This window comes from Phyllobates terribilis, unplaced genomic scaffold (genome assembly GCF_046119375.1).
Source record: "Phyllobates terribilis strain yellow unplaced genomic scaffold, ASM4611937v1 Scaffold_9__5_contigs__length_417890890, whole genome shotgun sequence".
Taxonomy (NCBI): domain Eukaryota; kingdom Metazoa; phylum Chordata; class Amphibia; order Anura; family Dendrobatidae; genus Phyllobates; species Phyllobates terribilis.
Window position 1 is genome coordinate 393,118,439 of NW_027362769.1, and position 123,924 is coordinate 393,242,362.

Here is a 123,924-nt window from a genome sequence, read left to right on the forward strand (position 1 = left end):
GACCTGTGCACCTTTTATGTACAGATGTGGGTCCAGTTGTCCTTGTAAGTAGTGTAAAACAATCAGATTTTCTCATCGCTGTTATCTTGAATTCACACATCCATGTTACTAACTAACAGAACATGGCTGCAACTCTATTATTAGAATTGGAGTTTGGTCAGACAAAACTCAGACATTTCTGATATTTTTTTGCAGACTATTTGTCTACGGCTTAATTCAGATTTCCTTTTACTCATTGTTTTTCATCCGACATCCGAATGTCCATTTTTAATATCAATGTGAAATTTATATTTCTCTCATTCAAAAAAATAAAATGTAAAACCTCACCAATCCATTTAATGTAATAAACAGACAACAGTCGGATGACAGATTGCTACAATAAACAAAACCGAGACATGTCCGATTTTCAGATCCATATCCCCCATTCGCATCAATATGTCTGAAAAACATGGATACTGCATGGACACAATCCGTGTGTCATCCGAATGTTGTCCGTTTTTTAAATTAATTGGGTAACAATTTAGATTTTTTTGTATCAAATAAAAACGTAGGACGAATTGAGTAAAAATGGACACAAAGACCAAGAATCAGATGAAAAAACACTGGTGGAAATAGATACATTTTTCTTGAATGCAAAGAAAAAAAGAAATGTGAATCCGACGTAACTCAGGTTTGTTGTGTGAGTGAAAGGTGCTCCGCACGCGGGACAATCGGAAACAAGGCAAGTGGAGGGTGCTCCACCCAGGAACAGAAAGACAAACTCTGTGAGTCACCATTTTAGCTTAAGACGTTCATAATCCGCACGATAACATCTCCAGACAATATCTTGGGATTCTGCCAAATGATTCCAAAATATTATGTGACGCAGAAAAGATTGGGAAAATACCAAAGCTGGACTAATCAGGGACACGACTGGCTAAAGTTTTGTTCATGTTTGTGGTGTTTGCTAAGTATGCAAGTATATGTGATGTGAACATAGCCTTAAGTTGCCCATGCACGTGTTGTAGATATTGGCCGAAGGCTTGTTAGGCCGGCAGCTATCCTTCCTATCTCGTCCACTTACATGAATGTGTTTTCACTGATTAGACAGTCGACAGTTGCTGCCGAAAACCTGGTGCAATGTCTCACCTACAAGGAGAACATAAGAGCCAAGGTGAAAGAATTCAGACTGGCCAACCTTTATCGCCCTCGATATCATCTGTTGGATGAGAGTAGGAAGGATCCATTACAGATCAGATGGTCGTCTGATCCGGCTGACAGCGGTAGATTAATTATTACTGATTAATATGATACCTGAGGTGAAGAAATCCGTCTTGTGGTTCTTGTGTGGCGCCCTGCTGCGCATTGGTGCCACAGATCCTAGAGGGGTGCATGGACGGATTCCTCCACAAGAGGCCCTCATAGCATTCACACACCTCCACCTTCCACCTCAGACCAGCAGAGGGAGCCCGGATAGGGATATAAATAGGGGAGGTGGAGCTAGGCAATTCAGTCTGGTCTGAAGTCAAGTCTGTAAGGAGTTCAGTTACAGTCTAGTCTGGAGTCCACAGAGAGTGAGTGAAGTCTGTGAGAAAGTTAGCCTGCTGCAGCCAGAGAGGTTGGCAGTCCAGCCCAGACTCATTGAGCTCAGGTTAGTGAGCCTAAGGCGTGCCGACGCCGTAAGAGCGGTGAAGAGTAGCAAGGCCTACTGCCAGTGTGAAGCCTAGCGAGGGCCCCGAGCGTGCTCGAAGGCAAGTGGAGTAAGCGAGCTACATAGGGGGCAGAGGAGCTTAACCAGCTCACCACACAAGCATTTACCGGACACCGGGTCCGCGTCTGCAGGGATCTCTACGACCAGCAGAAACTACCTGAACCCCTGGTGAACTACATGTCCCAGGAATACCAAAAGCTGACTGTCATACCAGGATCAGGAGTCACTGAGGCCCAAGAGACCGGGGAGTGTGATCTCTAACAGAAGGCCCTACCACCAGGTCAGCCGGTGCAAGACAGAGACCAAGTTAGGCCTAGCTCCAGGCAGGTCATAAACTTATCAGGAAAGGGCAGGAAACAGGAGTCCCCACACCCGCTCACTGGGGAGAGTCCTGATATGTACCCTTCACCCTACAGTGCCCTGGATCGTGCCTGAAACACCACCAGTAAAGGTACTCAAGTGAACTCCGGTGTGCGTGCCTATTCTTCTACCCTTCCTCTGACCCGTCTGGGTCCCCTCTGTCCTACATCCCTTCTCCTACGCTGCCCTGAGGCCCCGCTCCACCTGTGGGGAGCCGCACCAACTAAGCTGCCTGATCACCGGCCTCAGAGGACTGTAGCAGTGCTGGTGATCTTCACCAGACAGCACGGGTGGCGTCACGAACTTTCCCCTTTCCCATACACCTTTTCCCCCATTCCTTCTTTCTTCTTAAGAGTGACCCCAGTGTACGGGCCCGGGAGCCATCCACTGCGGCATCCCCCCAAAACTAACAACAAGGCCCGGGCGCCGAGTCGTCCCCATCCCCTGGGTGTGTCACTTGAGTAATCAGTGTTTGCAGTTATGAGTTAATGAGATGCCCGTGCTCCGGGACTGTAGGCAGGGACTTTCCTTGGTGCTCTAGGCCAGATCAGCAAGATAATACACAGGCCGCCCTGAAGCACAAGTATGTTCCTCATCACAGAGACTACCAGACTAGAGATGGGTGGGCCTGTGAGCAGGTCTTATCTTCCTGATCTGGCCTAGAGCACCAGGATAAGACCCTTCCTACAGTCCCGGAGCACGGGCATATCATTAACTCAAAACTGATTACACAAGAACCAGAAGATGGATTTCTTCACTTCAGGTATCATATTAATCTTGAAAAAGCCACTTACGTGAAACGCGCGTCGAGGCTTGCGGGCCCTACATCTGTTCGCTCCTGCCCTGCCAGTTTTTCCTCCCTGCCTTCCTGCCCTTGGTATTCACATTGGTGAGTTATTTGCAATGTTTTGCATATACATTTTCTGGATACTCTCTTACTACTTGAAGCCTTAAAGCTTTCTATATATATACTCTGTGTCCAGATCTCTATTGACTCCCTGTGTGATATACCCTGTGCTTTCAAATTTAGTGTGTTACTATTTATATAGGCCCTGTTAGCTCTGCGCTTGGGGAATACGTATTTATTTAATAAATCGTATTATGACCTTCCCTTGGAATATATTTTCTGCATGGTCTTTTCGTCTCTATAGCTGCAGTGCAACTACGGCCTTCTTTTCTACTTTTTGATATGCTCCGCAACTCATATGTACTTGTAACTTGTACTTTTTAAATAAGATCTCTTCTACTTATAATAAAGTTTCTTCTATTTATGCCATACACTCGGTGTTCTCTAGTGTTTGTATCATATTAATCAGTGCAGCAGCCCCAACATGACACTGCCTGTAGTTTACTTATCAAAATCCTGCTGACAGGTTCGATTTAAGTCACACATAACCGGCTTAGATACATTGGCTCATAAGCCCTATCTCTAGGGAATGTTTAACAGTTTGTACTTGCCAAAAAAAAGTGCTGTAGACATTTTGTCTGCTAACATTACCATGTAAACATTGATACCTGGATCAAGTGGTTGCATGTAGAAAGGAGAGAACATTGCATTCTTTTTAATCTCTTTATTAATTACCTTAGCAATGGGATTTATAGTAAAGTGTCAGTCTTTGCTGACAACACCAAACTATGTAGGATATTACAAAGTTATAGATCAAAATGGTTATTCAGCTCACCTGTAAGCAACTGCTGGTCTCTTCATGGACTTTCATATTAAAAACTGACCTTGAGAGAAGAATATTACAGAATGCTCTGGATAACATGTCTGAATGGGCAAACACTTGGCAAATGAGGTTTAATGTAGATAAATGTAGAGTAATGCCCCATATACATTAAATGGGAGTATACTCGGGACTACAGAACAGGAGAAGGACTTGGTTATTCTGGTTACAAGTAAGCTCAGCAGCAGCACTCAATGTCAGGCAGCAGCCGCAAAAGCAAACAAGATTTTAGGGTGTATAAAAAGAGAGAAAAAATCCTGTGATCCCAACATATTGTGACCCCTCTATAAATCACTTGTGAAGCCACATCTAGAATATGGGATACAGTTTTGGGCTCCACATTTTAAAAAGGATATTCAGAAGTTAGAGTCAGTTCAAAGGCGGCAAATAGATGATCCTATGATGAGAGGTTGGAAAAGTTGAGCTTGTTTAGCTCAGAAAAAAAGATGTCTCCGAGGAGATCTCATTTATACAGTTGTGATTAAAAGTTTAAATACCCCCGGCAGGATTTTTCCTTTCTTGGCCTTGTTTCAGAGAATATGAATGTGAATGTTTTTTTGGTTGTCACTAAGATTTAAAAAGAGAAAACACAGTAGTTTGACAATAAATGGCTTCACCCAACCAATAACCATGAGAGGAGAAAAAGTTTTTTGTTATCATTCATATTCTCTGAAACAAGACCAAGAAAGGAAAAATTCGCCGGGGTATGTAAACTTTTGAGCACAACTGTACGTATAAAAACATGTGTGGTCAGTACAAAGGATGGGGACATGACTTATTGCTTCCAAAGACCATAATAAAGACCAGGGGGCACATTACGGGTGGAAGAAAGGCGATTCCGGCAGCTAAACAGGAAAGGGTTCTTTACAGTTAGAGCAGAGACTGTGGAAAGCCGACCATAAAAGGTTGTAATGGCCGACACTATAACAGCTTGTAACCTCTTTACCTCCATGCAATTTTCTGTTTTTCTCCTTCCCTTCTTCCAAGAGCAATAACTTTTTTATTTTTCCCTCAATATGGCCTTATGGGGGCTTGTTTGTTTGCGGGACGAGTTGTACTTTTGAGTGACACCATTGATTTTACCATATAGTGTACTGGAAAACAGAAAAAAAAATCCAAATGCGGTGAAAATGCAAAAAAAAAATGCAATTCAACAATTGGTTTTTTATTTACCATGTTCACTAAATGCTAAAACTGACCTGCCATTATGGTTCTCCAGGTCTTTATGAGTTCACAGATACCAAGAATGTATACGTTCTTTTTTATTTAAGTGGTAAAAAAAAATTTGAAAAATTTGTTAAGAACATTTTTTTTTTCTTATTGCGCATTTTCCGAGACCAGTAGTGTCTCCATTTTTTTGTGATCTGGGACCGGGTGAGCGCTTATTTTTTGCGCCCAGAGCTGACGTTTTTATTGATACCACCTTGGGGTGGATACGATGTTTTGATCGAGTGTTATTGCATTTTATTGCTCCAAAAAAAAAAAAAGTAATTCTGGATTTTCATTATTTTTTTCTCCTTATGCCATTTACTGATCAGATTAATTTACTTTATATTTTGATAGATCGGACATTTCTGAATGTAGCGATACCAAATGTGTATTTTTTTATTTTAAATGGGACCAAAGGGGGGTGGTTTGAACTTTTGTGTTTTTATTTTTTTATATTTTTAAAAACTTTTTTTTTTACTGTTTACTGGCTTCAATAGTCTCCTTAGGAGACCTCAAGCTCCGATCATACGATTGCCTGTGCTACACATAGCAGGGCTTCAGCCCTGCTATATGTAGCAAAAATCACGATCTCCTATGAACCACAGGCAATGACAGGCGCTTCTGCAGACGCCCAGCTGTCATGAACTATCAGCGCCCTGCGATCATGTACCAGAGGTGCCGATCAGCGGATCTTGTGTTGAGCTTCCAGGCAGCGCGTTAAATGTCTATTTCAGAGATTGACAGGGGAATTTAACTTGTTAACAGGCGCTGGTGGATCGCGGATCCACCTGCAGCTGTTAGAGGCATATGACAGCTGATCAGATCAGGAAGGATGCGGGCTCAGAGCCCGCATTAAAGGCAGGGACACGACCGATGACGTACCTATATGTCATTGGTCGTGAATGGGTTAAAAGCCAGCTGGATGATTTCCTCAGTATACATAACATTTTGGGTTATAGATAATTTAGTGACAACAATTCTATAGTTGGTGGAGAAAGGTTGAACTTGGTTGACCGAGGTCTTTTTTCAACCTATGTAACTATATGTGGCGCCCTGCTGCGCATGGTGCCACAGAACCCAGAAGGGTGCACGGCTGGATTTCTCCACAAGAGGCCCTCACTTGTGGAGCAAGGCAGTGCAGAACGGCCCTGGGGGCGAGTCACTATACATAGTTACTCTGGTGGTAATTACCGTATAGAGGGGATTATTGAGTGTGTCTGATAGGACTAGGCCGATTAGCTGTGTTCTAGATATATGGGATGACTCTTCCTGCGAGCACCATAACAAGTGTTATTTAAGAAAAATGCATTGGATGATGTGTATGTCTGCTTACAAAAGCAACGCAAGGAGGATTCCCACATCTATGTCAATGGTTTGGGAAACCTAATGTACTAGTGACTAAGAAAGGTGACGCCGTGCCCACACGATCGATGTACACCTGTATTACACAGCTGTGCTCCCACCTCCAGCTGCCATCATCACAGTAAATTCTAGGAGCATTTCTCCAGGAGGAGGATTTGACCAGCTTTGTGTTACGTAAAACCCTCCTGAATTCCGTGAGAACTGTGTAACACTTTGTTTTTTCTTCACTGTTACTGGTTTTCTCCATAGATTTATGGTAATCATCTTACTCTTGCGGGATTGCCTTGACAAAGACCTTTACTCACTCTACGTAATCCTTTGATACAAGACAGTTGCATACCAGGACAACTTACTTTCAGCTCATAATATTGGAAATGTTGGCGGCAATGCAGAATCATTCTAGAAGCGGGGCTCACATGGAGAAACATTGTTGGGAACATTAATAATAATAATGTTTTTATTTATATAGCGCCAACATATTCCGCAGCGCTTTACAATACAGACAATTTACAGACATTCACCAATGTTGCAACTTTTGGATTCACCACCTCCGTTTGTGATGTACAGGGTGGGCCATTTATATGGATACACCTAAATAAAATGGGAATGGTTGGTGATATCAACTTCCTGTTTGTGGCACATTAGTATATGGGAGGGGGGAAAACTTTTCCAGATGGGTGGTGACCATGGTGGCCATTTTGAAGTCGGCCATTTTGGATCCAACTTTATTTTTTTCAATGGGAAGAGGGTCATGTGACACATCAAACTTATTGAGAATTTCATAAGAATAACAATGGTGTGCTTGGTTTTAACGTAACTTTATTGTTTCATGAGTTTTTTACAACTTTATGACCACTTATAAAATGTGTTCAAAGTGCTGCCCATTGTGTTGGATTGTCAATGTAACCCTCTTCTCCCACTCTTGACACACTGATAGCAACACCGCAGAAGAAATGCTAGCACAGGCTTCCAGGATCTGTTGTTTCAGATGCTGCACATCTCGTATCTTCACAGCATTGACAATTGCCTTCAGATGACCCCAAAGATAAAAGTCTAAGGGGGTCAGATCAGGGGACCTTGGTGGCCATTCACCTGGCCCACGATGACCAATCCACTTTCCAGGAAACTGTTCATGTAGGAATGCTCGGACCTGACACCCATAATGTGGTGGTGACCATCTTGTGGGAAATGCTCAGGGAACGTGCCATCTTGAGTGCATAAAGAGGGCAACACATCATCATGTAGAAATTTCAGATATCCAGTGGCATTGAGGTTTCCATTGATGAAGAATGGCCCCGCTATCTTTGTACCCCATATACCACACCATACCATCAATTTTTGTGTTCCAGCAGTCTTGGAGGGATCTATCCACTGTGGGTTAGTGTCAGACCAATAGCGGTGGTTTTGTTTGTTAACTTCACCATTCATAAAAGTTTCCCTCATCACTGAACATAATGTTCTGTGTAAACTGAGGGTCCTGTTCCAATTTTTGTTTTGCCCATTCTGCAAATTCAGTGCGCCGATCTGGGTCATCCTCGCTGAGATGCTGCAGCAGCTGGATTTTGTAAGGATGCCATTTGTGAGGAGCTAATATCCGCCGAAGGGATGTTCGACTGATGCCGCTCTCCAGTGACATGCAGCGAGTGCTACGAAGTGAAGATACGGGATGTGAAACAAGGGATCCTGGAAGCCTGTGCTCGTATTTCTTCTGCGGTGTTGCTATCAGTGTGTCAGGAGTGGGAGAAGAGGGTTGCATTGACAATCCAACACAATGGGCAGCACTTTGAACACATTTTATAAGTGGTCATAAACTTGTAAAAAACTCATGAAAGAATAAAGTTACGTTAAAACCAAGAACACCATTGTTTTTCTTAAGAAATTCTCAATACCCAGAAAAAATCTACTAACACTAACCCAGAAACTATTAAATCAATAAAAAAAACTCATTCAGAATCCTTGAACAATTATTATTAAAGGAAATGAGGGACCTATGGGAAGTTGCCACCCTCGAACACTACCTGGCCTCTAACATCATACCCTCCGGCCTGGTAGTGACTAAGGCTCTATCAGGAGACATAGGAGACCCAACCACCCTGGAAAAATGGAACTTCATGTTCAATGAATTTTCCAAACAAGCCGCCCGATTTATAATAAACAAAAGGAAAAAACAGCTCCTAGACAACAAAAGCAAAATTAACGCACTGTTTATTGAAATCAAACCGCATCAAAACCACCCCGAAATCCTTAGTCTAGCAAACAATATTAAGAACAGGATTAATCAAAAATAAACAGTAATAGTACAAAGGAAAAGAGCTAAATTTGGTAGACATGCAGTACCCCTCCCTGATCAACGACCTGGAAGGGTACAACTAACTTTTTTGAAACCCTGGACGAAGTGGTCGGAAGTCCAAACAACTCCATTAGTTCAATTGACAGAATCTCTACTCGCCCAACCTCAGATACCGAATCCCCCCCAACTCAAAATGGACCAGATCCAAGCCAAACTAACCCCCCTCAACAAGATATCGATACCCCAATAAGCACGCAGAACAGGTTCCTGCCTCTCATAACCACTATGGAGGTAGTAGAGAACCAACCAATTACACCACCCCCAGTAAGAAGGCCATCTCCCCAACCAAGAAAAACTCCCTCTCCACCACCAACTCCTGTTGTAGCCACCACCTCACGTCCACTAATACGTAAATATACCAGCAACGTTGATTTTTTTTCAGATGTCCACAAGAAAAAATGCTAAAGAGGTACTAGGGGAGGGAATCTCACCCAAAAGAAAAAGAACACATCAAAATAAATAAGTAGCCAAAAATCTATCTTCAACCTAAGCAAATACCAATTAACCAAGAATGAAAATGCCATATTAAACAAGGGCTTAAAATATGCCCCCTCAACACAACTGGCCAAATTTCAAGCATATATCGGTATTAAGAAATTTATGCGACAATTGGCCCTAAAAAAATACTATACTAAAAAAGACGGCGAAATAAAAACATCGGATCCAGCAGATCAACCAAAGTTCACGCATACCCTTTTAAAAAATAAATCTAACTTTCACCCCCTCCAACACTACTCAGAGGCCTTCAATACCTTTGAAAAAAATGTAAAGGACGACATTCGAAGACTCAATAACAAAAAATGACAAAAATTCAAGAATAACCTTACCAGATCAGAAACCACTGCTATGAAACAACTACAAATAAACAAAGAAATAGTCATTAGGCCAGCCGATAAAGGGGGTGGTATAGTCATCCTCGACCAGGAATACTATCATAAAGAATCATTAAGACTTTTGAGTGATTCTACAACATATCAGATCATCCCTTCCGATCCAACTAAAATCTATCAGGAAGAACTACGAGCTCTAACCAAACAAGGACTCCAGGACGGATACCTGAACAAAAATTAATATGAGTATGTCAATATTCAATGTCCCAGATTAGCTGCCTTCTATCATCTACCCAAAATCCACAAGGATCAAAAAAACCCGCCTGGGAGACCGATCATCTCCGGCATTCAATGTCTGACAGCCAACCTCTCAAGGTTGGTTGACCATCACCTACAGGATCTAGTTCCAACTCTTCCATCTCACTTGAAAGATAGCAAACATGCTATCCAGACACTCAACAATATCCCGTGGGAAAAACACTATATTTTAGGAACGATGGATATCATATCTTACACACAAATATCCAACACACCAAAGGCTGTGAAGCCTCTTTCCATTACCTTAACCAAAAAATGCCCCCAGAACAAAGTAAGTTCATTACGGATTGTATGCTATTCATATTGACCCATAATTATTTTTTCTATGAGGGGGACTACTACTCCCAGCAGTGGGGCACCGCCATGGGGATCAGGTTCGCACCCAGCTAAGCAAAACCTCTATGTGGGCCGATGGGAATCCCTAGCTATCTATCCCGGCGGCCTACTACACAAGAACCTGGTCCTATGGCGGAGATTCATAGACAATAACCTGTTTATTTGGTCAGGTGACCAAACATCACTAAACTTATTCATAGATGAATTAAACAAGAATGACTTCTTCTTAGAATTTACATCCACCACGAGCACCACTACAGTTAATTTTTTGTACCTCAACATTTACATTGAGGACAACTGTATTCAAACCCGTACCTATCACAAACCTACTGACGCAAATGGCTACATCCCGATAGTTGCCACCTTCCAAACTGGCTACTCAATGTCCCCCGCAGCCAATATTTGCGACTGCATAGAAACTGCTCTAAACAACAAGATTTCAACATGGAAGCAGAAATACTCACCAATAAATTCCTGGAAAAAGGATATAATGCACAGTTCCTTAAAAATACAAAAGAGAAAATAGCCACAATACCACAACAAAACCTCCTAACTGAGGCAAGCACAAATCAATTGAAACAAGGCAACTCCAATCTTAAAACTGCTATCCCCATTATCACACCCTATTCCGCTAATACCCACATCTTTAGAAAAATCGTAGAGAGACACTGGCACACACTGAAAGACGATAAGGTAATAGGGGACCAGATACCTAACAGACATAAGTTTATATTCAGGAAGGCACGTAACCTAGGGTCAATTATAGCACCCACCGTTAGAAACAATATTTTTTATAAAACAACCACTTACCCCATTCCAACAAAAAATAAAAGGTTTCTTTCCATGTAAAAAATGCAAGATGTGTAGAACATTAAAAACATGCCAACAACATACAGTTAGCCACCAGAAGGAATCATATCCTATTACTGAATATATAACATGCACTACCACAGGGGTCATCTACGATTATCATGCCCATGTGAGAAAATGTATGTAGGTAGAACAAAGTGACCTATGAATACTAGGATTAACGAACACCTACGCAATATTAAGAACAAATACACAGGTCACCCTCTCTCCAAGCATTTTATGGAAAAGCATAACGGATCCATCCTAGGGGTTCAAGTGGTGGGCATACAATTAGTCCATAAGCATTGGAGACAAGGCGATTTCATTAAAAGTATATCAAAAAAAGAAAGTGAATGGATCTTTAAATTAAATACCATAAAACCGCGGGGACTGAATAGCGAAATAGAGCTATTTGCCTTTAATGATTGACAGGTGAACTGCAATGACGACACTACCCTTAGGTATATAAGAACACCACTAAACTGGGTCAGACTATCCCTGATGAAGACAGCCGCAGCTTTCGAAACGCGTTGGATTATCTCTATACCCAGTTGAAGAGGCGCCCACAGGCCTCCGTACTCAGAGGACCCTGCGCACCACGTGACACAGCGTCACGCTGATCGTCTCGCGCGCATTCTCCCTCCCTCTACCCGGAAGTACGCGAGCACGCGGCAGTCACCGGCTGGGACTCTGCTCTCGCTCCGGGTCCCAGCACCTCCAGACGCTACCGCTGGACTACGGACTGTAAGTACAATCGGGTCACGGCCCCTACAGGCACAAACGACGCTCCTAACAAGTTAGTAGCCTCTATCTCACCATCCTCCACAGACCTTGCAGCGTTACACTGCAGCTCTACCCTGAAGCCTGAGCCTCCTGCTGCAGCTCGACCCCACTACTCCAAGCCACCACCTGACTTCTCAGCCCCTGTTATGATCTGCTACAGAGACTAAGGAAAGGCAGGAGATCTGTCCCTACAATAGAACTAAACTAGATCCCTACGATGTAACGGGGAACCTGATCCTGCGATCAGACCCGCTAAAGTCCTCGGCTAGTCTGAACGCAGACCTATAGATGTGGGGGAGGGATCCCTACAAGATCTAAGGACTGGAATAAGTTGGACACCTCCTAGCAGAAATAGTAGCAGTCAAAGACAAACACACAACAAAAAGCAAAGAGGTCATAAGACCTAGCAAAACTAACAGAGAACGGCAACAGAGCAACAAGCTAGCTCAACAGTAGTAAATACAAATGAAGTCCAGCAAAGCCAGGAGGGCGGAGCCGGATTAAATAGGCAAAATGGTCATGTGACCAGCAAACTAAAAAAAACCTAACAGGAGAGTTGTAACAGTACCCTCTCTTCTAAGAGGATCCTCCGGATCCCCTAGGCCCAGGCTTACCAGGAAACCTCCTGTGAAACTCGGACAAGTCTGGGGGCAGAAACATCATCCGCCCTCACCCATGAGTTATCCTCAGGTCCGAAACCCTTCCAAGCGACGAGATACTGCAAACTCCCTCTATACCGTCTAGAATTTAGGATGCGGGAAATTTCATATTCCCCGTCCTCCACCACCGGAAGAACAGTGGCAGAGGCGTCACCATCCGACACATCAGCTTTTTTCAACAGAGAAACATGAAACACCGGAATAATCCTCCAGGACGTAGGAACCTCCAACCTAACAGCAGATTGGTTAACTATCTGAAGTACCTTAAAGGGCCCTACGAACTTGGGACCCAATTTTTTAGAAGGAATCCTCAATCGCAGATTCTTAGAGGACAACCAAACCATGTCACCAACAGCAAACAAAACCTCTTGCAGTTTCCTATCAAAGTACCTCTTAGATTTTTTGTTAGCCTCCTGAAGATTACCACGCACATCCGTCCAAACTCTCTCCAAATCACCGGAAAAACTCTCCTCCTCAGGCACAGCCGAAACCAATTTGGAAAATGACCCAAAAGACGGATGTCTCCCAGAACAACAAAAAAAAGGCGAACACCCAGCAGAAGAGGATGTATGGTTGTTAAGAGCAAATTCAGCAAGTGGCAGAAACTCAGACCACCCCTCTTGATTGTCTGCCACAAAACAACGCAAGAACTGCTCAACATCCTGGTTCTTCCTTTCTGTCTGGCCATTAGACTCAGGATGATATCCGGATGAAAACGACAAATGAACTCCCAACCTGTCACAAAAGGCACGCCAAAAACGAGCCACGAACTGAGGTCCCCTATCAGAAACAATGTCAGTAGGAACACCATGTAGTCTGACAATCTCCTTGACAAAGGCCTTAGCGAGTGTCTTAGCGCAAGGCAGTTTGATGAAGGGAACCAAGTGACACATCTTGCTAAAACGGTCCACGACCACCCAGATGACCGTGAAACCTTCAGAGGGAGGAAGGTCAGTAATAAAGTCCATAGCCAGATGTGTCCAAGGTGCACTAGGAACCTCCAGAGGGCAAAGCAACCCCGCAGCAGGAGCATGTGAAGACTTGGATCTTGCACACACAGTACATTGGCGCACCCACTTAATGACTTCCTTCTGCCATCCAGGCCACCAAAAACTGCGACCCACAAGTCTCTTGGTCTCAGAAATTCCTGGATGACCTGCCAACCGAGACTCATGACACTCAACAAACAAATCTCTCCTAAAGGTCCTAGGCACAAACAACCTCCCATGGGGAGTGTTAGATGGAGCATTCTCCTGTGCTTTAAGAATCTCATCCTCCAAAACGGAGTCCAAAGCAGCAATCACAACACATTCTTGTAAAATGGTCTCCTCCTCCTCCTCAACACCGACCATGGGAGAAAAGCTGCGAGACAAAGCATCCGCTTTAACATTCTTGGTACCCGGGATGTAAGTAACGGAAAAATTAAACCGCGAGAAAAAAAGTGCCCACCTAGCCTGACGGGCATTCAAGCGCTTGGCAGCATCAAGATAGATCAGATTTTTGTGATCAGTGAAAACCTGAACGGGAAATTCAGCACCTTCCAAGAGGTGACGCCAGTGTTCAAATGCGAGTTTAATCGCCAGCAATTCCCGATTACCAATATCATAATTAAGTTCAGTCTCGGAAAAATTTTTTGAAAAAAAGGCACAGGGATGTATTCCATCCTTGTTTTCCTGAGACAACACCGCACCAACCCCCACCGAAGAAGCATCAACCTCAACCAAAAACGGCTTAGTCACATCAGGCTGCATAAGGATGGGAGCAGAGGTGAACCTCTCCTTTAAAAACACAAAAGCTTCAGTGGCCTCAGAAGTCCACTGAACTGCATTAGCACCTTTCCTGGTGAGATCGGTCAGCGGTTTGACAATAATAGAAATTTTTTTTATGAATTTTCTGTAATAATTGGCGAAACCCAAAAACCTCTGTATCGATTTCAAACCAATAGGCCTAGGCCATTCCTGCACAGCTTGAACTTTAACCGGGTCCATCTCAAAACCTTCACTGGAGATAATGTAGCCCAAAAAACTAATTCTCTGTACAGCGAACTCACATTTCTCCAGCTTAGCAAAAAGTGAATTGTCCATTAATAACTGTAATACCTCACGTACGCTCCGCCAATGAGACTCCAGATCCGGCGAATAAATCAAAATGTCATCCAAATACACAACCACATTTTTGCCGATTAAAGGTCTAAGGATATCATTAATAAGATTCTGAAAAAATGCTGGAGCATTGGTGAGACCAAAAGGCATAACCAGATTCTCAAAATGACCCACAGGAATGTTAAAAGCAGTCTTCCATTCATCACCCTCGTTCATGCGCAACAAATTGTATGCCCCCCGGAGATTAATTTTAGAGAACCACTTGGCCCCCACTAACTGGTTAAATAAATCGGGAATCAATGGCAGTGGGTAAGGATTGCGTACAGTAATTTTATTAATCTCACGAAAGTCCAGACAAGGACGTAAACCGCCATCTTTTTTTTTTACAACAAAAAAAACAACAGCCACAGGAGACTTGGAAGGCCTAATGTGACCGACGGCCAAGCTTGTCTGTATGTATTCCTCCAAAGCCTTTCTCTCAGGAATAGTAAGATTAAATAAACGACTCTTAGGAAGAGTCGCTCCAGGGACAAATTCAGTGGTACAATCATAGTCTCTATGGGGAGGCAAAACCTGCGACTCCTCCTCAGAAAAAACTCTCCAAAAATCCTGAATAGGTACAGGCAACTCCCCTCTATCCACAGCAGCAATGCGCCCGTTACAACACTTGTCATAACACTTAGGGCTCCAGGACTTAATTTCATTGGTAGACCAATCCAGCACAGGATTGTGCAATTTCAACCAGGGTAACCCCAATATTACTGGAGAAGGCAAATTATCCAATACCACCAAATCCAAATTCTCTTGATGAATACCATTAATAGTGAGGGGAAATTCACAGACCTTGTGAGTAACACTCTTCAAGGGAGAGCCATCGACAGAAACCACAGCAATAGGGGATGACAAAGTTTTAGGTTCTAATTTAAGTTTTTCCAAAAATCCCCCATCAATCACATTCAGAGTAGATCCACAATCCACAAATACCCGAAATTCAATTAATTCATCCTGAGCAGCAGTAGTGGCAGATAGGAATACTCCCTTAGAATTTAGACAGGCAATACGGGCATGACGGACCATTTTTTTTTCTTTCTTCATACGAAGCACACAGCTTTTAATAAAATGACCAGAATTTCCGCAATAGAAACACAAGCCTTCAGAAAGTCGGCGGTCTTTTTCCTGAGAGCGGGGTGCCATCGCCCCAATTTCCATCGGCTCTCCATTGTCAGCACAGAACCTCTCAGAACTCGAAGCTGACATAGCAGAGGATTTGCTCACATTAACCCTTTCACGCAGTCTCCTGTCCACCCGTATAGCTAATTGCATTGCCTCCTGCAAGTTTCCAGGTGTGGGATAAGCAATCAGTAAATCCTTTACCCTTTCACATAGCCCTGCAAGAAACAAGCTTTTCAAAGCAGAATCGTTCCACCCCACCTGGGCAGACCACCGACGGAAGTGAGAACAATATTTTTCCACATTACCTGATCCCTGCCTCAAACGTCTTAATTCAGACTCAGCAGATGAGACACGATCAGGATCATCGTACAACAAACCCAAAGCAGAAAAAAAACTATCCACTGATCTAAAGCACGGATCACTAGGTTGGAGAGAGAAGGCCCATCCCTGAGGATCTTTGCGCAAAAGTGACATAATGAACCCTATGCGCTGTGATTCATCACCAGAGGATCCGGGTCTCAAACGAAAATATAATAGACAAGCATTTTTAAAAGAAAAAAAATCTTGTTGTTCGCCAAAAAATAGATCAGGCAGACGTACCTTAGGTTCAACAAAATGCGCTCCAGAACAGCTACTCACGTGTTGTTGGAGCTTGGTCACCTCCAGAGAGAGTCCCTGCAAGCGTTGAGCCAAATCTTGCACCGAGACCATGATGGAAAACTGGGTCTTTCCTTAGAGAAATTTTTTTTTTTTTTTTTTTTACTGGCTGGACTTACTATTATGATCTGCTACAGAGACTAAGGAAAGGCAGGAGATCTGTCCCTACAATAGAACTAAACTAGATCCCTACGATGTAACGGGGAACCTGATCCTGCGATCAGACCCGCTAAAGTCCTCGGCTAGTCTGAACGCAGACCTATAGATGTGGGGGAGGGATCCCTACAAGATCTAGGGACTGGAATAAGTTGGACACCTCCTAGCAGAAATAGTAGCAGTCAAAGACAAACACACAACAAAAAGCAAAGAGGTCATAAGACCTAGCAAAACTAACAGAGTACGGCAATAGAGCAACAAGCTAGCTCAACAGAAGTAAATACAAATGAAGTCCAGCAAAGCCAGGAGGGCGGAGCCGGATTAAATAGGCAAAATGGTCATGTGACCAGCAAACTAAAAAAAAACTAACAGGAGAGTTGTAACAGCCCCAGCCTCCTGCTGAACCTACCTCACCAAACGGGGATTACACTATAATCCTCTCGTCTCTACCCACTTGAACCACCAATAGACTCCCCACGTCTAGTAAATTGTAAGTAATATTAGAACTACAGACCACTCCCAACAGTACCATAGGCTTTAATCCCAATCAAAACCAATTATCTTTCCTTTAGGACATTGGTTAAACTCCCACTTGACACTGACAGTGCAGCCAGAGCCTCCTGCTGCATCTATACAACTGGAACATTATTAGCCCAAAGTATCCTCTCTGAACCTATAAAGGTTCACCACACCCTGAGGAGGACACGTCCATCTAAGGGTGAGCTATTAGCAATTCCAGACTACCATCTGGTCAATACCGGAGACACTACCATCACTCACCCCTTTACTTATCTCCTTAGGACTCCTCATCTATACCGACCCTAGCAAACTACCTATGGGCCCATACTACCTTACCAATACTGGGCTCTCTCTGGATACCCTCCATAAGTTCACTCAGCAGGTATTTATTGTCCCCAATTCATTGTTCCTTGTTATTTCAACATCCTAAGTAGGTATCATCACTATTGTCTCTCCTAGACAAACTCTGGCATATACTCTGGAAGACACCAATCCATAAGGATTCCCTACTGTCCTAATTTTATTGTACATATTAACCAGGTATTATCTTAATTGTCTTTCCTAGCTATACTCTGCCATTGGTAGTGACTAGCCTAATAGCGCCTCCTTTACCCAAACCTGGAAATTCTCAATAAGTTTGATGTGTCACATGACCCTCTTCCCATTGAAAAAAATAAAGTTGGATCCAAAATGGCCGACTTCAAAATGGCCACCATGGTCACCACCCATCTGGAAAAGTTTCCCCCTCCCATATACTAATGTGGCACAAACAGGAAGTTGATATCACCAACCATTCCCATTTTATTTAGGTGTATCCATATAAATGTACCCTGTACATGCACCATAGCTGCTTTTCTATGACTTAGGAAAAGCCACATGCTTATGTAATAGTGGCCAAGGACATAGCCTTCCCTTGGCACTGAGGTAGTTAAAAGAAGTGTCCCTGTAGCTAGACCTCTCTGAACTGTTGGTAGGCCAAGCTAAGGGGTTAGCTTCAAGGGTCCAGTCAGTAGAGTAGAGGGGGAACTTAGTGCCCTGATCAAGCCCTGAGTATGGTACAGCTTGTTCCTGACATAATTCCTTGTGGGCTGCAGTACCTGTAATCAGCCACAAGATGCCACTGTCCTGGGTGCAGATGTCAGGTTGAGTCTGCTAGCAGTGTTACAGGCAGTGATGGGGTTAATGATGTGTTATGACAGTCCACAGATCCCTGCTTAGCTTCCAAGAAGCAGGAAGTGATGTTTTAGTAAGACATAGGACAGTGAACTGTACGGGCAGCCTGAATATATAGTGGCTGCTAGGGTAGACGGGAGCTCCATACTCTCAGACAGTGGAATCAATAGTGCAAAAGTCTCCCTACGCAAGAGTCCTGTTAGCAGGCCGGAGAAACTCACCAGAGGTAGTGAGGACCCGGAGCACTTCTAGTCTGCAGGAAGCAGAGGAAGATAAATATGACTCCAGGCTAAGACGTGGGGGAGATATCGGATCCAGGATACTGTTGGTACTGCAGAAGAGTCTCTTGGGCTAGAGATCGAGTCACAGAGATGCTTCACTCAAAGAGGGAACCAGGGCTGAAGATGTTGCCAGCGCCTGTGAGAGAGATAAACCTGTCGGGCCTTATCTATTATATCTGCCTGTAAATACTGTACATATTCCTCTTCCCCAAGGAAAGTCCAAGTTCTGGTTAAGAACCTCGTGTCCTCTGAATTTATTGATGCCTGGGTCCCAGAAGAGGAATGCCTGGAGACAGCCGCGATCGGATGGTTGAGCACCACATACACAGCCACACATCAGAGGGAGGACACAAATTGTCTGTAGGGTGCCAGAGCGAGAGGGGGCTACAGCTCGCCCACGACTACCTCGCTGGGGCACCTTACACTTACACCTCATCTTGGTTATGCTTCCTCCAGACCTCAGCCGACACATAATCTGTCCATTTACATCCAATCTATGTGAGTCTATTTGCAGATGGTGAAGTGGTTAAGTTCTAGAAGATTTTCACATTCTGCTCTCGGCAGGATCCTTCCTTCCATTGTAGCCCCCTCTAATATTCACACATCCATGTTACCAGCACTCCCCTATACTGAGCCTCTGATCAACCTCCACATTTATCGCTGTCTTTATTCATCAGACTGGATGTAAAATCCCGCAGCTCACGTTGTGAACACAAGGTGCGGCTGTCCTCAGTAGATGTAGCATGTCTAATCGCCATTTTTTGTGGACATTTTTTCACTGTTGACTTTAATAAACTCAAACCTCAATAGCAAAAAAACAAACACCGCATGTACTTTGGGCTGAAATTATCTTTCCCACCATCCGTTCACTCGTATATCGCTTAGTAGCCTCATGTAGCTGATAAAAGCTTACGCAATACTGCAAGTTCATGGCCTGGGAGTGATGGAGGAGGGGAGAGGGAGGTGGCGTTTTAAGGCCAGAATCAAGAGTTCTCCGACAGGGAGATAAACAAAGTACTGGGAACGGTGCGGAGTGAGCTGCGGACTGGTGAGTGACGAAACCTACTGGATGGGAAATGAAAAGGAATTTTCCATAGGATATTGAGGTAAAGACATAAACTAGAGGAACATAGACAAAGATGAAAATGTCTATGGCTTATTCTCTTAACATTTATTTTTCCAAATGGCTCATATTAGACAAGATGAACTCAGAATGGCATCGGAAAGATTGGGTTAAGGTCCGTGGTGTGCCAATAGTCTGCGCTTTTTCTCAAAACTGGGAGAGGATTGATAATTTCCAAGCGAGAAAAGATGATATGGTTATTGCCACGTACCCCAAATCAGGTCAGTCGTGAGTTTCTTGATCTGCAGAGTTAAGTTAGCAAATGGGCATTTTTATTAAATAAAGGGATTGTATCTTTAAGGTACAACATGGATGAGTGAGATTGTGGATGTTATCTTGAATGACGGGGACACAGGGAAGAGCCGGAGAGATGCCATTTTCAACAAGGTTCCAATGTTGGAGTTTCAGGCGCCTGGTACTGTGCCCCCAGGTATCTAAAACAGTCCTTTATTTCTTATAAATCACATTCTAACAGTTAAACTGTCGTTTCAGTAACTAACTACAGTTAGGTCCAGAAATCTTTGGCCAGTGACGAATCTTCGTGATTTCAGCTCTGCAGGCTGCTATTTTGGATGTAAAATGAAACTGAGATGCAATTGAAGTTGAGATTTTCAGGTTTAATTAAAGGGGTTGAACAAAATAAATCTGTGAAATATTTAGGAAATTGCAGCCATTTTTCTACAAAGACTCCTCAAAAGTAATTGAACAAATTAACATTACCATAAATAAAATGTTAATTTTTAATACTTTGTAGAGAATCCTTTGCAGCAATAATGGCCTGAGGTCTGGAGGCCATGGACATCACCATCGCTGGTTTCCTCCTTCATGAGGCTTTGCCGCTTTTACTGCAGTGACTTCAGTTCTCGGTTGTTTGTGGATCTTTCTGCCTTATGTTTTATCTTCAGCCTGTGAAATGCGGCTCGATGGGCTGAGATCTGGTGATGACTCGGCCATTGCAGAATATTCCACTTCTTCGCTTTCGCGGGATGTTTTTGTCATTGTCTCTCTGTCCTTTGTCTTCAGTCACATCATCAGTAACCACTAGTAGCCATGCATGCCCGCGCCATCACACTGTCTCCACCATGTGTTACAGAGGACATGCCAATAATCAGGAGCCATTCCAACCTTCTCCATACTTTCTTATTCCCATCATTCTGGTACAGGTTGATCTTTTTTTGCTTTTCCAGAACTGGGCGGCTTCTTTAGATTTGCTCTCATGAAGTCTTCTCTTTATGGTAGACTTAGATACTGAGACACCTACTTCCTGAAGAGTGTTCTTCACCTGGGTGGATGTTGTGAAGGGGACTTTCTTCACCATGGAAAGGATTATGTGATTATCCACCAATATTGCCTTCTGTGAACATCCAGGCATTGTTGAGTCCCCAAGCTAAACTATGCACTCTTTTTTTTTCCAGAATGTATTAAACTGTTGATTTGTCCGCTCCTACCATTTTTGCTATCTTTCTGATGTATTTCTTCTTCTTTTTCAGCCTAATGATGCTCTGTTTCTCTTCCATTGAGAGCTCCTTTGACCGCATGTTGTGGGTTCACAGCAACAGCTTTAATATGCAAATAGCACACCTAGAATTAGCTACAGACCATTTAGCTCCTTAATCATTGATGGATTAGCGAGGGAATAGCTCATACAGCCTATTAAAGAGCTTTTGAGATAATTATCTAATTACTTTTGGTCCACTTAAAAAGAGGCAGCTACATATTAAAGAGCTGTAATTCCTAAACACTTTCTCCAATTAGGAAGTGAATCCCCTCAAATTAAAGCTGAGAGTCAGTACTTTAAGCCCATATTGAGTATAGAACTGGATCTTGAATATGTTTTGGTAAACAGCGTAAATTCCAAAACTTGTGTCATCATCCAAATATTTCTGAACCTAACTGTATTACCAAAATATCCCAGCCCAAATAGATAAAACCCATATACTAAATCAGTGGTAAACGATAGATGTTAAATTATAACACTGATTTCCCTTATGTAGCATAGGTAAATGCGGCAATCCAAATGTCAGAGGGTGCTCGGATAGGGTCCAACCCCGTAATATATACAAAAAAGGACCAAGCTCTCCAAAATAAAGCAAAAAAATCTTACATTTATTGTGTATTATACAGACAATCCAGTGCTGTGCATATATACGAGACGTTTCGGTCCAACAGACCTTTATGAAGCATGCACAGGGTGGCTGGAGTAAGGAGAATCAAATAGCCTGTGCTGCACAGCAGGAGTGCGGCTTACATTTAACAACTCTGTCGCACTCCTGCTATGTAGCACCGGCTATTTGATCCTCCTTACTCCAGCCATCCTGTGTATGTTTGAGAAAGGTCTCTTCAACCGAATATTAACATTATTTATTATTATAAAGCCATTTATTTCATGGCACTTTACATGTGAAAAAGGGGGTATACATTGCAAAAACAATTACAATAATTTTGAACAAAACGTGACGGTGACTGGTACAGGAGGAGCGAGGACCCTGCCCGTGAGAGCTCACAGTCTACAAGGGATGGGTGAGGATACAGTAGGTGAGGGTAGAGCTGGTCGTGCAGCGGTATGGTGGAGAGAGGACCCTGCCCGCGAGGGCTCACAGTCTACAAGGGATGGGTGAGGATACAGTAGGTGAGGGTAGAGCTGGTCGTGCAGCGGTATGGTGGAGAGAGGACCCTGCCCGCGAGGGCTCACAATCTACAAGGGGTGGGTAAGGATACAGTAGGTGAGGGTAGAGCTGGTTGTGCAGCGGTGTGGTGGAGCGGTGGTTACTGCAGGTTGTAGGCTTGTCGGAAGAGCTGGGTCTTCAGGCGCCTTTTGAAGGTTTCCACGGTCTGATGTGAGAGTCTGATGTGTTGGAGTAGAGAGTTCCAGAGTAGGGGGGATGCACGGGAGAAATCTTGAATGCGATTGTGGGAAAAGTCAAGTATATATGCACAGCAATGGATTGTGTGGATAATACACAATAAATTCAAGATTTTTTGCTTTACTTTGGTGTGCCGGATTCTTTTCTGTACACATTTCCCTTAAATGCAAGAATATAACTACAATAATACTGAGAAAGTAGTATGAGACCCATCAGGGTCCACAGAAAATCAGCTCACCCATGGATAAATGGATCCCTACCGCATGGACGATCTTGTAGTATTGCAAGGTTCCACCATGAAGAAAACGTGTAAATCCAGCAAAGGGTCCAAAAAAATATTCTTCTTTACTTAAAGTCAATTAAAATCCACAAATATTAATAACTGCAGACGAGTTTCTGACTGATGTCCTTATTTTTGGCATACAGTGCCCTATAGGTTTGGATTTCTTTTTCCCCTTAATAATAAAGACCTTCATTTAAAAACTGCATTTTTTTTGTTTACTTGTGTTATCTTTGTCTAATCTTTAAATGTGTTTTGTGATCTGAAAGATTTAAGTGTGACAGACATGAAAACGAATAAGAAATCAGGAAAAGGGGTAAACATTTTTCCACACCACTGTATGTAATATATCTCATTAGAGAAATCTGCTTCTTTGTTCAATTAATTGCCACTTTATACCCTATACTACCTCTTTAACCATGGACTTTGGAAAAAACAAAACAGCTTGATCAAAGCACAAGCTCACTGAGGTGTCAGGTTACAGCTCTCATTATTCTCTATTGAGAATTGAGAGTGTAGGGAGAGGAGGAGAGAGAAGCAGAGTGATACATAAGCAGAGAAGCACATACTCAGATACAGCAGCAACGTTCTGGCTAATTATTTAGTTTCTCCAAGAACCGGATTCGCAGGTACTCGGCTTAGACCTGCTGTATAGTTTCTTCCAAGCTGCTGATGCTTCCGTATTTGTTCTGCACAAGGAAAGAAGAGCAGGAATCCCTCAATTCTCAGTTTGCGGTGTATGGGAGACATCATAGTAGGTGGTCTTCACCCACTAGTCAGACACAACTGAAAATAAGAGACAGGGCCCGCAGAGCGGAAAAACTGAGAAAATTGCATGATGCAAGGCCATCTGCGTATTCTAAAAAGTTATCTGAAATTAAAGAATACCTTTTAAGAGGACATTAGTTATTTTTCATCTTTCTGCCAAAAGTTTCCTTAAAATAAAGTTTTATGTTTTTTTTTTTTTAGGGTCTCATCTTTTAGATTCTCTCCCTTCTCCTAGAGTGATTAAAACCCATCTACCAGTATCTCTCTTTCCTAAGTCATTGTGGGAAAATAACTGTAAGGTATTGGACCTGTTCATTATTCCCTCATATATACTGACCCCTCCAGTGATCACTTGCTCCATTCTGATATGTTCATTGCTTTGTGTCTTTTATCAGATAATCTATGTGGCGAGGAATCCTAAAGATGTGGCCGTGTCATTTTATCACTTCGACAAGATGAACCAACTACATCCGGAGCCGGGAACCTGGGAGGAATATGTAGAGAAATTCATTCAAGGAAACGGTGAGACCCCCAACATGGAACAGTCACTCGTTTTTTTTATCTATTGGTCATTGACATAAAGTTTTCCTTTTTGTCCTAGTGGGATATGGGCAATGGGGTGTGCATGTCAAAGAGTTTTGGGCCCTAAAACAAAAAGGAAACATCCTTTATATTTTCTATGAAGATATGTTGGAGGTAAGTCTTCTGTACTCAGTACTTCTAGTAGGAATAAATACTGTTTATTGGCACTCTCACTTCGTTGTGTTGGTGCATTGGGTTTCTACAAGAGGAATCTTATTAAAGGGAACGTGTTGTTAAATAATATATGTTTATTAACTTTGAAACATTTTTCTATCTTTTATAACTTGTTTACTTTTTAAACTGCAGAAAATATGAAACATTAAATACAATTTTTGATACTTTCCTCAATTATACACTAGAGGGAGCAGCTGCTCACATTGGTCTACAAAAGCAATAGTCATCCAAGCTAGCAATATGACTACTGCAAAAGTGGGTGATGTCTCACCTTCTCACCTCTCCCTGCTATGCACAAAAGGAGGGGAGAGGGTATGGTTCAGAATCACTCTACAGCCTCATTTTTCTGGTGACAGCACTGTGACACGTGCTACCAGGATCTCTCCTATGTCATCGGTGAATATGGCACTGCCATCCAGAGCTTGTGAGCAGCCTGGTACTCAGGAGCGAGTGGTTATTGTCGGAGGACCGTTACCTGGAACTGTACCTCCTTGCGCTTGAGCTCAAGGCTACTCACAAGCTCCAATTAGCAGTGCCCCTATGTACCGCCATGGACCTTCTGTTACTAACACATCCATACTGGCCAAGATCTGTATTGTCAGAGAGTGGCACTGTCAAAATTTCTCCAGGATACACGTCCTGGCCACAGCAGGATCAGTGGAGCCTGACAAATCACAGTAGGCTTCACAAACATTACCGTCAGGCTAAAAAAGTACAGGCTGTGTACTGCATATACCAGAAAGAGTGCACGGTGCACAGCTGATACGATCAGAGCACATGAGATAAGGTCTGAGAATGACTACTCATCTTTGCCCTTAGTATGCCATACTTGCTTTGTGTAAGTGTCGTGCACTGACACGTTACACTGAAGCAAATACATATGGGAAATATACAGTATTTACCGATTGTTGTCTGGTTTCCAGCATGGCTCCAGTGCTCTTTTCACTTACATGACTGCAATTCCAACTCACAGGATTACACTGCGCTCTGTGTGTGAACCGGAAGTCGCTGTTACAGAGGCTCCATAGGTTTATATTGTAAAAGTGACTTCTGACTTACAGTGTGACCCGAGTCATAATTGCAGTCACCTAAGTGAGGACTGGAGTGGCAATGGAAACCGGGGGAGATGGCGCTTACATTATGTTACATATCCATTTCCACAGATTTAGGGAATAACATTTTTCATGGGAGTGCTTCTTTAACCTATAGATTGGAATATCTGTCCATCTCTTTTTGTAAACAGGACCCAAAGAGGGAGATCCAGAAAGTAATGAAGCTTCTGGGAAAAGAACTCTTGGATGATGTCCTGGAAAAGATTTGTCTCCATACTTCCTTTAAGGCTATGAAGGAGAACCCAACAACAAACTACACCGCTATACCTTCTTCCATCATGGACCAGTCGGTCTCTCCGTTTATGAGGAAAGGTACAACACTGCCCCCTGGTTGCCGCAAGAACAATAGCGCTTTCATTCACTGCAGCAGTGTTTATATTAGATGTATTTACTTATTTTACAGCACTTATTATACAGCACCATTAATTCCACAGTGCATTACAGACATCATCACGTATAACTTATTTTGCATACAATGTATGTTAGGAAGTAAAGTTTCATAAACAGCAGGTGTGGACATAACATTTTTAGAAGCCAGTTTTCAGAACCAATTTAATTAGTGGAGGGTCAATGTTACTCTTTATAGACATGGAGAGAAACCTGAATCGCCTTAAAGTCAAGGCCAGTTGCCACTTTTTTCAGTGCATTGGCTAGTGAGCCTTCATATACTGGGGATAGAGATATATATATATATACATATATATATCTATCACACTTACATGACTATGTATCAATACTAAACTACAATTGCACATATAAATCTAGCCTCTACTGGTCATTTGTGGGACTGCAGCTCTTTTTTCATTACTGCATTGTAGCTATTTTAATAGTTTTGCATTCAACCAAAATATATTTTTTCACTGAACATGCCGGTGCATCCACATTCATATAAAGAGGGTGTACTGCAACATTTATGGCAAACTCTGTGGTGGATATGTTCAGCTAATCGACAATATCTGACTTGTGTCTAAGGGACGGAGTTAAGAGCACTGTCTTTTTTTTTCCTCAGGAATCTGTGGGGATTGGAAAAACCACTTCACCGTGTCTCAGAGTGAGAAATTTGATGCGTATTATCAGAAAGAAATGTCTGGTACCGATCTGTCCTTCCGCTTCTTGGTTTGAAGTAATTCGAGAACACTTTACACTCTCAGCCGGGCCGTGGACGGTCTAAAAAGAGCGTGGAGTGATAGGAAGCCAAAACACTTAACCAATTGGTGCTCCTACATCTGAGTATAGGAGGAGTCGTACAGTTACCATAGACATCAGACTAAATTTGATGAAAAACCACATTCGACGATAGTAGGATGAAACTTACCTATAAGCGACTAACACACTCAGCTCATCTGGAAAGAAGTTGGCTACATCTGAATTTTTGGAGCATAGTCAGAATAAATATTTTTCGTTGTAATGAAAGATCTTTTATCCAACACGTTCCCAGAAAGAGCTTTTTTCTATCACTCGTCGTCAGTAATAATGTATGACCAGGTTTAATGACCAATGGGGACTAAGAAGGGTATGGACATCAGCAAACTGATCCAATCGCTCATTCAACCATCGTCTGACTTGTACCTTATGTATATGGCTACCTTTAGAAAAGTTACACCGCATATATCCTGCAAGATGAGGGGCTTCACGAATCTATGACAACTCAATATGAGCTAAGATATCAAGACACTCCCGTCCATCAAAGCCCCATAAGGAATCGTACGTGGAAAACCAATGTGTCGCACTATTTATCAACTACAATTAATGTCCAAATATTTGGTCAGTTTTTCTTTATTAGGGACTTGGAGTCAATGTTAAAGAAGTTGTCCACTACTTCATATGAACCCCCCAATGTATCCCCCCGGGGCCCATAAGTGTTTTTGTAAATACTTTGCTGTACTTTTTCTGCCACAGAGAGGCTCTATCGCTGGCTGCTCAGAGGCATCACGTGACCCGTCACTGATGTCACGTCAAGTAAGGAGTGACATCAGTGACGAACTCCTCGCGGTGGACCACGTGTGTCACACCCTGCGTTTTCCCAGTGAATGAGGAGAGGGAGAAAGCGCGGTGGATGCCAGGTGTGACCTCCGGGGTAACCTCGCCCACAACCCAGCAGCCACCGGTGGAACACGGAAGAGGGACCCTCGGCTGCAGCCTGGACTTGTTGTGACGTCAGCGGATGTCAGAGCCGGCTGCAGCCGGGGGTCACATGATGCCTGGGAGCGGCCAGTGATAGTGCCGCTCACAGCCAGAAAAGGCACCACAAGGTATTTAGAGAAACACTTATGGGCCCTGGGGGAATACATTGGGGGATCATATAAAGCAGTGGACAACCCCTTTAAGGAAGGGATGATCTGGTGTACATGAGTGACAATGGGTAGGGAAAAAAAAGTGCCGCAGATTTACACCACTAGAGAGGGACCGTTCTAGAAATGGCTAGACATTATGAGGACTGATAGTATTTTCATGACCAAGTACAATTAGATATATAGTTGTTTTTTTTCACTTAATAAAGATACCGGTATGGCGTTGACATGTGTTGAGAATAAAAGAAAACCTTTTTATCATCTTTATTGAATCTATTTTCTCCAGCAGCGCAGCCCACCTAATGTGTTTCATCCCACTGGATATATAGTTGAACACTATTTGGACCATCATCAAAGCTTCAACACAACTTTTCAAGATATTTGGATGGCAAACTTCCTCCTTATATGTACTAAAATAGTGTAGGAGTTCCCAGCCCGGTGTACTGGATACAGATCAGCCTCTATGCTGTAAGTCAGGGCACAGGTGAACTATGCGGTTATATAAGCTTCTGAGCCAGACACAACACTAAATATACCGATGTCTCTGAGAGACTGAGGAACTGGAAACCCCTTTATGGAGGAAAATCCCCTCTCTCTTTCCTTGTGAATTCCAGTTAGAAAATAAATGTTTTTAGTAAAATTAAATTATTCACCAAATTTGTAAGTATTACTACAATTAATAATTTTATTTCCATTTTCGCTCCTTCAACATGTTGGTTAAATAATACAATATATATTTATACATATTACTTAGTAAACTATATATAATTCTCACCAAAATTATCTCATGCACATCGCTGTATAGGCAAAGTTCTAACAAAGATTAAAAATGGGACATTTGTGAAATCCGTGACCACGAGAAGCAGAGTTAGCTAAATAAAGAAGATAATACATGGAAAATAAACTTATCATAGGCTGATGGAGTCAAATTCCATTTTTTTGTCATGACTGTGCACAAACCACAGCAGTTTTGCAGCAAATATACGGTAATCCACAAATTGTTTTGCAGGCACAAGAAAAAAAGCAAGGGCTTTCACCTGTACAAACCACATAGTAAAAACATCATCACAAAACCACAGTAAGGTCGAATTCACACATCAGTTTATTTTCTCATGTGCAAAAAAAATATATTAAAAAAAAAAAAAAAAAAAAAAAAAATCACAAAAAAACATGTGAACAAGCCCAAACAAACAAGGCTATGCAGTAAAAAATGCAGACAAAGATTAGACGTGTGAATGGGGCCTTACTCTGAATAAGCGCTCATTCAGACGTCCAATTTCTCCACGTATGAGAGAAATGGACCGATTATTCAGATCAGACTCTGATCTGATCCAATTTTCTTGTACGTGGAGAGATTGAAAAAAAAAAAAATTCTTCACCTTCTCTATTCTGACAGATTGTGAAAATCAGACCGCCCGTCCGATTTTTTCACGGACTTGCCTTGCCGATTTAGATCTAACCCACGGATCAAAAAATTGGACATATCTTCGCGATTTTCCGCCAACCACTCGGTTTGAGGAAAGAGTCCGATATGTAATTGGCCCCTTAAACTATCACACGTACGAATGCCATCATGAAAATCAAGGATAGCACTTGTACTCAAAAATCGAATGTCTGAAAGAGGAGTAAAACGCACCACACTGTCACTTTATTACCAGAATTTGGGTAGAGCATCAATGGTTACAAAAATCAATGGTTAGAAAAGTGAATAAATAGTAAGGTCTTAGAAATCGATACAAATACGCATGAACGAGACTGTTCTCATCAATATAATAAGCTATTACAAGGCTAAGCTCACATGTCGAGATATGGCGGAAAAGAGTAAAGTGCAAGTTAAATCATAAATAAATGGCTTTGCTCCTGAGTTCCATTGAAGAAACATGATGGTACAAAATGATATAGCCCCTTTTAGAATGGTATTACTGAATGATTCGTCATACGTTCAGGTACTAACTTCTTATCTTTATCCAGGCATCATCTTCCACCCAAAAGGCAGCATGAAGAGGGGAGTTGAAGGTGGTCTTGTAGGTGTAGAGGTGGCATATAGGGTCACTGAGTTGATAGAAGGACAGCTGACCGACCTCATGGTCCAGGTATATTAAATATCTCTGACAGGAATACTCTACATCTATGTGAATCACTTCTGAGTTATGCTTCACTGAATACCTATTGTTTGATCTCCTGAGGACCCAGGAGTGATCATTGATGCCGAGGAAGGAGAGAGTACCTTTCCTTTCGATGGTAGAATAGGCCACCCCTATCATCCAGTCCCCCCAGTCACTTGCTTCCACCTCCCACGAATGCCGTCCGGAAGGAAAGCTTTTGGTGCTAAGGACCTGAACGCAGTAAAATTTTTCCGGTCTTTCTGGCCGTCGTAAGTTAAGCTTTGATTTGCAAGCGGTTTTCAGGTCTCCAGAGATCAAAACGTAATCTCCAGCTGTCTTTTCATCCAGTAATATCTCAGAGGCCTCCAACAAGTGAAGTTCTTTCATTGCACTGACATTAGACACTATTTTACCCAGATTTGTGTGCAAAGTCATAGAAATAAGAACTTCATCCAAACTTTTTACTTGGTCGAAAGGTTCATCGCTCATCTTTCTGCCATAGCCATCTGCTACAGTCAGAGATCCAGGTAGACAACCTATTAGGATAGATAACGGATCGGTCATTTGACACAGTTTCTCAAAATTGGATATCTGCTTAGATATATTTTCCACTTTTATTTCCAGTTCTTTAACCTGTTCAGAAAGGGAATGCAAAACTTGTTCTTCCTGCCTTGAGACCTCTTTTAAGACACGTCTTTCTAGGGCATTTAACTGTGCCCTCATATCAGTAAAGAGAAGGTCTACTTGGTCCTTTATGGCTTTCGCTTTGTCTTTCGTGCTGCCCATTTCTGACTCCAAGTCCTTGACTCTATTTTGAGTCTTTTCCTTCCTTAGGATTCGTCTTCTCAACAAGCCCACAAGTTTCTCCTTCTTCTTCTCAGAAGCACTTTGTAGGAGTTCCACAGGGTGTCCCTTATGGCCTCCAATTAAAAAGCAGGAAACACAGATAACGGAGTCATCCTCGGGGCAGTAGTACTTGAGTACCTCGTTGTGAATGGTACATTTTTGGCACCGTAATGATGAGGTGGGCTCTATTAAGACGTGATCTGGTGAATTATTGTGGACAGTCAGGTGCGTTTCACACAGCGAAGCTTCACAAAGACGGCACGACTTCACAGCAGGGACAGAGAGATTCACACAGTAAGTGCACAAAACCTCGCCCTCATGCCCTGTTTTTGCCTTACATTCGAAGCATTGTTCATCTTCCTGAGATGACTCCTTCATGCAATCTTGACAGACAACATGTCCACATCTTAGAGTCACAAGACTGGAACAAAGGTATAGGCAGGTGAAACAGGTCTGGTCTTCAGCGATCGCAGCAGATGCCATCCTTGAAGAGAACAGGCGACTCACAGAGTGATTTTCTGTTTTGTTGCTAGAAATACACTCAAACTTGTTTTACCTGATTCCCCAGGAAACTTCTAAGACAGTCCAATAAACAGCTAAACTCTATTTCTGTCCTGTAAATCATAAAAAGGTGCATTACGTACATGTAGCTTTATGCAATATTTGCATAAAGTCTTATGCAATATTTGCATAAAGTCACAGGTTTTTATCAGGAAAATTAGCCGTTTCTAAAGGCTGTTTCCTTAAAACTTTGTCCTTCATTGCTAAATACGTAAGCTAAAATGCTGATCTAAGCAAAAACAGCAAATTGGGGGGGGGGGGGGGGGTCTGCCATGATTTGGATTTACATTTGTGGGATGCAATTGTCTTGATATCCATTGATGGGTATCAGTTGGTTGGGACTGCCACTGATAATATAGGAAATATCACAACAGTTCCTAGTTGACGTGAAGAATTTATTGAGGCGTCAGCATGTCATGGTTACTTTGCAAGATGACCAACGCTTCAATCTACCCAGACATCGGTCACAGCCTGTTAAGGGCAGTGTAAAGAACATTTTGTGGAACATTTTACTGATTTCTGGGAACATTCAATGTATATATTACTGTACATATCATTGTTCACTGTATATGTTGCACAATCTTTTAGGAGTTTTCACATTTTCGGCAGCGACTATGTGATAAAGACCTGGGAAGGGTCGAAACGTCTTACCGTAGCATATTTCTCCATGCATTTTGACACATTGTTTGTGCCTGCTACGATATTAAAATCACACTGGATTCAAGACTCTGTGAGAGTGCGGCCGTTTCCTCTCTATGGTCTAGGTTTCGGACAGCCTTTATCTTTAGCCTGTTAGACCCTCCACAGAACCAGGGCTGTAGAGTCTGTGTCCATTTTGGTGGAGTCGGAATCGGAGTCGGTATAAAATGGACCGACTCCAACCCCTAAGATATATAATTAACTGGGTACAGTAGTTCAATGCAGTTTGTGGGTAATATTTTTTTCATAAAAAATTGGGAAAGTTATGAAATGTCCTATAAATACAGTTATATGAAAAAGTTTGGGCACCCCTATTAATCTTAATGTTTTATAAAAATTGGTGTTTTTGCAACAGCTATTTCAGCTTGATATATGTAATAACTGTTGGACACGGTAATGTTTCTGCCTTGAAATGAGGTTTATTGTACTAACAGAAAATGTGCAATCTGTATTCAAACAAAATTTGACAGGTGCATAAGTATGGGCACCCTTATCATTTTCTTGTTTTAAATACTCCTACCTACTTTTTACTGACTTACTAAAGCACTTTTTCTGGTTTTGTAACCTCATTGAGCTTTGAACTTCATAGCCAGGTGTATGCAATCATGAGAAAAGCTACTTAAAGTGGCCACTTGCAAGTTGTTCTCCTGTTTGAATCTCCTCTGAAGAGTGGCATCATGGGCTCCTCAAAACAACTGTCAAATGATCTGAAAACAAAGATTATTCAACATAGTTGTTCAGGGGAAGGATACAAAAAACTGTTTCAGAGATTTAACCTGTCAGTTTCCACTGTGAGGAACATAGTAAGGAAATGGAAGAACACAGGGACAGTTCTTGTTAAGGCCAGAAGTGGCAGGCCAAGAAAAACATCAGAAAGGCAGAGAAGAAGAATGGTGAGATCAGTCAAGGACAATCCTCAGACCACCTCCAGAGAGCTGCAGCATCAACTTGCTGCAGATGGTGTCACTGTGCATCGGTCAACTATACAACGCACTTTGCACAAGGAGAAGCTGTATGGGAGAGTGATGCGAAAGAAGCCGTTTCTGCAAGCACGCCACAAACAGAGTCGGCTGAGGTATGCAAAAGCACATTTGGAGAAGCCAATTTCTTTTTGGAAGAAGGTCCTGTGGACTGATGAAAAACACAGCATTCCAAGAAAAACACTTGCTACCCACAGTAAAATTTGGTGGAGGTTCCATCATGCTTTGGGGCTGTGTGGCCAATGACGGCACCAGGAATCTTGTTAAAGTTGAGGGACGCATGGATTCCACTCAGTATCAGCAGATTCTTGACAATAATGTTCAAGAATCAGTGATAAAGTTGAAGTTACGCAGGGGATGGATCTTTCAGCAAGACAATGATCCAAAACACCGCTCCAAATCTACTCAGGCATTCATGCAGAGGAACAATTACAATGTTCTGGAATGGCCATCCCAGTCCCCAGACCTGAATATCATTGAACATCTGTGGGATCATTTGAAGAGGGCTGTCCATGCTCGGCGACCATCAAACTTAACTGAACTGGAATTGTTTTGTAAAGAGGAATGGTCAAAAATACCTTCATCCAGGATCCAGGAACTCATTAAAAGCTACAGGAAGCGACTAGAGGCTGTTATTTTTGCAAAAGGAGGATCTACTAAATATTAATGTCACTTTTCTGGTGGGGTGCCCATACTTATGCACCTGTCAAATTTTGTTTGAATGCAGATTGCACATTTTCTGTTAGTACAATAAACCTCCTTTCAAGGCAGAAACATTACTGTGTCCAACAGTTATTACATATATCAAGCTGAAATAGCTGTTGCAAAAACACCAATTTTTATAAAACATTAAGCTTAAGATTAATAGGGGTGCCCAAACTTTTTCATATAACTGTATCTGTCCTATTCCTGATCTAAGGGTCTAGACTTTTAGCTGAGATTAAATTGTGCTACAGTAAATTTATCACTTAAACACGAGCCATGTATGAGGGAGTCGGAGTTGTGGTCACTGAAATTGAGGAGTCGGAGTTGGAGGTTTGGCTTACTGACTCCACAGCCCTGCACAGAACGTCCACTATGCTGCTCTTAATAGGCCAAGGTCCAGGTGGACTGAAATGTAGGCCATGACAGACCACTATCAGCCTCTCCACAGAAAATCTAGTACACTGCTCCTAACAGGCCATAACCAAGGTCCGGTCAGACCGAAATGTTGGCCATCTTTTCAGCTATGAACATGACCTGCGAAGATATCAATAAATGTGATTTTCTTCAACACAACTAAGGAAAGCTGTGGTCTTTCCTATATTAATGTCGGGATATTCATCCTACCACTGAGCACCACCATCAGCCAGTCCAGAGTGATGACCATAAACGCTTTATTGGACTTCTACTGATGCCATGCAGAACTGTCATTTTGCCCAAATGATTTTTCCACAACAGCACCCAACAACAAAAAATTACAAAACAGATAATCTTTTTTGACATGGATCGGCACCCATCAGGGTGTCGCAACAAGGTACAGATGTCTGGTAGAAAAGTCTAAATAGACAGTCTCATCTGTCCAAAATCACCAGAGTACGAGGATCGGGGTTACGTTTAGATTTTAGTTTGTGATTAACAAATGAAGTTGATCTGGTGAAAGAGGGGGATTTCCATTAGGACAATAACGGGGCATCTGCCAAAAACGCATTTGTAGGGTGTACCGTACAACAAGCTGTAATAACCCTTTCCTCTAAGGTAGCTTCACACATCCGTTTGTTACCATCCGTGAGAAACGGACTGATTTTTTTTCTCATTTATCATCCGTTTTGTTTTCTTTTTTTTTTTTAAATCGTTGGAGAAGGTAGCTTGAACTTTTTTTTATCCATTGGCTCTTATCAATGTGGTTAAAAATGGATGAAGCGCAGATGGAAAACTGAAGTAAAAAATCAGTCTTCCTAGTTTCATCCATGTCTCATGGGTCCCCATAAACTTTATGATCTAAGAAAAATCATAACAGGACCTGCTCTGAGTCATACGAACCCTGTTTTTAAAACCGACGAGTGTATGAATCAATGAGACTCTATGGGTCAAGACGCAGTTCGAAAAATAAAATGGCCAGCACTGGGATGTGTCACATGGATTTGGGAATGAGTCCTCTTATATTAGTAAAATGTCTCGTTTTCCCACTTCTCCCATCACATCGACAAGACGGATGTTTTGGGACTCTGCATCGGTCATCATTAGCCATAAAGATCTTAGGCTAGATTCATAGTAAGGTTATGATCGGTCATAACTGCCAAAAACGAAGGCCGTTGCATGTCATGGGGTCTGTTGAGTTAGCATTAGGTTGTCAATCATAGTGCAGTCTACTGTGACTTTTCTTGCCGTTGCAACGGAGACGGTGTGAGTGAAGCTTAGAAATGACCCATTAAAGGGATTGTCCATGTCCTACCCTGGGTCTATCAGTTACTTCACTGAAAGCTGAGCTGCAGTATCGGAGAACGGCCACTACGTGGTGTACAGCACTGTTCTGGCTTCGTATCTTGTGTACCAGACCTGATTGCTGGGGGTGCCGGGTTTAGGACTCCACCTTACAGCGCTGTTCTGGCTTTATACCTTGTGTACCTGACCTGATTGCTGGAGGTGCTGGGCTTTGGACTCCACCTTACAGCGCTGTTCTGGCTTCGTATCTTGTGTACCTGACCTGATTGCTGGGTTTAGGACTCCACCTTACAGCGCTGTTCTGGCTTCGTATCTTGTGTACCTGACCTGATTGCTGGGGGTGCCGGGTTTAGGACTCCACCTTACAGCGTTGTTCTGGCTTCGTATCTTGTGTACCTGACCTGATTGCTGGAGGTGCTGGGTTTTGGACTCCACCTTACAGCGCTGTTCTGGCTTCGTATCTTGTGTACCTGACCTGATTGCTGGAGGTGCTGGGTTTTGGACTCCACCTTACAGCGCTGTTCTGGCTTCGTATCTTGTGTACCTGACCTGATTGCTGGAGGTGCCGGGTTTAGGACTCCACCTTACAGCGCTGTTCTGGCTTCGTATCTTGTGTACCTGACCTGATTGCTGGGGGTGCCGGGTTTAGGACTCCACCTTACAGCGCTGTTCTGGCTTCGTATCTTGTGTACCTGACCTGATTGCTGGAGGTGCTGGGTTTTGGACTCCACCTTACAGCGCTGTTCTGGCTTCGTATCTTGTGTACCTGACCTGATTGCTGGGGGTGCTGGGTTTTGGACTCCACCTTACAGCACTGTTCTGGCTTTATACCTTGTGTACGGGACCTGATTGCTGGGGGTGCCGGGTTTAGGACTCCACCTTACAGCGCTGTTCTGGCTTTGTATCTTGTGTACCAGACCTGATTGCTGGGGGTGCCGGGTTTAGGACTCCACCTTACAGCGCTGTTCTGGCTTTATACCTTGTGTACGGGACCTGATTGCTGGGGGTGCCGGGTTTAGGACTCCACCTTACAGCGCTGTTCTGGCTTTGTATCTTGTGTACCAGACCTGATTGCTGGGGGTGCCGGGTTTAGGACTCCACCTTACAGCGCTGTTCTGGCTTTATACCTTGTGTACCTGACCTGATTGCTGGAGGTGCTGGGCTTTGGACTCCACCTTACAGCGCTGTTCTGGCTTCGTATCTTGTGTACCTGACCTGATTGCTGGGTTTAGGACTCCACCTTACAGCGCTGTTCTGGCTTCGTATCTTGTGTACCTGACCTGATTGCTGGGGGTGCCGGGTTTAGGACTCCACCTTACAGCGTTGTTCTGGCTTCGTATCTTGTGTACCTGACCTGATTGCTGGAGGTGCTGGGTTTTGGACTCCACCTTACAGCGCTGTTCTGGCTTCGTATCTTGTGTACCTGACCTGATTGCTGGAGGTGCTGGGTTTTGGACTCCACCTTACAGCGCTGTTCTGGCTTCGTATCTTGTGTACCTGACCTGATTGCTGGAGGTGCCGGGTTTAGGACTCCACCTTACAGCGCTGTTCTGGCTTCGTATCTTGTGTACCTGACCTGATTGCTGGGGGTGCCGGGTTTAGGACTCCACCTTACAGCGCTGTTCTGGCTTCGTATCTTGTGTACCTGACCTGATTGCTGGAGGTGCTGGGTTTTGGACTCCACCTTACAGCGCTGTTCTGGCTTCGTATCTTGTGTACCTGACCTGATTGCTGGGGGTGCTGGGTTTTGGACTCCACCTTACAGCACTGTTCTGGCTTTATACCTTGTGTACGGGACCTGATTGCTGGGGGTGCCGGGTTTAGGACTCCACCTTACAGCGCTGTTCTGGCTTTGTATCTTGTGTACCAGACCTGATTGCTGGGGGTGCCGGGTTTTGGACTCCACCTTGCAGCGTTGTTATGGCTTCGTACTCTGTGTACAGAACCTGATCATTGGGGGTGCCGGGTTTAAGACCCCACCTTACAGCGCTGTTATGGCTTTGTACCCCTGATCCAGGACCTGATCGTTGGGGGCGCCAGTTTAGGACACCACTGTATGGCATGGCTTTGTACCCTGTATACGGGACATGACCATTGGGGATACCGAGTTTAGGACCCCACAGTACAGAATGGCTTTGTACCCTGTGTACAGGATGTGGCTATTGGGGGTGCCAGGTTTAGGACCCCACCATACAGCATAGCTTCGTACCATGTGTAGGGGACCTGATCGTGGGGGGTGCCAGGTTTAGGACACCACCATACGGCATGGCTTCGTACTGTGAACGAGACCAGATCATTGGGTATGCCGGATTTAGGACCGCACTGTACAACATGACTTCATACCTTATGTACGGGACGTGACCGTTGGGTATACCGGGTTTAGGACCCCACCATACAGCATGGCTTCGTACCCTGTGTACGGGACCTGATCGTTGGGGGTGCCGGGTTTACGACCCCACCAATATATCGGTGACATGTACTAAGGATAGACTGTCTATCTGGGCCCTGGACAACCCCTTTAAGGTCTTCTTACAACAGTGATCTTTGCTTCCATCTTGGTAAGCGTTAACAATCGAATATCTTGATGTTCCCGTAAACAAATGGTCGCGATCATGCGATCTCTCGCCAGCCATTTCTCCTCGTCACATTACGCGAGCGGCCATCACGTTCTCAGGCTCGGTATCGAAGGTTCTTGTTTTCTTCAGGGTCATCTTCTATCTGTTTCTACCACTGATGGCGATGACCGTACAGGACGTCGTGTGAGCTCCACGGCGTATCTGCTGGGGGTATCATCCATTGTTGACGCTGTGGGATGAGGAGATCTGACCGGCCTGTCCAGCACCTGTCGCCACCATGACGGCGCAGACATACAATACACAAAACCACTAAGTGATATGTGCGTTACTTTACTGTAGTTTTGACAGGAGAAGGTGACTGATAACTAGTAAGGTGGAGTATACATAAATTACCTCCCTCTATATACGCCCTCCTGGTCCTGGTACGTGTAACTCCCCGCTCACAGCTCCCTCAGCAGCCGCCTCCTCTCACATTTACCTCAGAACAAGTTCCTGTCAGCGGAGAACTCGACGCCTCTATAAAAGCCCGCGCAGAAGCTACGACGCCCCGCCCACTGCGTCAACAGGCCGTTACCATGGAAGCAGCAGGCGTAGCCGTCTGGTTTGCGCCTGCGCAGTATGTCGCCTCGGCTAACCGCTTGCTCCAGTCACCTGCTCAGGGCCGGGCGCGTAGTGTTCGGGCTCCGCTCTCAGCACCGGCTGCTCCCGACCAATCACAGCGCTCCTGGCAGGTAAGTCCTGCGGTGCCCTCCAGCGAATCAAAACCGCGCCCCGCTTGATTGACATTTATTTGAACCAATCACCCCGGGGAATTGTTGGTAGTGGCTTTATAGCCCCCCCTCTCAGAGTATATATCCGGGCCCCTCTGTCTGCTGCCATCATCCAGTCACCATGGTGATTACTCACTGCACTCCTAGGCCATGGTGAGGAAACATCTGACAGCCATGGGACAACATGGTCATTTTCACCTGTTTAAACCTCCCCCGCCCACCTCTGTAATGGTCTCTTCCAGTCATTGTTTACAGAGATCATGTGACCACAGCAGCCAATCCCTGGTCTCATGTCTCAACCATAAAGTCTTGTGATTGGCTGAAGCGGTCACATGGGTATCTGTGATGTCATCACTATGGGGAAGTAAACACAGACCGACCGATCTGTGGACAAGATGAGCTGATTATCTGCGGTTGTACAGCAGCACAGAGTATTTCAGTGTGCATGTTTTATGATGCTGTACTGATCCTGTCGCATCTTCCCGCCTGCGTCTAGGGGTGAGGTGTGTGTCCAGACGCGCGGATGCCGGGTAGTGCCCTGACTCCAGTTGTCACCGCGGCCTCCGTCACTGCTGCGCTCGTCAGGTGCGCACACCTTTACTGTTATTGTGCCGCCGCTGTGCTTTCCCTGTGTGTCAGACTGTACCGTGTTTCTGGAATTGTATTCATGCACTAGGAGGCTCAGGATGAGCAGGCCCCGTCCAGATGGTGTTTTCTGAGGGATCAGGTGCTGACTTGGTTCTTTCTCCCTCAGTGTCCTGTTGTCGTACTGGTCCGGCAGCCACCCCCCTGCGATGGCGACTCACGTCAAGGCGCTGACGTCTCCGTACCCGGGCTCCCGGGTGGAGAGGTGGCCGGTTCCCCAGGAGAAGGTCAGCTGGTCTGTAAAGTGGCCGGAGTATCAGCCCGTAGATTACACCGCCCCCTCGGTTCTCGCCCGACCTCCGTGGGCCGACCCTCCGCAAAGGTGAGAGGTGCATGGAAACCGCCAGACCTGTCCGGCTAGTCTCGTGTAGTGATAGCCCCGAGGCTGGGTGGGGATTTTGGCTCTGGGTCCTTAGTGTTCACACCCGGGTAGGGGGCTTCGTCCAACAAAACATCACAGCGTCCCTTACCTGTAAAGTCACTACCGTGTTCAGATCGACTGGGACCTCTAGTGGAGAACAGTGGAACAGCCACCAGGGAGAAGCTGTCGGCACCAGGCCGGCCGTCTCCTGCAGCAGTCTGTCCAAATATTATCCCAAACTGGAGCAGGATCCCTAGAAATATTTAAAGGGCTTATACCAAGATTGCAAATTATTCCCTACTCACAGATCCTGAGAAAGGGGCCTTGGTGTTGACTCTTTGAATGGGTCGTACATGCTGGTCACCAGTCCATTCGTTCTCTATGGCACTGAGCTGTATCAGGCTGTCTCCAGTCCTCTCATATTTAAGGGGGCTGTCTCATGTTTTGTCCCCCTAGCAGATAAGAAGCTGGGGGGCAGAAGAGGAGTACGCTCCTGAACATAGACCATGAGACAATCCCTTTAAATCTGTGAGTGCCGGAGTCCAGGAGTACAGTGCCGCTCTGCCCTCCAGCTTCCTGCTGCCCAGGGGGCGGTGTGCTCCTGATGATTGACAGCTCATCCCTGCGGCATTGTCACACGCTGCCCCAGACTGTGCCCTCTCTTATGCTGCATGCAGGGACGGCGGCATCAGGCGGGCACTAGAAGGCATGAAGGTGGCTGGATACCGCAGTCCTGCCAGTTATACAGCAGCGATTACAATCTCCCTAGAAAACGCTTGTAAGTGCTGAACTCCTTGCTTAGGAGACCAACCACCACTGATAGACTGCAGAGGTGGCCGGTAACCTTGGCAATAAGGAGAAAGCTATAACATTAAAAATTACCCCTGTTCTTGAGAACAGTGAAGATTTTTAGTAAGAGCTAAATTGCAAAGTTGCTTATTTTTTCACCAGCACTTCGCAATTTTACCCATTTAACAAAATGAGACAACCCCTGTTATTAACGGAGCAAGGTGGGGGGCATGCAGGACCATCGATCTATTCAGTAGGAGAACACCGGAGACCGTTCTCAGGGTGGGTGGGGGTCCCAGTAACCAGCAGGTTATTATCTCTTGTGGATGGGCAATAGAGGCTAAACCATGAATGCAACTTTACAGAATTAGTATTTTTTATTAATACTGAGTTACACCCAGAGCTGCAATCACAATTCTTCCGGCTGCTGCACTTGCTCGCTTGGATCACGTCTCCATTACTACATGCTCTGTACTGACACTAATAAAGGCCACAGGCATCCTGAGAGCCAACAGAAAAGCAGCAGGAAAGTGCATGCAGCTTTGGATGTGACTGGAGTACAATGAAAGATGGATCTCCATGTGATTCTCAGCAATGAAGACTTCTGCCCCAAGTACAACGCTCTCGACGGACAAGTAGAGAGAACCAGCTTTGAAGGGACGTACGAAGTGATGGACGGATGGCCGAGGTGAGTGCGGGCGACGTAGAGCGGGGCGTCCTGTCGCCTCTACAGCAAGATCTGACTACGAGCATTGCCCTCCATTCTCAGGAACCCCACGGGGCGGACAGGGATAACAGGGAGAGGACTATTGGGGCGATGGGGGCCTAACCATGCTGCGGACCCCATCATAACCAGGTGAGCTCTACTACTACTACTCTCAACAGGTAATATGCCAGGATGTGTTTTACATTTTGCTCCCCCTACAGGTGGAAACGAGTTTCTGCAGGGGAGAAGGTGGAGCACCCCGAGACTGGAAAACCTGTACTACAGTTTGTATCTATACAGAGGAAGGACTGCGGGCAGTGGGCGATCCCGGGGGTGAGTGCAGAGCACAATACAGCCCCGGTATGAAGGATCTGTGCGGCGGGTACAAATCAGACACACGGGTCACCCCAGGAAGGATTACACAATATGTGATCGATCTCACAGGGGCGCTGACAGTCACCGCTCCGAGCAGATCAGAACTACACCTCGTGTTACTACTACTTCACAGACAAGACAGAACCTGAGCACCAGGGCGTTCATGGGAAATGTCACTGAGAGAAGCTGGAGACGTACGACCGCTGTGTATCCAGCAATAACTACTATAATACTGCTCCTATGTACAGGATTATAGCTACTATAATACTGCCCTATGTACAAGAATATAACTCCTATAATACTGCCCCCTATGTACAAGAATATAACTACTATAATACTGCTCCTATGTACAAGAATATAACTACTATAATACTGCTCCCTATGTATAAGAATATAACTTCTATAATACTGCCCCCTATGTACAAGAATATAACTACTGTAATACTGCCCCCTATGTACAAGAATATAACTACTATAATACTGCTCCTATGTACAAGAATAAAACTACTATAATACTGCCCCCTATGTACAAGAATATAACTACTATAATACTGCCCCAATGTACAACAATATAACTACTATAATACTGCTCCCTATGTACAAGAATATAACTACTGTAATACTGCTCCTATGTACAAGAATAAAACTACTATAATACTGCCCCCTATGTACAAGAATATAACTACTATAATACTGCTCCTATGTACAAGAATATAACTACTATAATACTGCCCCAATGTACAACAATATAACTTCTATAATACTGCCCCCTATGTACAAGAATATAACTACTATAATACTGCTCCTATGTACAGGAATATAACTGCTATAATACTGCCCCCTATGTGTGTATCTTCCCCTTTCTGCGTCTTGCAGGGGATGGTGGATCCGGGGGAGCTGGTGACAGCGACGCTGCGCAGGGAGTTCTGTGAGGAAGCGTTGAACTCTCTGGAGAGCTCTGGAGAAGAGCCGGACACTGAGCAGAGAATCCAGAGCCTCTTCTCTCAGGAGCACTTGCCGGTAATGGTCGCCGGGTGGTGGTCTCTGGCTCCCAGTAATGCGGTCATTCTCGGGAGGGTGGGGTGGGGCGTGCTCACTGGATATAGGGGGTTGTCCTGATCTTACAAACCTCAGGCTCTTTCCTTGCTGTTGGGGAATGTGAATACCCCCTTTCTCCTGCATGTCAGTCTTTCTTGTTTCACGAACATCATACGATTACATTAATCTGAATTCTATGTGTGGCCGTCCATTGCAGGTATACAGGGGGTATGTGGACGACCCTCGTAACACGGACAACGCCTGGATGGAGACCCAGGCTGTGAATTACCACGACGAGACAGGTGGGTGTAGCGGGGGGCAGTCTGATAACCTGCCCTGGTGTTATATCCTCTGATGCCAGTGTTTGCCCTCTCCCCTCAGGGCTCATCCTGGACAAGTTGGCCTTACAAGCTGGGGACGACGCGGGCAAGGTGCGGTGGGTGGACATCAGCGGCAGCTTAAACCTGTACGCCAACCATGCCCAGTTCATTCAAATAGTGGCAGAGAAGAGGGGCGCCCACTGGTAATCGGTCGTACTCCACCCATCAGGAACCTGCCCTTGTCCGGCGGGCATCAGAGACTCTGCCCAACCTGTGGGTATTTCAGGCGTCTCCAGCACTCCCGTGACCTCGGCAGCGGGATCTGCCCTCGGAGCAGACATCCATCATCGCCAACCTTTGGAATGTAATAAAAGCCGTTTCCTGATTGGCGCCGTGTTCATTCTCTGCGAAAAAGAAAGATTGTGCAACCGCTGGCCGGGAGTCCGCTGCCCGGGAGAGGCGATGCCACCCAAGTACACTGCACCCCTCAGCTGCCCGTGCTGCCCCCTGGAGTCCACTACCCGGGAGAGGTGACGCCACCCAAGTACACTGCCCCCCTCAGCTACCCGTGCTGCCCCCCGGAGTCTGCTGCCCAGGAGAGGCGACGCCACCCAAGTACACAGCCCCCCTCAGCTGCCCGTGCTGCCCCCTGGAGTCCACTACCCGGGAGAGGTGACGCCACCCAAGTACACTGCCCCCCTCAGCTACCCATCCTGACCCCTGGAGTCCGTTGCCTGGGAGAGGCGACTCCACCCTAGTACACTGCCCCCCTCAGCTGCCCATGCTGCCCCCTGGAGTCCGCTGCCCGGGAGAGGCGACGCCACCCAAGTACACTGCCCCCCTCAGCTGCCCGTCCTGACCCCTGGAGTCCGTTGCCTGGGAGAGGCGATGCCACCCAAGTACACTGCCCCCCTCAACTACCCGTCCTGACCCAGCGAGTCCGCTGCCCGGGAGAGGTGATGCCACCCAAGTACATTGCCCCTTCAGCTACCCATCCTGACCCCCCGGAGTCCGCTGCCGGGAAGAGGCGACGCTACCCAAGTACACTGCACCCCTCAGCTACCCATGCTGCCCCCCATAGTCCGCTGCCCGTGAGATGGGAAGCCACCCAAGGACACTGCACCCCTCAGCTGCCCGTGCTGCCCCCCGGTGGCCACTGCCCGGAAGAGGCAACACCACCCAAGTACACTGCACCCCTCAACTACCCGTGCTGTACCCCAGAGTCTGCTTTCCAGAAGAGGCGACGCCACCCAAGTACACTGCCCCTCTCAGCTGCCCGTGCTGCCACCTGGAGTCCACAGTCCGGGAGAGGCAACGGCACCCAAGTACACTGCCCTCCTAGAGTCCACTGTCCGGGAGAGGTAACGTTACATATACTCCAGAGCTGCAATCATGAATCTGCCACTTCTGAGCTCCCGGCATTCCCTGCTTGTCCTGATAATCACACCTGTCGTCATTAAAACTGGGTAAGTGGTGAAGGGCTGTGTGACGACATGCATGCTGACTGTTTCCAATAATAGCTAGAGGTATAGCGAGTGCAGCTCTGGAGCACAGTGAAGGCTGTAAGTTAGTGATGCACTGTGTTGTATGTTAGATCCGCACTGTTCATAAAATAGTGGTAAAACTTTGTGCTTTTTGGGAAAAAATAGTGAGAACACGGCCCTAGGCGAGCATCGGAGTCCCCTAACTGCCGAGATGGCATGACCTCTAAGGCCCGTGGCATCTATGGGGTTAGATGGTCAGGATCAGGGTTATCTCTGATCTCGTACATTGCTGTTACCGCACCTTCTGCCCTCGGGCCATCAAATGAGCCACAGAGCCGACATTACTGGCGGCTGTCGCCAAGAGTATACAGGCCTATACCCAGGTGATCGCTCGCCGGGAGCTGTATACATCCTTGTCAGTCTCTACTGCAGTTTTCTCGTTGTATTCATGAGCTGAAGAGCAGCTCCCACCCCGACAGGTGCATCCGCACTACTGAGCGAGGCTCCTCACATGTCTCCTTATATATGATCACAGCAGCCAATCAGCAGACGTCTTCTAAGCTGCAGAGAGATTAAACCTGACTTTGGTTGGCTGTTATGTGCAGCCAATCAGATCTCTGCTAAATAGAGAGTGAAGCGCTGGTTGCTAGGGGCGACGCAGGCGAGGGTGAGACCTCACAGGGGGGTCGTTATCATCGGGCCTGGATGATATAATGTACGGCCCGATATATCCCCCACTAGATACACGGCTCAGCAGACGGTATCACACAGGATAGGATTAGATACACGGCTCAGCAGACGGTATCACACAGGAGAGGATTAGATACACGGCTCAGCAGACAGTATCACACAGGAGAGGATTAGATACACAGCTCAGCAGACAGTATCACACGGGAGAGGATTAGATACACGGCTCAGCAGACAGTATCACACAGGATAGGATTAGATACAGCTCAGCAGACGGTATCACACAGGATAGGATTAGATACACGGCTCAGCAGACAGTATCACACAGGAGAGGATTAGATACACACCTCAGCAAACAGTATCACACAGGATAGGATTAGATACACGGCTCAGCAGACGGTATCACACAGGAGAGGATTAGATACACGGCTCAGCAGACAGTATCACACAGGAGAGGATTAGATACACACCTCAGCAAACAGTATCACACAGGAGAGGATTAGATACACGGCTCAGCAGACAGTATCACACAGGAGAGGATTAGATACACAGCTCAGCAGACAGTATCACACGGGAGAGGATTAGATACACGGCTCAGCAGACAGTATCACACAGGATAGGATTAGATACAGCTCAGCAGACGGTATCACACAGGATAGGATTAGATACACGGCTCAGCAGACAGTATCACACAGGAGAGGATTAGATACACACCTCAGCAAACAGTATCACACAGGAGAGGATTAGATACACGGCTCAGCAGACGGTATCACACAGGATAGGATTAGATACACGGCTCAGCAGACGGTATCACACAGGAGAGGATTAGATACACGGCTCAGCAGTCAGTATCACACAGGAGAGGATTAGATACACAGCTCAGCAGACAGTATCACACGGGAGAGGATTAGATACACGGCTCAGCAGACAGTATCACACAGGATAGGATTAGATACAGCTCAGCAGACGGTATCACACAGGATAGGATTAGATACACGGCTCAGCAGACAGTATCACACAGGAGAGGATTAGATACACACCTCAGCAAACAGTATCACACAGGATAGGATTAGATACACGGCTCAGCAGACGGTATCACACAGGAGAGGATTAGATACACGGCTCAGCAGTCAGTATCACACAGGATAGGATTAGATACACAGCTCAGAGACAGTATCACACAGGATAGGATTAGATACACGGCTCAGAGACAGTATCACACAGGATAGGATTAGATACACAGCTCAGCAGACAGTATCACACAGGATAGGATTAGATACATGGCTCAGCAGACAGTATCACACAGGATAGGATTAGATACATGACTCAGCAGACAGTACCACACAGGAGAGGATTAGATACACGGCTCAGCAGACGGTATCACACAGGATAGGATTAGATACATGGCTCAGCAGACAGTATCACACAGGAGAGGATTAGATACACAGCTCAGCAGACAGTATCACACAGGATAGGATTAGATACATGGCTCAGCAGACAGTATCACACAGGATAGGATTAGATACACGGCGCAGCAGACAGGATCACACAGGAGAGGATTAGATACACGGCTCAGCAGACAGTATCACACAGGAGAGGATTAGATACATGGCTCAGCAGACAGTATCACACAGGATAGGATTAGATACACGGCTCAGCAGACAGTATCACACAGGATAGGATTGGATACACGGCTCAGCAGACAGTATCACACAGGATAGGATTAGATACACGGCTCAGCAGACAGTATCACACAGGAGAGGATTAGATACACGGCTCAGCAGACAGTATCACACAGGAGAGGATTAGATACACGGTTCAGCAGACAGTATCACATAAGATTAGATACACGGCTCAGCAGATAGTTTCACATAGGATTAGATACACTGACATTCTGTAACAATAAATGGCGGGGAGTGTGCCCTGGATGGTATCGCAGGAGAGGCTTAGATACCTCGGCACGGTACCCGCTGGGCATGACATAGAGCTGGTAGCTGGAGGACATGTGGTTGGGGGGTCCGGCCTCCCGTCCCCGGTCACTGCCCAAACAGGTTGTGGTCCTGGGCGGCTGCCGGTATGTACCTGCCTGGAATGTGTACAGGTGTGTCAGGGCGGAATTAACCTCTCAGCTGCCAGGACGGCTTGGTGCAGTCAGGGATTACATGCCCTTCTCTGGGGACCCGTTTCTGTCATGCCAGGGGCACCACCTGCACCCCCCTCCTGATCAGGGGCCGCCGCTCATCAGAAACTGCTGATTGTCGGCTTCTATCTGCTGATCTGCAGCATTCCCTTCCAATCCACAGAGCAGGTAGAAAGAGGGCGCAGCTGTGGGCACGGTGCCAGCTACCGACAGGCTGGTGTATCCATAGTGTGCCAGGGGAGAAGACGATTGTGCCCACATACCGTCCGCACGACCGACTACACTGTGCCAGGCGAGAGGATCCATCAGTCTGCGGCAGGTGTGGAGACTGTGCCAAACCGAGGGGCAAGGACTGTGCCAGAACAGGAGGAGAGGCGGTGTGCCAGGTGAGGGGCAGACTATGTGTGCCAGGTGAGGGGCAGACTGTGTGTGCCAGGTGAGGGGCAGACTATGTGTGCCAGGTGAGGGGCAGACTATCTGTGCCAGGTAAGGGGCAGACTATCTGTGCCAGGTGAGGGGCAGAATATCTGTGCCAGGTAAGGGGCAGACTTTCTGTGGCTAGAGGGGGGGGGGGTGACAGGTGAGGGGCAGACTATCTGTGCCAGGTGAGGGGCAGACTATCTGTGCCAGGTGAGGGGCAGACTGTGTGTGCCAGGTGAGGGGCAGACTGTGTGTGCCAGGTGAGGGGCAGACTATCTGTGCCAGGTGAGGGGCAGACTGTGTGTGCCAGGTGAGGGGCAGACTGTGTGTGCCAGGTGAGGGGCAGACTATCTGTGCCAGGTAAGGGGCAGACTTTCTGTGGCTAGAGGGGGGGGGGGGGGTGACAGGTGAGGGGCAGACTATCTGTGCCAGGTCAGGGGCAGAATATCTGTGGCTGGAGGGGGTGCCAGTAAAAAATGCCTAAACCCTGAGCTGGCATTGTGATGGGTACATGGGTCCAGGAAACAAACCGAGAGGAGGATAGATGGTGTGCCAGGAGCAGGACATAACCAGGTAGGTGCCCGCTGCCCAAGGATAGGCAAGAAAAGCCTGTGCCAGAGGAATAGCTGTCATTATGTACCAGGGCAGGAATAGGTGGTATGGATCAGGGTGAGATATCCGATGCCACCTACCTGTAGGCTAACAGTAATCCTGTGCCAGGATAGCCACACATGGAACGAACCAATAGACGCAATGTGGCGGTGACGGGTAGAAGATGCCCCGTGGCAGTAAAGCAGCAAATGCCCTTATTATAAATAAGCGCTCTATAATTGATACAATTGTTTCTGGGTTATATATTAGCAGCTTATGGAAAAGTATCACAGCCAAAGAGATGTGGGTCCCCGATCTGAGGAACAATGGGAAGAGGTGCTGGATCCAATTCCTAAATGATCCCTGTCCGAATCACAAAGACTGTCCCAAAGCTTTCTTATTCATAGAGTATATAAGACCCCGAATATCCTATTTAAAATTGGTATAATGGTGAACAACGTGTCCAAGATGCGGGAAAAACGACGCTCACTTGTCATAAACCTGTAGAATCTCCTAACTCATCTCAAGCCCCCAACTCACCTCAAGCCCCCAACTCACATACCCAAAGGGTCCTAGATAATTCTATGTACATGCTGTAATTCTCTGTGTTTTAATGCCATACACAAGCCGTCAGATGGGATTCATTGATATTTGTATTCATATATGTAAATGGTAGTAAGTGAATGATACCTACGATGACGCTGATATGAACCGCTTTGTATTTGCTTCGCAGTGACTTGTATATGAGACTTGTAGGATTTCTTATTTGTTTTCTTGTTTTTGCTTAGTTTTGATAGTTTCTAAAAACAAAATGATAATGTGAAGGTATCTTGATATCTTTCACAATAAAAAAAATGATCTGATTAAAAAAAAAAAAAAAGGAGCTAATTAATGCCCCTTGGAATAAGAGGAGAACTTGAATCAGAAAAGTAGAGAACGCCGTCAGGCAGTAATGGATCCTCTGTGACTGCAAAGTACAAGATAGCCTACCGCATCAGAGGAGAAGCAGACCCTAATAGCTAATGGAAGAAAAGCCGATGATACCCCGACATGAGAGGATGCCCCGGCCTGGGACACTAGAGGATGTCCTTTAAAAATAGAGGCTACCCAGTGACAGCAGAGTAGTGATTGCCCTATGGCAGTAGAGGATGCCCCGTGGTAGTAGAGGATACCCTGTGACAGTAGAGGATACTCTGTGGCAGTAGAGGATGCCCTGTGGCAGTAGAATAGAGGATACCCTGTGACAGTAGAGGATACCCTGTGACAGTAGAGGATACCCTGTGGCAGTAGAATAGAGGATACCCTGTGGCAGTAGAGGATACTCTGTGGCAGTAGAGGATGCCCTGTGGCAGTAGAATAGAGGATACCCTGTGACAGTAGAGGATACTCTGTGGCAGTAGAAGATGCACTGCTGCAGTAGAGGATAACCTGTGGCAGTAGAATAGAGGATACCCTGTGGCAGTAGATGATACCCTGTGGCAGTAGAGGATGCCCTGTGGCAGTAGAATAGAGGATACCCTGTGGTAGTAGAGGATGTCCTGTGGTAGAAGAGGATGCCTTGTGGTAGTAGAGGATGCCCTGTGGCAGTAGAGGATATCCTGTGGTAGTAGAGGATGCCCTGTGGCAGTAGAGGATGCCCTGTGACAGTAGAGGATGCCCTGTGGCAGTAGAATAGAGGATACCCTGTGGCAGTAGAAGATGCACTGTGGCAGTAGAGGATAACCTGTGGCAGTAGAATAGAGGATACCCTGTGGCAGTAGAATAGAGGATACCCTGTGGTAGTAGAGGATGTCCTGTGGTAGAAGAGAATGCCTTGTGGTAGTAGAGAATGCCCTGTGGCAGTAGAGGATGCCCTGTGGCAGTAGAGGATGCCCCGTGGCAGTAGAATAGAGGATACCCTGTGGCAGTAGAAGACGCACTGTGGCAGTAGAGGATAACCTGTGGCAGTAGAATAGAGGATGCCCTGTGGCAGTAGAAGATGCACTGTGGCAGTAGACGATAACCTGTGGCAGTAGAATAGAGGATGCCCTGTGGCAGTAGCTGATACCCTGTGGCAGTAGAGGATGCCCTGTGGCAGTAGAATAGAGTATACCCTGTGGTAGTAGAGGATGTCCTGTGGTAGAAGAGGATGCCCTGTGGCAGTAGAGGATGCCCTGTGGCAGTAGAGGATGCCCTGTGACAGTAGAGGATGCCCTGTGACAGTAGAGGATACCCTGTGGCAGTAGAATAGAGGATACCCTGTGACAGTAGAGGATACTCTGTGGCAGTAGAGGATGCCATGTGGCAGTAGAATAGAGGATACCCTGTGGCAGTAGAGGATACTCTGTGGCAGTAGAGGATGCCCTGTGCCAGTAGAGGATGCCATGTGGCAGAAGAATAGAGGATACCCTGTGGCAGCAGATGATACCCTGTGGCAGTAGAGGATGCCCTGTGGCAGTAGAATAGAGGATACCCTGTCGCAGTAGAAGATGCACTGTGGCAGTAGAGGATAACCTGTGGCAGTAGAATAGAGGATGCCCTGTGGCAGTAGAATAGAGGATACCCTGTCGCAGTACAAGATGCACTGTGGCAGTAGAGGATAACCTGTGGCAGTAGAATAGAGGATGCCCTGTGGCAGTAGATGATACCCTGTGGCAGTAGAGGATGCCCTGTGGCAGTAGAATAGAGGATACCCTGTGGTAGTAGAGGATGTCCTGTGGTAGTAGAGGATGCCCTGTGACAGTAGAGGATGCCCTATGGTAGTAGAGGATACCCTGTGGCAGTAGAGGATGTCTTGTGGCAGTAGAGGATGTCCTGTGGTAGTAGAGGATGCCCTGTGGTAGTAGAGGATGTCCTGTGACAGTAGAGGATGCCCTGTGGTAGTAGAGGATGTCCTGTGGTAGTAGAGGATGTCCTGTGACAGTAGAGGATGCCCTGTGGTAGTAGAGGATGCCCTGTGACAGTAGAGGATGCCCTGTGGTAGTAGAGGATGTCCTGTGACAGTAGAGGATGCCCTGTGGTAGTAGAGGATTCCCTGTGGTAGTAGAGGATGCCCTGTGGTAGTAGAGGATGCCCTGTGCTTGTAGAGGATGCCCTGTGGCAGTAGAGGATGCCCTGTGACAGTAGAGGATACCCTGTGGCAGTAGAATAGAGGATACCCTGTGACAGTAGAGGATGCCATGTGGCAGTAGAGGATGCCATGTGGCAGAAGAATAGAGGATACCCTGTGGCAGCAGATGATACCCTGTGGCAGTAGAGGATGCCCTGTGGCAGTAGAATAGAGGATACCCTGTGGCAGTAGAAGATGCACTGTGGCAGTAGAGGATAACCTGTGGCAGTAGAATAGAGGATACCCTGTGGCAGTAGATGATACCCTGTGGCAGTAGATGATACCCTGTGGCAGTAGAGGATGCCCTGTGGCAGTAGAATAGAGGATACCCTGTGGTAGTAGAGGATGTCCTGTGGTAGAAGAGGATGCCTTGTGGTAGTAGAGGATGCCCTGTGGCAGTAGAGGATGCCCTGTGGCAGTAGAAGATGCCGTGTGGTAGTAGAGGATGTCCTGTGACAGTAGAGGATGCCCTGTGGTAGTAGAGGATGCCCTGTGACAGTAGAGGATGCCCTGTGGTAGTAGAGGATGTCCTGTGACAGTAGAGGATGTCCTGTGGTAGTAGAGGATGTCCTGTGGTAATAGAGGATGCCCTGTGTTAGTAGAGAATGCCCTGTGGTAGTAGAGGATGCCCTGTGGTAGTAGAGGATGCCCCGTGGTAGTAGAGGATGCCCTGTGGTAGTAGAGGATGCCCTGTGAAAGTAGAGGATGCCCTGTGGCAGTAGAGGATGCCCTGTGGCAGTAGAATAGAGGATACCCTGTGGTAGTAGAGGATGTCCTGTGGTAGAAGAGGATGCCTTGTGGTAGTAGAGGATGCCCTGTGGTAGTAGAGGATGTCCTGTGTCAGTAGAGGATGTCCTGTGACAGTAGAGGATGTCCTGTGACAGTAGAGGATGTCCTGTGGTAGTAGAGGATGTCCTGTGGTAGTAGAGGATGTCCTGTGACAGTAGAGGATGCCCTGTGGTAGTAGAGGATGCCCTGTGGTAGTAGAGGATGTCCTGTGACAGTAGAGGATGCCCTGTGGTAGTAGAGGATGCCCTGTGACAGTAGAGGATGCTCTGTGGTAGTAGAGGATGTCCTGTGGTAGTAGAGGATGCCCTGTGACAGTAGAGGATGCCCTGTGGTAGTAGAGGATGCCCTGTGGCAGTAGAGGATGCCCTGTGGCAGTAGAGGATGTCCTGTGTTAGTAGAGGATGCCCTGTGGTATTAGAGGATGCCCTGTGGTAGAAGAGGATGCCCTGTGTTAGTAGAGGATGCCCTGTGGTAGTAGAGGATGCCCTGTGACAGTAGAGGATGCCCTGTGACAGTAGAGGATGTCCTGTGACAGTAGAGGATGTCCTGTGACAGTAGAGGATGCCCTGTGACAGTAGAGGATGTCCTGTGACAGTAGAGGATGCCCTGTGGTAGTAGAGGATGTCCTGTGTTAGTAGAGGATGCCCTGTGGTAGTAGAGGATGCCCTGTGACAGTAGAGGATGTCCTGTGACAGTAGAGGATGTCCTGTGGTAGTAGAGGATGTCCTGTGGTAGTAGAGGATGTCCTGTGGTAGTAGAGGATGCCCTGTGGTAGTAGAGGATGTCCTGTGGTAGTAGAGGATGCCCTGTGGTAGTAGAGGATGTCCTGTGACAGTAGAGGATGCCCTATGGCAGTAGAGGATGCCCTGTGGTAGTAGAGGATGTCCTGTGACAGTAGAGGATGCCCTGTGGCAGTAGAGGATGCCCTGTGGTAGTAGAGGATGTCCTGTGACAGTAGAGGATGCCCTGTGGTAGTGGAGGATGCCCTGTGGCAGTGGAGGATGTCCTGTAACAGTAGAGGATGTACTGTGGTAGTAGAGGATGCCCTGTGGTAGTAGAGGATGCCCTGTGGTAGTAGAGGATGCCCTGTGGCAGTAGAGGATGCCCTGTAACAGTAGAGGATGCCCTGTGGTAGTAGAGGATGCCCTGTGGTAGTAGAGGATGCCTGTAACAGTAGAGGATGCCCTGTGGTAGTAGAGGATGCCCTGTAACAGTAGAGGATGCCCTGTAACAGTAGAGGATGCCCTGTAGTAGTAGAGGATGCCCTGTGACAGTAGAGGATGCCCTGTGGTAGTAGAGGATGCCCTGTGACAGTAGAGGATGCCCTGTAGTAGTAGAGGATGCCCTGTGACAGTAGAGGATGCCCTGTGACAGTAGAGGATGCCCTGTAGTAGTAGAGGATGTCCTGTGGCAGCACATTCCCCTGTACAGCAGACATTTTACCGTGCAGAAATTAATCCTGGGCACTGAGAAGAGATTTTCCCGGCAGTGCCCATGGCAGACACAGTGAGGAGGCGGCTGCTGTAGTAGAGGAGCATCACTCCTCCCATCCTCTGTGTCCTTCACATCCTGCAGCTGGATGATGACTCTTGGGGCTCTTCTCCTCAGGTCCTGCTGCTCGGCCCTATCTCCTCATCATGGTGCGCCCCTTATATTACCTGGTGCCAGTCCTGGGGGGCTACGCTGCCTCCTCTTATTACTTACTGAAGAATCCCCACATCCTGCAGAAGAGGAAGAGACTGGCCTTCCACTGCCGCCACATCTCCCACCGAGGGGGTAAGTCATGGCACCTGTGGTGCCCGGACCCCAGGGACGACCCCGACACCCCAACATGTAACCCCTGGGCCCTTACTATAGGAGGGATGGGGCACCCACCCTATAATTAGTAATGTCACTAACACTGCTGACTTTCTGGGGAAGTTAGGTGACAACTGACGCTGGAATTACACCTGCTGTTGTCAGACACCTTCTCATACTTCAGAATGTAAAACGCCAGAGGGGGAGAGTCGCCAGTCAGGAGTCCGGGAAAGCTGGGGTGATATTCACAATGACCTTATCATAATATTCCCCCTGTCCTCCAGGAGCCGGAGAGAAGATAGAAAACACCATGGAGGCATTTGATAAGTAAGTGGGGGTCTGCATTGTTTTGTGGGGAGTGGGGGCAACATTCATCTACGAGGGGCAGAGTTGTTATATGGGGCGTTGTTGTTCTGTGGGGGGCAGCGTTGATCTGTTGGGGGCAGCGTTGATCTGTTGGGGGCAGCGTTGATCTGCGGGGGGCAGTGTTGATCTATGGAGGGCAGCGTTGATCTGTGGAGGGCAGCGTTGATCTGTAGGGGAGCAGTGTTGATCTGCGGGGGGCAGTGTTGATCTGTGGAGGGCAGTGTTGATCTGCGAGGGGGCAGCGTTGATTTGTGGAGGGCAGCATTGATCTATAGGGGGGCACTGTTAATCTGTAGGGTGCAGTGTTGATCTGCGGGGGGGAAGTGTTGATCTGTAGGGGGCAGTGTTGATCTGTGAAGGGCAGCGTTGATCTGTAGAGGGGAAGTGTTGATCTGAGGGGGCAGTGTTGATCTGTGGAGGGCAGAGTTGATCTGTAGGGGGCAGCGTTGATCTGTAGGGGGCAGCGTTGATCTGTAGGGGACAGCATTGATCTGTAGGGGACAGCATTGATCTGTAGGGGGCAGTGTTGATCTGTGGGGGCAGTGTTGATCTGTGGGGGACAGCGTTTATCTATGGGGCAACAATGATCTATGGGGCAATGTTGATCTGTGGGGGGCAGCGTTGCTCTGTGGGGGCAGTGGTGATCTGTAGGGGGCAGTGGTGATCTGTAGGGCGGCAGCATTGATCTGTAGGGGGGCAGCATTTATCTGTGGGGGGCAGCGTTGATCTGTAGTCTGTAGGGGGCAGTATTGATCTTTTGGGCCAGCATTGATCTGTAGGGGGCAGCGTTGATCTTTTGGGTGCAGTGTTGATCTGTGGGGGACAGCGTTGATCTATGGGGCAATGTTGATCTGTGGGGGGCAGCGTTGATCTATGGGGCAACGTTGATCTATGGGGGCAATGCAATGTTGATCTATAAGGGCAGCGTTGATCTGTGGGGGCAATGTTGATCAATGGGGGCAACGTTGAACTGTGAGGGGCAGCATTGATTTGTGGAGGGCAGCGTTGATCTGTAGGGGTCAGTGTTGATCTGAGGGGGGCAGCGTTGATCTGTGGAGGGCAGCGTTGATCTGTGGAGGGCAGCGTTGATTTGTAGAGGGCAGCGTTGATTTGTAGAGGGCAGCGTTGATTTGTAGAGGGCAGCGTTGATCTGTAGGGGGCAGCGTTGATCTGTGGGGGCAGTGTTGATCTGTGGGGGACAGCTTTGATCTATGGGGCAACAATGATCTATGGGGGAAGCGTTGATCTGTGGGGGGCAGCCTTGATCTCTGGGGGCAGTCTTGATCTGTAGGGGGCAGTGGTGATCTGTAGGGCGGCAGCGTTGACCTATAGGGGGGCAGCATTTATCTGTGGGGGGCAGCGTTGATCTGTTGGGTGCAGTGTTAATCTGTGGGGGGCAGCGTTGATCTATGGGGCAACGTTGATCTATGGGGGCAACGTTGATCTATGGGGGCAATGTTGATCTATGGGGGCAGCGTTGATCTGTGGGGGGCAGCGTTGATCTGTGGGGGCAGTGTTGATCTGTGGGGGGTCGCTTTGATCTGTGGGGGCAGTGTTGATCTTTGGGGGACAGCGTTGATCTGTAGGGGGCAGTGGTGATTTGTAGGGGGCAGCATTGATCTGTTGGGGGCAGTGTTGATCTGTGGAGGGCAGAGTTGATCTGTGGAGGGCAGCGTTGATCTGTAGGGGGGCAGTGTTGATCTGCAGGGGGCAGTGTTGATCTGTGGAGGGCAGTGTTGATCTGCGGGGGGCAGCGTTGATCTGTGGAGGGCAGCGTTGATCTGTAGGGGGGCAGCGTTGATCTGTAGGGGGGCAGCGTTGATCTGTAGGGGGCAGCGTTGATCTGTAGGGGGCAGTGTTAATTTGTGGAGGGCAGCGTTGATCTGTAGGGGACAGCATTAATCTGTAGGGGACAGCGTTGATCTGTAGGGGTCAGCGTTGATCTGTTGGGGGCAGTGTTGATCTGTGGGGGACAGTGTTGATCTATGGGGCAACGTTGATCTATGGAAGCAATATTGATCTGTGGGGGGCAGCGTTGATCTGTGGGGGCAGTGTTGATCTGTGTGGGACAGCGTTGATCTGTAGGGGGCAGTGGTGATCTGTAGGGGGCAGCGTTGAACTGTTGGGGGCAGTGTTGATCTGTGGAGGGCAGTGTTGATCTGTGGAGGGCAGCATTGATCTGTGGAGGGCAGCATTGATCTGTGGAGGGCAGCGTTGATCTATGGAGGGCAGTGTTGATCTGTGGGGGGCAGCGTTGATCTGTGGGGGGCAATGTTGATCTATGGGGGGCAGCGTTGATCTATGGGGGCAGTGTTGATCTGTGGGGGACAGCGTTGATCTGTAGGGGGCAGTGGTGATCTGTAGGGGGCAGTGTTGATCTGTAGGGGGCAGCGTTGATCTGTAGGGGGGCAGCATTTATCTGTGGGGGGCAGCATTGATCTGTAGTCTGTAGGGGGCAGTATTGATCTTTGGGGCCAGCATTGATCTGTAGGGGGCAGCGTTGATCTGTTGGATGCAGTGTTGATCTGTGGGGGGCAGCGTTGATCTATGGGGCAACGTTGATCTATGGGGGCAAGGTTGATCTATGGGGGCAACGTGGATCTGTGGGGGGCTGTGTTGATCTGTGGGGGGCAGCGTTGATCTATGGGGCAACGTTGATCTATGGGGGCAACGTTGATCTATGGGGGCAATGTTGATCTATGGGGGCAGCGTTGATCTATGGGGGGCAGCGTTGATCTGTGGGGGCAGTGTTGATCTGTGGGGGGTCGCTTTGATCTGTGGGGGCAGTGTTGATCTTTGGGGGACAGCGTTGATCTGTAGGGGGCAGTGGTGATTTGTAGGGGGCAGCATTGATCTGTTGGGGGCAGTGTTGATCTGTGGAGGGCAGAGTTGATCTGTGGAGGGCAGCGTTGATCTGTAGGGGGGCAGTGTTGATCTGCAGGGGGCAGTGTTGATCTGTGGAGGGCAGTGTTGATCTGCGGGGGGCAGCGTTGATCTGTGGAGGGCAGCGTTGATCTGTAGGGGGGCAGCGTTGATCTGTAGGGGGCAGCGTTGATCTGTAGGGGGCAGTGTTAATTTGTGGAGGGCAGCGTTGATCTGTAGGGGACAGCATTAATCTGTAGGGGACAGCGTTGATCTGTAGGGGTCAGCGTTGATCTGTTGGGGGCAGTGTTGATCTGTGGGGGACAGCGTTGATCTATGGGGCAACGTTGATCTATGGAAGCAATGTTGATCTGTGGGGGGCAGCGTTGATCTGTGGGGGCAGTGTTGATCTGTGTGGGACAGCGTTGATCTGTAGGGGGCAGTGGTGATCTGTAGGGGGCAGCGTTGAACTGTTGGGGGCAGTGTTGATCTGTGGAGGGCAGCGTTGATCTGTGGAGGGCAGCATTGATCTGTGGAGGGCAGCGTTGATCTATGGAGGGCAGTGTTGATCTGTGGGGGGCAGCGTTGATCTGTGGGGGGCAATGTTGATCTATGGGGGGCAGCGTTGATCTGTGGGGGCAGTGTTGATCTGTGGGGGACAGCGTTGATCTGTAGGGGGCAGTGGTGATCTGTAGGGGGCAGTGTTGATCTGTAGGGGGCAGCGTTGATCTGTAGGGGGGCAGCATTTATCTGTGGGGGGCAGCATTGATCTGTAGTCTGTAGGGGGCAGTATTGATCTTTGGGGCCAGCATTGATCTGTAGGGGGCAGCGTTGATCTGTTGGATGCAGTGTTGATCTGTGGGGGGCAGCGTTGATCTATGGGGCAACGTTGATCTATGGGGGCAACGTTGATCTATGGGGGCAACGTGGATCTGTGGGGGGCTGTGTTGATCTGTGGGGGGCAGCGTTGATCTATGGGGCAACGTTGATCTATGGGGGCAACGTTGATCTATGGGGGCAATGTTGATCTATGGGGGCAGCGTTGATCTGTGGGGGGCAGCGTTGATCTGTGGGGGCAGTGTTGATCTGTGGGGGGTCGCTTTGATCTGTGGGGGCAGTGTTGATCTTTGGGGGACAGCGTTGATCTGTAGGGGGCAGTGGTGATTTGTAGGGGGCAGCATTGATCTGTTGGGGGCAGTGTTGATCTGTGGAGGGCAGAGTTGATCTGTGGAGGGCAGCGTTGATCTGTAGGGGGGCAGTGTTGATCTGCAGGGGGCAGTGTTGATCTGTGGAGGGCAGTGTTGATCTGCGGGGGGCAGCGTTGATCTGTGGAGGGCAGCGTTGATCTGTAGGGGGGCAGCGTTGATCTGTAGGGGGCAGCGTTGATCTGTAGGGGGCAGTGTTAATTTGTGGAGGGCAGCGTTGATCTGTAGGGGACAGCATTAATCTGTAGGGGACAGCGTTGATCTGTAGGGGTCAGCGTTGATCTGTTGGGGGCAGTGTTGATCTGTGGGGGACAGCGTTGATCTATGGGGCAACGTTGATCTATGGAAGCAATGTTGATCTGTGGGGGGCAGCGTTGATCTGTGGGGGCAGTGTTGATCTGTGTGGGACAGCGTTGATCTGTAGGGGGCAGTGGTGATCTGTAGGGGGCAGCGTTGAACTGTTGGGGGCAGTGTTGATCTGTGGAGGGCAGCGTTGATCTGTGGAGGGCAGCATTGATCTGTGGAGGGCAGCGTTGATCTATGGAGGGCAGTGTTGATCTGTAGGGAGCAGCGTTGATCTGTTGAGTGCAGTGTTGATCTGTGGGGGGCAGCGTTGATCTATGGGGCAACGTTGATCTATGGGGGCAACGTTGATCTATGGGGGCAACGTTGATCTATGGGGGCAATGTTGATCTATGGGGCAACGTTGATCTGCAGGGGGGCAGCGTTGATTTGTGGAGGGCAGCGTTGATCTGTAGGGGGGGCACTATTAATCTGTAGGGTGCAGTGTTGATCTGTGAAGGGCAGCGTTGATCTGTAGGGGGGCAGTGTTGATCTGTGGGGGGCAGTGTTGATCTGTGGGGGGCAGTGTTGATCTGTGGGGGGCAGCGTTGATCTGCGGGGGGCAGCGTTGATCTGCAGGAGGCAGTGTTGATCTGTAGGGGGCAGTCTTGATCTGTGGAGGCCAGTGTTGATCTGCGGGAGGCAGCGTTGATCTGTAGGGGGGCAGTGTTGATCTGTAGGGGGGCAGGGTTGATCTGTAGGGGGGCAGCGTTGATCTGTAGGGGGGCAGCGTTGATCTGTAGGGGGCAGCTTTGATCTGTAGGGGACAGCGTTGATCTGTAGGGGACAGCATTGATCTGTGGGGGCAACGTTGATCTGTAGGAGGCAGCATTGATCTGTAGGGGGCTGCGTTGATCAGTTGGGGGCAGTGTTGATCTGTGGGGGACAGCGTTGATCTATGGGGCAACAATGATCTATGGGGCAATGTTGATCTATGGGGCAGCGTGGATCTGTGGGGGGCAGTGGTGATCTGTAGGGGGCAGTGGTGATCTGTAGGGGGCAGTGGTGATCTGTAGGGGGCAGTGGTGATCTGTAGGGGGGCAGCATTTATCTGTGGGGGGCAGCATTGATCTGTAGTCTGTAGAGGGCAGTATTGATCTTTGGGGCCAGCATTGATCTGTAGGGGGCAGCGTTGATCTGTTGGGTGCAGTGTTGATCTGTGGGGGGCAACGTTGATCTATGGGGAAATGTTGATCTATGGGAGCAACGTTGATCTATGGGGGCAAAGTTGATTTGTAGTGGGCAGTGGTGATCTGTAGGGGGCAGCATTGATCTGTGGGGGGCAGCGTTGATTGGTTAGTCCGTAGGGAGCAGTATTGATCTGTGGGGGCAGTGTTGATCTGTGGGGGACAGCGTTGAATTGTGGGGGCAGTGTTGATCTGTGGGGGACAGCGTTGATCTGTAGGGGGCAGTGGTGATGTGTAGGGAGGCAGCGTTCATCTGTAGGGGGCAGTGGTGATCTGTAGGGAGGCAGCTTTGATTTGTAGGGGGGCAGTGTTGATCTGTAGTCTGTAGGGGGCAGTATTGATCTTTGGGGGCAGCACTGATCTGTGGGGGACAGCGTTGATCTATAGGGGTCAGTGGTGATCTGTAGGGGGCAGCGTTGATCTGTAGGGGGCAGTGTTGATCTGTGGGGGACAGCGTTGATCTGTAGGGGGCAGCGTTGATCTGTAGGGAGGCAGCGTTGATTTGTAGGGGGGCAGCGTTGATCTGTAGGGGGGTAGCGTTGATCTGTTGTCTGTAGGGGGCAGTATTGATCTTTGGGGGCAGCATTGATCTGTAGGGGGCAGTGTTGTTGTAATCCCCAATACCTACTGGACAACCCCTTTAAATGTTCTTTTTCTTGCAGCGCTGTCACCCATCACTCTGACCTCCTGGAGTTGGACTGTCATATGACTAAAGACGGACGCGTCGTGGTGTCACATGACGGCAATTTATTACGGCAAACAGGACACGATGTGAACATAAAGGACGTGACGTACAAGGTGACGGCAGTGACGTGTGTGGATATATATACAGTATATCTACAGTGTAATGAGACGCTCTGCAGGTCTCGGCTCCTTTCCATTTCTATTGCTCTTCTTGCTCTCAGTGAATTGAATTATTTTAGAAAACCCATTCTGAGCTTTCACTGTCACAGCGGAGGGTTTGCTACACTGTATCTAATCTACAGATCCTCAGTCCATGTGCAGGACCATGTCTCTGGGGTCCTGAGCGGCGGCCGTGTGCTTTATATGTGTTTTCTGCCCCCAGGAGCTGCCGCGTTATCTGGAGCATCTGGAGGTCACCTTCTTCCCAGGTAGGCTGGAGTCGAGGATCTGGTAGTCTCCAGGCAGTTGGAGAACTATAAGTCCCAGCTTTCCCTCTGACCTTTGTGTCCCAGGTCACATCTCGTCAGGCGCAGACCACCGTATCCCTCTGCTGGAGGAGGTCTTCCAGAGACACCCGGAGAAACCCATCAATGTGGAGATCAAGGAGGACAGCGATGAACTGATAAGAAAGGTAACTACTGCCGGGGGGTGGGCAGTGTCGCCGTGTGCCCCCCATGTACCCGCCGTGTACACCCATGAGCCTGCCGTATGCCCCCATGTACCCGCTGTATTCCCCCATGTGCCCCCCGTGTCCTACCTGTATGCCCGCTGTGTGTCTGCCATGTATGTTCTCCAATGCGCCCCCGTATGCTCTCATTTGCTGCCTTGTGCCCCCATGTGCCCCCTATGTACCCACCGTATTCCCCTCCCATATGACCCCAGTATACCCCCTATGTACCCGCCATGTGCCCCCCCGTATGACCCCAGTATGCCCCCTATATACCTGCCATGTGCCTCCCATATGGCCCCAGTATGCCCCCTATGTACTCGCTATGTGACCCCAGTATTCCCCCTATGTACCCGCCGTGTGCCCCCCCGTATGACCCCAGTATGCCCCCTATGTATCCACCATGTGCCCCCCCGTATGACCCCAGTATTCCCCCTATGTACTCGCTGTCTGCCCCCCCATGTGACCCCAGTATTCCCCCTATGTACTTGCTGTGTGCCCCCGTATGACCCCAGTATTCCCCCTATGTACCCGCTGTGTGCCCCTGTATAACCCCAGTATGCCCCCTATGTACCTGCCGTGTGCCCCTCGTATGACCCCAGTATGCCCCCTATGTACTTGCTGTGTGCCCCCCCATGTGACCCCAGTATTCCCCCTATGTACTCGCTGTGTGCCCCCCGTATGACCCCAGTATGCCCCCTATGTACCCACCATGTGCCCCCGTATGACCCCAGTATTCCCCCTATGTACCCGCTGTGTGCCTCCGTATGACCCCAGTATGCCCCCTATGTACCAGCCATGTGCCCCCCATGTGCCCCTTATGTACTCGCCGTGTGACCCCGGTATGCTCCCATGCGCCCCCTATGTACCTGCCGTGTGCCTGCAGATAGTAGTCTTATCATTATATGCAGGTGTCGGAGCTTGTGAAGAAATACCAGCGCACGGAGAGAACCATCTGGGCCAGCACCAGCGACAAGGTCATGAAGAAATGTCGGAAGGAGGTACTACTACTACTACTCTCCTCAGTGGACAGTGGACATTACTACTACTACTCTCCTCAGTGGACAGTGGACATTACTACTACTACTCTCCTCAGTGGACAGTGGACATTACTACTACTACTAATCTCCTCAGTGGACATTACTACTACCCCATCGTCCGCCTTTGTGCCATCATCCTCTGTTCTTTGACTTCTCACTCTTTACTACTGCATGATCCTATATACTGAAACTACCTCAGACTACTACTCCTCTCATTCTGCGCTCTACATCTTCTTCATGCTGCTTCTAGTATTACTCCATCATCCTCCTCAGTACTACTATCCTATCATCCTTTTGTCTATTACCCCATCATTCTCCTATTCACCCCTCCTTGGTACTACTACTCTCATCTTTCTTGACACAGATAGCATTGCTCTGTTCTCCTGTCACCACTGTCACATCTCTTCCCAACTACTACTCCATCATTCTCAACTGCTCACCAGGTTTCAGTTTTTCCATTATCTTCCTCTGTAGCACCACTACTACTCTCATCCTCCACCCACTACTTTATTATTATTATTTATTATTATAAGCGCTATTTATTCCATGGCGCTTTACATGTGAAAAAACAATCGAGGACCCTGCCCGTGAGGACCCCGCCCGCGAGGACCCTGCCCGCGAGGACCCTGCCCGCGAGGACCCTGCCCGTGTGGACCCTGCCCGCGAGGACCCTGCCTGCGAGGACCCTGCCCGCGAGGACCCTGCCCGTGTGGACCCTGCCCGCGAGGACCCTGCCCGCGAGGACCCTGCCTGCGAGGACCCTGCCCGTGAGGACCCTGCCCGCGAGGACCCTGCCCACAAGGACCCTGCCCGTGAGGACCCTGCCCGCGAGGACCCTGCCCACAAGGACCCTGCCCGTGAGGACCCTGCCCACAAGGACCCTGCCCGTGAGGACCCTGCCCGCGAGGACCCTGCCCGCGAGGACCCTGCCCGCGAGGGCTCACAGTCTACAATTTCTCCCTGTTCATTATAGTCATAGTCTTCTCTCCATCTGACTGTACGATGCTCCTCGTGTCGCCTCTCATCCTCCTGGCACTACGACTACTACTTTCTCATCATCTTCCCTCAGAACCCAGAGATGCCGTTCATGTTCACCCCCCGCCGGGGCGTCACCCTCCTCCTCCTCTATTACACAGGGCTGCTGCCGTTCGTGGATTTGCCAGAGTCAGTGGTGGAGACGTACATGCCGTCCCTTATAAACAGGTCAGACTGTAGTATATACAGGTTGTGGGCGGGGCCTCGGCTGTATACAGGGTGTGGGCGGGGTCTCGGCTATATCCAGGGTGTGGGCGGGATCTCGGCTGTATCCAGGGTGTGGGCGGGATCTCGGCTGTATCCAGGGTGTGGGCGGGGTCTCGGCTGTATCCAGGGTGTGGGCGGGGTCTCGGCTGTATCCAGGGTGTGGGCGTGATCTCGGCTGTATCCAGAGTGTGGACGGGGTCTCGGCTGTATCCAGGGTGTGGGCGGGGTCTCGGCTGTATCCAGGGTGTGGGCGTGGTCTCGGCTGTATCCAGGGTGTGGGCGGGGCCTTGGCTGTATCCAGGGTGTGGGCGTGATCTCGGCTGTATCCAGGGTGTGGGTGGGCTCTCGGCTGTATCCTGGGTGTGGGCGGGGTCTCGGCTGTATCCAGGGTGTGGGCGGGGTCTCGGCTGTATCCAGGGTGTGGGCGTGATCTCGGCTGTATCCAGGGTGTGGGCGGGGTCTCGGCTGTATCCAGGGTGTGGGCGTGGTCTCGGCTGTATCCAGGGTGTGGGCGGGGCCTTGGCTGTATACAGGGTGTGGGCGGGGTCTCGGCTGTATCCAGGGAGTGGGCGGGGTCTCGGCTGTATCCAGGGTGTGGGCGGGGCCTTGGCTGTATACAGGGTGTGGGCGGGGTCTCGGCTGTATCCAGGGTGTGGGCGGGGTCTCGGCTGTATCCAGGGTGTGGACGGGGTCTCGGCTGTATCCAGGGTGTGGGCGTGATCTCGGCTGTATACAGGGTGTGGGCGTGGTCTCGGTTGTATCCAGGGTGTGGGCGGGGCCTTGGCTGTATACAGGGTGTGGGCGTGGTCTCGGTTGTATCCAGGGTGTGGGCGGGGTCTCTGCTGTATCCAGGGTGTGGACGGGGTCTCGGCTGTATCCAGGGTGTGGGCGTGATCTCGGCTGTATACAGGGTGTGGGCGTGGTCTCGGTTGTATCCAGGGTGTGGGCGGGGCCTTGGCTGTATACAGGGTGTGGGCGTGGTCTCGGTTGTATCCAGGGTGTGGGCGGGGTCTCTGCTGTATCCAGGGTGTGGGCGGGGTCTCAGCTGTATACAGGGTGCAGGGGGTCTCGGTTGTATCCAGGGTGTGGGCGGGGTCTCGGCTGTATACAGGGTGCAGGGGGTCTTGGCTGCATACAGGGTGCAGGGGGTCTTGGCTGCATACAGGGTGCATGGGGTCTTGGCTGCATACAGGGTGCAGGGGGTCTTGGCTGTATACAGGGTGTACGGGGGTTTAGGTTGTATATAGGGAGTGGACGGAGTCTCGGCTGTATACAGGGTGCAGGGGGTCTTGGCTGTATACAGGGTGCAGGGGGTCTAGGCTGTATACAGGGTGCAGGGGGTCTTGGCTGCATACAGGGTGCAGGGGGTCTTGGCTGCATACAGGGTGCAGGGGGGTTTAGGTTGTATATAGGGAGTGGACGGAGTCTCGGCTGTATACAGGGTGCAGGGGGTCTAGGCTGTATACAGGGTGTACGGGGGTTTAGGTTGTATATAGGGAGAGGTCGGAGTCTCGGCTGTATACAGGGTGCAGGGGTTCTTGGCTGTATACAGGGTGCAGGGGGTCTAGGCTGTATACAGGGTGCAGGGGGTCTAGGCTGTATACAGGTTGCAGGGGGTCTAGGCTGTATACAGGGTGCAGGGGGTCTTGGCTGTATACGGGGGTTTAGGTTGTATATAGGGAGTGGACGGAGTCTCGGCTGTATACAGGGTGCAGGGGGTCTAGGCTGTATACAGGGTGCAGGGGGTCTAGGCTGTATACAGGGTGCAGGGGTTCTTGGCTGTATACAGGGGTTTAGGTTGTATATAGGGAGTGGACGGAGTCTCGGCTGTATACAGGGTGCAGGGGGTCTTGGCTGTATACAGGGTGTACGGGGGTTTAGGTTGTATATAGGGAGTGGACGGAGTCTCGGCTGTATACAGGGTGCAGGGGGTCTTGGCTGTATACAGGGTGCAGGGGGTCTAGGCTGTATACAGGGTGCAGGGGGTCTTGGCTGTATACAGGGTGCAGGGGGTCTTGGCTGTATACAGGGTGTACGGGGGTTTAGGTTGTATATAGGGAGTGGGCGGGGTCTCAGCTGTACACAGGGTGCAGGGGGTCTTGGCTGTATACAGGGTGCAGGGGGTCTTGGCTGTTTACCGGGTGTGGGCAGGGTCTCGGCTGTATACATGGAGTGGACGGGGTCTCGGCTGTATACAGGGGTCTCACCTCTTCTCTCTCTATAGGACGTATTTTCCTAATCACTCTCTGATGAGGAGTCGCTTCCTGGTTTATCTACAGGACAAGTAAGATCTTCCCTCTGTGTTACTTCTTCAAGGGGAACTCCACATGGCACAGTATGTTCCAGCATGTCATGGGTTAAACCTCCATGTACGGCTGAGACCCCCTTATAGCCACCTGGTGCTCATACTGAGATATCTCATGTCTTCTCCAGTCACAACCAAAGTGAAAGTGATAACTGACCCCTGAGAACAGGACAGTCATGTGACCTGACAGCCTGAGCTCCCACAATGCACTGCTCTGTGGACTCAGGAAGCCGGTTATATACAGTGGTGTGAAAAAGTGTTTGCCCCCTTCCTGATTTCTTATTCTTTTGCATGTTTGTCACTTAAATCTTTCAGATCACAAAACAAATGTAAATATTAGACGAATATAACACAAGTAACACAAAATGCAGTTTATAAATGAAGGTCTTTATTACTAAGGAAAAAAGAAATCCAAACCTACAGGGCCCTGTGTGAAAAAGTGATTGCCACTCACTTAAAACATGAATTAACTGTGGTTTATCACATCTTTGGGAAGCTGAGTTCACTTTCCCCTTCCACACACAACATGAAACATTTAAGTGACAAACATGCAAAAAAGTAAGAAATCAGGAAGGGGTCAAACACTTCTTCACACCACTGTATGTGGCTGTGACCCCGCACTATTATATTATATTACGTCACGCCCTCGGCCTCTTCTGTGATGTCACCGGGTATAATGAGACGATTCATTTTTCTTACAGACTGATTATGAGGAAAAGTCTATTCCAGCACCTCCAGGCCAGAGGCATCCAGGTAACCGACCCAGTCATATAGCGGATGTGATACTCTGCAGAGGTCTTATGGACAGTCTGCAGCGGTTCTATAATGGATGTGATAGTGTGCAGCGGTCATTTGATGAATGTGATAGTGTGCAGCGGTCATATGATGGATGTGATAGTGTGCAGCGGTCATATGATGGATGTGATAGTGTGCAGCGGTCATATGATGGATGTGATAGTGTGCAGCGGTCATATGATGGATGTGATAGTCTGTAGTAGTCATATGATGGGTGTGATACTCTGCATACCTATTCTTGTGTCCTCTGTTGCGCCCCCTACAGGTTTACCTTTGGGTACTGAACCAGGACTCTGATTTCCGGCGAGCCTTTGACTGTGGGGTCACCGGGGTTATGACCGATTACCCCTCGAAGCTTCGCACCTTCCTGCAGGAATATGAGGGGGAGCAGAGCACACGGGGGGCCGAGGCCCTGGCCACCTCCTCAGGAGGAGAGCAGCAGAGGACGCACATGTGACTTATGTAACGATGTAAATAAAGCTTTATTATACAGTATTGTACAGCTCGTGGGGTGGCGGCGGCCATCATAGTGGAGACCACACATGTCAAGCACCAAGACCCCAGAGACGTCTCACCTCTGCGGGGGTACAATGTGCTCCTCAGTCATCTCTGCAGAGCCTCCCCGGCCTCTGTGCTGCAGAGAATTCCCCGACGTCTCTGCTGCAGAGAATTCCCCGACGTCTCTGCTGCAGAACATCTTCCGCTTCACCCCTCGTGGCTTCACCCCTCGGCCATTATCTTCCTGGACATTCTGCTCTGCCGGTCACTCGGCTCCGCTCAGGCCAGGCACTCGGCTCCGCTCAGGCCGGGCACTCGGCTCCGCTCAGGCCGGGCACTGTAGTCCTCTGTGCTGCTGTGCAGGCCCCATATCGTGCTCGTGTCATCAGAGGCCTCCGGAGGAGGTATGAGGGGGCAGATACCAGGGCGGCGTACACACCTGCTGCAGGAAGGGGGCGTGCAGGGCAGAAAGGGGGTAACTCAGTCTGACTGGCGGAGAGGCCCAGGAGCCCATAAAATAGGAGGGAACGGGGGGCAAATTAGAGGCCGAGGGAGGAAACGGCGCCAAAGCGGAAGGAGGCGGATGAGCCAACCTGTAAATGAAGAGGAGCGGTGAGAGAGCGGCGAAGCAGGAGGGAGGCGACAAGTGCAGAGACAACGACCTACCTGTGACCTCCAGGGCAGGAGCGGGGGCTGTAGGCCGTCACTGACTGCGCAGAGGGGGCTGCCCACATTGGTCTCTGTGTTATGGGGTCCCACTGTACAAGACTGTCCGTCCGGTGTGCCCGCTCCTCTCTGTCCTCTGTAGCTTCCCTGTGTGTCAAGTCTCTGCCCTGGGCCGTTCGTGGGGTGTCTCTGGGACTCTCTTTTCCTGGTGTCTGTCTCATTTCTCTTTCCTCCTCTCTCTTTACTGTGACCTCCCGCCTCTCCTCTTCCTCCGCTGCGCTCTTCTCTGCTGATACAAGACGTCGCTCCACAACCTCATCTACTGGACTCTCCACTCTGCTGTCTCTCTGAGCGACTGTCAGCTCCTCTGCACTCTCTCTATGTCTCTTCATAACTGAAAAAAGACAGAAAACATAATCACTGTATATTATATATAGCCGAGCGTCCCCGCAATATAATAATGTAATGTAGGTACACAGTGACTGCACCGGCAGAATAGAGAGTGCAGCTCTGGAGTATAATGCAGGATGTAACTCAGGATCAGTAATGTAATGTATGTACACAGTGACAGCACAAGCAGAATAGTGAGTGCTGCTCTGGGGTATAATACAGGATGTAACTCAGGATCAGTAATGTAATGTATGTACACAGTGACTGCACAAGCAGAATAGTGAGTGCAGCTCTGGAGTATAATACAGGATGTAACTAAGGATCAGTAATGTAATGTATGTACACAGTGACTGCACCAGCAGAATAGTGAGTGCAGCTCTGGAGTATAATACAGGATGTATCTCAGGATCAGTAATGTATGTACACAGTGACTGCACCAGCAGAATAGTGAGTGCAGCTCTGGAGTATAATACAGGATGTAACTCAGGATCAGTAATGTAATGTATGTACACAGTGACTGCACCAGCAGAATAGTGAGTGCAGCTCTGGAGTATAATACAGGATATAACTCAGGATCAGTAATGTAATGTATGTACATAGTGACTGCACCAGCAGAATAGTGAGTGCAGCTCTGGAGTATAATACAGGATATAACTCAGGATCAGTAATGTAATGTATGTACATAGTGACTGCACCAGCAGAATAGTGAGTGCAGCTCTGGAGAGTAATACAGGATGTAACTCAGGATCAGTAATGTAATGCATGTACACAGAGACTCCACCAGCAGAATAGTGAGTGCAGCTCCGGAGTATAATACAGGATGTAACTCAGGATCAGTAATGTAATGTATGTACACAGTGACTGCACCAGCAGAATAGTGAGTGCAGCTCTGGAGTATAATACAGGATGTAACTCAGGATCAGTAATGTAATGTATGTACACAGTGACTGCACCAGCAGAATAGTGAGTGCAGCTCTGGAGAGTAATACAGGATGTAACTCAGGATCAGTAATGTAATGTATGTACACAGTGACTGCACCAGCAGAATAGTGAGTGCAGCTCTGGAGTATAATACAGGATGTAACTCAGGATCAGTAATGTAATGTATGTACACAGTGACTCCACCAGCAGAATAGTGAGTGCAGCTCTGGAGTATAATACAGGATGTAACTCAGGATAAGTAATGTAATGTATGTACACAGTGACTGCACCAGCAGAATAGTGAGTGCAGCTCTGGAGTATAATACAGGATGTAACTAAGGATCAGTAATGTAATGTATGTACACAGTGACTGCACCAGCAGAATAGTGAGTGCAGCTCTGGAGTATAATACAGGATGTAACTCAGGATCAGTAATGTAATGTATGTACACAGTGACTGCAGCAGCAGAATAGTGAGTGCAGCTCTGGAGTATAATACAGGATGTAACTCAGGATCAGTAATGTAATGTATGTACACAGTGACTGCACCAGCAGAATAGTGAGTGCAGCTCTGGAGTATAATAAAGGATGTATCTCAGGATTAGTAATGTAATGTATGTACACAGTGACTGCACCAGCAGAATAGTGAGTGCAGCTCTGGGGTATAATACAGGAGGTAACTCAGGATCACTAATGTAATGTATGTACACAGTGACTGCACCAGCAGAATAGTGAGTGCAGCTCTGGAGGATAATACAGGAGGTAACTCAGGATCAGTAATGTAATGTATGTACACAGTGACTGCACCAGCAGAATAGTGAGTGCAGCTCTGGAGTATAATACAGGATGTAACTCAGGATTAGTAATGTATGTACACAATGACTGCACCAGCAGAATAGTGAGTGCAGCTCTGGAGTATAATACAGGATGTAACTCAGGATCAGTAATGTAATGTATGTACACAGTGACTGCACCAGCAGAACAGTGAGTGCAGCTCTGAAGTATAATACAGGATGTAACTCAGGATTAGTAATGTATGTACACAGTGACTGCACCAGCAGAATAGTGAGTGCAGCTCTGGAGTATAATACCGATGTAAGTCAGGATCAGTAATGTAATGTATGTACTGTAAGGTAGCGGTATTGATCATGTTGAGGGGGCACTCACTTCACCGGGTCAATTAAAGCACTCAAGCCACGTTTTCCAGTAAACTAAAGTCCAGCAGTTTATTACACGTCATAAACTGCTTATAACACAGTCCATCTCAGTGGCTCGCAGGCATGTTACACATGTAATGTCCTAGAGCCTTTCCAGTGGCAGCTATGCCCGCTTGGCTTTAGATATAGACTTCAGCAAGGTACAACATCAGTGTCCATATAAAGAACCATTTTTACCTTTGCTGGGTCTTAGCTGCTTCTCTCAGCTCGGTTCTGCCACAGCTGTGGCTTTAAGGCTTCCCAGCCGTGGTCTTCAAGCCACGTGCCTTCCAGGGCAACTGCGTCCCAAACACAGGGATTTAGCCTCTTGCCTCTCCAGGCCTCTCTCTTCCAGCCTCTCCAGGCTAATGGTGTCCCACACACAGGGATCAGGCCTCACGCCTTTCACACCTGTTTCAAAACTACCAAGGTTTATATATCAGTCTGTGCGCACAGGACCTGTGATGATGTCACAGTCATGTGATCAGTCACCTGAGGGGATGTACATGGTCAGCCAGAACACACCCCCTGGACATTTTAGCAATGCAGTAAGTTGCTGCATTACATATCCCCCCCCTCTGTTCAAACTTGTGGGGTTGAACACATAATATACACAATCACCTTATAACCCACAGTTCACACAGAGACCATGTACTTGACACTTGCGTTGTCCAGCCCCTGGAATATTAGTCATCGACATTAACCCATTCCTTAGGGACCTACCATCTGTCATTGTCACTGACTTCGTCAAGTCACCTTTCCGGGTCGTAACCTTGTCAGACCTCCCCCGCTCCCAGCGGTCAGTCGTAACCTTGTCAGACCTTCCCCGCTCCCAGCGGTCAGTCGTAACCTTGTCAGACCTCCCCCGCTCCCAGCGGTCAGTCATACAGCGGTGTGACTCACATGCCCTGGTATCTAAGGTCCGGTTCGACTCCGTACTGTCCCGTACTCTATTGGGTCGTTTGTATGGGCCACTTAGACGTGAGTTACTGGAGGTCTCACTACCTCTAAACCCACGTCCACTACTCTCAGGACATCTTGAAAGGTCCCTAACTCCAGCTATAGCTGTTCTGTTATTTAGGGGGCCCTTTCTCTGTCTGGTCTCACAATTTCTAGACGGCTGCCACCTTCTGCCGCTCAGGCGATGCTGTCTATCCACTCGCAGTCTGGCGAGATTCAACTGTTCTACCTCTCGCAGGTAGATCACTCGGTACTCCATCAGCATGCGTATATATGCAAGATTTTCTTCCGTTTCTACAGCGGAGAATGACACCATGCCATCTTCATCTGGTATCCAGTCCTGATGATCACGTGGACTGCTTACTTTCACCACACCCGACATCTTTACCATCATCTGCATGGCTCGACCATTTCTCCCAATGAGCTTTCTCACCAGAGCCTGAGGCACCCGGATGACTTCTTCCCGCAGACTGTGAGCTTTTCTCATAAGCTCCAGTTGTCTAATGGCTTGTTCCGTCTTCAACCGGAGAAACCGCTTTGTGCGAATACATCGCCAGTGCATTTCACTTAGGATCGCCACCCTCTTCACTGTGACTTCGGTTGTGGACAGGACCACCAGCCGTTTAGCTTCTGAGGTCGAGTACACCTTTCAGGCTCCCACGGCCTTCTTAAACTCTTCATGCACGGACTCACTGGTGCATTCTGCTCTCAAATCCTCGGGTACATCTATGAGGCACTTGTACCGAGAGGTTTCTGTCTCACCAGTGGTCTCCAAACGATCATCTGGCTCAGGTTTCAGGGGCAACTGACTTTCAGCTTCTTCACCCTGTATGCTTCCCCTGAGCTGACTCACAGCTACAAATTCAAGAATTTTCGTCTTGACCACTTCCATTTCATACTTATCTTCTGTTAACACTCTCTTAGCTCTCCTCAGGTCCACCTTCTCATGGTATAAGGGAGTGAGTGCAACTTGTTTGCCCTTTTCCTTCTCCAAGGAGGCCTCGTTCACTGAGTGATACTTTGCCAGGCGACCTTTGAGCTCGACAATTTCTTCCTCTAGTTCAGCTACTCGCCTCTCAGCAGCCCATCTCTGAAGCTCTTCCTGATTCAACTGCTCCTTTAACAGTAGAGTTCTCTCAGACCTCTCTGTCTCCAATGCGCCCTCTCGGCTCTCAACAGCCAGTCTCTCAAACTTCTCTTGCTTCCAATGGGCTTGTAGCGACTCCTTGAGCTCCTTGATCTCGGCTCTTACATCCACCGAATCATCCGAGCTCGCCTTATTCGAGGAAGTATCTGTTTCATATCTCCCATCTCCAGTGGCCAACTCCTGACCCTGGTCTGTGGCTTCTCCGATAGACTCCTCCATCTTTTTCCGCCCAGCTTCCATCTTGCTGATTCTTTCCTTAAGGCACGTCTCTGCCCTCTGGAGATTATCACTGAATGTCTGTAGCTCCTTCACCTGAGCTTCCAGACCTAGGGTCTTTCTGCGGAGATCATAATTTACATCACGGGTGTCCTGCAGAGTGGTCTCAACCACTTGGCGCCTGTGCTCTGCATCCGCCTTATCATCCTCTAGTTTTTCCTTAACCTTGAGGAGATCCTCATAGTCTCTCTTAGTTTGTTGCAGTTCCCTATTGAACTTTTCATGCCTCATTTCTGCCTCTTTCAGGGTGGATAGCTCCCGGTCTCGCTGGTACAGAGAGTCCACCAGCCGCTCCTTCTCCTGAATTAGAGGCTTTACTTGGTCCTGGAATTGCTGCAGCTCCCTCATTAGTTCACCATGCTCCTTCTTGGATTCACACAGCTCACGGTTGAACTGTTCGCGCAGTCGTTCTAGGTCTTGATCACGTCCAGAAACTTCATCCTGCAGCGCCCCTTTTAAGGCAGACAGCTCTCTATCCCTCTGGAGTAGACCCTCATCCAGCCTTTGCTTCTCCTGCATCAGCTCTAACTGTACCAGGGAGAAATGATCTTTCATCTCGCATAGCTCATCTTCAGACATCGCTTTGTCAAACTGCAACCGAACAACCTCCTCTTGGGTTCTGCGGAGGTCCTCTTTAATTTTCTGGAACATCTCCTTCCATTTGTTGATTTCCTCGCTGCTTTCCTCCAGTTTTTGCTGCCCATCACTCTGACGCTGCTGCCTGATAGGCTCCAGCTCTTGGTCATGACTGGCCACCTCCTCTTTCAGGGCTGTCAGATCCTGATCCTCCTGTCTCAGTACTGTACCGGAGGTTGCTACTGGCAAGGTCACCTCTTCTTCTGCCTCTAAAGGAGGTTCCACACTTGGAACAAAGGCACACAGCAATACATTTTTTTTATTTTCACTTTTAGCAAAGACTACAGGAGCAACCTTTTTGTGGCCCTTATGACGTCGACGACGAGAGGGGGACTCTCTCCCCTCATCTAGCCCCTCCTGACTGAACTCTCTTTCTACTTTCATAGCGTCACCATCAGTTGTGGGGTCTGTGTCACTCCCCATGGTGTCGTGGACCAGCATATCACCTCCCACCTTGACGTCAACCCCTTCTACTGGAGCTACCCCGTTATCAACGGTCAAATTGTCATTTTTAGGCCGTACCAACCCACAATCAGTAACAAATTTTGGTTTTCTATACTCCACGCTCTTTTGAAAATCCGCCCCCTTTTTAGACTCCGCCCTCTTTTGGACAACCAAACCTAAAGGGGGTACTTTAACAAAAAAAAACGCAACAGTCTTAGGACCCAGTTCACAACATGTCTTACCACCTCCCTGGGCACTCTGGGATAGTACCGGCGCCACAGGAGAACTCAAGGAATGGTCCGCTGCCACCATTCTGTAAGGTGCCAACAGCTCCTGCCGTTCCTGCACCAAGTCCTGTTGCCGTTTCTCAAATACCTGCTGTTGTTTTTCAAATACCTGCTGCAGGCACTTTAATCGCTCAACAGCTTCAGTCTCATTTGCTGCTCCCTTCACAGCCATCTTTATCAGCTCCTGCATTTCTTCAGGATACTCTATTTTGTTGAAGAGCATTTGCAGCCGGTCATTTAACCCCTTCTCCATTCCGTCTGGGGATACTGCTCACACCGCTCTCCCCGGAAAAATTTTCGTGGCCACACCAAGCCACAGCAAACCAGGTTTGAGTGCGACAACAATTTTCGTAACCCCGCCGAGTTACAGCCAGATGCTTTAATCTTCATGGCCCCGCCGAGCCACAGCAAACCAGGTTTGAGTGCGACGACAATTTTCGTAACCCCGCCGAGTTACAGCCAGATGCTTTACTCTTCGTGACCCCACCGAGCCACAGCAAGATGCTTGCATCCACGTTCGTCGTCCTGTGCCATTACCCCTTGCAACCAGGCTGCAGTTGCCCACGTTCTCTAACCAATTGTAAGGTAGCGGTATTGATCATGTTGAGGGGGCACTCACTTCACCGGGTCAATTAAAGCACGCAAGCCACGTTTTCCAGTAAACTAAAGTCCAGCAGTTTATTACACGTCATAAACTGCTTATAACACAGTCCATCTCAGTGGCTCGCAGGCATGTTACACATGTAATGTCCTAGAGCCTTTCCAGTGGCAGCTATGCCCGCTTGGCTTTAGACAAGACTTCAGCAAGGTACAACATCAATGTCCATATAAAGAACCATTTTTACCTTTGCTGGGTCTTAGCTGCTTCTCTCAGCTCGGTTCTGCCACAGCTGTGGCTTTAAGGCTTCCCAGCCGTGGTCTTCAAGCCACGTGCCTTCCAGGGCAACTGCGTCCCAAACACAGGAATTTAGCCTCTTGCCTCTCCAGGCCTCTCTCTTCCAGCCTCTCCAGGCTAATGGTGTCCCACACACAGGGATCAGGCCTCACGCCTTTCACACCTGTTTCAAAACTACCAAGGTTTATATATCAGTCTGTGCACATAGGACCTGTGATGATGTCACAGTCATGTGATCAGTCACCTGAGGGGATGTACATGGTCAGCCAGAACACACCTCCTGGACATTTTAGCAATGCAGCAAGGCGCTGCATTACAGTACACAATGACTGAAAAAGCAGAATAGTGAGTGCAGCTCTGGAGTATAATACAGGATGTAACTCAGGATCAGTAATGTAATGTATGTACACAGTGACTGAAAAAGCAGAATAGTGAGTGCAGCTCTGAAGTATAATACAGGATGTAACTCAGGATCAGTAATGTATGTACACAGTGACTGCACCAGCAGAATAGTGAGTGCAGCTCTGGAGTATAATACAGGATGTAACTCAGGATCAGTAATGTAATGTATGTACACAGTGACTGCACCAGCAGAATAGTGAGTGCAGCTCCGGAGTATAATCCAGGATGTAACTCAGGATCAGTAATGTAATGTATGTACACAGTGACTGCACCAGCAGAATAGTGAGTGCAGCTCTGGAGGATAATACAGGAGGTAACTCAGGATCAGTACAGGATCAGTAATGTAATGTATGTACACAGTGACTGCACCAGCAGAATAGTGATTGCAGCTCTGGAGTATAATACAGGATGTAACTCAGGATCAGTAATGTAATGTATGTACACAGTGACTGCACCAGCAGAATAGTGAGTGCAGCTCTGGAGTATAATACAGGATGTAACTCAGGATCAGTAATGTAATGTATGTACACAGTGACTGAAAAAGCAGAATAGTGAGTGCAGCTCTGGAGTATAATACAGGATGTAACTCAGGATCAGTAATGTATGTACACAGTGACTGCACCAGCAGAATAGTGAGTGCAGCTCTGGAGTATAATACAGGATGTAACTCAGGATCAGTAATGTAATGTATGTACACAGTGACTGCACCAGCAGAATAGTGAGTGCAGCTCCGGAGTATAATCCAGGATGTAACTCAGGATCAGTAATGTAATGTATGTACACAGTGACTGCACCAGCAGAATAGTGAGTGCAGCTCTGGAGGATAATACAGGAGGTAACTCAGGATCAGTACAGGATCAGTAATGTAATGTATGTACACAGTGACTGCACCAGCAGAATAGTGATTGCAGCTCTGGAGTATAATACAGGATGTAACTCAGGATCAGTAATGCAATGTATGTACACAGTGACTGCACCAGCAGAATAGTGAGTGCAGCTCTGGAGTATAATACAGGATGTAACTCAGGATCAGTAATGTAATGTATGTACACAGTGACTGCACCAGCAGAATAGTGAGTGCAGCTCTGGAGTATAATACAGGATGTAACTCAGGATCAGTAATGTAATGTATGTACACAGTGACTGCACCAGCAGAATAGTGAGTGCAGCTCCGGAGTATAATCCAGGATGTAACTCAGGATCAGTAATGTAATGTATGTACACAGTGACTGCACCAGCAGAATAGTGATTGCAGCTCTGGAGTATAATACAGGATGTAACTCAGGATCAGTAATGTAATGTATGTACACAGTGACTGCACCAGCAGAATAGTGATTGCAGCTCTGGAGTATAATACAGGATGTAACTCAGCATGAGTTTAAGTGTGAAATAAGGGAATCATGTTGTAATGTCCGGTCATTTAGTGCAGATGATCTCGCGCTCTCGGACTGACCTGTTGATCCATCTCCGTCCGGTCTCAGCCTTTGGTGTCTCTTTCTTGGATTGCTGCTAAAATATAGAATTTTTTTTACTGTTATTTTGTGTAAAGTTTCTCCTTAATAAACGATTCCGCAATCTAAACATTATAGGGGCAGTCACATTAGGGGGCAGACACCACCCAGAGACTGATATTGATTGTTGGTCCAGTCTGTTTCATCCTATCGTGTCAGTAGGGGGCGACACTTACTTTTCCTGCTGACTCTTGAAATATTTGATTCCTTTTGCGAATGGATTTTCTTCTATTTTCAGCAAGGAGAGCTGCAGAGGAGAGGGAGAACAGGTGAGAGGAGGGGCTAATGGTAGTGGGAGGAGACAGTGATAGAGGGAGGAGCCATGAAACTTGGATTTTATAGGAGCCCAAAGCACTCTAAGGGACTGTTCCCATCGTCAGAAACGGGTGTTGTTAAATAGAGCTTATAAATACAAGCGATTTTGCAATTTACAGCTTATTAATATTTCCAGCCGTTCTGGAGATATGAACACTTTAGTTTACAGCTCGTTGCTATGGAGACCGACCACCGATTGTGCACAAGCTCTTTTATTCTGAGCTTGTAAGCGCTGTTTTAAAGCTGGACAGCATTTCTGGAGCGCGCTGTGACCTCCTATTCTCGGCCAGCTTCAGCACAGTGCTTACAAGCTCGTCAGCAGTGGTGGTCGGTCTCCTAGGCAACAAACTATAAACAAAAGTGTTAATATCTCATGAACGGCTGCAAATTTTAACAAACTGTAAATTGCAAAAGTGGTTGTCCGACAATATCCATCTATGAAGACACAAATAACCTCTTAAAGGGGGAGTCCATACACAAGTAAGGAACCCAGCTGACCTTTGGATTCTGGTAGCTGGTGACCGCTATGAAGGACGTCTCTGGGAAGGAGATGGAGGAGGCAGGCCGGGCGCGGGGTCCATTATTAGATGTGGGGATGATGAATAATCGCAGGTAGTAACGGTGCATGGACTGCAGGACGATCTGAGGAGGAAAGATCATTAGAGATCATGATGGCCACCATGAGGGTATCAGGTCCGTCCTGGTGGGGGCACCCTGCCGGCACAATAGTTATCAATTTTTAACGATTTTACGACACTAGGTGGCGCCACCCCCGTCATCTCTATGGACACATCTCCGCCATACCTGTCCTCCCTGGCTCAGGGTGTTGTTGGTCAGTCGGATCCTGTTGAAGCAGATGGGCCTCTCCATCCATCGGTGACCAGGGGCTGGGGATTCAGGGTGGAGGTAGAGGCGGGTGGGGGGTCCTGGCTCTGCCCTGCCGCTCATACTCCAGGTCCCGTCACGCCACTTGTAGCGGTTCTCACCGTCAGGAACGGCCTGGACGCAGAGACAGTAGAGACCATGCGGGTCCAGGCCGGTCAAAGAGACCGAAAACTCCGGGAACATCCGCCTGTCGGGACAAGACGGACAGTCAGTCTCGTCCCCCCGAACTGGGAGGCTCAACACAGCAGGTTCCAGTCCGATGCGGAGTGACAGCCATTACCGGCCACAATTACTGTGCCTGCATGGGTTGCAATCACTGCAATGTCAGTCTTCACTGTGGTTCCGGCATTCTGTTCATGAAACAGGAAGCTCAGGATGAACATCACACACTTACCGCCCATTTTTGGTCAGTATCATTTCTGTACCCACAGTATTAAACTTCTCCCATAATTCCCTGTTCTCCAATTGGGCAGAGATTTGTGGAGCGGCCGTTGCTGGCGATCCCGGAGGAGAACAATATGGCAGAGAGAGATAATATCCAGTGGGATGAGGAAACTTTGCACCTGAATGAAGCAGAAGAGACGTCCAATGTCACTAATGGAGTCGGCGAAACACCCGGCTAAATATTGACACAAGGAGAAGGTGACCTGAGGTTACCCGCAATTCACACATCGCTGCCATGTTTGCCCAGGAATCGACCTGTCCCGAGCTGAGCACTACAACTCCCAGCATAACACACCTGTCAGGACTTGTAGTGACAACTGGACAGAAGAGACCTGCAGACAGCCGGGGAGGTGACACATATGGCCGCTTTTACAACTTCTCAAATGGTTCTCAAAGTCCCAAGCAAATACTAAGCTGACACCACACAACAATGTGGAGGGGCAGAGAGTTTTATATTTTGTCACAAAATCTCATTTTCATCCATCGCTGCGATACAGATCAGCACTTTATGGCACCTAGGCCTCAACTGCCAAAAAGGACTAAAAAGAAGACGTTGCCCCTAGCAACCAGTCACAGCGCAGCTTTCATTCTGTAAACAGCTCTGGTGAAATGAAAGCTGCGCTATGATTGGTCGCTAACGGGCAAGAAAGACATCTCCGCATTTAGTCAGTTTTCATAAGTTACGCCCAATATTTTGGTGTTAAGTCTTCTCAGAAAGCTGTGCGCCCTGACATCCGAGGTAAAGAAGTATATACAGTATACACAGTATATATACAGACAATACTACATTCTGTGGTGTTACATAGGACTGCAGGTGACATCTACTACATTATCTGTACTCAGAGAGTTATCACTGTGTTATCTGTGGTGTTACATAGGACTGCAGGTGACATCTACTACATTATCTGTACTCAGAGAGTTATCACTGTGTTATCTGTGGTGTTACAAAGGACTGCAGGTGACATCTACTATATTATCTGTGCTCAGAGAGTTATCACTATGTTATCTGTGGTGTTACATAGGACTGCAGGTGACATCTACTATATTATCTGTACTCAGAGAGTTATCACTGTGTTATCTGTGGTGTTACATAGGACTGCAGGTGACATCTACTATATTATCTGTACTCAGAGAGTTATCACTGTGTTATCTGTGGAGTTACATAGGACTGCAGGTGACATCTACTACATTATCTGTACTCAGAGTTATCACTGTGTTATCTGTGGTGTTACATAGGACTGCAGGTGACATCTACTACATTATCTGTACTCAGAGAGTTATCACTGTGTTATCTGTGGTGTTACATAGGACTGCAGGTGACATCTACATTATCTGTACTCAGAGAGTTATCACTGTGTTATCTGTGGTGTTACATAGGACTGCAGGTGACATCTACTACATTATCTGTACTCAGAGAGTTATCACTGTGTTATCTGTGGTGTTACATAGGACTGCAGGTGACATCTACATTATCTGTACTCAGAGAGCTATCACTGTGTTATCTGTGGTGTTACATAGGACTGCAGGTGACATCTACTACATTATCTGTACTCAGAGTTATCACTGTGTTATCTGTGGAGTTACATAGGACTGCAGGTGACATCTACTACATTATCTGTACTCAGAGTTATCACTGTGTTATCTGTGGTGTTACATAGGACTGCAGGTGACATCTACTACATTATCTGTACTCAGAGAGTTATCACTGTGTTATCTGTGGTGTTACATAGGACTGCAGGTGACATCTACTACATTATCTGTACTCAGAGAGATATCACTGTGCTATCTGTGGTGTTACATAGGACTGCAGGTGACATCTACTACATTATCTGTACTCAGAGAGTTATCACTGTGTTATCTGTGGTGTTACATAGGACTGCAGGTGACATTTACTACATTATCTGTACTCAGAGTTATCACTGTGTTATATGTGGAGTTACATAGGACTGCAGGTGACATCTACTACATTATCTGTACTCAGAGAGTTATCACTGTGTTATCTGTGGTGTTACATAGGACTGCAGGAGACATCTACTACATTATCTGTACTCAGAGAGTTATCACTGTGTTATCTGTGGTGTTACATAGGACTGCAGGTGACATCTACATTATCTGTACTCAGAGAGTTATCACTGTGTTATCTGTGGTGTTACATAGGACTGCAGGTGACATCTACTACATTATCTGTACTCAGAGAGATATCACTGTGTTATCTGTGGTGTTACATAGGACTGCAGGTGACATCTACATTATCTGTACTCAGAGAGCTATCACTGTGTTATCTGTGGTGTTACATAGGACTGCAGGTGACATCTACTACATTATCTGTACTCAGAGTTATCACTGTGTTATCTGTGGAGTTACATAGGACTGCAGGTGACATCTACTACATTATCTGTACTCAGAGTTATCACTGTGTTATCTGTGGTGTTACATAGGACTGCAGGTGACATCTACTACATTATCTGTACTCAGAGAGTTATCACTGTGTTATCTGTGGTGTTACATAGGACTGCAGGTGACATCTACTACATTATCTGTACTCAGAGAGATATCACTGTGCTATCTGTGGTGTTACATAGGACTGCAGGTGACATCTACTACATTATCTGTACTCAGAGAGTTATCACTGTGTTATCTGTGGTGTTACATAGGACTGCAGGTGACATTTACTACATTATCTGTACTCAGAGTTATCACTGTGTTATCTGTGGTGTTACATAGGACTGCAGGTGACATCTACTACATTATCTGTACTCAGAGAGTTATCACTGTGTTATCTGTGGTGTTACATAGGACTGCAGGTGACATTTACTACATTATCTGTACTCAGAGTTATCACTGTGTTATCTGTGGTGTTACATAGGACTGCAGGTGACATCTACTACATTATCTGTACTCAGAGAGTTATCACTGTGTTATCTGTGGTGTTACATAGGACTGCAGGTGACATCTACTACATTATCTGTACTCAGAGTTATCACTGTGCTATCTGTGGTGTTACATAGGACTGCAGGTGACATCTACTACATTATCTGTACTCAGAGAGTTATCACTGTGTGATCTGTGGTGTTACATAGGACTGCAGGTGACATCTACATTATCTGTACTCAGAGAGTTATCACTGTGTTATCTGTGGTGTTACATAGGACTGCAGGTGACATCTACTACATTATCTGTACTCAGAGTTATCACTGTGCTATCTGTGGTGTTACATAGGACTGCAGGTGACATCTACTACATTATCTGTACTCAGAGAGTTATCACTGTGTGATCTGTGGTGTTACATAGGACTGCAGGTGACATCTACATTATCTGTACTCAGAGAGTTATCACTGTGTTATCTGTGGTGTTACATAGGACTGCAGGTGACATCTACTACATTATCTGTAATCAGAGAGTTATCACTGTGTATCTGTGGTGATACATAGGACTGCAGGTGACATCTACTACATTATCTGTACTCAGAGAGTTATCACTGTGTTATCTGTGGTGTTACATAGGACTGCAGGTGACATCTACTACATTATCTGTACTCAGAGAGCTATCACTGTGTTATCTTTGGTGTTACATAGGACTGCAGGTGACATCTACATTATCTGTACTCAGAGAGTTATCACTGTGTTATCTGTGGTGTTACATAGGACTGCAGGTGACACCTACTACATTATCTATACTCAGAGAGTTATCACTGTGTTATCTGTGGTGTTACATAGGACTGCAGGTGACATCTACTACATTATCTGTAATCAGAGAGTTATCACTGTGTTATCTGTGGTGTTACCTAGGACTGCAGGTGACATCTACTACATTATCTGTACTCAGAGAGTTATCACTGTGTTATCTGTGGTGTTACATAGGACTGCAGGGGACATCTACTACATTATCTGTACTCAGGGAGTTATCACTGTGTTATCTGTGGTGTTACATAGGACTGCAGGGGACATCTACTACATTATCTGTAATCAGAGAGTTATCACTGTGTTATCTGTGGTGTTACATAGGACTGCAGGTGACATCCACTACATTATCTGTACTCAGAGAGTTATCACTGTGTTATCTGTGGTGTTACATAGGACTGCAGGTGACATCTACTACATTATCTGTACTCAGAGAGTTATCACTGTGTTATCTGTGGTGTTACATAGGACTGCAGGTGACATCTATCACATTATCTGTACTCAGAGAGTTATCACTGTGTTATCTGTGGTATTACATAGGACTGCAGGTGACATCTACTACATTATCTGTACTCAGAGTTATCACTGTGTTATCTGTGGTGTTACATAGGACTGCAGGTGACATCTACTACATTATCTGTACCCAGAGAGTTATCATTGTGTTATCTGTGGTGTTACATAGGACTGCAGGTGACATCTACATTATCTGTACTCAGAGTTATCACTGTGTTATCTGTGGTGTTACATAGGACTGCAGGTGTCATCTACTACATTATCTGTACTCAGAGTTATCACTGTGTTATCTGTGGTGTTACATAGGACTGCAGGTGACATCTATCACATTATCTGTACTCAGAGAGTTATCACTGTGTTATCTGTGGTATTACATAGGACTGCAGGTGACATCTACTACATTATCTGTACTCAGAGAGTTATCACTGTGTTATCTGTGGTGTTACATAGGACTGCAGGTGACATCTACTACATTATCTGTACTCAGAGAGCTATCACTGTGTTATCTGTGGTGTTACATAGGACTGCAAGTGACATCTACTACATTATCTGTACTCAGAGAGTTATCACTGTGTTACCTGTGGTATTACATAGGACTGCAGGTGACATCTACTACATTATCTGTATTCAGAGAGTTATCACTGTGTTATCTGTGGTGTTACATAGGACTGCAAGTGACATCTACTACATTATCTGTACTCAGAGAGTTATCACTGTGTTATCTGTGGTATTACATAGGACTGCAGGTGACATCTACTACATTATCTGTACTCAGAGAGTTATCACTGTGTTATCTGTGGTGTTACATAGGACTGCAGGTGACATCTACTACATTATCTGTATTCAGAGAGTTATCACTGTGTTATCTGTCGTGTTACATAGGACTGCAAGTGACATCTACTACATTATCTGTACTCAGAGAGTTATCACTGTGCTATCTGTGGTGTTACATAGGACTGCAGGTGACATCTACTACATTATCTGTACTCAGAGAGTTATCACTGTGTTATCTGTGGTGTTACATAGGACTGCAGGTGACATCTACTACATTATCTGTACTCTGTGATCATAGGACACCATACAGTTTAGTGCCCCTTCCCTTGTGCCACACCTGTACACACATAGCACACACATAGCGCACACATATACCGCGGCGGTGTCCTGGGTACTCACCTATGTCTCTCCTGAGCTCGGGTGGGGTGGGCAGGCAGCAGCCCAGTATTCCTGTTGAGTGCATGATGTGATCTGACACCCAGGACATGGGGGGAGAGCTTTATACAGTGGGAGGAGAGACCCCATACTGCTCAGAGGGGGCGAGCAGAAGTCCCATCATTGTCTCTTTTCACTTACACATGGGGCCATAGAGTGCAAGCTCCTATGACAAGATCCTTATGTCACACCCTGAAGCTCCCACTAATTATAAATGTGCGGGTCATTAGTGTATCATTGTGACCCTGCACATGGGGGGCTGTCTGTACACAGGGTAATTCTATGTTTAGATTCACCTAATCTCCATCATTACTCAATTAACACCTTGTTGCCCGCCCCCCTTATAAGACTGCGACCCTTCCCCAGCTGTTGTCACCACATCTGCTATGAGGTCTCCTTGTGTCTGCACTGATGCATCCTATTTCCTAGAAGTCCCACTGTTCCAAAAAAGGTTTAGGAATTCCCATTTTTTGGATTGGGCAGGTGGGGGGGATAGTGACTACCAGTTTACCCGGAGCAATAAATAGTGCAATGATATCATGAGGGGGTCTATTCTACATGGCTGGACCACTAAGTGGTCATCAGAAGGTCGATGATGTCCTAGGGGACAGAATTGGACACTATCACAATGGACCGCTAGGGACTATATGGATCTTATTAGACCACCATGGACTGTATGGGACCAGTAGAATTAAAGATTATCTTACTGGGCCACAAAGGATTATATCAAACCACTGAATGGGACACTATCTCACTAGTCCACCATGGACTATTTAGAAACACAAGAGTTTAGACACCATCTTAGTGGACCACTAGGGACTGGATTGGACTGGTCGAATTTAGAGACTATCTCACTGAGCCAACGGGAGCTGGGTAGTATCTCAGTGGATCAACACAATGATAGATTAGGAGTAGATTGGGTCACCATACAAAAATTAGATAGTCAATGGGTTCCATGTTACACAAGATGGTTTACCAGCAGGTCAGTAGGCATTACTAGATCACCAGGGAGCAGGTGAAGCTCACTTATCTCTGGTCACAGGGACACATTCTGGACATCTCAGGGCTATTATCGGTGCTGGTCATGGAGGCATGGTCTGAGTATCTTAGGGCTATGGACAGAGATAGTCACGGCTGGTCATTTATCTGTGGTCATGGAGGCATGGTCTGGGCATTTTGGGGCTATGATTAGGACTGGTCACTGAGCTGTGATCATAGAGGCATGGTCTGGGCATTTCGAGGCTATAGTCAGTGCTGGTCACTGAACTGTGGTCATGGTGGCATGGTCTGGGCATTTGGAGGCTATAGTCGGGGATGGTCATTGAGCTGTGGTCATGGAGGCATAGTCTGGGCACTTTGGGGCTATTGCCAGGTCTGGTCACTGAGTTGTGGTCATGGAGGCATTGTCTGGGCACCTTGGGTCTATCAGGGATGATCACTGAGCTGTGGTCATGGAGGCATTGTCTGGGCACCTTTAGCTATAATCAGGGCTAGTCACTGAGTGTGGTCATGGAGGCATGGTCTGGACACCTGGGTCTATCAGGAATGATCACTGAGCAGTGGTCATGGAAGCATGGTCTGGGCACTTTGGGGCTATAGTCAGGGATGGTCACTGACTTGTGGTCATGGAGGCATGGTCTGGGCACCTTCGGTCTATCAGGGATGATCACTGAGCTGTGGTCATGGAGGCATGGTCTGGGCACCTTGAGCTATAATCAGGGCTAGTCACTGAGTGTGGTCATGGAGACATGGTCTGGGCACCTGGGTCTATCAGGAATGATCACTGAGCTGGTGTCATGGAGGCATGGTCTGGGCACCTTGGGTCTATCAGGGATGATCACTGAGTGTGGTCATGGAGGCATGGTCTGGGCACCTTGGGTCTATCAGGGATGGTCACTGAGTGTGGTCATGGAGGCATGGTCTGGGCACCTTGAGCTATAATCAGGGCTGGTCACTGCGTGTGGTCATGGAGGCATGGTCTGGGCACCTTGGGTCTATCAGGGATGATCACTGAGTGTGGTCATGGAGGCATGGTCTGGGCACCTTCGGTCTATCAGGGATGGTCACTGAGTGTGGTCATGGAGGCATGGTCTGGGCACCTTGAGCTATAATCAGGGCTGGTCACTGCGTGTGGTCATGGAGGCATGGTCTGGGCACCTGGGTCTATCAGGAATGATCACTGAGCTGTGGTCATGGAAGCATGGTCTGGGCACCTTGAGCTATAATCAGGGATGGTCACTGACTTGTGGTCATGGAGGCATTGTCTGGGCACCAGGGTCTTTCAGGGATGATCACTGAGCTGTGGTCATGGAAGCATGGTCTGGGCACTTTGGGGCTATAGTCAGGGATGGTCACTGACTTGTGGTCATGGAGGCATTGTCTGGGCCCCTTCGGTCTATCAGGGATGATCACTGAGCTGTGGTCATGGAGGCATGGTCTGGGCACCTGGGTCTATCAGGAATGATCACTGAGCTGTGGTCATGGAGGCATGGTCTGGGCACCTTGAGCTATAATCAGGGCTGGTCACTGCGTGTGGTCATGGAGGCATGGTCTGGACACCTTGGGTCTATCAGGGATGATCACTGAGTGTGGTCATGGAGGCATGGTCTGGGCACCTTGGGTCTATCAGGGATGGTCACTGAGTGTGGTCATGGAGGCATGGTCTGGGCACCTTGGGTCTATCAGGGATGGTCACTGAGTGTGGTAATGGAGGCATGGTCTGGGCACCTTGAGCTATAATCAGGGCTGGTCACTGCGTGTGGTCATGGAGGCATGGTCTGGGCACCTTGAGCTATAATCAGGGCTGGTCACTGCGTGTGGTCATGGAGGCATGGTCTGGGCACCTGGGTCTATCAGGAATGATCACTGAGCTGTGGTCATGGAAGCATGGTCTGGGCACCTTGAGCTATAATCAGGGATGGTCACTGACTTGTGGTCATGGAGGCATTGTCTGGGCACCAGGGTCTTTCAGGGATGATCACTGAGCTGTGGTCATGGAAGCATGGTCTGGGCACTTTGGGGCTATAGTCAGGGATGGTCACTGACTTGTGGTCATGGAGGCATTGTCTGGGCACCTTCGGTCTATCAGGGATGATCACTGAGCTGTGGTCATGGAAGCATGGTCTTGGCACCTTGAGCTATAATCAGGGATGGTCACTGACTTGTGGTCATGGAGGCATTGTCTGGGCACCAGGGTCTTTCAGGGATGATCACTGAGCTGTGGTCATGGAAGCATGGTCTGGGCACTTTGGGGCTATAGTCAGGGATGGTCACTGACTTGTGGTCATGGAGGCATTGTCTGGGCACCTTCGGTCTATCAGGGATGATCACTGAGCTGTGGTCATGGAAGCATGGTCTGGGCACCATGAGCTATAATCAGGGCTAGTTACTGAGTGTGGTCATGGAGGCATGGTCTGGGCACCATGAGCTATAATCAGGGCTAGTCACTGAGTGTGGTCATGGAGGCATGGTCTGGGCACCTTCAGTCTATCAGGAATGATCACTGAGCTGTGGTCATGGAGGCATGGTCTGGGCACCTGGGTCTATCAGGAATGATCACTGAGCTGTGGTCATGGAGGCATGGTCTGGGCACCTGGGTCTATCAGGAATGATCACTGAGCTGTGATCATGGAGGCATGGTCTGGGCACCATGAGCTATAATCAGGGCTAGTCACTGAGTGTGGTCATGGAGGCATGGTCTGGGCACCATGAGCTATAATCAGGGCTAGTCACTGAGTGTGGTCATGGAGGCATGGTCTGGGCACCATGAGCTATAATCAGGGCTAGTCACTGAGTGTGGTCATGGAGGCATGGTCTGGGCACCTTCGGTCTATCAGGGATGATCACTGAGCTGTGGTCATGGAGGCATGGTCTGGGCACCTTGGGGTTATAATCAAGGCTGATTTCTCCATGGACAACGCTGTTATAAATGTTTGAAAAACATAAGCATCCAATACTCCTTTGGTTGGACCATACCAAGTATGAACATGGGGAAAACATGGGGCTAAAATCCCAATTGTATGTTATTTATAGTCATGTATTGTATCTTTATGCATCCTCTATTGTTATATATTTATCTCCTTCCCCTGAGGTGATGTCCTGTGAACCTCCTCAGCAAGTTCCATAAATACTTGAATGTGCACTCCTGCAGCCTGTGTCAATAGAAGTGCTGGCCATTTGCTCAGATCTCTTGGTGTTCTATCTCCCTGGCTTCCTCTCTGTGTTTTACTTTCTCTCTCCCTCCTGTTTTCCCTGCCTGTGATCAGAGCTTGCTCTCCCCTGGGATGTTGCTCGGTGTGCCTGCTCCTTTAATCTGCATCACACTCTATGTGTCATATTCTGCACCTGCCCAGCAAGTGTGGGAATGTCAAGTGTCCCATCCCAGCAGCAGCCATGACACCAGCTACTCCCCTCCTGAGCCCTCTGATCTCAATTTATGTCCTTCCCAACCCTCACCAGAGAGCCCAGCAAAACACCAGCCTGAGGGTTTGCATCCATGGGCTAGCATGTAGAACCAGATGTAGTCTATACTGTAAAGCTCTTCACAGAATATGGTCCAGTATATAGCGTTCTATGTAGAACTTGCTATGGTCCATGATGTGATGTTCTAGGTTGAACTAGGCATGGTCCATGATGTGATGTTAGTAGAACCTGATATGGTCCATAATGTAATGTTCTAGGTAGAACCTAGTATAGTTCCTGATGTGATGTTATAGGTAGATCCTGCTATGATCCATGATGCAATGTTCTAGGTAGATCCAGATATAGTTCCTGATATAATGTTGTACGTAGATTCTGCTACAGTCCATGATGTGATGTTTTAGGTAAATCCTGCTATGGTCCATGATGTCAAGTGTCCCATCCCAGCAGCAGCCATGACACCAGCTACTCCCCTCCTGAGCCCTCTGATCTCAATTTATGTCCTTCCCAACCCTCACCAGAGAGCCCAGCAAAACACCAGCCTGAGGGTTTGCATCCATGGGCTAGCATGTAGAACCAGATGTAGTCTATACTGTAAAGCTCTTCACAGAATATGGTCCAGTATATAGCGTTCTATGTAGAACTTGCTATGGTCCATGATGTGATGTTCTAGGTTGAACTAGGCATGGTCCATGATGTGATGTTAGTAGAACCTGATATGGTCCATAATGTAATGTTCTAGGTAGAACCTAGTATAGTTCCTGATGTGATGTTATAGGTAGATCCTGCTATGATCCATGATGCAATGTTCTAGGTAGATCCAGATATAGTTCCTGATATAATGTTGTACGTAGATTCTGCTACAGTCCATGATGTGATGTTTTAAGTAAATCCTGCTATGGTCCATGATGTGATGTTCTAGGTAGAACCTGATATGGTCCATGATGAATTTTTTTAGGTAGAACCTGATACGGTCCATGATTAAATTTTCTAGGTAGAACTTGCTATGGTCCATGATATAATGTTCTAGGTAGAATCTGTATAGTCCATGATGTAAAGTTCCAAGTAGAACCTGAGGCTGATATGGTCCGTGATTAAATGTTCTAGGTAGAACCTAATATGGTCCATTATATAATGTTCTAGGTAGAATCTGATATGGTCCATTATGAAATGTTCTCGGTAGAACGTGATATGGTCTATGATGTGATGTTTTGTCCTTGATGTTATTCTCTACGTATAACTTCTGATGAGAAGCCTCCAGTCCACCCACAGGTCATAGTGTACTGTTCTGTACTGAACTGTTCAGTGTTTCTCCCACAATCATCAGGTGGAACCAGAGCAATGTTCTACATAGAAAAACCTAAGTATCATCCACGGATTTGCTCAGCAGAGAACCAGTGACGGTCTAACCTGGTATCTAGCCAGTATCAGACTGGAGATGTCTCAGAACCAAGTGTGAAACCAAGGTTACACTTGATGGACCTAGGTCTTTTTTCAGTCTATGTAACTATGTAATGCTCCTCATAAATCCAGACATAATCACACCATGGTGCTATGTTAGTAGAACCAAGTTTAGAATTTCCCTGAATCCTCTTGGACAATCATGGGTTCTGGCTCATAATGGAGCAAACTAAGAATCTTCCACAATCTTCTGGGGCCGTGGTCTCCGACATGTGGCTTGCCAGATATTGCAGATCTACAAGAAGGTTTTGTTAATAAAGTTATTGACAAAAATGAGAAAGAATATTTGGTTCCACTCTGTCCAGTGACAGCTACTTTCTATAGTCTCCCTAAAGTCCACAAGGGACTGGCACCTTTGAAAGCAAGACCTATTGTGGCTGGTATTGACAGTCTCACCCACAAAGTGGGCATTTATGTGGATAAAATTTTGAGACCATTTGTGGTGGCTTTAAATTCCTATGTGCGAGACACAGTGGACCTCCTATTGAGACTTGAAGGTGTTGTGCTTGAGCAAGACATGATTTTGGGCAGTGTGGATGTTGAAGCCTTATACTCCTCGATCCCCCATGAATGTGGTTTAAAAGCTGTTGATTATTACCTCAACATTGTTTTCAATGATCTTGAGTCGACAGATAAGGTCGTTATGTGGCTAAGATACATCGATGACATTTTTGTTATTTGGAATGGTTCACCGGAGAGTTTTCATGAGTTTGTCACAGGACTTAATGATAATTCTGTGGGTTTAACCTTTACATCTGAGGTTAGTAGGACTGAATTGGCCTTCTTGGACGTACTCATTCGTAAGGAAGCTAAGGGTGAATTGAATACTGAAACTTATAGAAAACCCACTGCTACCAACTCTCTCTTGAGGTGGGAAAGCAATCATTCTGTCCCCCCCTCAAGAGAGGTATTCCAAAGGGTCAATTCCTTAGGCTTAGGAGGAACTGCTCTAATATTGATAACTATAAAAAGCAAGCTTATGATTTGAGAAACAGGTTCCTTGTTAGAGGATACCCCAAAAAGGTCCTTAATTGTGCCTACAGAGAATCTTTGGTCAAAAATAGGGGTGATTTGTTGGTATCTAAACCTAAACAACAGGAAGTGACAACAGCCAGATTTATAACACGGTATTGCAATAAATCCCATCAGGTGAAACAAATTTTTCAGAAACACTGGGAGATTCTTCTTATGGATGAGGATATTGGAGACAGACTAGCTCCACAACCACAAATTACTTACCGCAAAGGTAGGTCCCTTAGGGACCGCCTTGTTCATAGCCATTTTCAGATTGAGGCAGCTCCCACATGGTTGGATCGAGGAGTATCTGGATGCTTTCGGTGCAATAACTGTAAGGCATGCAATGCCATTACCCCAGGAGCCAGATTCAGAAGTCAAGTTAAAGGAAAAGATTTTTTCATCCAACAACTGGTAAATTGTCGTTCTAAGGGAGTGATATACCAAGCTACGTGTATTTGTAACCTCGAATACGTAGGTAAGACACGGAGAGAATTGAAGAAGAGGGTATTAGAACATCTACGAGATATTAGGAACAAGAAAGATACTCCCATTGCCAACCACATTAACACTGTACATCAGGGTGATGTTGGGGTCATTAAGTTTATGGGCATCGAGAAAGTTTCACCATCAGTTAGAGGAGGGAATTGGGACTTACATATACTACAAAAGGAGACCCGATGGATCTTTACTTTAGGCACCACTACTCCTAACGGTTTGAATGAAGTTCTATCCTTTGCCCCGTTCCTTTCTAATTAGGGACAGAGTATGGTCAGATAGTCAGGGACAGCCACCGTAGAGTGGGGGCGCCATTTGCGCAGGTTTTGTAGGGTGCCTAACCCCCACGTAGGTAGGGTCAGCAGACTAGTTTGTTATTACAGTGGCTTGTTAGGGACCCCATTTTCTATCCTCTTGTTTCACTTGGGAGGTCCGATGTGTGACTTATATCGCAATATGGAATTATACATATTACCCCTGCTCGTATTTATCCTAATTTTATTCGTTCACATATATATCGCGTATATTTATGGGTATTTTTGCTTTTATGAGAATCCTTCTTACTTCCATATCTTGGAGGTTTGATTTTTTTTGATCTTTGAGAATGCTGTACATATTGGTTTAGGCATTAAGGCTGTTAGGTGTTGTTAGTCAAATTAAGCCTTATATTGCCATTTGTATGGGGTACTCTTTATAAGAATTGTTTTTTGAGTAGGTGTGTGCGGTAATTTTGTCTTCCCCTGATCCGTACCTCTGAAACTCATTCATCATGGCTGCTGGACCGCATAAGGGAGGGGTTCATGCGTTCCAGCATAAGCAATGGAGAGTTCCTTGGACCGCGTGACCGGAAGTTGCGCATGCGGTCCAGCACCATTGCTGTTTGCGTTCCGTAGCTGTGGGGACGCGTGACACTGACTTCCTGTTTACCGGGCATTCTGGGAGCGGAAGTGCGTCACGGCGTGCTCCGTAATTTTGAACAAGCGCGGTTTTGTGCATATATAAAGCATCTTAACATTTGTAATCGCTGAGGCATTAACATGGAATCGAAGCACTAATGGAGGATCTACACTGTTGAGGAACTGTATACCCCTGATGAAGGAGTGAAACGCGTCGGGATGTTCCGTGGATTAGATCATCACCCTTGATATATGGGGAATACAAGAGGCCCTGGGTGAGATCATTCCTATATACATATGGAGATATAAAGCCTTAGTGGTATAAGAGGCTCCCCATATGTTTTTTGATATTTATACATGCTTGCTGGGTATAAAAATATGCTTGCTGTATATTATGGCTAGATATTACATGCCTTTATCTAGATATCATTATATATTTTTTGGTGATATACAGTAGCGATTGCAGCAGCTATTACTACTGTCATTCACATTTGCATATATAGGTCTCTATAGGGCTCTGGATTTAATAGCCTAGTATCTCTTGGATACCTTTGCATTCCTTGTGGAGACCTCTTCATTAGAGATGCTCATATAAAGCTATATGGTATTGGTTATATACCTTGCTTTTTTCATTTTATAATCACGGTGTGAATTATTTACACTATATTGGCACTTAGCACTTTGAGATATTTTTATTATTTATATAATAAAGGTTATATTTTAATTATTTGTATTTGCTGTATTCATAAGTCACAAAAGAGATTCACCTGTGATTAATTGTTGGTGCCCATGTGGCATAAATTAGCCAATGAATGATGAGTTAAGTATTTTAAAAAGCCACATGGTAGGCCCTGTTCCGTTGTCACAATGGTGAAGACAAAGGAGCTGTCTGAGAACATCAGAACTGCTATTATTAGCAAACACAAGACTTCCAAAGTGTATAAGGCCTGCTCCAAAGACCTTGATATCCCAGTTTCAACAGTGCGCAAGGTTATTAAGAAGTTTGCCAAGCATGGAACCGTCAAGAACTCCCTGGATGTGGGGAAAAGAGGAAAATTGACAAGAGATGTCTTCAAAGGTTGGTGCGAATGGTGGAAAAAACACCACGTCAAACATCCAAAGACTTGAAGGCAAACTTGAAACAGTCTGGGGTCATGGTTTCAAGAAGTAGCAAATGCCGCACACTAAACCAAGCAGAGTTTTATGGGCAAAGGCCAAGGAAGAAACGATTGCTGAAGAAAAGACATAAAACGGAACGACTGATCTTTGCCAAAGAGTACCCTGACAAACCACAATCCTTCTAGGAACATGTTCTGTGGACAGATGAAACAAAAATTGAGCTTTTTGGCAATGCAAAGCAACAGTTTGTTTACTGACGGCAGCAATGAAGCTTATAAGGAAAAGAACACCTTACTATCAGTGAAGCATGGTGGAGGATCCATAATGCTGTGAGGTTGCTTTGCTGCGTCTGGCACTGGAGGCCTTGACCGTATCACAGGAATCATGAAATCTGAGAATTATCAAGAGATCTCAGTGCAAGAAAACTTGGTTTAAGTCGAAGATCATGGATCCTGCAGCAAGACAATGACCCAAAGCACATATCCAAAAGTACACAGGAATGGTTGAAAAAGAAAAGATGGACTGCTTTAAAAATGGCCAGCAATGAGTCCTGACCTCAATCCCATTGAAAATCTTTGGGTTGAGATGAAATCTGCCATAGGGAAAAAGAACCTGCAAACATTCAGGAGCTCAAACAAACCGCAAAGGATGATGGGAGAAAACTCCAGCTGAGAAGAGCAAGAATTTTATAGATGGCCACAAGAAACGTGTGGAGGCCGTCAGCAATGACAAAGGGTGGGCAACCAAGTATTAATTAGGTGGGGCAACCAAGTATTAATTAGGTGGGGCAACCAAGTATTAATCATGGGGCAACCAAGTATTAATTAGGAGGGCAACCAAGTATTAATCATGGGGCAACCAAGTATTAATTAGGAGGGCAACCAAGTATTAATTAGGTGGGGCAACAAAGTATTAATTAAAGGGGTCTTCACTGCTACACATTCTGTTTATTCTGTTTCTTCTTTGAAATTGCAACATGGAAATTGAAAAACAATGTTTTATTGTTTTATTACTTTGAATCCCTAATTAAAAAATCCTGAGGATATAACTTTGGTACATTTCCATTTATTACTGAAGATATTGTACCAGGGGTGCCAATAATGGTGAGTAGCACTGTAAGGGTCATCATAACGTCAAACGTTCAACAATGGATCTGTTATATCCCCAATCAACCACTGGAGGCGCTAAATATAGTGGCCTGAAGGTAAGGATTATAGTCAGATGTACAAATGGAGCCTGTTACTAATATATTATACTGTACAAGAAATTGACGTAGGAAAACTGAACCGTCCCTCGTATAGGGGGGTATGTCCACAAGCATGCTAACAGAATCCAGAAAAAGCCAGCAGAATACTGAGTGCAGCTCTGGAGTATAATACAGGATGTAACTCAGGATCAGTAATGTAATGTATGTACACAGTGACTGCACCAGCAGAATAGTGAGTGCAGCTCTGGAGTATAATACAGGATGTAACTCAGGATCAGTAATGTAATGTATGTACACTGTGACTGCACCAGCAGAATAGTGAGTGCAGCTCTGGGGTATAATACAGGATGTAACTCAGGATCAGTAATGTAATGTATGTACACAGTGACTGCACCAGCAGAATAGTGAGTGCAGCTCTGGGGTATAAAACAGGGTGTAACTCAGGATCAGTAATGTAATGTATGTACACAGTGACTGCACCAGCAGAATAGTGAGTGTAGCTCTGGAGTATAATACAGGATGTAACTCAGGATCAGTAATGTAATGTATGTACACTGTGACTGCACCAGCAGAATAGTGAGTGCAGCTCTGGGGTATAATACAGGATGTAACTCAGGATCAGTAATGTAATGTATGTACACAGTGACTGCACCAGCAGAATAGTGAGTGCAGCTCTGGGGTATAATACAGGGTGTAACTCAGGATCAGTAATGTAATGTATGTACACAGTGACTGCACCAGCAGAATAGTGAGTGTAGCTCTGGAGTATAATACAGGATGTAATTCAGGATCAGTAATGTAATGTATGTACACAGTGACTGCACCAGCAGAATAGTGAGTGCAGCTCTGGGGTATAATACAGGGTGTAACTCAGGATCAGTAATGTAATGTATATACGCAGTGACTGCACCAGCAGAATAGTGAGTGCAGCTCTGGAGTATAATACAGGATGTAACTCAGGATCAGTAATGTAATGTATGTACACAGTGACTGCAGCAGCAGAATAGTAAGTGCAGCTCTGGAGTATAATACAGGATGTAACTCAGGATCAGTAATGTAATGTATGTACACAGTGACTGCACCAGCAGAATAGTGAGTGCAGCTCTGGAGTATAATACAGGATGTAACTCAAGATCAGTAATGTAATGTATGTACATAGTGACTGCAGCAGCAGAATAGTGAGTGCAGCTCTGGAGTATAATACAGGATGTAACTCAGGATCAGTAATGTAATGTATGTACACAGTGACTGCACCAGCAGAATAGTGAGTGCAGCTCTGGAGCATAATACAGGATGTACCTCAAGATCAGTAATGTAATGTATGTACATAGTGACTGCAGCAGCAGGCTAGTGAGTGCAGCTCTGGAGTATAATACAGCAGGTAACTCAGGATCAGTAATGTAATGTATGTACACAGTGACTGCACCAGCAGAATAGTGAGTGCAGCTCTGGAGTATAATACAGGATGTAACTCAAGATCAGTAATGTAATGTATGTACATAGTGACTGCAGCAGCAGAATAGTGAGTGCAGCTCTGGAGTATAATACAGGATGTAACTCAGGATCAGTAATATAATGTATGTACACAGTGACTGTACCAGCAGAATAGTGAGCGCCGCTCTGGAGTATAATACAGGATGTAACTCAGGATCAGTAATGTAATGTATGTACACATTGACTGCACAAGCAGGATAGTGAGTGCAGCTCTGGGGTATAATACAGGAGGTAACTCAGGATCAGTAATGTTATGTATGTACACAGAGACTGCACCAGCAGGATAGTGAGTGCAGCTCTGGGGTATAATACAGGATGTAACTCAGGATCAGTACAGGATCAGTAATGTAATGTATGTACACAGAGACTGCACCAGCAGGATAGTGAGTGCAGCTCTGGGGTATAATACAGGATGTAACTCAGGATCAGTAATGTAATGTATGTACACAGTGACTGCACCAGCAGAATAGTGAGTGCAGCTCTGGGGTATAATACAGGAGGTAACTCAGGATCAGTAATGTAATGTATGTACACAGTGACTGCACCAGCAGAATAGTGAGTGCAGCTCTGGAGTATAATACAGGATGTAACTCAGGATCAGTAATGTAATATATGTACACAGAGACTGCACCAGCAGGATAGTGAGTGCAGCTCTGGGGTATAATACAGGATGTAACTCAGGATCAGTACAGGATCAGTAATGTAATGTATGTACACAGTGACTGCACCAGCAGAATAGTGAGTGCAGCTCTGGGGTATAATACAGGAGGTAACTCAGGATCAGTAATGTAATGTATGTACACAGTGACTGCACCAGCAGAATAGTGAGTGCAGCTCTGGAGTATAATACAGGAGGTAACTCAGGATCAGTTATGTAATGTATGTACACAGTGACTGCACCAGCAGAATAGTGAGTGCAGCTCTGGAGTATAATACAGGATGTATCTCAGGATCAGTAATGTAATGTATGTACACAGTGACTGCACCAGCAGGATAGTGAGTGCAGCTCTGGGGTATAATACAGGAGGTAACTCAGGATCAGTAATGTAATGTATGTACACAGTGACTGCACCAGCAGAATAGTGAGTGCAGCTCTGGGGTATAATACAGGAGGTAACTCAGGATCAGTAATGTAATGTATGTACACAGTGACTGCACCAGCAGAATAGTGAGTGCAGCTCTGGAGTATAATACAGGATGTAACTCAGGATCAGTAATGTAATGTATGTACACAGTGACTGCACCAGCAGGATAGTGAGTGCAGCTCTGGGGTATAATACAGGATGTAACTCAGGATCAGTAATGTAATGTATGTACACAGAGTCTACACCAGCAGAATAGTGAGTGCAGCTCTGGTGTATAATACAGGAGGTAACTCAGGATCAGTAATGTAATGTATGTACACAGTGACTACACCAGCAGAATAGTGAGTGCAGCTCTGGAGTATAATACAGGATGTAACTCAGGATCAGTACAGGATCAGTAATGTAATCTATGTACACAGTGACTGCACCAGCAGGATAGTGAGTGCAGCTCTGGAGTATAATACAGGATGTAACTCAGAATCAGTAATTTAATGTATGTACACAGTGACTGCACAAGCAGGATAGTGAGTGCAGCTCTGCAGTATAATACTGGATGTAACTCAGGATCAGTAATGTAATGTATGTACACAGTGACTGCACCAGCAGAATAGTGAGTGCAGCTCTGGAGTATAATACAGGATGTAACTCAGGATCAGTAATGTAATGTATGTACACAGTGACTGCACCAGCAGAATAGTGAGTGCAGCTCTGGGGTATAATACAGGATGTAACTCAGGATCAGTAATGTATGTACACAGTGACTGCACCAGCAAAATAGTGAGTGCAGCTCTGGGGTATAATACAGGATGTAACTCAGGATCAGTAATGTAATGTATGTACACAGTGACTGCACCAGCAGAATAGTGAGTGCAGCTCTGGAGTATAATACAGGATGTAACTCATGATCAGTAATGTAATGTATGTACACAGTGACTGCACCAGCAGAATAGTGACTGCAGCTCTGGGGTATAATACAGGCGGTAACTCAGGATCAGTAATGTAATGTATGTACACAGTGACTGCACCAGCAAAATAGTGAGTGCAGCTCTGGAGTATAATACAGGATGTAACTCAGGATCAGTAATGTAATGTATGTACACAGTGACTGCACCAGCAGAATAGTGAGTGCAGCTCTGGAGTATAATACAGGATGTAACTCAGGATCAGTAATGTAATGTATGTACAGTGACTGCACCAGCAGAATAGTGAGTGCAGCTCTGGGGTATAATACAGGCTGTAACTCAGGATCAGTAATGTAATGTATGTACACAGTGACTGCACCAGCAGAATAGTGAGTGCAGCTCTGGAGTATAATACAGGATGTAACTCAGGATAAGTAATGTAATGTATGTACACAGTGACTGAACCAGCAGAATAGTGAGTGCAGCTCTGGAGTTTAATTCAGGATGTAACTCAGGATCAGTAATGTAATGTATGTACACAGTGACTGCACCAGCAGAATAGTGAGTGCAGCTCTGGAGTATTATACAGGATGTAACTCAGGATCAGTAATGTAATGTACGTACACAGTGACTGCACCAGCAGAATAGTGAGTGCAGCTCTGGAGTATAATATAGGATGTAACTCAGGATCAGTAATGTAATGTATGTACACAGTGACTGCACCAGCAGAATAGTGAGTGCAGCTCTGGAGTATAATACAGGATGTAACTCAGGATCAGTAATGTAATGTATGTACACAGTGACTGCACCAGCAGAATAGTGAGTGCAGCTCTGGAGTATAATATAGGATGTAACTCAGGATCAGTAATGTAATGTATGTACACAGTGACTGCACCAGCAGAATAGTGAGTGGAGCTCTGGAGTATAATACAGGATGTAACTCAGGATCAGTAATGTAATGTATGTACACAGTGACTGCACCAGCAGAATAGTGAGCGCAGCTCTGCAGTATAATACAGGATGTAACTCAGGATCAGTAATGTAATATATGTACACAGTGACTGCACCAGCAGAATAGTGAGTGCAGCTCTGGGGTATAATACAGGATGTAACTCAGGATCAGTAATGTAATGTATGTACACAGTGACTGCACCAGCAGAATAGTGAGTGCAGCTCTGCAGTATAATACAGGATGTAACTCAGGATCAGTAATGTATGTACACAGTGACTGCACCAGCAGGATAGTGAGTGCAGCTCTGGAGTATAATACAGGATGTAACTCAGGATCAGTAATGTATGTACACAGTGACTGCACCAGCAGGATAGTGAGTGCAGCTCTGCAGTATAATACAGGATGTAACTCAGGATCAGTAATGTAATGTATGTACACAGTGACTGCACCAGCAGAATAGTGAGTGCAGCTCTGGAGTATAATACAGGATGTAACTCAGGATCAGTAATGTAATGTATGTACACAGTGATTGCACCAGCAGAATAGTGAGTGCAGCTCTGGAGTATAATACAGGATGTAACTCAGGATCAGTAATGTAATGTATGTACACAGTGACTGCACCAGCAGAATAGTGAGTGCAGCTCTGGAGTATAATACAGGATGTAACTCAGGATAAGTAATGTAATGTATGTGCACAGTGACTGCACCAGCAGAATAGTGAGTGCAGCTCTGGAGTATAATACAGGATGTAACTCAGGATCAGTAATGTAATGTATGTACACAGTGACAGCACCAGCAGAATAGTGAGTGCAGCTCTGGAGTATAATATAGGATGTAACTCAGGATCAGTAATGTAATGTATGTACACAGTGACTGCACCAGCAGAATAGTGAGTGCAGCCCTGGAGTATAATACTGAAGGTAACTCAGGCTCAGTAATGTAATGTATGTACACAATGACTGCACCAGCAGAATAGTGAGTGCAGCTCTGGAGTATAATACAGGATGTAACTCAGGATCAGTAATGTAATGTATGTACACAGTGACTGCACCAGCAGAATACTGAGCGCAGCTCTGGAGTATAATACGGGATGTAACGCAGGATCAGTAATGTAATGTATGTACACAGTGACTGCACCAGCAGGATAGTGAGTACAGCTCTGGAGTATAATACAGGATGTAACCCAGGATCAGTAATGTAATGTATGTACACAGTGACTGCACCAGCAGAATAGTGAGTGCAGCTCTGGGGTATAATACAGGAGGTAAGTCAGGATCAGTAATGTAATGTATGTACACAGTGACTGCACCAGCAGAATAGTGAGTGCAGCTCTGGACTATAATACAGGATGTAACTCAGGATAAGTAATGTAATGTATGTACACAGTGACTGAACCAGCAGAATAGTGAGTGCAGCTCTGGAGTATAATACAGTATGTAACTCAGGATCAGTAATGTAATGTATGTACACAGTGACTGCACCAGCAGAATAGTGAGTGCAGCTCTGGACTATAATACAGGATGTAACTCAGGATAAGTAATGTAATGTATGTACACAGTGACTGAACCAGCAGAATAGTGAGTGCAGCTCTGGAGTATAATACAGTATGTAACTCAGGATCAGTAATGTAATGTATGTACACAGTGACTGCACCAGCAGGATAGTGAGTACAGCTCTGGAGTATAATACAGGATGTAACCCAGGATCAGTAATGTAATGTATGTACACAGTGACTGCACCAGCAGAATAGTGAGTGCAGCTCTGGGGTATAATACAGTATGTAACTCAGGATCAGTAATGTAATGTATGTACACAGTGACTGAACCAGCAGAATAGTGAGTGCAGCTCTGGAGTATAATACAGTATGTAACTCAGGATCAGTAATGTAATGTATGTACACAGTGACTGCACCAGCAGGATAGTGAGTACAGCTCTGGAGTATAATACAGGATGTAACCCAGGATCAGTAATGTAATGTATGTACACAGTGACTGCACCAGCAGAATAGTGAGTGCAGCTCTGGACTATAATACAGGATGTAACTCAGGATAAGTAATGTAATGTATGTACACAGTGACTGAACCAGCAGAATAGTGAGTGCAGCTCTGGAGTATAATACAGTATGTAACTCAGGATCAGTAATGTAATGTATGTACACAGTGACTGAACCAGCAGAATAGTGAGTGCAGCTCTGGAGTATAATACAGTATGTAACTCAGGATAAGTAATGTAATGTATGTACACAGTGACTGAACCAGCAGAATAGTGAGTGCAGCTCTGGACTATAATACAGGATGTAACTCAGGATAAGTAATGTAATGTATGTACACAGTGACTGCACCAGCAGAATAGTGAGTGCAGCTCTGGAGTATAATATAGGATGTAACTCAGGATCAGTAATGTAATGTATGTACACAGTGACTACACCAGCAGAATAGTGAGTGCAGCTCTGGAGTATAATACTGAAGGTAACTCAGGCTCAGTAATGTAATGTATGTACACAGTGACTGCACCAGCAGAATAGTGAGTGCAGCTCTGGAGTATAATACAGGATGTAACTCAGGATCAGTAATGTAATGTATGTACACAGTGACTGCACCAGCAGAATACTGAGCGCAGCTCTGGAGTATAATACGGGATGTAACTCAGGATCAGTAATGTAATGTATGTACACAGTGACTGCACCAGCAGGATAGTGAGTACAGCTCTGGAGTATAATACAGGATGTAACCCAGGATCAGTAATGTAATGTATGTACACAGTGACTGCACCAGCAGAATAGTGAGTGCAGCTCTGGGGTATAATACAGGAGGTAAGTCAGGATCAGTAATGTAATGTATGTACACAGTGACTGCACCAGCAGAATAGTGAGTGCAGCTCTGGACTATAATACAGGATGTAACTCAGGATAAGTAATGTAATGTATGTACACAGTGACTGAACCAGCAGAATAGTGAGTGCAGCTCTGGAGTATAATACAGTATGTAACTCAGGATCAGTAATGTAATGTATGTACACAGTGACTGCACCAGCAGAATAGTGAGTGCAGCTCTGGAGTATAATACAGGATGTAACTCAGGATCAGTAATGTAATGTATGTACACAGTGACTGCACCAGCAGAATAGTGAGTGCAGCTCTGGAGTATTATACAGGATGTAACTCAGGATCAGTAATGTAATGTATGTACACAGTGCCTGCACCAGCAGAATAGTGAGTGCAGCTCTGGAGTATTATACAGGATGTAACTCAGGATCAGTAATGTAATGTACGTACACAGTGACTGCACCAGCAGAATAGTGAGTGCAGCTCTGGGGTATAATACAGGATGTAACTCAGGATCAGTACAGGATCAGTAATGTAATGTATGTACACAGTGACTGCACCAGCAGAATAGTGAGTGCAGCTCTGGAGTTTAATACATAACTAAAAGCAACTCCCGTCACACACCTTTCAGATATTACAGTGTAGATGATGGGTGAGATGGGCGTCACTGCGGCCTGACAGTTTGGCACACCCCGGACAGTGTAAGGCGCGAGTGTGATGTCTCCGGGTGTCATGGTAATAACATAAAGTAATTAGCACTAATACAATATAAAGACACTAATTATGTGTGAAGTGCCCAGGAGGGTGTGCAGGGAGCACTGGCAGGGCGCCACCTGTTGGCTGGACCGTGGTATTCAGCCCACACACACTCCTCAGCCCCATCACCCGAGAATATCCAGTCCCTTGTGAGAAAATCCTGTATGAATACAAGACTGATTTATGCAGTGATCAGAGTGGGCAGCGCCAACATATACCGCAGCACAGTACAGAGATTATCACTGGTCAGTGGGTCCTGACGAAGCCGGGTAAGATAAACCCAGCGATCTGATAGGTTCCTCCTGTATGTGCTAGTGGGGCCCACCACTGTGGGGACACATTTTCCTGCTGCACACAATAGATTTCATGTTGATCTTCTATAGTCCCATGACTGGGGTGAAATGGTTAATAACAAGGAGCAAAAGCTGCAAATCAGGGCGCGCGGTGCACGGACCGGCCGGCGGCTCTCCTGACCGCGCACTGCGCTCCGATTCATACTGCCGTCTGACTGCGCCCTACCTGCACTAATAGTAGGAGGCCGCTCACCGCACCGTCATTTGTAATAAGTCTGTGGTCCAGAGCGTCTCTGAGGAGGGGCAAGAACTACAAACTTTATGTAATGATTTTCAGCTCCTAATACGCAGCAGACAATTAGACCTGAAGTGTAAAGTCTAGGGGATGTACAGAGCAGCCGCTCCAGTAAGGAAGGCTTCAGACTTTTACACCTTACACTCCAATGGACAATACAGCTACGAAAATTGTGTTCTAATAAAGGCGAGCTAAAGTGTAAAGCATGGTGGAAAAAAACAGTGGCCTACATCTATGACGAGACATGAGGCAGATATAGGATTTCTTCATATTTCAAGAGACAATGCAACTAAGATGGAGTCACTAATCATAGCTGTACCTCTATAGAGCAGAATTGCTGAGCATGGTGGAGCACAGCAGCAGACTCTGTATTATACTCCAGAGCTGCACTCACTATTCTGCTGGTGCAATCACTGTGTACATACATTACATTACTGATCCTGAGTTACATCCTGTATTACACTCCAGAGCTGCACTCACTATTCTGCTGGTGCAGTCACTGTGTACATACATTATATTACTGATCCTGAGTTACATCCTGTATTATACTCCAGAGCTGCACTCACTATTCTGCTGGTGCAGTCACTGTGTACATACATTACATTACTGATCCTGAGTTACCTCCTGTATTATACTCCAGAGCTGCACTCACTATTCTGCTGGTGCAGTCACTGTGTACATACATTACATTACTGATCCTGAGTTACATCCTGTATTATACTCCAGAGCTGCGCTCACTATTCTGCTGGTGCAGTCACTGTGTACATACATTATATTACTGATCCTGAGTTACATCCTGTATTATACTCCAGAGCTGCACTCACTATTCTGCTGGTGCAGTCACTGTGTACATACATTACATTACTGATCCTGAGTTACATCCTGTATTATACTCCAGAGCTGCACTCACTATTCTGCTGGTGCAGTCACTGTGTACATACATTACATTACTGATCCTGAGTTACATCCTGTATTATACTCCAGAGCTGCACTCACTATTCTGCTGGTGCACTTACTGTGTACATACATTACATTACTGATCCTGAGTTACATGCTGTATTATACCCCAGAGCTGCACTCACTATTCTGCTGATGCAGTCACTGTGTACATACATTACATTACTGATCCTGAGTTACATCCTGTATTATACTCCAGAGCTGCACTCACTATTCTGCTGGTGCAGTCACTGTGTAGAAACATTACATTGCTGATCCTGAGTTACATTCTGTATTATACTCCAGAGCTGCACTCACTATTCTGCTGGTGCAGTCACTGTGTACATACATTACATTACTGATCCTGAGTTACCTCCTGTATTATACCCCAGAGCTGCACTCACTATTCTGCTGGTGCAGTCACTGTGTACACACATTACATTACTGATCCTGAGTTACCTCCTGTATTATACTCCAGAGCTGCACTCACTATTCTGCTGGTCCAGCCGCTCCCTCTCTCCTCACACACATATTATACATATATACACAATAATAACTACCTACACCATGACATCTGGTCCGGTTACCAAACAAAAAATAACAATATAATAAACAATAACCAACAAATTATATACATACTAATATATACATTCTTTTTTTTTTTTTTTTTAAATAAATAAAATAAATACTAACTATACAAATATATACAAGACAAAACAAAACCCCCCACACTGGAGCCCACCAGTCCCTCCCCGGCACTGACCTGAGAGCTGGTCCTGCGCCTCATGCCTCAGTCCATGTCCAACGTCCATAGGACAGATCAGGCAGTGCCAGTTTTTCACCCAAATAACCAGTGTCCCACAAGATGAACCCACCTCCCCCCTTTTCCCTCCACCCAACCTAACACCTTCACCCAAACCCATATATACAATATATACAGAAACAAACAATACAATAACCACAACTGACAAAGCCCAAGTTCGGCACCTGCAGCCCTACATCACTGTCTACTGATCAATAAAACAAAAATCTATGGTGTCAGCAGCAGCCCACCACCAGGAGAGGAGATGACCAGACTAGGGCACACTAAAAGAAAAGCCCCTCCAGAGGAGAGCGGCCCTCCGTGTACCCAGTCTCTCATACTCCAGAGAACGCACCTTCACCAGGTCACCGAGTATGGTCCTAAACACATTGTCCACTGGGAGGATTTTCCGCTGCGTCGATACTAAGCACCGTGCGTTCCACGTGTGATACCTAACCACTGCGCTAACTAGAAATAAGGTGCAGCGGTCCCGACCACCCAGGTCCCCGAATGCTCCATAGGCCCATTCCGCAGAAGAGAGACCGGCCAGCCGGGGCCAGCCAATGGAGGCGCCCACCCTGCTGTACACCTCTGTGTTAAAGGGACAACAAAGCAGGAAGTGGTCCATGCTTTCAAGCATGGTACCACAATGCTCCCGAGGACAGTTCCTGTCCTCAGAGCTCCTACACTTCAGATTGTCCCTCACACACAGTTTCCCATGGAAGCAGCGCCAAGCCAAGTCCCAAACCTTCGAGGGGATCCTGATAGAATTCAAAAGATGCAGACCCACCCCAAGATCCCGACTTGGGCAATCCCTGAGCGCCAGAGGCCTCTGAAAATGGGTCAACAGAACCCTTTTGTCAAGGAGCTTCCTTGGCAGAGTCCTGACCTCCCACATTCCCAGACCCCACCGGCGAATTACCTTCAGAACCACGGTAGCGTAAGCCGGGAGATGTCCATGCGGTGTGCGGAGATCCTTCACTTGCCCTCCTGTCTCCCATTGCTGGAAGAAAGGCTGAAACCATCACTTACAGGAGAATACCCACGGAGGAGCCCTCTCTTTCCAGAGGTTTGCAATATTGATCTTAATGAAGGTATTCACAAGGAATACCACAGGGTTGACCATACCCAACCCTCCTAGTCTCCTCGTACGGTAAGTAACCTACCTCTTGACCAGGTTCAGTCTATTCCCCCATAACAGTTGAAAGAACAAACTGTAGACCCGAGTCCAGAGAGGCTCTGGCAAGATGCACACACTGCCCAGATAGATCAGCAAAGGGAGCAGGTAAGTTTTAATCAGGTTTACCCTTTCCCTTAGGGTCAAAGACCAACCCTTCCATTGGTTCACCTTCTGAGTGGCGATCTCTAGCCTGCTGTCCCAATTTTGTTTGGGGTAATCCCCCTGGCCAAATTCGATGCCAAGAACTTTTGCAGAGACTTTGGGTTCTGGAAGGGTGTCCGGGAGATCAAAACCAGGATCTCCTCCTCCCAGCCAGAGACTCTCACACTTATCCCGGTTGATCTTAGACCCGGATGCCTCCGAGTAGCGATTTACCTCTGACATCAGCCATTCTGCCTCCCCATCAGAGGAAACAAAAACGGTGACGTCATCAGCATACGCCACCACTCTCAGTGTGGCTTCCGGTGCTGCCTGGTCCATCCCGATCCCAGCTAACGGTCCACGCTCCACCCTCCTAAGAAGTGGGTCAATCGAAAACGCGTACAGTAGCGGGCTCAAGGGACAACCCTGGCGAACACCACACCCAACCTCAAAAGAGCTGCCAATCCAACCGTTCACAAGCGGGAAACTCTCTGCCCCAGCGTACAAGGTCTTAAGCCAATCAACGAACCCCCCCGACAGGCCATACCTCAGAAGGACAGACCAGAGGTACTCATGATTAACCCGATCAAACGCTTTTGCCTGGTCCAATGACAGCATGTACCCCTTCCAGTGGCCAGCCCTACCCTGCTCCACCGCCTCTCGGACACAGAGTACAGCACTAATTGTACTGCGGCCCGGAACAGAGCAATGCAGGGCCCCCGAAAGGAGCTGGGGTGCAAATTTCACCAGCCGATTAAACAGCACCTTTGCCAAAACCTTCCTGTCTGCATTGAGAAGCACTATGGGACGCCAATTCTCAATGCAAGATGGGTCCTTACCCTTTGACAAGATGATCAGGGCAGACCTCCTCATTGACTTTGGCAGAGTGCCCGAGGAAAGACACTCATTGAATACCTCAGTCAAGAGGGGAACCAAGGCGTCCTTAAAGGTCTTATAGAATTCAGATGTTAAGCCATCCGGACCGGGAGATTTCTTCAGGGCAAGCCCTTCAATCGCCAACTTAACTTCCTCTTCCCTGATCATCTCTGTCAAAACACCAAGAGAGGGGTCTACCCCTGGTTCGGGGACGGCTTCAGCCAGAAAAGCCGACATCTCATCCCAATCCAGATCCCTCTTCCCCAAGAGGTGCGAGTAGAAGGATCTGACGACCTCCAGGATCCCCGATCTGGATCTTTTCAGGGACCCCGCAGTGTCAACCAGTCCTGTAACAACTTTACTATTCACTGACATCTTGCAGTTTCTGTAAGGGTCGGGCGAGCGGTACTTCCCGTAATCCCTCTCAAAAACCAAAGATGCGTGTCTATCATACTGACACCTCATTAGCAAAGATTTCACTCTGGAGATCTCCTCGCGGCTACCTCCAGTTGAGACAAGATGCTCGAGTTTCCTCCTCAGGCCCTGATACAGGCGATACCTGTCCAGGCTCCTGAGGCTCGAGAGCTGGCGGAAGAATCTCGCCACCCTTTTCTTGAACATCTCCCACCACTCTGACTTACTACTACAAAGATCCAGTAAGGGTACCTGGCTCTGAAGAAAATCCTCAAAGGACTGTCTTATCTCCGCTTCTTCCAAGAGAGACGAATTGAGCCTCCAAAAGCCTCTTCCCATCCGGGGGGTCTCTGTAACATTCAGGGAAAACAAAATCATACAGTGATCGGAGAACTCCACCTCAACAACAGATACTGCTGAAGAGACGGCTTCCTCCTTTAAATCAAACTTGTCTATCCTGGACCTACAGTTACCTCTATGATAGGTGAACCCCTCGTGGCCTGGGGTGTGCCGGATGTGGACATCCACCAGGCGAGCCTCACTAGCTATACTATTAAGGGCGACGCTATCATAAGTCAGCTTGTCTCTGGAACCTCCTCTATCCCGGGGCCTCGCGACAGTGTTGAAGTCCCCTCCAAAGACGACCTGCCGACTCGTAAAAAGGTAGGGCTTGATCCTCGTAAAGAGACACTTCCGGTCCCACTTAGATTGGGGACCATAAATGTTAATGAGCCGAAGCTCCTGTCCCTTCATGAGGACATCTAATATCAGGCACCTCCCCATTTCTAACTCAATAACCCGTCGGCATTCTATTGGTGCGGTAAAAAGGACCGCCACTCCGCTATACGGCTCGGCCGCAAGAGACCAATAGGAGGGCCCGAGTCTCCACTCCCTCTTAGCTATAAACACCTCTGCCATATTTGGCAGCCTGGTCTCTTGTAAAAAGAAAATGTCAGCTTCAACCCGGCTGAGAAAATCAAAGGCCGCAAATCTAGCCATATTTGACTTAATGCTGGCGACATTAATGGAAACCAGCGTCAACGGAGTGGGTACCGCCATCATTGGTGATTGAGTTAGATGGCTTTCTTCTTCCCACTCCCCTTACCCTCTGCCTCAGAGGAGGAATCCTTCCCCCTCTTTAATGACACAGAGGTGTCCATTCCCACATTTTTCCTTCTTTTCTCGTCTTCGTCTCCGGACTCTGGGCCAGTCCCTCCCCCCAAGGACCCTCCATCCCCAGGAGAAGGAGACTCGGCACCCCCTGTAAGCTCCGCTGAAGTCGGAACCTCACCCTCGGCCTCCTCCTCAGAGGAAGAGATGTTATCAAGGGCTTGGAACCGGTTAGAAAGACCAACCAGAGGGGAGTCAGTTTTACCTTCCTTAGGTACCTTGGTCAGAGCGGGAGAAGATGTTTTATCTCCCTTCTTTTTCTTCTTTTTGGTGCCAAGCTTACGCTTGTTCTCTAGCCACCGCTTATTATCCTCATCCATACTTTCATAATGGGAGGATTCTGAGGCAGAGGCGGTTTCCTCCCTGTGGATCCTCCTGACCTCCTCATCCAACTCATCATCCCTCGGGGCCTCAGCAGCAAGACTGGCATCCAGGACAGGGGCTGCCCCGGTAGTCTGGGGCTCGCCCCGCTCCCTCTCCTGTCTGCGCTTGTCTAGACGCCTCAGCTGGGCAGGCGTCATTTTATTGCTTTTCTTCCCTGGCCCCTCGGCTCCCCCACCCCTGCTAGTCCCCTCCCCAGCAGAATCGGCCTCACGGCTTACTCCCACCGGGGTCTCGACTGCATTAGCGAAGGAGCGAGGACAACGGCTGAATGGGTGGCCTAACTCACCACACAGGTGGCACCTAATCTCCACACAAGAGTCGGCAAGATGGCCGACACCCCCACACAACGCACATTTCTGCACGGTGCAGTTTGCACTGAAGTGTGTGGGGTCGCCGCACCTGTGACAGAGCTTCGGTTGCCCCTGGTAGAAGACCAGGATACGATCCCTACCCAGGAAGGCAGACGATGGAATGTGGGCAACCGTACCACCTGAACGCTTAAGTTTTACCATAAACGTCCAGGCCCCTGACCAGATACCAAACTCGTCGCGGTTTTTCTTTGGCATCTCCACCACCTCTCCATACCGACCAAGCCACGTCATGATGTCATAGCAAGAAAGCGACTCGTTACGAGTCATCACGGTCACTTTCTTGATCTGGTTTTGGCGAGACACTGCCTGAACGGCAAAGTCTCGCCAGCCGGGCTCATTTTTTGCCAGCTCATAATTCGCCCAGATGAGCTCAAGCCCCTCCGGCCGAACAAAGCTGATATCAAACTCAGGCGTGGAATAGGGATGTATCAAGGCGTAGATGTCAATCGCCTTGAAGCCCATCCTCAGCAAGAGCTCCACAACTTTAGACCTTGGAGGACATGCATCACTGCCCCTCCACCGAAGACGGACCACATTCCTACGCACACTGCCTGGCCCGGCTGTTGGGAGGGACCACACTGTATCCCCCCCTTTTTGCTCTCGGAAGGCCCCGAGGCCATGCCTCTCTATCCAGAAGGATAGATCAACCTCTCGACCCTCTACCATTAGTGATCTCTCCCCCTTCTTTAGAGCCTCCAGAAGGCGCCATTGCAACATGCCGTCCCCAAAGCCCGGAGACAAGGAGGATGCCCTATTTGCCCCGGAGGTGACACTGGCATAACTCTGGACAGGTGTTGCCACCCCCGGGGGGGCAACCGGACCAGTGACCACATCAGCCCGAACAGCAACACCATTACCCACCTCCATCTCACCCTCCACCAAACCAGCAACCACACCACTAGACAATGAATTAGCCTCATTCACCCCCACCACCACATTCATTCCTGCTGGACCAGTAACAATGGCGGATGACATTTTGACCTCTGCATCAGGCACAAGGGGCTCAGTCACCTCCATAGAACTGGAGGCGACCTCACCCCCGGTCTTATGTGTGCCCTCCACATCATTGGTCGGTAATTTCCGCTGTTTGGCATTCGGAATAATGTGCCGCTGATCTTTAGATGCTGTTAGGCGCCGCTGATCTTTAGCATCAGGATCTTCCGGACCAGCGACACCAACACAAAATAGCACTTTCGTGGGAGGACTGGAACGCTCAGCCCCGACAGCCCCCTCACACTGCCGTCGCTTCTCAACTAAGTGATCAGCGGCAACAGCATTCAGAGGCGCCGAGGCTACAGGAGCTGCCCCCGACACCGGGCTGCTCCCCCCTCCCACTGAGGAGCGCACCACAGCATCGTGGCCTGATGGAACGCCCGCCGCCGGGCCCCCCTCACTGTCCAGCCTCTCAGCTGATGCACCTCCTGCTACGTCCCCACTACTACAAGCAGAGACGGAGCTCTGCGCCTCACTACCGCGCTCTGTAATCTCCCCGCGCCTTTGCACCGGATCCACAGCAGAACCCGGGCTGGGCTGGGCAACGGGGCTTATACAGCGAGCTGAGCCTGCCGCCGACTCAGGGGGTACAGGGAGGGGGGCATATACGTATCTTACCGCTTCCTGCAGCTTTGGCTTCGTCTTCTTTGCCTTTTTGTGGCCCCCAGGTGCCTCTTCTGGTAGATCGTCACCAAGATGGAAGTTTTGGAGGCACACTGGGGACTCCAGGAGCTTAATCTCCGCCATTAGCGCCCCTCCCTGGCCGCTGCTGTCACTGTCCTCCCCAGAGCCGGCAGAACTGCGACCGGACGTCACTGTCGCCTGTCCTGCAGGGAGCTCGCTGCACATGGCCTGCGGGTGACTTTGCAGGCTGCCAGGTGGGGCTTCCTGCTGGTCATCATCACTCTCATCATCCACCTGGCTCTCAGGCTGCAGCCCCATCTGCCTTTGCTCTCTGGTATCAGCCATTTCTCTAAAGCGGTCTTCATTTATTAGTTTTTCTTTGAAATGACCACTCTGCTCCCTGATGTCAGCTTTCCTCAGTTCCAGCAGGTGAATCTCGCTGGTCAGTCGCTTTACCTCGGCCTGGAGTTTAGCCTTGCTCTGTTTGGAGGCCCCCGCAGCTTTGGTGCTTGTGCAGCGCAGCTCCTCCCGGAGCCTCCTGATGAGCTTACTGGCATCTTCATACTCACGGAGGCGGATCATGACCCGGGAGGCATAGGTGGACACAGACTCCCGGGGTCCCTGCAGCGCCCAACCCCCCTCAGGGAGGTCGGCCTCACCTCCGTGAGCACTCCGCTTTCCTCCGGAAGGAGCACCATCTTGCACGCCGCTTTCAGGCTTTACCTCCATGCTGGAAGCCTTGCGGCTTCTAGGGGTCTCCACAATCCCGGGAGGAGTAGGAGCCACATTGCTGCGACTCCTGGTGCAGCGTCTCACCCCCGAGTCCTCTGATGTGCAGGCCGGTTGCTGGTTTCTTCTGCCCCCCGCCGGCCTGGTTCGGGAAGCAGAAGCCTGGGACTTGGCTCCTTCACTCATCCCAGAAACCAGCTCTCCCTCCGGGAAAGAGAGAGATCAGGTCCCCAGGTGGAGAGGTGTTGGTTCTCAGAGATCAGGAGCTCACAGCAGGATCTGCAGCCACCACACCCGTAATCACCACACTGACTAGCAGCTGATCAGAGCTGCACCCAGTATGCTGCTGGTGCAGTCACAGTCACTGTGTACATACATTACATTACTGATCCTGAGTTACATCCTGTATTATACCCCAGAGCTGCACTCACTATTCTGCTGGTGCAGTCACTGTGTACATACATTACATTACTGATCCTGAGTTACATCCTGTATTATACCCCAGAGCTGCACTCACTATTCTGCTGGTGCAGTCACTGTGTACATACATTACATTACTGATCCTGAGTTACATCCTGTACTATACTCCAGAGCTGCACTCACTATTCTGCTGGTACAGTCACTGTGTACATACATTACATTACTGATCCTGAGTTACCTCCTGTATTATACTCCAGAGCTGCACTCACTATTCTGCTGGTGCAGTCACTGTGTACATACATTACATTACTGATCCTGAGTTACCTCCTGTATTATACTCCAGAGCTGCACTCCCTATTCTGCTGGTGCAGTCACTGTGTACATACATTACATTACTGATCCTGAGTTACCTCCTGTATTATACTCCAGAGCTGCACTCCCTATTCTGCTGGTGCAGTCACTGTGTACATACATTACATTACTGATCCTGAGTTACCTCCTGTATTATACTCCAGAGCTGCACTCACTATTCTGCTGGTCCAGCCGCTCCCTCTCTCCTCACACACATATTATACATATATACACAATAATAACTACCTACACCATGACATCTGGTCCGGTTACCAAACAAATAATAACAATATAATAAACAATAACCGACAAATTATATACAAACTAATATATACATTCTTTTTTTTTTTTTTTTTAAATAAAATAAATTCTAACTATACAAATATATACAAGACAAAACAAAACCCCCCACACTCGAGCCCACCAGTCCCTCCCCGGCACTGACCTGAGAGCTGGTCCTGCACCTCATGCCTCAGTCCAACGTCCATAGGCCAGATCAGGCAGTGCCAGTTTTTCACCCAAATAACCAGTGTCCCACAAGATGAACCCACCTCCCCCCTTTTCCCTCCACCCAACCTAACACCTACACCCAAACCCATATATACAATATATACAGAAACAAACAATAGAATAACACACAATACAATAACCACAACTGACAAAGCCCAAGTTCGGCGCCTGCAGCCCTACATCACTGTCTACTGATCAAAAACAAAACAAAAATCTATGGTGTCAGCAGCAGCCCACCACCAGGAGAGGAGATGACCAGACTAGGGCACACTAAAAGAAAAGCCCCTCCAGAGGAGAGCGGCCCTCCGTGTACCCAGTCTCTCATACTCCAGAGAGCGCACCTTCACCAGGTCACCGAGTATGGTCCTAAACACATCGTCCACTGGGAGGATTTTCCGCTGCGTCGATACTAAGCACCGTGCGTTCCACGTGTGATACCTAACCACTGCGCTAACTAGAAATAAGGTGCAGCGGTCCCGACCATCCAGGTCCCCGAATGCTCCATAGGCCCATTCCGCATAAGAGAGACCGGCCAGCCGGGGCCAGCCAATGGAGGCGCCCACCCTGCTGTACACCTCTGTGTTAAAGGGGCAACGAAGCAGGAAGTGGTCCATGCTTTCTAGCATGGTACCACAATTCTCCCGAGGACAGTTCCTGTCCTCAGAGCTCCTACACTTCAGATTGTCCCTCACACACAGTTTCCCATGGAAGCAGCGCCAAGCCAAGTCCCAAAACTTCGAGGGGATCCTGATAGAATTCAAAAGATGCAGACCCACCCCAAGATCCCGACTTGGGCAAACCCTGAGCGCCAGAGGCCTCTGAAAATGGGTCAACAGAACCCTTTTGTCAAGGAGCTTCCTTGGCAGAGTCCTGACCTCCCACATTCCCAGACCCCACCGGCGAATTACCTTCAGAACCACGGTAGCGTAAGCCGGGAGATGTCCATGCGGTGTGCGGAGATCCTTCACTTGCCCTCCTGTCTCCCATTCCTGGAAGAAAGGCTGAAACCATCCCTTACAGGAGAATACCCACGGAGGAGCCCTCTCTTTCCGGAGGTCTGCAATATTGATCTTAATGAAGGTATTCACAAGGAATACCACAGGGTTGACCATACCCAACCCTCCTAGTCTCCTCGTACGGTAAGTAACCTCCCTCTTGACCAGGTTCAGTCTATTCCCCCATAACAGTTGGAAGAACAAACTGTAGACCCGAGTCCAGAGAGGCTCCAGCAAGATGCACACACTGCCCAGACAGATCAGCAAAGGGAGCAGGTAAGTTTTAATCAGGTTTACTCTTTCCCTTAGGGTCAAAGACCAACCCTTCCATTGGTTCATCTTCTGAGTAGCGATCTCCATCCTGCTGTCCCAATTTTGTTTGGGGTAATCCCCCTGGCCAAATTCGATGCCAAGAACTTTTGCAGAGACTTTGGGTTCTGGAAGGGTGTCCGGGAGATCAAAACCAGGATCTCCTCCTCCCAGCCAGAGACTCTCACACTTATCCCGGTTGATCTTAGACCCGGATGCCTCCGAGTAGCGATTTACCTCTGACATCAGCCATTCTGCCTCCCCATCAGAGGAAACAAAAACGGTGACGTCATCGGCATACACCACCACTCTCAGAGTGTCTTCCGGTGCTGCCCGGTCCATCCCGATCCCAGCCAACGGTCCACGCTCCACCCTCCTAAGAAGTGGGTCAATCGCAAACACGCACAGTAGCGGGCTCAAGGGACAACCCTGGCGAACACCACACCCAACCTCAAAAGAGCTGCCAATCCAACCGTTCACAAGCGGGAAACTCTCTGCCCCAGCGTACAAGGTCTTAAGCCAATCAACAAACCCCCCCGGCAGGCCATACCTCAGAAGGACAGACCAGAGGTACTCATGATTAACCCAATCAAACGCTTTTGCCTGGTCCAATGACAGCATGTACCCGTTCCAGTGACCAGCCCTACCCTGCTCCACCGCCTCTCGGACACAGAGTACAGCACTAATTGTACTGCGGCCCGGAACAGAGCAATGCTGGGCCCCCGAAAGGAGCTGGGGTGCAAATTTCACCAGCCGATTAAACAGCACCTTTGCCAAAACCTTCCTGTCTGCATTGAGAAGCGCTATGGGACGCCAATTCTCAATGCAAGATGGGTCCTTACCCTTTGACAAGATGATCGATGCAGACCACCTCATTGACTTTGGCAGAGTGCCCGAGGAAAGACACTCATTGAATACCTCAGTCAAGAGGGGAACCAAGGCATCCTTAAAGGTCTTATAGAATTCAGATGTTAAGCCATCTGGACCGGGAGATTTCTTTAGGGCAAGCCCTTCAATCGCCAACTTAACTTCCTATTCCCTGATCATCTCTGTCAAAACACCAAGAGAGGGGTCTACCCCTGGTTCTGGGACGGCTTCAGCCTGAAAAGCCGACATCTCATCCCAATCCAGATCCCTCTTCCCCAAGAGGTGCGAGTAGAAGGATCTGACGACCTCCAGGATCCCTGATCTGGATCTTTTCAGGGACCCCGCAGTGTCAACCAGTCCTGTAACAACTTTACTGTTCACTGACATCTTGCAGTTTCTGTAAGGGTCGGGCGAGCGGTACTTCCCGTAATCCCTCTCAAAAACCAAAGATGCGTGTCTATCATACTGACACCTCATTAGCAAAGATTTCACTCTGGAGATCTCCTCGCGGCTACCTCCTGTTGAGACAAGATGCTCGAGTTTCCTCCTCAGGCCCTGATACAGGCGGTACCTGTCCAGGCTCCTGAGGCTCGAGAGCTGGCGAAAGAATCTCGCCACCCTTTTCTTAAAAATCTCCCACCACTCTGACTTACTACTACAAAGATCCAGTAAGGGTACCTGGCTCTGAAGAAAATCCTCAAAGGACTGTCTTATCTCTGCTTCTTCCAAGAGAGACGAATTGAGCCTCCAAAAGCCTCTTCCCATCCAGGGGGTCTCTGTAACATTCAGGGTAAACAAAATCAAACAGTGATCGGAGAACTCCACCTCAACAACAGATACTGCTGAAGAGACGGCTTCCTCCTTTAAATAAAACCTGTCTATCCTGGACCTACAGTTACCTCTATGATAGGTGAACCCCTCGTGGCCTGGGGTGTGCCGGATGTGGACATCCACCAGGCGAGCCTCACTAGCTATACTATTAAGGGCGACGCTATCATAAGTCATCTTGTCTCTGGAACCTCCTCTATCCCGGGGCCTCGTGACAGTGTTGAAGTCCCCTTCAAAGACGACCTGCCGACTCGTAAAAAGGTAGGGCTTGATCCTCGTAAAGAGACACTTCCGGTCCCACTTAGATTGGCGACCATAGATGTTAATGAGCCGGAGCTCTTGTCCCTTCATGAGGACATCTAATATCAGGCACCTCCCCATTTCTAACTCAATAACCCGTCGGCATTCTACCGGTGCGGTAAAAAGGACCACCACTCCGCTATACGGCTCGGCCGCAAGAGACCAATAGGAGGGCCCGAGTCTCCACTCCCTCTTAGCTATAAACACCTCTGCCATATTTGGCAGCCTGGTCTCTTGCAAAAAGAAAATGTCAGCTTCAACCCGGCTGAGAAAATCAAAGGCCGCAAATCTAGCCATATTTGACTAAATGCTGGCAACATTAATGGACGCCAGCGTCAACGGAGTGGGTACCGCCATCACTGGTGATTGAGTTAGATGGCTTTCTTCTTCCCACTCCCCTTATCCTCTGCCTCAGAGGAGGAATCCTTCCCCCTCTTTAATGACACAGAGGTGTCCATTCCCACATTTTTCCTTCTTTTTTCGTCCTCGTCTCCGGACTCTGGGCCAGTCCCTCCCCCCAAGGACCTTGCATCCCCAGGAGAAGGAGACTCGGCGCCCCCTGTAAGCTCCGCCGAAGCCGGAACCTCACCCTCAGCCTCCTCCTCAGAGGAAGAGATGTTATCAAGGGCTTGGAACCGGTTAGAAAGACCAACCAGAGGGGAGTCGGTTTTACCTTCCTTAGGTACCTTGGTCAGAGCGGAAGAAGATGTTTTATCTCCCTTCTTTCTCTTCTTTTTGGTGCCGAGCTTACGCTTGTTCTCTAGCCACCGCTTATTATCCTCATCCATACTTTCATAATGGGAGGATTCTGAGGCAGAGGCAGTTTCCTCCCTGTGGATCCTCCTGACCTCCTCATCCAACTCATCATCCCTCGGGGCCTCAGCAGCAACACTGGCATCCAGGACAGGGGCTGCCCCGGTAGTCTGGGGCTCGCCCCGCTCCCTCTCCTGTCTGCGCTTGTCTAGACGCCTCAGCTGGGCAGGCGTCTTTTTATTGATTTTCTTCCCTGGCCCCTCAGCTCCCCCACCCCTGCTAGTCCCCTCTCCAGCAGAATCGGCCTCACGGCTTTCTCCCACCGGGGTCTCGACTGCATTAGCAAAGGAGCGAGGACAACGGCTGAATGGGTGACCTAACTCACCACACAGGTGGCACCTAATCTCCACACAAGAGGCAGCAAGATGGCCGACACCCCAACACAACGCACATTTCTGCACAGTGCAGTTTGCACTGAAGTGTGTGGGGTCGCCGCACCTGTGACAGAGCTTCGGTTGCCCCTGGTAGAAGACCAGGATACGATCCCTACCCAGGAAGGCAGATGATGGAATGTGGGCAACCGTACCACCTGAACGCTTAAGTTTTACCATAAACGTCCAGGCCCCTGACCAGATACCAAACTCGTTGCGTTTTTTCTTTGGCATCTCCACCACTTCTCCATACCGACCAAGCCACGTCATGATGTCATAACAAGAAAGCGACTCGTTACGAGTCATCACGGTCACTTTCTTGATCTGGTTTTGGCGAGACACTGCCTGAACGGCAAAGTCTCGCCAGCCGGGCTCATTTTTTGCCAACTCATAATTCGTCCAGAAGAGCTCAAACCCCTCCGGCCGAACAAAGCTGACATCAAACTCAGGCGTGGAATAGGGATGTATCAAGGCCTAGATGTCAATCGCCTTGAAGCCCATCCTAAGCAGGAGCTCCACAACTTTAGACCTTGGAGGACATGCATCACTGCCCCTCCACCGAAGACGGACCACATTCCTACGCACACTGCCTGGCCCGGCTGTTGGGAGGCACCACACTGTATCCCCCCCTTTTTGCTCTCGGAAGGCCCCGAGGCCAAGCCTCTCTATCCAGAAGGATAGATCAACCTCTCGACCCTCTACCATTAGTGATCTCTCCCCCTTCTTTAGAGCCTCCAGAAGGTGCCATTGCAACATGGCGTCCCCAAAGTCCGGAGACGAGGAGGAGGAGGATGCCCTATTTGCCCCGGCGGTGACACTGGCATAACTCGGGACAGGTGTTGCCACCACCGGAGAGGCAACCGGACCAGTGACTACATCAGCCCCAACAGCATCACCATTACCCACCTCCATCTCACCCTCCACCAAACCAGCAACCACACCACTGGACAATGAATTGGCCTCATTCACACCCACCACCACATTCATTCCTGCTGGACCAGTGACAATGGTGGATGACCTTTTGACCTCCGCATCAGGCACAAGGGGCTCAGTCACCTCCATAGAACTGGAGGCGACCTCACCCCTGGTCTTGTGTGTGCCCTCCACATCATCAGTCGGTAATTTCTGCTGTTTTGAATTTGTAGTGTTGCGCCGCTGATCTTTAGCTGTTGTGAGGTGCCGCTGATCTTTAGCATCAGGATCTTCCTGACCAGCGACGCCAACACAAAATAACACTTTGGTGGGAGGACTGGAACTCTCAGCCTCAGCAGCCCCCTCACACTGCCGCCGCTTCTCAACTAAGTGATCAGCGGCAACAGCATTCAGAGGCGCCGAGGCTACCGGAGCTACCCCCGACACCGGGCCGCTCCCGCCTCCCGCTGAGGAGCGCACCGCAGCATCGTGGCCTGACGGACCTCCTGCTACGTCCCCGCTACTACAAGCAGAGACGGAGCTCTGCACCTCACTGTCACGCTGTGTAATCTCCCCGCGCCTTTGCTCCGGATCCACAGCAGAACCCGGGCTGGGCTGGGCAACGAGGCTTATACAGCGAGCTGAGCCTGCCGCCGACTCGGAGGGGGGCATAGACATAGCTTACCGCTTCCTGCACCTTTGGCTTGATCTTCTTTGCCTTTTTGTGGCCCCCAAGTGCCTCTTCTGGTAGATCATCACCAAGATGGAAGTTTTGGAGGCACACTGGGGATTCCAGGAGCTTTATTTCTGGCATTAGCGCCCTGCCCTGGCCGCTGCTGTCACTGTCCTCCCCAGAGCCGGCAGAACTGCGACCGGATGCGATTGCCGCCTGTCCTGCTGGGAGCTCGCTGCACGTGGCCTGCGGGTGACTTTGCAGGCTGCCAGGTGGGGCTTCCTGCTGGTCATCATCACTCTCATCATCCACCTGGCTCTTAGGCTGCAGCCCCATCTGCCTTTGCTCTCTGTTATCAGCCATATCTCTGAAGCGGTCTTCATTAACTAGTTTTTCCTTAAAAGGACCACTCTCCTCTCTGATGACAGCTTTCCTTAGTTCTTTACCTCCGCCTGGAGTTTAGCCTTCCTCGATTTGGAGGCCCCTGCAGCTTTGGCGCTTGTGCAGCGCAGCTCCTCCCGAAGTCTCCCGACGAGCTTACTTGCATCTTCATACTCACGGAGGTGGATCATGACCCGGGAGGCATAGGTGGACACAGACTCTCGGGGTCCCTGCAGCCCCCAACCACCCTCAGTGAGGTTGGCCTCACCTCCGTGAGCACTCAGATTTCCTCCGGAAGGAGCACCATCATGCGCTGTCAGGCTTTTCCTCCATGTTGGAAGCCTTGCGGCTTCTAGGAGTCTCCACAGTCCCGGGGGGAGTTGGCTGGTTGCTGGTTTCTTCTGCCCCCCGCCGGCCTGGTTCGGGAAGCAGAAGCCTGGGACTTTGCTCCATCACTCATCCCAGGAAACCCCACTCACTCCTTAGGTAGGAGAGAGAGCACCACACCCACAATCACCACAGTGAGCAACAGCTGATCAGAGCTGCACTCACTATTCTGCTGGTGCAGTCACAGAGTACATACATTACATTACTGATCCTGAGTTACATCCTGTATTATACTCCAGAGCTGCACTCACTATTCTGCTGGTGCAGTCACTGTGTACATACATTACATTACATTACATTACTGATACTGAGTTACATCCGGTATTATACTCCAGAGCTGCACTCACTATTCTGCTGGTACAGTCACTGTGTACATACATTACATTACTGATCCTGAGTTACATCCGGTATTATACTCCAGAGCTGCACTCACTATTCTGCTGGTGCAGTCACTGTGTACATACATTACATTACTGATCCTGAGTTACCTCCTGTATTATACTCCAGAGCTGCACTCACTATTCTGCTGGTGCAGTCACTATGTACATACATTACATTACTGATCCTGAGTTACATCCTGTATTATACTCCAGAGCTGCACTCACTATTCTGCAGGTGCAGTCACTGTGTGCATACATTACATTACTGATCCTGAGTTACATCCTGAATTATACTCCAGAGCTGCACTCACTATTCTGCTGGTGCAGTCACTGTGTACATACATTACATTACTGATCCTGAGTTACATCCTGCATTATACTCCAGAGCTGCACTCACTATTCTGCTGGTGCAGTCACTGTATACATACATTATATTACTGATCCTGTGTTACATCCTGTATTATACTCCAGAGCTGCACTCACTATTCTGCTGGTGCAGTCACTGTGTACATACATTACATTACTGATCCTGAGTTACATCCTGTATTATACTCCAGAGCTGCACTCACTATTCTGCTGGTGGAGCCTTTGATGAGACAGGTGGTGGATTCCCTGATTTTGCAAAAGTTTTAGGCAGGTGTTGAAAAGTGCCTCAGAATAAGAAGCTTTAAAAAGTAAAAATGTTTAATAGTTTATTTTTATCGATTAAATGGAAAATGAATGAACAAAAGATAAATATAAATCCCATCAATAATTGTCTCTTCACCTTCATCACTTCTCGGTCACTTGTACAGTCAGGGATTTTGTAGGATTATGGTCATTGATACCAAATGAGTATTGGGTATTTTTATTCTATAAAGTGTATTATAAGATCTAAGAAGGTGTTGTCGGAGAGGTGGAAACAACTGAAACAGAAACAGCTGTGTATGAAACCTAAAACTGGGCGAGGAACAGCCAAACTGTACCACAAAGGTGAGGTTACTGAAGACCGTTTCATGTCACAGCTCATACACCACAGCAACAAGACACAAGGTAGTTACACTGCATCAGCGAGGTGTCTCCCAGGGAAAGATGTCACAGCAGACTGGGGGGGTCAAGATTCAATATGTGCTATCAAAACTCTATGGGAGACCCAGGAAATGGGCAATGTTGAGGACCGCAGACACAGCGGTCGGGCCAAGGAAACTTAGTGCAGCAGATGAAGGACACGCTGGAGATGTCCAGCAGTGCCATCAGCTCAGAACTGGGATCAGCTGCACCATCTCCTGTTTGGAGGAGTCTGGCCAGAAGTCGTCTTCATGGAAGAATTACAGCCAAACCCCAAACCTTCTACATGGAAAGAAGTGACTCAACTCTGCACAAAAGGAACCGGGGGACAGATAATGTCAGCAGGTCTCCGGACCGAGGAGACAAATGTGAAATATTCGGCTGTAACAGAAGCAGTTTGTTCGCTTAGAGGTCGGAGAACGGCACAGTAATGAGGGTCTGCAGGAGCAGTGATGCCCGATGGGGGGTCCTACAGGCTGGGATGGGAGTTGTGGACTTGGTTAGGATTAATGGTGTCCTCAATGCTGAGAAATCCAGGTAGACACTGACCCATCTACTATATAATTGTCTTATCCCGTCTGTCTGTCTGTCTGTCTGTCTGTCTGTCCTGGAAATCCCGCATCGCTCATTGATCCGGCAGCGGCCAATCAGCGCCGCGGGATTTCTGAAAAAAGATGGCGGCCGTTAGCGGCTCATCTGCGGGACGGAGCTCAGCGCCGATGCCGCGGGGAGATGAGCGGCGCTAGCAGCACAACTACCCCGACCGGCGCCGCTGACCTCCATGCGGCTAACGTCGGAAGATCAGCGACTTAGCCCGCTGATCTCCCGACAGCAAGTGTGAACGGAGGACCGGGGAGCGGCGTCGCCAGTCGGGATGCTTCTGCTGGGAGCAGCCGCTCATCTCCCGGCTTCTAGCAGCAGAACGAGCCGCACAGGCAGCGCCGCTCCCCGGTCCTCGCTAATACGGAGCCGCACAAGCAGCGCCGCTCCCGGGCCCACACTAATACGACGCTGATTGGTCGCGGTGGCAGGCCGCGACCAATCAGCGAGATGGGCTGCAAATTTAAACACCACTCTGCTGATTGGTCGCGGTGGCCGGCCGACCGCGACCAATCAGCGAGATGGGTGGCAAATTTAAACGCTGCTCTGCTGATTGGTCGCGGCCGTCCACCGCGACCAATCAGCGAGATGGCCGGCAAATTTAAACGCCGCTCTGCTGATTAATCGCGGCCGGCCACCGCGACCAATCAGCGAGATGGGTGGCAAATTTAAACGCCACTGTGCTGATTGGTCGCGGTGGCCGGCCGCAACCAATCAGCGAGATGGGCGGCAAATTTAAACGCCGCTCTGCTGATTAATGGCGGCCGGCCACCGCGACCAATGAGCGAGATGGCCGGCAAATTTAAACGCCGCTCTGCTGATTGGTCGCGGTGGCCGGCCGCGACCAATCAGCGATATGGCCGGCAAATTTAAACGCCGCTCTGCTGATTGGTCGCGGTGGCCGGCCGCGACCAATCAGCGAGATGGGCGGCACATTTAAACGCTGCTCTGCTGATTGGTCGCGGCCGCCGGCCGACCGCGACCAATCAGCGAGATTGGCGCCAAATGAAAACACCGCTGTGCTGATTGGTCATCGCCGCCAGCCGCGAACAATCAGCGAGACTGGCGCAAAACTTAAACAACGCTCTGCTGATTGGTCGCGGCCGCCGGCGACCGCTACCAATCAGCGATTTTGGCGTCAAATTTAAACACTGCTCTGCTCATTGGTCCCGGCCGCCAGCCAGCCGAGACCAATCAGCGAGATTGCCGCCAAATTTAAACAAGCTCTCCGGTCCTCACTAACACAGTTCGCTGATTGGTCGCGGCCGCCACCCGTGACCAATCACCGATATTGCCGCCAAATTTAAACACCGTTTTGCTGATTGGTCGCGGTTGCCGGCCGCGACCAATCAGCGATTTTGGCGCCAAATTTAAACAACGTTCTGCTGATTGCGCCCGGTCGGCCGCATACATATTCTAGAATACCCGATGCTTTAGAATCGGGCCACCATCTAGTCATGTAATATTATCAGGAGGCGTCTGATCGGCTCCAAATTTATTCTGCAGCCGGATAACTACCCTCAACATCCAGCCAATGTCATTAATAACGAGGAGTCCCGTTGGCGATGATTCGGCCCCAAAGCCCCAATCTCACATCATCCCGTCTATCTGGGATCACATGAAGAGACAGATTCAGTTCACTGCCCTGTATCTAAATATCCCGGGATCAGGGGGTCTTGCTGGCATCACGGGCAATGCTCCCTGTATATGAGAACATTTTTCTAATGTGCTCTGTCCACCTGTCCCTTGGGGGATTCGCCCTTTCTCCCTGGTGGGCAGGTGGTGGGATACCTTTGAGTTTGTCCTCCCAGGGCCCCCATGTGACTGCACGTGGAGTGGGAGAGCGAGGGGTTAATGGTGGTCAAGTTTGCACCTATCTGTGAAATGAGTACAAAGGAGCAGCTCTGCGTCTGCAGCCCCATGTCACCTCCTTATTAGGGACATCTGCAAGGACCTGTTATTGTAAGGGGTGATGGGGATGGGCCCGGGGACCCTACTAATATCCAACACACAAGTCTGGTATTGAGCGCTACTACCCTCATCATGTAATATCACTG

The 123,924-nt window shown here is 47.6% G+C and overlaps 5 protein-coding genes across 9 annotated transcripts; 3 read left to right on the top strand and 2 right to left on the bottom strand.

Annotated features, from left to right (window-relative positions):
- The first annotated feature begins 19,480 nt into the window (after window positions 1–19,480).
- LOC141162548 (sulfotransferase 1B1-like) lies at window positions 19,481–27,991 on the top strand. The gene is made up of 8 exons (XM_073648758.1): window positions 19,481–19,640; window positions 19,732–19,878; window positions 19,959–20,087; window positions 23,771–23,868; window positions 23,965–24,091; window positions 24,171–24,265; window positions 25,569–25,749; window positions 26,447–27,991. The coding sequence occupies exons 2-8, from the start codon at window positions 19,737–19,739 to the stop codon at window positions 26,557–26,559; spliced, it is 885 nt and encodes a 294-aa protein (XP_073504859.1). The 5' UTR covers window positions 19,481–19,640; window positions 19,732–19,736; the 3' UTR covers window positions 26,560–27,991.
- A 441-nt stretch (window positions 27,992–28,432) lies between these two features.
- LOC141162546 (E3 ubiquitin/ISG15 ligase TRIM25-like) lies at window positions 28,433–31,260 on the bottom strand. Its single transcript, XM_073648757.1, has one exon. The coding sequence runs from the start codon at window positions 31,160–31,162 to the stop codon at window positions 29,678–29,680; it is 1,485 nt and encodes a 494-aa protein (XP_073504858.1). The 5' UTR covers window positions 31,163–31,260; the 3' UTR covers window positions 28,433–29,677.
- Window positions 31,261–38,492: 7,232 nt separating this feature from the next.
- NUDT9 (nudix hydrolase 9) lies at window positions 38,493–43,308 on the top strand. 2 transcript variants are annotated; one of them, XM_073648766.1, is made up of 9 exons: window positions 38,516–38,650; window positions 39,186–39,274; window positions 39,444–39,656; window positions 41,077–41,172; window positions 41,254–41,340; window positions 41,412–41,523; window positions 42,442–42,585; window positions 42,821–42,905; window positions 42,985–43,308. In XM_073648766.1, the coding sequence occupies exons 2-9, from the start codon at window positions 39,213–39,215 to the stop codon at window positions 43,128–43,130; spliced, it is 945 nt and encodes a 314-aa protein (XP_073504867.1). In that variant the 5' UTR covers window positions 38,516–38,650; window positions 39,186–39,212; the 3' UTR covers window positions 43,131–43,308. The 2 variants fall into 2 exon arrangements, with proteins under 2 accessions (XP_073504866.1, XP_073504867.1); XM_073648765.1 differs by lacking the exon at window positions 39,186–39,274 and having other exon boundaries at window positions 38,493–38,650.
- Window positions 43,309–43,802: 494 nt separating this feature from the next.
- On the top strand, window positions 43,803–67,106 carry LOC141162550 (lysophospholipase D GDPD1-like). Of its 3 annotated transcripts, none has more exons than XM_073648763.1 (11): window positions 43,803–44,389; window positions 53,731–53,898; window positions 54,204–54,246; window positions 60,544–60,679; window positions 60,948–60,993; window positions 61,078–61,196; window positions 62,144–62,233; window positions 63,342–63,475; window positions 65,739–65,798; window positions 66,521–66,572; window positions 66,880–67,106. In XM_073648763.1, the coding sequence occupies exons 2-11, from the start codon at window positions 53,760–53,762 to the stop codon at window positions 67,069–67,071; spliced, it is 1,011 nt and encodes a 336-aa protein (XP_073504864.1). In that variant the 5' UTR covers window positions 43,803–44,389; window positions 53,731–53,759; the 3' UTR covers window positions 67,072–67,106. The 3 variants fall into 3 exon arrangements, with proteins under 3 accessions (XP_073504864.1, XP_073504862.1, XP_073504865.1); XM_073648761.1 differs by lacking the exon at window positions 43,803–44,389 and adding an exon at window positions 47,176–47,620; XM_073648764.1 differs by lacking the exons at window positions 43,803–44,389; window positions 65,739–65,798 and adding an exon at window positions 47,176–47,620.
- Window positions 67,107–67,128: 22 nt separating this feature from the next.
- On the bottom strand, window positions 67,129–111,788 carry LOC141162549 (T-box-containing protein TBX6L-like). Of its 2 annotated transcripts, none has more exons than XM_073648760.1 (8): window positions 110,989–111,788; window positions 78,437–78,605; window positions 77,962–78,229; window positions 77,656–77,799; window positions 77,019–77,089; window positions 76,785–76,837; window positions 67,779–68,172; window positions 67,129–67,705 (listed from the first exon to the last, which is right to left on the bottom strand). In XM_073648760.1, the coding sequence occupies exons 2-8, from the start codon at window positions 78,457–78,459 to the stop codon at window positions 67,498–67,500; spliced, it is 1,161 nt and encodes a 386-aa protein (XP_073504861.1). In that variant the 5' UTR covers window positions 78,460–78,605; window positions 110,989–111,788; the 3' UTR covers window positions 67,129–67,497. The 2 variants fall into 2 exon arrangements, with proteins under 2 accessions (XP_073504861.1, XP_073504860.1); XM_073648759.1 differs by having other exon boundaries at window positions 67,135–67,705; window positions 76,785–76,840; window positions 110,989–111,773.
- Between the last annotated feature and the right edge of the window lie 12,136 nt (window positions 111,789–123,924).

Excerpts from the sequence above, each read along its gene's own strand:
- LOC141162546 (XM_073648757.1), bottom strand. The coding sequence starts at position 31,162 with ATGGCATCTGCTGCGATCGCTGAAGACCAGACCTGTTTCACCTGCCTA.
- LOC141162550 (XM_073648763.1), top strand. The coding sequence starts at position 53,760 with ATGGTGCGCCCCTTATATTACCTGGTGCCAGTCCTGGGGGGCTACGCT. Across the intron at positions 61,197-62,143 it reads GCGATGAACTGATAAGAAAG|GTGTCGGAGCTTGTGAAGAA; the intron begins GTAACTACTGCC and ends CATTATATGCAG. Across the intron at positions 66,573-66,879 it reads TCCAGGCCAGAGGCATCCAG|GTTTACCTTTGGGTACTGAA; the intron begins GTAACCGACCCA and ends CGCCCCCTACAG.
- NUDT9 (XM_073648765.1), top strand. The coding sequence starts at position 38,538 with ATGTCGCCTCGGCTAACCGCTTGCTCCAGTCACCTGCTCAGGGCCGGG. Across the intron at positions 38,651-39,443 it reads AATCACAGCGCTCCTGGCAG|TGTCCTGTTGTCGTACTGGT; the intron begins GTAAGTCCTGCG and ends TTTCTCCCTCAG. Across the intron at positions 42,586-42,820 it reads TCTCTCAGGAGCACTTGCCG|GTATACAGGGGGTATGTGGA; the intron begins GTAATGGTCGCC and ends CGTCCATTGCAG.
- LOC141162548 (XM_073648758.1), top strand. The coding sequence starts at position 19,737 with ATGAACTCAGAATGGCATCGGAAAGATTGGGTTAAGGTCCGTGGTGTG. Across the intron at positions 20,088-23,770 it reads GCCTGGTACTGTGCCCCCAG|GGTCTCATCTTTTAGATTCT; the intron begins GTATCTAAAACA and ends TTTTTTTTTTAG. Across the intron at positions 25,750-26,446 it reads CTCTCCGTTTATGAGGAAAG|GAATCTGTGGGGATTGGAAA; the intron begins GTACAACACTGC and ends TTTTTTCCTCAG.
- LOC141162549 (XM_073648759.1), bottom strand. The coding sequence starts at position 78,459 with ATGATACTGACCAAAAATGGGCG. Across the intron at positions 77,090-77,655 it reads CCAGCTACCAGAATCCAAAG|CTCTCCTTGCTGAAAATAGA; the intron begins GTCAGCTGGGTT and ends TCTCCTCTGCAG. Across the intron at positions 67,706-67,778 it reads TCCTGCCCTGGAGGTCACAG|GTTGGCTCATCCGCCTCCTT; the intron begins GTAGGTCGTTGT and ends CTTCATTTACAG.